We start from the raw sequence: 142205 nt of genomic DNA on the forward strand, positions 1-142205 counted from the left end.
AGATCATAATTGGCCTGACTTTAAGGATTAAGAGCTAGCTCTCAGGTCGTTTTCTGCAGGCCAAGACCCTGAACTATCCCTCAAAATGGCCATCATCACAGCAGAAGAGCATGACAATGCCCTCAGTCTATTCAGGCTTGGACTCAATGCAACTAAACGACTCTAGCCCAGAAGTCACACTGCCCAGGCAATGAAGTGTAAAGCAGCTTTGATCAACGCTGGAATCCCACCCCCTAGGTGCAAACTATCTCTGCACAAGGCGACTGAAGCCTTGGGGGGGGGAGGAGGGTCAAAATTGCACATCTGCCTCCAAGGAAGAAGATGCAGCTCCTGCACTGGCAGGCCCGTCATGGTGGCCTGACAGGGTCAGGACCTCCTCACGGAGGAGCTGGTGTCCCTGGTCTGCTGGTCCCATGGTTCTGCTGAGAGAGGCAACCGCCCCTGGCTCGGTTGCTAAGCAGCTGCCCCGCAGCAGGGCCCGCGGGTGGGAGGCACACAGGTGGGAACCCGGGAGAAGGGCAGGCGGAGGGGCAGCCCTGAAGCAGCCCTGCGGGCTGGAAGCAGCCCGGAAAGACAGCCGTGCCTCTGCAACCTCAGCTCTGCGCGTTACTGAAAGGGCGGGAGTCTTCGACAAAGGCAAGACAGCTGCCTGACCGGTTTCTGTCCAAAAGCAGAGCGGGTTTTCGCAGCTGCCTCCAGGGCGGTTTTTTCCCCCTTCCCAGGCCCCGGCCTGGCGGTCTTGCTGCGGGGGGACCTGGTGCTTCTCCTCAACTGTGGCAGTAAGTGAAGTGAAGGGCAAACGTGTCTGAATCACAACTGAGGCAAAAAGCCGGGAGACGAGCCGGGCTGTTAATGAGGGACTGTCTCTCCCTAGCAGTGTATTTCAGGACCGCAGGGCTCCGCGCCGGACAGCTGCTCCTTGTCACGGGGACCACTGCCACATCCTGCCAAACCAAGGCAGAGGGGGCGCTTCGCTCCATTGCTGCGGCTCCTTCAGGACAGAAGCCCAAGCCCAGCAGCTCCTTCACAGCCTTAGGGCAGCCGAGTCCACTGAAAAGTGACCCGACAGCACCCTCTAGTGGAAATTATAAATACAACAAGGGTCATGCATCCAATTTACCTTCATCTGATAGCAGAGTAGTTTCAAGGGTCCCCATAAAACAGAGTAAAACAACAAAAACAAAACATTCTCTAAGAACGTGATAATTAAAAAAAGGTAAGAGTTCACAAGCCGTCCGTAGGCCCCTCACTCCCAAATCACTTCCCTCCTCAGATGCTCTGCCTTCAGCACACTCTAAGAAAGGGGGACGTGTTGAGGGGGGAGCTACCGGTTCCCCTAGAGTTTGGGCAGACTGCCTGCTGGTGCCAGAATGATGCCAAGACGTAGAAGAGTCCCAGCAGAAGGCTGAGTTTGGCAGTCCTCTGGGGCAGTTTGTTGAAGGTCTGGCTTCGGAACTGTCTCTCGAGGGAGAAGGCCATGGGAACGGTGAGAGGGGGAGCGCCAGGCTGCTGCCGCAGCGCGTGGCCAGGACGCTGAGGATCAGGCAGGGCAGGAAGAGCCGCGTGTTGCAGAGCATGCAGGAGAGAGCGGGGCCGATGAGGATGGCGAGCGGGACGATGCCAGCCTCCCGGTCGGACTCCATGTCCCTGGTGTTGTTGGAACGGAGAATGGCCTCGGTGCTGAGGGTGAGGGGGATGGCGTAGACCATTGGGAAGACCGCCAGGGACCCCACCTGGACGGCGCAGGCGAACGTCACAGCCAGCCGGCCGGAAGTGATGAGGGTGACGAGGTCTCCCAGGGCCCCGTGCTTGAATCCAATTCCTACGGCCAGAAACCCCAGAGAGCTGGTGTGAGATCAAGGGCTGGAAACTGTGGGACTGTCCTTCAGTCAAAAGGCAGGCCCCCTGGGCTGGGAAGGGTGCATTCTGAGGCTGTGAGGCTGGGCAGCGATTGAGTTCCCTCCCCTTCCAGAACAAAATCTGATTCCTTCTCCAATGACCCAGGGGGACAGAAAAAACTGATTGTTCAACACCCAGTCCAGTCTCAGCATCATCCCCGAGTCCTTCCTGCTGACCCCCAACAAAGCCCTGCAACAAAGAGCAGGGGGTTCCCAGTCACACACAGTTCAACGGGGGAGCCGGGAAGAGCAACATGGATGCTCCTGGAGAATGTCATTCTAAGTTAGCCAGAAAGAGAAAGAAAAATACCATATGAGATCACTCATATGTGGAATCTAAAAAAAACCAAAACCAAAACCAAAAACAAACAAAGCATAAACACAAAACAGAAATAGACTCACAGATTAGAATACAAACTTGTGGTTGCCAAGGGGGCAGGGGGGGAAAAGGGACAGACTGGGATTTCAAAATGTAGAATAGATAAACAAGATTATACTGTATAGCACAGGGAAATATACACAAGATCTTACGGTAGCTCACAAAGAAAAAAACGTGACAACGAATATATGTATGTTCATGTATGACTGAAAAATTGTGCTCTACACGGGAATATGACACAACATTGTAAAATGATTATAACTCAATAAAAAATGTTTTTAAAAAGTTGTGTTGTTATTGTTATTATTATTGTTATCATTGACTATATTTAGGGCTGTGTAAGATCAGGTGGATGTGCTGGCTCTTTATAAACTGGTAAGGGCTCTGAATGGTGGCTGATTCTTGTCTAGAAGTGAGCTTGTAGCTTATAGTCTAACCCTCCAAGTGATGCACATTGCCAGCCCCTCCCCCGGAGGACTGACCCCCAGCAGCCTCTCTCAGAGGCTGGCATGCTGGGCCTCTGTCCACTCCCTTGGGACACCCTCTCCTCCTCCCCCACCCCTCCCCCGTAAGGGAGCAGCTCTTTCCCAGAGCTCTGGAGGCCCCGGCTGTGAGTGTGCCTCCCGGGCCCCAGCTCTGCCTAGCGTGGTATCCTTTCCTCGCAGGCATATTCGTCTCCATCCTCATCCTGTCCCTGGTGTTGGCTAGCCAGTTCCACCCTGCCAGCCGGGCCCCACTGCTCTTCCGGCCCGACACCAACATCCAGGTGCTGCTGGACCTCAGATACAACCTGAGCGCCTAGGGCATCTCCTGCATCACCTGTTCAGGTGAGGGTTTCCAGCCAGGGTGGCCCTTGTGGGACCCTTCCCTCTTTGTAATCCAGATCTCAAAGACGAGAGATGGCACATCCAGCCTCCCCATTACTGCGTAACCTCAGGCAAATCACTCCACTTCTAAGCCTCAGTGTGCCCACATTTCATTAAACAAATACTTCATGGGTGCCAGCTGTGCTGGTGCTGGGGAGACCCCACTGGGCAGTACAGGCTCCTGAGCTCAGGGAGTTTGTTCCACTGCTGGGACAGGCCACGTAATAGTAGATCTGAGCTGTGGTGAATGGAAAGCGGGGTGCCTGGGGAGCTCAGCATCATGGAAGGCTTCCTGAAGGAAGGACTGTCTAAGCCAAAACTTGACAAATGGGAAGGACTTAGCCTCACTGAGAGGAGTAAAAAAGGAAGGAGTCAGCCAAGCTGGAAGGGGAGAAGAGGAAAGGTCTGGGCAGAGGGGAACACTGAGGTAGGAATGACTGGGACCAGCTTCGAGAGAGGTATTTGCAGGAGCTAGGACTAGCCAGATGGGCTGGGCCAGGGCCTGGTGGGCTAACGTGAGGAGTCCGGATTTTACCATAATTGTACTGGAAGCTAGTGGAGGGTTTTAAGCCGAGAGGGGTAATGATTGAGCCCCCCAGGTGCTGCGTGGTTGGAGATCCAGCGTGGAACTGACTGGGAGACCAGGTGGGAGGTTGGTGTAGTCATCACCTGGAAGAGAGACGGCGGGGGCTGGGGCGAGCATGGCCGATGGTGGCGGTGAAGTCAGGAGGATTTTAAGAGACAAAAATCTGTAGAACTTAGTGACGGAGTGCGTGTGGAGGATGAATAAGGAGGTGAAATGAAGACATCTCCTTGCCTTAGTCTGATCCAGGCCGTCATCTTACAGAGGGGAGTGTGAGGTCGGGTTGGGGTCAGGGAAGTCAACCCAGGGCCGCGCAGCTTTGCTGGATGGTTGGAAACCAAATGAGAAGACGCTTGGGTGAGTGCTTCCAGCTCCTGGGGAAAGCCCCGCTGACGGCTGTCATTGCCTTCATTTAATTAGGGCGGTGTTCAGATTAACCTGGCCTTCCCCCCGTAATGGCATTAGCCAAATGCAGGATAATCATCTGCAGCTCAGAGAGGTGCCCAAAGAGCTCCTCCTAATTTGGAGGCAGCCCTGGCCACGTCCCCTGCTCCTTTCCCGCCTGCCTGGGCATCAGATCCCACTCCACTCTTGCTGCCGCTACAAATCCTCCCGCCGTCCCTCGGGGCCTTGAGGAAAAAGCCATGTCTGCTCCCACTTCACAGACAAACCCCAGGCCAACCTCAGCCAGAGTCCAGCTCCGAGCCCCTTGCATCTCAGCCTCTGAACTGCCTCTTAAAGGGACCCCTTCATTTTGTAGCAGAAAGACCTTCGGCCTTAGGTGTGGACAGGACCCATCCTGATGGGGCCCTGCCTCTCACTTCCCCTGCAGGTCCTGTTCCCTCCCTGAACGTCTGCTTGCTTCTCTGTCAAATGGAGTTAATAATGACCTCTTAGGATTATCGTGAAGATTAAATTTTTGAAGATGTAAAATTCCTTTCATTAAAAAGCAAAACTGAAAAATCACCCACCATGTTTGGCGCAAAACGGGAGGTCTCCCCTCATCTCTGCTTGTTGTTAACATGCCGTTTCTAATTGTTCCTGTTTATTGAACATTTTCCGCAAGCCAAGCACGTTGCTGAGCTCCTGAGACACGGCACCCCACCTGGGCCCTCGGCCCGCCTCTGGAGGCGCCCCTTTGACGGAAGAGGGAGAAGGGACGTGCTGAGTGTGAGCAGGGAGAGCTTCAGAGGGTCCTTCTCTGGGTGGGGCCGGCAGGTCTCTTTCTTTTCCCTTAAGAGTCTAGTAAATTCAACATTTGGTGTTTTTTCAGTTCCATCTAGTTCCTTGCAGACCCCTGACAGCAATCCTTTCTCAAGCTGAGGGCCCTGGGGCCTGTGTCCCTGGGGTCATCACTGTCCTAGTCTCTGCAGGGCCCTGCCAGGGAGGCCCTTCTGTCCCTCACACAGCGGGGGCGGGGGGGTAGGTCTGTTCCAGGAGAAGCCCCACAGCCTGCAGAACAACGTCCGGACATCCCTGGAGAAGCAGCAGCGGGGCTGAGGGGTGTCCTGGGCCATCCGGCCTGGGGCCACCCTGCAGGGTCAGTGGGGCGAGGGCACTGGCTGGGTGGGGGTGTTGGGAGGTCCTGCCTGGTGCAGGGGTGCAAGGACCTTGTGGGGAGAGAGGGTTAAATCCAATCTTTCTTTTCCAAGAACAAAAGCTTGTGTTCTTGGGTCACTATGGAAGGGTTGGGTGGGGGGAGGGTGTTGAACTGGAGGCCCTTGCCTGTCGTCCCACCAGCTCTCGGCCAGAGCAGTGGGAACCCCTCCTGCCGCTACCCCAGTCTGGCCTGTGGTGCCCCATAAACCTGCCTTGTGTGCCAAACCCGTCCTGAGTGTCGGGGGGAGGGCTGCGGCATCCTGAATGCTGGATGCTGGCTTATCCCTTCTGGGTTCACCATCGGAGGTGGGACGCTGGGATGCATGTGGGCATTAATCCTTGTTGCCCCATGGCCATCGTCACTCCTTCTGTGCCCACTATCGCCATCACCAGCACAGCCCCACCAGTGGCACGGGGCTCCCCATCATTAACACCGCTGCCAGTACCACAGCCCCACACTGGCACAACCTCACCATGACTTCGCCATCCTCGTCACTACCTCCACCTGTGCTGCCGCCCCATCGCAGGGAACACCGCCACCTCCACTTCCATCTATGCCGCCATCCCACCCCAATGTCCACTGCCAACGACCTTTCTTCCATCACTGCCCTGGGCTTGATCCAGGAGAGGGGCAGAGCCAGCATTCGGAGATGAGCCCACGGTCGGGGCTCAGCTCCTCGGTCAGCAGAGCAGAGAGTGGGCTGCTACAGGGAGGGGAAGCCAGTCGCGGTGACTGTCAGCCCTCCTCCACCTCCCGTTTGTCCCTAGACGCCCCAGGCACGGTGTATGTCTCCAAGGGGAAGAGCAAAGGCCACCCGGCTGTCTGCAGGTTCTCCCTCAACGCCAGCCTACCTGCCCCTTGGCAGGTCGTGTTCCCCGGGGACGGGGAGGTGCCCTCCTTCCAGGTGAGCCGGGGCTGCCGTGAAGTTAGTCACCACGACTGGGGGGGCCCTCAATGCTGCGCTGGTGGGCACTGACCATGTCAGGGGCGGGGACAGGGTCTGTGAGGATGCAGCTGCTCCAGGCAGATGAGGACCCTCTCCCACTGTCAGCCAGGTCAGTGGCAGGGACCCAAAGGGTGGTGAGAGCATGAGCTTCTGAGGCAGCCAGACCTGGGTTCAAGTCCTGGCACTGCTATTTATTACCTGTGTGTCTTTGGGAAGGTGACTTACTCTCTCTGAGCCTCAGTTTCCTCATCTGTGAAACAGGGATATGAAAGGTACCAGCCAGGGTTGTTGGAGGTGCACGAGGCAAGGTCTGTGCGTTACGGAACGTCTGGGGTGCAGTAAATGCTCAGTAAGAGGGAGCCACTAGTCAGACTGCTGCTCCCGACAGCTGCTCCCGCACCTTAGAGAAGGACGTCCGAAGGCCAGCCCGGGCCTCCGGCTCTCCCTCTCGGGAACGATGTGTTTCTTTAACACGTTACACCCCAGGGTTACCATCACGCCTGTCCCCTTATTTGTTCAGGGTTTGTATTTCCATCTCAGAGACGGGGTGTGAGGTGTTTCCTGACCCTGACCTTTGCACCACTGTCCTACTGCCTGGAAAGCTTTCCTTCCCACTTACTGTGCGGCTGATGCCCCAGCCAGGTCTCAGCATGAGTGCCACCTCCTCCCAGAGCCATGTCCTGGCCATCCCTCTGTTTGCCCTCCCCAGCTCAAACAGAAGGTCATTTTGGGATAACCAGGAAATTCGGTCTGGCATGTAAGGGGCTTGGAAGTCACCACTCCATCCTAATAAGTGAAAATCCCAAACACACACAATTTAACAGGTTTTATAGATCTGTAACTGAAGAAAGGTCACACGGCAAACTGCTGTCCCCTAACTGGAGAGGCAGACAGGTAGAGACAGAGAATCAGGACTTACCAGCGCAGGAGACCGGTGAGCGGAAAGCTGCACAGGAGCCGGTGCCAGGGCAGGAAGACCTGAACTGTAACTGACAAATTGCTGGAGGCTCCATGTGGGCGAGTCTGCGAGTCAAAACTCCAGGGGGGTCCCAGTCCCAGCGCAGCCTTTCAGTTTTACCTCCAGGAGCTCAAACATGTTCTTACATTGACTATCAGAGAAAAATTCCCTCTTGATTCTAGCAGTGGGAGCAGAAAAGTAACAATTTTGAAATACATCAGAACATTCTGTTCTTCTCAACAAGGTCTGCCCAGAGGAAAAGCTAGCTAACCAGAGCCTAAGCTGCTGGGGTGTTTTCAGAGCATAAATTACGTGGGGGGAAGGGGACATACTCAATTCCTGTCCCACCTGGGGGAGGAGGGAGGCGTACTTAGAAACACTTGTGAAGTTCACAGCCCAAAGATAGGTTCACTAGAAGACCGAGGCCTACTCAAAGGACTGTGTAAGTGCTTCCTCGCCACCCACACCGCGCCACCACATCACTAAACGCCTGTTTGCAGCAGGTCCTTCTACTTGGTCCATCATGTCCAGCTATCAAAGAAAATTTGCAAGGCACACCTAAAGGCAAAAAAACACAGTTGAAAGAGAGCAAGAATCAGAACCAAACTCAGATACGGCGTGGATGTTAGAATTTCAGACCAGGAACTGAAAACAACTAAGATTAATATACTCAGGGCTCTAATGAATGAAGTAGGCAGCATACAAGAACAGCTGGAAAATGCAAGCAGAGAGGAGAGTCTAAGAAACAATCAAAAAGAAATGCTACAGATCAAAAACACTGATAGAAATGAAGCCTGCATTTGCTGGTCTCATTAGAAGACTGGATACAATTGAGGGAAAAAAAGTCTCCAAGGTGGAGGATATGTCAATAGAATCTTCAAAGACTGAAAAAGCAAAGAGAACAAAGATTAAAAATTTAGGACAGAATATCCAGGAACTGTGGGACAACCACAAAAGGTATAATGTACCCACAATGGAAATATCAGAAGGAGAAGAAAGAGAGGAAGGAATAGAAGAGATATTTGAAGCAATAATGGCTAAGAATTTTCCCAAATTAATGTCAGACACCAAACCACAGATCCAGGAAGCTCACAGAATACCAAGTAGGATAAATGACAAAAAGCTACACCTAGGCATATAATTTTCAAACTACAGAAAATCAGAGATAAAGAAAAAAATCCAGAAAGAAGTCAGAGGAAAGAAATGCCTTATCTATAGAAGAGCAAAGATAAGAATTAATATCTGACTTCTCAGAAGCCACGCATGCAAAAAGAGAGTGGAGTGAAATATTTGAAGTGTTAGGAGGAAAAACCACCAACCTAAAGCCAATCTGACAGTTTTTGTATGTGATAATGGTGTTGCAGTTAAATAGGAGAATGTCTGCTTAGGAGACAGATGCTGTAATAGTACGGGATGCAGCATAATAACATCTGCAGCTTTACTTTCAAATGTACAGATGAATGTCCTCAATTAGTGAATTTAAAAAAATAGATATACTGTGTTTATAGTAACTACAATAGAAAATTACCTGTAATAAGAACAAAATAGACTGTTAAATTATAAAAATGGCATTTTCTGATCTGAGGTCTATAAGACACCATTTCCATCTCTCTCAAATCCAAAGCTCTGCCCATCTCAAGAAGGAAATTTTTAATTGATCAAGACAATATAGACTGTAAAGCTAAGTGATTTAGTGATAATAGTTTAGACCCAGCAATCCCAGTCCTATGTATTTACCCCAATGAAATGAAAACATATGTTTTCACACAAAAACATGCATACGAATGTTTATAGACTCTATTTATACTTACCCCAAACCAGCTCCATCCCAAAAGTCCTCCAATGGGCGAATGGATAAACTGTGTTGCATTCGTGCAATGGAACACTACTCAGCGGTAAAAATGAATCAACGGCTATGTGTGCAGCAAGATGGGTGAATTGCAAAAGCATTACACAAAGTAGAAGAAACCAGATTCAAAAGGTTACATGCTTTCTGTTTCCATTTATTTATGACATCCTTGAAAAGACAAAACTATAGGACAGAGAACAGACCAACAGTTGCCCTTAGTCAACTACAAAGAGCAATCTCTTTACTCATGAGAGAGATTTTCAGGGTGATGGGGCTGCTCCATGTCCCGATTATGATAGTGATTGCATAAATCTATACATGTGTTAAAATTTTTAGAATTATACACTAAAAAAAGATCAAGATTACTATGTGTTAATTAGAAAATAAAAAAGGAAACAATAAAATTCTGTAACACTTGAATTTGAAATTTTTGATAGAACACTCAAAGACAAAAGAAGTTAATGGATTATAAGAGTATATTTAAATGACATTAAAATATAACATTATCATCATCTGTAAAAATTCATCATGTTGTACACTTACAATTTGTACACTTTTCTGAATGTGTGTTACACTTCAATGAAAAGTTTAAAAATCTAAACAGTTTGCTCTAGTAGATGGGCTACTTTACAGGTGAAAACAATGCTTTGATTGAATATGATAGAAACATCCCCTGCAGGTCCGGAGTTATGGCATGATTTCAAACAATTGTAATCTTCTTTTTGTTGCTTCAAACTTTCCCTCATTTCATGGAGGAGAAGGGGCATAACCACCACCTTTCTAAATTTATGGCATGAAGACAGGAAAATTCAAATACTCTGCTCTTCTGTTTATCACTTAAAATATCATGTGACATCTGTGTGTCTGCTGATCCTGCTGATAGAGCAATGGCCACTTCCTTTCACTCTGTGAAAACTTACATTATTGCTACGTGCAAATTGGACTGGGAGTGCCGATCTGGCCAAATCTTAGTAAAATGCCTGATGCTCCACTTATTCTAGAGTTTAATCATAATGCAATACGTCTTGTATTTATACCATGCTTTATATTTTTGAGGGGAGGAATGGAGGAATAAAGGAAGAAGCCATTTATTGAGTGTTTATTAAATGCCAGGCATGGTGTTCAGTGTTTTATATTTGTTATTTTATTCAATTATCAATTTAGCTCAGGTTATTATCCCTCCCTTTTTTTCCACAAATGTGGGAAATGGCTAGATTTTTCCAAGGTCTCAGAACAGGACTGACGTAACCAGGACCCAGCTTGGTGAGCTTCAGAACCAGAATTAGCAAGGTAGTTATCGCCCCAGCCCCTCTGTGGTGTCAGGAGGCCGTCCAGACCAAAAGTGCTCTCCACGATGAGGACGGTTACGCATGAGGACTGTCGCCCCTTGGAGGCTGACAATACCTTTTGTCCTCAGAGCTCCTGAGGCTAGTGTACCCAATGTAGGGTGTGTTTGCTCCCAGGGAGTGACTATACCAGTGACTGACTGAGGCCATTAGTGTCAATACCACAGTACCTCAGCCTCAGGAACGCCAAACTTCATAAACATCCTATCGCTTCTGACACTCAGCCTGAATTCTGCGAAGTGATGGAAATTTGCCTTCAGCGACAACCGCCCCATCACAGGACTTGTGGACTCACATCCTTGGATTTCTTCCACGGACCAATTCCAGCTGGCCTACGTTTTGAGGGTTTATTTCAGACACCTTCCAGGACTTCGCCATGAAGAGACAGCAGGAGTCCTAGAGGGCTGTCAGGGCAGCCCCTGGACACCATCTTCAGAGTGCCCCGCGGCTGTTGAGCCAGCTTTAGCACAATTACACTTGCACGTGGAAGGCAAGCTCTTGCACAGCCACCAGACCCCAGCAAACAGATCCAGTTCGGTCGCGCTCAGACTGCTGGCAGCAGGATTTTAGGGAGCTGCCGCTTCCTGGCGGCCGCTTGCCGCCTTTACGCCGGCCTGTACCCCTAGAGCCAGTGGGGAGTAAACAGCTGTCCAACGTTTGTGTCTTGTCACGAAGACTCCAGAGTTAAGTTTTATAAAGGCATTTCACGAGAAATTTGTATCAGCTGCCCTTCTCTCCCTAACGTGAAGGGAGGAGGCTGAGGACGACGGAGGTTCTCATGCTCATTCCTCTGCCCCGCGCACCGCCCTTGAAGCAGCGGCAGCACAAAGCCCAGCTACGCAGCGTCCGCCTCCAAGAAGGGCGGCGCTGGGCCTGCCCGGCCCCTTGTGCGGGGGGCGTTTGTCCAGCGGGGTCGCTGCGATTTTTACTGCGTCTCACGATGTGCACGGATGTGCTTGGGAAGCATCCCAAGAGGAAAAGAGACTCAATATCCTTGTTCCCAAATGGCACTGCCTTATGGAATCACTTTCTGGGCTACCTCCTTTGGGATCCTTTAAGCATTTAAAGTTTCTAGATTTTAGTGTTTTAACAAGGGTTCAATTACTAAGGTAAGTGTATGCACCTGCTAAGGCATTCCTAATTATTTGATAGTGGTGCAGTCTTTCTCAATACAGCCAATTTTGTGGTGTAAGCTACACTAACGAAGCACACTGAGAGCACACATTCCACCAATGTTGGGGAAGCTTATTTAAATTAAATAAATTTGCAAAGGGCTGAATTTTTACCACTGGCCTCAACAATTATGCATCAGTATCTCATGCTGGAAGCCAGTGGGCACGGTGTCGGAATGAGACACACTTCCCATTACTTGTTCTCAAAGTGCCTTTCAGAAAAATTGTCACTCTTAAAATTTTATCCTTTCCAGATTGTTTTACATACTCTCCTTGTTCCATCTTTGTCTTGAAAGGAAGAAAGAAAGAGAGGAAGAAAGAAAGAAAGAAAAGAAAAGAAAAGAGAAAAGAAAGAAAGAAAAAAGAAAAGAAAAGACAAGAAAAGAAAGGAAAGGAAAGGAACCCTAGCTCACATCTTTTGCTGTTCACTTGGCAGCAGTTCGCAGAAGCGCTGCTTGGACAGTGCTTGAGCAACTACTGTAATAATCAGAGCTAACGTTTACTGAGTGCCTAGGCTGCGCCACACACTGTTCTAAGCCCTTATGCACCATCTAGCTTAATTCTTACACCAACCCAGTGAGGCAGCTGATGTTCTGATTATCTTCACTCTATAGTTAAGGATGCCTCGAGGCACAGTACAATTAAGTTAGCTGTCCAAAATATTAAGGCCAAAATATTAAGTGGTGGAATGGGACTAAAATCAAGACTTTCTAACCCAGAGCCCTTCCCCTGTATGCTTTTACACCAGTTGCTGTGCTAAGCGCATGCTCCTTGCCCTGCTTCATTGCCAGGCAAGCCCCTGTTCATCCACTAAGATCCAACCTGGGCAACGTTTCCTTGAGGCTGCGTTCAGTGACCAGCTTACCCATTCCCACAGGCCCTGTCCTCCTCCACAAGGGCGGCAGGAAAGATCACATACAGGCTTTGGATTCATATATCTGGGGTGAGGTCGCAGTCACCCCACCTAACCGTGGGAGTGTCAGCAAGCTGTTTCACCTCTCTGAACTTGTCACTCTGTATTTTAGTTTTTTAATTCCATGTCACTCAATGTGCAACTCTTGAATCAGCAGCAGCGTCACCTGGGGACTTGTTAGAAATGCAGAAAGTTGAGGCTTTTCCCAGACCTACAGGCTTTGCAGGGGACTTGTTTGCAAGCCTGAGGAAGGTCTGATTTAACGGATGTCTCTGTGAAGTGGGAGTTTGCTGAGGACGGGGGTTGCTCCTGCTTCCCTTCTGTAGGCCTGGCCCCTGGCACTGTCCCAAGAATCTCCTACTAGAGATCTGGGGGATGGATAAGTGGATGGATGGGTGGATGGGTGGATGGGTGGGTGGATGGATGGAAGCACCCCAGGGAAAGGTACTTGCCTGGGTTGGGAATCTGGGTTGGCTATGGAAGGATCTTCAAGGTTTTAGATACCAACAATTACCTCTGCTTAATGTGTTCAACTGCTGAGACAAAAATCCCTGTCCTGGGTTTAAAAAAGCCACTCTTCCCTCTTCCATCTCCCCAGAGCATTGTAGGCGTGGTGACAACCAGGGCCCCTGTAGACTTGCTTTGGTGCCTTCTTTTGGATTAATAAAATCTTTTTATCAGTCTATTATTGGTTACCCGAGAGATGGCACCTTGATTTATTACAGAATGATACAAATGATCGCTTTTACTAATTCTCTGATAATACTGGAATCTTAGAACTCATTCATTGCATTTATACCCCTTCAGGCTTTTGCATTTATGTTGCATATATTTTAATTCTATATACATTTTAAACCTCACAAGACATTACATTGTTATTTTATGGAGTCAGAATCCATTCATATTTACTCACATGTCTACATTTTCTGTTGCTCTTCATTACTTTCCACAATTTCATGTTCCCCTCTGGGATCATTTTCCTTGTATCTGAAGAACTCTCTTTAGTATTTATTTTTTAGTGCAGGTTTGCAGGTGATAAATTCTGTTTTGTTTGCCTAGAAAGCATCTTTATTTTACTTTTATTTTTGAAGTGTATTTCTGATGCTATAGAATTATAAATTTGCAGTTATTTTCTTTTAATACTTTAAAGATGTCAATCCGCTGTGTTCTGACTGCCATCATTTTGGGGGAAATGTCAGCTGTAAATCTATTTGTTGCCCCTTTGAATGATTGTCTTTTTTTTTTCCCCCTCTGAATGCTTTTAAGATTTCTCTTTGTCTTTGGTTTCAGCAAACTTACTATGTTGTGTGTGAGTGTGGCTTTCTTTATATTTGTGCACAGAGCTTCCTGAATCCATGGGTTGATAACATTCATCAGTTTTAGGGACTTCCTGGTAATTATCCCTTCAAATATTGCTTCTACGTCATTCTCTGTCCCCTCTCCTTTTAGGATTCTAATTACACAAATGTTAGATATTTTCAGAATACCGTATGTTTTCTTTTTTTATGAATATGATAATAAGAGGTAGGAATTGGAAAGGTAAGCTGAAGAATCTGGGTAATTAGCATGCTGCTTTCTTCATTTTTTAAATTTAATTTTTTAATTCAACTTTTAAAGGTTACACTCTGTTTACAGTTATGGCTGCCCGTGTCGGGGGCTGGCTGCAGGCCTTCGGGGGGCACAGACACCAGGGACACATGTCTCAGCTGCAGCGACACTGCCAGGGCAGAGCAGTGGCCCATTGGAGGCTTGGCCCATACACGAGTCACAGCCCACCCTGGTCTCGGTCCTCTCCAGGGAAGCCCAAATGCTTGATGGGGAGCCCCATGGCCCTCTCATCCAGCCCCCGCCTTTAGCCCAGCCTGTGCTCAAACCAACCCCCCGGTGAGGCAGGCCCTGGGTCTCGCCAGGCTCAGCAGGGCAGGCGGCCCCAGCTCTCAGCTGGCTCCTCCTCCGCATCCGGCCAGGGGAGTCATCCTCCAGGTGGGGCCCAGGCCCTGCCCTCGCTCAGAGCGGCAGGCACGTCCCCGGGGAAGCGCAGGGAGCTCTTGCTGTGGTGTGAGGAGGGGAGAAGGGGGAGTCCTGGGTGTCCAGGGAGGGTGGGGGAGCCCAGGCACCCCGCCGCCGCTGACGTCTCACGCAGGACATGCAGCGCAGATGTCCTGCACCCCACTTCTGTCCAGCGCCATCTCTCCTGGGCCCTCAGGTGCCACTCTTCCTCCGGGGAGACAAATGGCGACAGCAGCCGTTACCCAGGAAGGGGGGTGACAGCACACAGCTGCCCACACATTGAGACCAAAGCAGGGGAATCGCACCTCCGCTGTCGTGCGGCCCTGGGGCCCTAACCCTGGGAGGGGGGGAGCGGGGCTGGGCTGAGGATGCAGCTGAGGCTGCGGCTGGAGGGGACATGGGGGGGACAGGCCTTGCCTAGGGACTGGGAACAAGAATAATGCGCGAACTTGATGAGTGCTGTGTGTCGGGCAGTGAGCTGGCGCCCCGTGAGGATGCTCTCGGTCCTTACAGGGATTATACGTACCCATTTTACGGAACAGGAAACTGAGATGCAGAGCGGTTAAGTAATAGGCCCAAGGTTCCACAGCTGCCAGGCAAAGAGGCTGAGGCCGGAGCCCATGACTGGGCTGACTACAGTGCCCACTACCCCAGACTAGGGGCCAGGGAGGGGTGGGCCTTGGTTGGTGTCTTTGTAGAGATTAGAGAAAAAAAGCTCTTTACCCAAGACACTTTGCTTCTGTGTCACAAAACTGTCATAGAAATAGTCACATCTGAATGTCCCCAGTGCAGAGGGCTGTGCCTCAGCCACAGTGCCCTTGTGCAGTGCCCAACCTGGGCCACCAGCCATGGTACCCTGAAGGGGAGTGTGAGGAGGAGAGCTGAGGAGTCCATCCTAGGCAAAAGGCTGGGCTCCTTGCTGGGCTCTCGTGTCCTTCCTGCTCCTCCTTGGCTCAGGTGGCACTGTCATGGGCCCCTGACATTTCTGCCTCTGTGTGCCCTTCCCCAAGCCCAGATCTTCCATCATTCCTCAGTGCTCCCAACCCAGGCCATCACTGGGGACAGATTTCATATGACCATCTCTCCCTCCCCAGACCACATGGTCCATAGCCCATGAGACCCTAACTCCTCCACCTTCAGCAGCAGCTCTGCACCAATCAGTTCAACTCTGCATGAGGCCTGCTGCATCTAAAAATTGTTCCTCCCCCAAGGGAGGGAACCCCGAGGACATTCAGTGCGGTGCCTAAGAGTGTGGGATTAAGAGTCAGATTATGGGGTCTAAATCTTGGCTCTGCTGCCTGTTAAATGGGTGACCTTGACAAGGTTGCCCAACCTCCCTGAGCCTTTGTTTCCTTGTCTGTAAAATGGGTGAAATAAGAGGACCCAGCTCCTTGGAGGGGAGGCAGTAAGATCTCGTACAAAAGTGCTCTGCCCCCTTCTCAGCACACAGTAGGCGACCACAAATACAACCACCAGACAGGACTCTCTCCTTCCTCTGCTCCCCTGGTGGTGCCTGGCACAGGACTAGGCATACAGAAGGTGCTCAATGCTGAATCACAAGGCTTCTGGGAGAGGGCGGTGTGCTGAGTGGCCCCCAAGGTCTGCTATGGATATTCAGTGAGAGGAGGACATGGCCCACTGCCCCTCCGCTGGCCCAGCTCACACAACATTGTAAAATGATTATAAATCAATAAAAAATGTTAAAAAAATTAAATTTTACAATTTTTTGGTGTCACTCTTATTAGGAAGAATACAGTGACTTCACAGGCCACTCTGAGGAGCCCTACCTCTCTTCTCTATCAGTTTAGCAGTTTGATCTCCTGGTGTGATTTTCACTTCATGTGCTTTCTTCCCTGTGTACACAGTCTTAGCCCATGTCCACAGATGATATTTCCACCTTAGTCTGAGGAAAACGAATCCCCCCATAGACACTTATTCAGTGACTGAATGTGGGTGACGCTACTCTAGAATGGTGACCACCTCCCCTTAGGGAACCCTTCCCTTTTTTTCATCGGAGTTTAATTGACAAAACAAATAAATGGCTTAAAACAGAGAAGTTTCACTAGCAGGTAAACTCTCCTGTCTTTCATAGGCCTTCTGATGATTTAAAGCCCACAGAACTGTTAATGTTTTCTATAACTGTATAAATTCTATGTATGAATTAACCCAATTGCTGATCCTTTCAAACCTAGGGCCAACCTATGATAACATGGGTCAGTATCTGTAATTCCTATGATTACTTTTCTTTACTATTTTTATAAACTTTTGTCTCCCAAGATCTACTGGCTAGATTTTATCAGGTTCAGTGTGTTCTTAGAAGGTGTTAATACGTAAAATCCTGGAAATTAACAGCAATAAGCTTTCAAAGACATTTCTGTTGGAATTTATTTATTTATTTAATTTGTATCTGGTGGCATTTGAGGGCTGAAACCCACACAAGGCAGGAGAGGAATGCAGACAGGAGGACTTGTATCTATGCAGAAACTTCTGGACTGCAGACAACTAATGACAGCATCTTGGGGAGAGTGGCTGCCCACCGAAGAGGACCTGGAGAAAGAAAATATCATGAGAACATTCATGAGAGTAGAAAGGAGTCCGAGATGTGGGGAACTGCTGGGCAGCACTAACTCCCTTGCAGCTGGTGACCAGGAACATTGACTGGCACTGAGGCTGGTGCTGAGACCCTTGTCCCCTTCCCACATGAGTGTCAGCGAGCTTGCCTGCAGCCCAGGGAAGTGTGGGCTGGCCGCTACTCCACTGAGACCCACTCACTCCCCTCCCCATGTTCCCTAACTCCTGTCGTAGGCCTAGAAGCTGGTGAGAGACAGAAGGCTCACCCCTTCCTTCCCCTGGGGCTCACTCCTGTGGACAGAAGCTGGCTCTGGCAGGGCCTGGGTAGCAAGGACTGTGGACAGAAGCTGGCTCTGGCAGGGCCTGGGTAGCAAGGACTGCCACAAGGGAGGTCTTGAGAACTCTGTGCTGAGGAACGCAGCTGGACCCCGGGCAGTCACGATGCATGGCCATTGGGTTGGTCTGAGCGCGGACTGAGGCTTATAATCCGGAAGTCCCCCTGATGTGGGGTCAGGTGGCAAGAAGGACAGAGAAAGACAAAACCAAGGGGGGTTCGGGGGGGCCAGGGCCCAAGAGCTTATGACTGTCCACTTACTTGTAGGTGCCCTCAAGTTGGAAGCCACTCTCTTTATCAGCTCTCTCTTTTACTCAGAATCATTTAAGCATTATTATACACTTACAAGTACATATATATTTTTATATACATGGAATAGGTAACTGAGGACAATTGCTTACTGGACAATTATTTTCTAGAAGAGTGAAGTATGGAAAATAACAGATCAGTTTACAAGATAAAAACTATACATGGACATAAAGGGTGAATATAGGTTTTCATAATCAAAAACAGTAACTTCACCCCTCTCTTCCTGCCCAGGTGTTCACCATAGGGCAAAAAAGATCAATAAAGGACAGAGCTGCAGGGCGCTGTTTCCTAGACTGTCGGGGAGAGAAAGGATGGGAAACCAACAGGCACTTTGGTACATTGGCTACAGTGCCTTCCTGTGTCTGTGACAGCCCCAAAGCCCTGTGTGGTTCTGCCTCTGTCTGTCTGTCTGTCTATGTATCTATCTAATGGAGGAGGACTGTAGTCTGTCTATCTCCTGTAGGAGGAGGAGGAGCCTAGTGCGTCTGTCTATTTTTCTATCAAATGCGGGCGGAAGAGAAGTCTAGTATGTCTGTCTATTTGTCTCTGTCTGTCTATCTAAAGGAGGAGTTGTTTGGTGTGTCTATCTACCTAATTGAGGAGGAGGAGGAGGCTAGTGCATTTGTCTATGTTTCAGGCACAGCAAGTCAGGGCAGAGGACAGACACCCACACTTGGACACAGCGAGTCAGGGAAAGAGGACAAAGACAACCCACACTCAGACACAGCGAGTCGGGAAAGAGGAAGAACACACCCCACACTGAGACACAGCGCGTCAGGGAAAGATGACCAGGACACCCCACACTCAGACACGGCGAGGCAGGGACAGAGGATAGAGACCCCCGACACTCAGACACTCTGTCCTGGGAAGGTCCCACAGAGTCCCACTCATTTCAAAAGGACTTACCCAAAATATATAAAGAATTTATACAAATCACAAAAAAATGACACAAAATTATGTTTTTTTAATGAGCAGATTTGAAGAGGCACCTCATAGCAGAAGATACTCAAATGACCAATTAACTTCTGGAAGCCAAAATGGGAAACCAGTGCAGATGGAAGAATGATTAACATTAAAAAGACTGAAAATTGAAAAAAAAAAAAAGAAGAAATGGGGGAGTAAGACTATATATTTATATTTGCCAAGTGAGAAACCAGTAACAAGGGTTACGTGCGGTGTGCAAGGAATGGATGGGAAGAGGGGTGAAGAGAGGTTTCTCAGTGCACAGTCTTCATGTTCTTTTGATTTTTGAATCACGCCAATGCATTTTCTATCAAGAATAAGAACAAGACATATTTAGAAGATGAAATAGGGACAAAAGGGGCAGTGATGGATACGTTGCCCCGTTCCCCCTTTCTACCATTAACTCCCCACCTCCACCCCACCAACAACTTCATGGATCTCTCAGGTTGTGTTTCAATCTGAAGTTAACTGGGATAAACCTAACCCTCCAATAGCTCTCTCTTTACATGGATTCACTTAATATTCCTAACAACCTAATCATGTAGATTTCATCATTAACATCCTCATTTTTCAAAAGAGCAGAGGCTGTGAGAAGTAAAGTCACCGACTTAAGATCTCATGCAGCCAGGAAATCGAATTCGAACCCATTGTCTATCAAATCCTGGCTCTCCCAATATCTTTGTACAAATATCTTTGAACACTTGTTCTATTCTTTTTTTCACCTCTTTTGTTTACATCATTAGAAGTGGGTGCACTGAGTCAAGGAACTTGCACTTTTAATGTTTTCTTTTCTTTTAATTAAAGAATGCCAAAATGTCATTATGTAAATTTGCATTATTTTACATTTCCACCATAAGGGCGTGAGAATGCCTGTATCCTCATACGATGGGCAATATAGAGCAGCAGCAAAATTTAATCTTCTACTTAAGCTACCTGACGAAATACGGTTTATCACTATTGTTTTCATTAGCTGCTTAGCAATGAAAAGCTCAGCGACCCTCTGGGGGAGCCCCCCGGGGCCTCTGCGCCGTCCGCGCCCGCCTGGGGAGCGCGCCGGCCGCCGCGCGCCGCCCTCCTCTGGGCCTAATCGGGTTCCCAGGCGCAGTGCGCACGCGCGCGCTTCGCCCCAGGCGTCCAGCTTTGTGCCTGATCGCTGTCTCCACGGCCGCGTCCGGGGGCAGCTTTTAACCCGGGCTGGTCTTCGGGGAAGAGCAGCGTGTCCCCCGGACCCAGCGCGCCTCTGGGCCTCAGCGGCGAGAGGGCCCGGGGGGGGGGGAGGGCCTGCGGGTGTCGGGCGGCGCGTCGGGCAGCCCACGCGGGCGGGGCGGGCCCCCCGCTCGGGCCTGGGCGTCGGTCGCCGCTGGGGCCGGAGCCCGGCGCGGAGCCCCGCGCGGAGCCCCTGGCAGGACAGGTAGGGAGGCGGCGACGCTGGCAACCGTCTCCTCCCCACCCCGTGTCGGCGAGGCTCCCGGCGGTGCACTGGGGGCTCGGAGCGCGGCGGGGCGCGGCCGGGAGCCGGGGCCGCGGGGCGGGGGCGGCGGGGGTGGGCGCCCGCCGGGGTCTGGGCCGGTCCCACCCGCCCGAGCTCCCTACCCTGGCGGTGTTCTCCCGGGGTCAGAGTGCTTGTGCCTCCAGTTCTTCCGAAACTGCCAGGGTTCCTCTCCATTCGTGGGAGCGTCCGAGGCATCCCTGAACCCATTTCGAGCTACAGGTTTCCTGGGGCGCATAGTTGAGAAGTTGTGTCAAACGGAAAAAAAAAAAAAACCCAAAACAACATAACAAAAAAACAGCCCAAATAGAGGATTCAAGCTTGGGGGCCTGGATGTGCGTTTAGTGTGTCTGTTTCCTACTCACTCCTGGGCCCCGCCTTACCTGGAAGGATGACCCTTGGGAAGTCGTCTTGCGCATTCTCCCAAAAAATCACTCAGACAAGGAACTCTGCTGTCGTTAAAGAGGCGGTGACGTGGAAACTTGCCTTCATTTTTACAGTGAGCAGAGCAGCATGCCCATATTGACGACTTACGAATGCAGTGTGCTTAAGGTCCTGAGAGTCGAGGAGCTCTGAGGTGGAGATTGACACTCTTTACCTGACGCACTGCCAAAGCCCAAGCCACGGGACGTTGAGGATAGTAGTTAACGGTAACTGTTTTCAAAAGGCGTTTTGTGCTCAAATATGTTTAGAAACTTCATGGTTAGAGTTTTCTCTGCTGTAGAATGTTTCAGTTTTCAATATGCTAATGATATTTACCTTGAACTTCCCACTGGAAGTAAACAGTATAAAGAGTTTCCCAGATTTGAATGGAAAATACTGTTTTTCTTGGGCACTGTTTCCGTTTAACATATGAAACCGTTTGGGAAATGGAGTTCCAGCATCCGAAACTCATGGTTTGGAAGGGTGTAGTGTAGGTCAGTGCTTTTTGAACTTCAGTGGCGCATGCATCTGGCCGAGGGGAGGAGGGGGGGTTTCTTGTTCAATAAAATACAGATTTGGTTCCCAGGTGACGCTGAAGCTGCTGGTCCGTGGACCACACACTTTGAGCAGCAAGGATGTGGATCACTGGATTGAAGGAGACCGTGCTCTGCGCCCTGCTCTCCACAGCAAACTGGGCTGCTTCTGAGTGATCGCTTCCCTGTCCAGGCCTATAAAATAGCAGACTGGACTAGAAGATCTCTAAGATTCCTTTCAGATCTAACATGCTGTGATTCTAGTCTGGTTACCCCTGTGACAGTTGAGTAAACTATCCTTGCCCAGTGGCCAGTCTGGACTTGCACATTTCTAATAGTGGGGAAATTACTGCATGTATATAAGGCATCCATCCCGTTTCATCTTGGAATCTCTCAGTAAGGAACTTTTTCGTTTTGTTGAAATACATCTCTGCAGCTTCCATACTTTTGGTCCTAGGTTATCTGTTAGAATTCAACAGAAAAGGAAAATGCAATCCTCATTTAAATAGGTGACTCTTAAAGTGTGAGATGACGGTGTTTCTCCCTAGTTTCCCCAGACTGCATTGTCCTTTACTCTTCCATGATGTTGTTCCAGATCCCTCTCTTAAATTTAGTCGTTCTGCAGTGTGGTGTAGTGGGGCTGTAGCTGGACTTTGAAGGGTGGGTGGGGCTTGCAAAACTGTGGAAAGCATCCTGAGCAGCAGACGGTGGTGCAGAGATGACACTGCATTTGTCAGATCCAGGATTGTTTGATTAAAGCAAGAAATGGTAAGATTTCTTACAGTGAGATTGTAAGGTTACTTACAATGAAAGACTTTGGGCAAAGCAGTATTTTAGAGTGTGTGGTTGTCTTACTATGGTGGGCAATGTGGTTGGAAATGGAGAAGCAGCAAGGCAGGGGGCCAGGTCTATTTCATCGATCAGCAAAGAGGACTTATGTTGATGGTAACAGTAATGCCTTATATTTATGTGTGAGATTTTACAGATTACAGAAGGCAGTCTTTCTTGGGAGGTGGGCAGAGCAGCTGTGACCCCATTTTGTAGAGGAGGCACCAAAGAGGGTAGATGATTTGCCTTAATTTGCAAAGCTATTGAGTGGCTGACCAAAGTGAAGACAGTGGTGATGGAGGAGGAAGGAAGGATGCGGGAGAAATACCGAGGAAGAAGTAATAAGTTGGGCCTGATTGACCAGGAGGGTACAAAGGAAAAGAAGTGGTCAGGGAGGAGTCAGACTAGTTGGGAAAATCGTAAGGCAGAATTGCCAGCTGCTGTGGGTTGCACTCTGCCGGCTGTCCCATTCGCTGGTGGCCGCCTGGAGTTACAGGTTGGGAGGGACCGCGGTGGAGGACTCCCTGGGTGTTCAGCCTGCCTACAGCCGGGGGTGCTGTGGGGGGCTGGGGCTCTCTGTCCCACACCAAGGGCGTGGAAACTGGACCCTCAGTGTCCCCTGAGGAGGTGAGCGCTGAGCAGTTACCTGATTCAAATCTTAGGGTCCTTGCCATCCTGGAGACACTGAATTTGGTTTTATATAATTTTTCTTTAGAGGTTCTGGCTAGTCCTGGTCGCCCTTGGCTGATGGGCAGATGGGCTGTCCAGTCTGACCTCCCCGCATGCCTGCTTGTCTGAGGGCGTCACTGAAGCAGCGACTGGGCCCTTGTCCCTCCCAGAGCCTCACTGAAGCTCTTTTCCAAGAAGATCTGCACTTCTCCTACGGCCTCGCGGTCTCCCTGTGCTCCTTTGACCCTGGATGCGTGTGAACTTGAGTTTTAGTGTCGCTACCACCTTCCAGTCCCTGGCGCTGTCCCTGCATTTGTGGTTTCTTAGGTGCCTCTGTGGGGACGACGGAGCGACATGTGCGGGACTTCATGTCCCTCACGGCGTCTCTGGGAAGCCTGTCAGAGCCAGCCTGTGCCCCAGAGCCTGGCGCGGTGCACGTCCAGGCTTCTGTTCAGCATCGAGGGCTGTCTGTGCTCAGTGCTTAGGAGACTGCGATGAGTAAAATCTGTCTGCCCTGGAAGAATTGATGATAAGTGAGACAACGTTTTAAATAAACTGTGATACTGTAGTGGAGATATTTCCAAAGCGCTACGGGAGGGCAGAGTGGGGAGTGACTAGCCCCATGTGGAGACATCAAAGGAATCTTTGGGAAAGAGGTGATAACTGAGTCGAGCCTTGACGATGAAGAGAGAATGGACCTGGTGACGCTTGCAACATTTGCAGAAGCCTAAGGGGGGTGGATTCAGGTGGCTGGAATATAAGAGAACTTTGGGATCAAAGGAGAGGCGATTGATGAGACTAGATTCATAAGGAGGCCAGGTTTTTAACGGCCTGTAGTTTATGCTAAGATTCAGTTTTGTGGGAGGGAAGCCACTGGAGGTTTTCAGGCAGGGAGGTGATGTGATTGTATTTTGGGAAGCCAGTTGTGGAACTAGGCTGAAAGGGGAGAGTCTGGATCAGGGACGCCAGGAAACTCTTGTAGTAACCTAGGCTTGGCTGGAGGCTGAGTTAAAGATTAGGTCAGTGGGGGTGGGAAGGAGGGGACGAGTCAGAGAGACTGCAGAGACAGAGTTAACCTGACGCAACGACTAGTTGTTGAGAACAGGAGCCTGAGTTGTTGAGGATGACTTGGATTTCTATTTTGGGTGGATGGTGGTGCCAGTGGTAAAGGGGGAATATAGAAGAGGAATGTTTTTTTCTCTTTTTTCTTTGAGGGGGTAATTGGGTTTATTTATTTTTGTATTTGGAGGAGGGACTGGGGATTGAACCTAGGACCTCCTGCATGTTAAGCATGCACTCTACCGCTGGAGCTATACCCTCGCCTCTAGAAGAGGAGTGTTTCTGAGGGGGGAAGATAGCACGTGTTTTGGATCATGTTGAATTTGGGGGCTCTTTGGCACTTAGCAGACAGGTGGAAATGTGGGTCTGGTTCAGAGGAGAGTCTGTGCTCTGGGGGTGGCAGGTGGAAGTGGTAGTCAGTGCTGTTGGAATGGATGAGCCCAGCCACGCTCATTGAAGGCTGAGGATGCTGGAGGAGAGGAGAGGGACTGGTGGGCAACGTGCGACAGAATGTCGTCCAGGGGGCGACAGAGGAAGAAGTTGCAGGAGAATCAGCAGCCTGTGTTACTGTGGGAGGTCAGGCAGGAGGAGCTTGGAAGATGCACCTTGAGACTGGGCAGTGAGGAGAGTGTGGTCACCGGGGCGCTTTTTATGTCTTTTAGCATGAGCAGCCTCATTGGAGTCATGAGGACGGGAGCCAGGTGGATTGAAGAGTGGACGGGAAGTGAGGATGCGGAAGATGCACTCACTTTGAGGTTTTTGGCGGGGAAGGAAGGAAGGAAGGGAGATGGTGGCAGCTCGTGGAGGAGTAGCAGAGACTAGAGACAGATTTTCCTGGACTAGAAGCCTTGAGCATGGGTTATCTGATGATGTGTAAGAGCCAGTAGGAAGGTGGCATTTGAAGGCACAGAGGAAAAGGTGATGGCTGAATCAGGCCCTTAGAGGAAGGGGGAGGGTTGCCTCTGAAAAGAAGGGGACATCGTTTCTTTGAAGAGCAATGACAGAAGAAAGGAAGGAACGTGGGGAGAAAGAGGCGGTGATGGATACATCTAAAATTGCAAAGGAATTCTCACCTAATAGGCTCAGTTTTCCTTCTCAGCAAGTTTACCTGCTGAGGGGTGGGGACCCTGGTGGGGGCTCGAGCAGGAAAGGGACTTGAAAGTGGGGAGGGAGGCTTGAAACAGCTACCCAGAGAGGAGAGGGGATGAGCGCAGACCCGAGACGGGCTCCGGGAACGCTGATTCCCTCCGAACTTGAACCCTGCACTGTAGCCTTCTCTTTCCTCTTCCTGATCGTAATCGTGGCTGGCAGTTAGTAAGTGCTTGACAGCAGGCACTCTTCTGAGTGCTTCCCAGGCATTTTCCCGTGATTCTGACAACAATCCTGTTAGAAGGGTGTTGCTGTTATCCCTGTTTTTCAGAAGAGGGAATTGAGAGGATGACTTACTTACGCTTAGTGGTGCTTACGTCCGATGAGTCTCTGAGCTCTGCAGAAACGGCATTCCTTCCACTGAGGCCTCAGAGAAAGGCAGAAATCTAATCCCAACTTCCAGTTTCTGGACCTTGAGGGGCTGCAGTTTAGGGCTGCTGAGGAGAGCATGTTACCAGGCCAGTCTGTGGGTGTGATGGTGGCCTGGGTGAGCAGGGTGGCGGGGTCAGGTGGTGGCCTGGGTGAGCAGGGTGGCGGGGTCAGGTGGTGGCCTGGGTGAGCAGGGTGGCGGGGTCAGGTGGTGGCCTGGGTGAGCAGGGTGGCAGGGTCAGCGTTGCTTCTGTATTTTCACAGCTATGTAGGGACCTCTGAAATCCTTGTGTGGTTTCCCAGCAACCTGACTAGAAAGACAAGTGACAGATAATGACTTGTTAGGCTGAGAAAATAATTTTTTCTGCCAGCTATGGGACAGGGCAGACTCATAACCTTATATAATAGCATAGATTATTAATATTCACATTTTATGTTTTCGCCATTGGTGTGATAGGTAGAATTTGTAGGTAAGGCGCACACCTGGCTTGAGCGGAAGGGGAGAATGGTGAGATGGCATGGGTGGAAAATGGACTTACCTCCTCCTGCTGCAGCCGCTGGAGCATCATTTCTGTGTCCTTCCTCTTGAGGTTGCCATGGATACGCCTTTGCATGGTGACTTGAAGAGACTGATTTCCATGATGATCAGATGATGACGTGGATTTAAAAAGAGAAAGGACAGAATGCCCTGCTTCTGCGGAGTGGCCCGTGAGCTGCCCCGACTGCCCCGAGGTGGCCGTGGCTTTGTTGGCTGCTTTGCTTTTGCTGAAGTTGTGAAATGGTGCATCTCTCTCTTTAGGGCGCAGGCTCAGGGTTCCCTGTCTGCAGGGTCCTAGTGCCAGGGACTTGCTGGTTGCTTCACGGGGAGGAAGCCGCAGGAACTGCATAGGCAGTTGAGGAGGACTCCTGCCAGCTCTGGGAGGGTTGCAGTTCCTGCATACAGGGCTGCCTGCGCTCAAGGGCCTGTTGCCTTCCTGCAAAAGCTCCTTCATTGAGGAAAAGGAGTAGCTTTCCTTCCTGGCTCTTGGAGGTCTGGGCCCTGTGGAGGTGGACCTGGCAATTAGTGGGTACTCCTGGGGGGAGGGGGGTACCGTGGGAGGGCGTAGCCCTGTATTCAGATTAGGAGTGGGCTGCAGATATTTCTGGGGATAATGGGGAGCTGGAGAGGTAAGGGAAGTCCATGTAGGGTCTGAGTTCTGTCTGTACGAGACCTGCAAGGCAGGTGTTGGAACAGGACCTGGGAACCAAGGGCTCTGTGTGTGTCTTCTCTGAGTTCGTGGGCACACCTGGCATCCAGCCTTCCAAGCTTCCAGTCCCTGAGTGTCTGCTCCCCTCTCCTTTCCTCACTCCTGGGGGACTCACGTGCACACTTATCCCTTCCCTATTGGTGCCTTTAGAGATGTACACCTTCACCCTAGTTTTAAGAAAATCTGTGTCTTGCTAATTAGCATTGTGTTTCATTTTATCTCTTCGCAACCGAATCAGAATACCCAGCGCCTGTGCAGTTCAGTTCAAGTTCAAGTGTGTGGTCCCTGCTTTCAGACTGCCTGGATTTCAAACCTCTACGAGTGGGATCTGAGAAAGCAAATAGCTGGGTTATCCCAGGATCAAGGTTAAGTGAAAGAGGAAGTCAAGGGCTCCAGGGTTGCCGGGTACCAGTTAGAGCAAGAAACGGTGCAAGAGGGGCTGGTCCTCCTTACCCGTTGCGCCTCGATTCCCGATAATCCGCCGGTTTTCCTGTCATTTCTGAAACGTGCTCCGAGACCGCTGGTAACCTGTTTACCACACAGAGACTTTTCCCTCCTCTCTTCCCATTTTCCTAGACCTTGTAGCAGTATTCAGTACCACTGAGGAGGAAACCAGAAGTCAGGGGCTATCTGTCTTCCGGCTGAGGGAACGTGTGACGAGGGGTGGGGCCCGGCGGTGCTGTTGCAGGGCCGCCTCCCTCCCTGTGCAGCTTAGTCAGATGTGCCCCCGCCGGTGACCGGCCCTGAGGCTTGGGTGAGGCGTCTGGCCTCTGAGACTCAGTTCCGTCGCCTGTGGGACGCAGGTAGTGGGACCGGTGTTGTCCGCATCACAGGTTCACTTTGGAAGGAGGTCGTGAGATGCATGTGTTAGTGGTCACGGTTACAGCTGCCCCGGAGAAGACGCTAAGGACAAGATGATTATCTCTCTGCTAACATGCTCAGTTTCCAATTCTGTTATCAATCATTCTTCCATTCCTCCTGCTAGAAAACGCCCAAGTTTTACTCATTCCTTCACTTCCTCATGCATTCATTCACCCACCCATTTATGCATGAAACATGTGTTTCTACCGTTACCAGCGTCCCCTCTCAGTAATGAGAAGACCATGTCTGTCATTTGTTGAGCACGTACTCTGTGGTAGGCGCTGTGCTAAGTACTCCGGTCTTATTTATTTAATCCTCACAACATCCCTGTGAGGTCGGCTTTGCTTCCCCCTTTTTTGTCAGATGGGGCAACTGGAGCTCTGAAAATCCCTCCCCCGGAGTTGATGTGCAGGTGAGGAGCTAGGAGAAGCAGGGCTGTATCCAGGTCTGTCACCTTCAGAGCCCGGACAGGCTCACCGCTGCTTTCCCCGTGTCTGATCCAACGTGGGGCTTTCTCCGGGCTCTTTTGTACTGTCCCTGAATTGGTCCATTTCCTCTTCTCTGTCTCCGTCTCTCTCTCTCATGAACCGGGTTTAGACCGTCCTCACCCCTTGCTCTGTTGCCGCGGCCTCTGTCCTGCGCGTCCCTGACTTCACCAAGTCGCTCCCGCCTCTGCTCCGTCTCGTTCTCTGCCACCTGCTGATCCTCCTCAAGGAGCTTTCATCATGCCAGTCTCCTGCTCAGGGGGCTCTGGCTCCCCGCTGTTACCGGAGCCAGTTCATCTCTGGCGGGTGTTAAACTCCCTGACTGTCCATACTTACCTTCTGATACAGCTCAGTGTCGATGTGCTAAGTCATTCAAGAAATGTTTGACCCCCTGCACTGAGAGTGATGAGAGCGTGGAGAGGACAGGTTGTGGGCTCTGCTTTGAAAGGCTCCTAGCTTGATAGGAGAACTCATCTAGAATTCTTCACTTCAGCCCAGCCAGTCATCTTTCATTTTCCCCAGGCAAGCAGAGTCCTGTGTCGCTACTCACACCGCGCCCACAGATTGCAGTGTCGCAGGCCTTCCTGCTCCACAGAGCCACGGAAGCAACTCGTAATTCAAGGCCTAGTCGGGTCCCCCTTTTCTTTCCAGCTCACCTTCTTCTTCTCTGTAATTCCTTGTAACGTTTATTGTCTAGGCATTTTATTTAAGACCTATTTGCCATTTATTATCCGGTGAGGCAGCTCTTTGTACTCCAACAGCCTCTGCATGTGTCACAGAGCACTTTTACGTACGTTCTCTGATTTGAGCCTCACAACGTACGGCAGGTGGTGTTCGCATTTTCACAGGGGAAGAAACGGCCTGCGCGGAGTTAGGTGGCTGCATATGCTTGTGTGGCTAGTGAGTTGTGCTGTGGTTCTTCGATCTGAGCCCTTTTGAACCTTGGAAGGTTGTGTGGCCCCGAAGAAGAGCACGGCTTTGGGAACCTAGAAGCATGTAACCCAGTGAGCAGACTGGAAAGCCCAGAGGGGTCTGGTTCAGGCTTTGCTTGCGCTTTTGGCTTCACCTCTTGCCTTCTGTGTAGCTTCAGGGAAGTTGCTCAGGTCTCTAAGCCTCAGCTTCTTTGTCAGCACTGGTCCCGGCCTGCCTCTCTGTGGGGTGATGGAGATGTCCAAATCTGAGGATAATGTTACCAGCTCCCTGGCTTTGAGCACTTACTCTGCACTGTCCGAAATGTTTTCCATGGATTATCTCAGCTAATCCTCGCAACAGCTCTCAGAAATGTTCTCTGCTTGTTCCCAACTAACAGGTGAGGAAATTGAGGCCCAGAGATAGGAAGTGACCGGACCGAGTTTATGTAGCTACCATATGCTGAAGCCAGGAATTGAACAGAAGCAGCCCCCGTCTAGAACCGTAACTGTGGTGCTAAACAAGTCTTCTTGAAGGTCCTCTGTAGACTGGAAAGTGCTGTGCTCCTGCGGAAGCCCAGGCTGCAGGGAGCTGCGTGGCCCTGCCCACCCGTGTAATGGGGATAGAGAAGGGAGGGGACAACATGGAGCTTTTGCAGGGGAGGAGAAGAATGGTTTCTTAGGGAGTCTGGCCAGGATTGGAGATGTGGAGAGGGGTTTGGGAGCCGTGTATCTGGCCGTTGGCTGTCACTCTACTGTTAGGCTCTCTGGCCTGCCTTAGCAAGAGGGTGGAATGGAGGAAGACCCTGCTCGGCCAGTGAAGCCCAGTGCGGACAAGACAGGTACTTCCAGGCCCAGGGCATCTACATCCACGCTGCGCCCAGTGAAGCCAGAGGTCAGCGCCCTGGACAACCCTGTTGGCTACTTCGGGGCAGGGACCCTGAACTGCTGGCTTACAGCCCATGCTAGATGGGTACATGAGTGCAGTGGTCTGGGTCACAGAGCCCTCTGGAGACCTCTCGCTAGGCTGTATCATCCTATTTAATTAAACATTTTAAATGATAAAAGGAACCCATGGTTATTTTTAAATACATTTTGTGCAATATAGAAAATCAGCTTTTTCATGGTTTCTGTTCAGGAGATGCCTGGGCAGCAAGGCCAGGAGCGCAGGGCGCAGGGGCCAGTGCTGAGGGGGCTGCGGTACGTGACTTGCTGTGTGTGTGGGTGTGACGTTGCCGCCATTGCTGCCCTTCCTTTGCTGTGTATCGGGCAGGGGTCCTGGCTCCTCTGGCCCAGGGTACGATTGAAATCCAGACCCTAGTCACGTGGGTCTGACCCGGAGGCCAGAAGTTAGAAGGGGAGGGAGGAAGGAGAGTGAGATACCCTGTTCTGGCTGAGTGCGGGCCCTGCTTTGAAGTGCCACTTGATGCGTGTGGGTCTGCTGAGGTCTCGGATCCTGGGGGCGGGGGTGGGGGTGGCAGGGATGGTGAGGGCGTGCAGACTAGGGGGACCGCCAGGGCTGTGCTCCCGGCTCTAGGACGGTGGGCCCAGTCCTGCATTCCCTGTCCCTCTTGTCCTGGCCCAGGTGGAGCAGGGGGGCATTAGGACCCAGAGGCCAGCGCGGCTCCTGACAAGTCTAGAGCAGCACTAGCGCAGAGTGAGACTCATCAGCTGGCAGCAGGACTCCTGTGTCTGGGTTCAGGAATCCTCCGGCAGCAGAGGCTCTGGCTGCTCAGCCCCCATCTCTGTCCCCATCCCTCCCCCAGAGGGCCACCCAGTGAGGTCCATGGACTGGGGAGGGCCATGCCTGCCGGCTCCTGTGCTTGTCCATGAGGGCCCGGAGCCCTGACCCTCCTGCCTAGCTTTCTGCCTTTTCTCTCTGTCGCTGGCCACCTGGGGGAGGGGGTGGAGGCCAGGGGAGCAACATGGCCCAGAGCAAGAGGCATGTGTACAGCCGGGTAAGTGGCCCTGATCTGGGAGGGCCCTGGAGAAGGCCTGGGTGCCTGTGGACATTGCTGTGGGGGCTGGGAGACAGGCTGGGGCCACTCGCAGCCCCGCTGGTGCTGGACCGCACAGGCTGCCCTTCCCAGCGCTGGGCCCTCGGTGGTTACTGGCAAGGCCTGACTGCTGACTCTGATCGGAGCTCGGGCCAGAGGTTCCTGCGGGTGGCCAGACCGTCCTGGGGATTCCGAGTGGGGTCGGTGGGCTGGAATGGCCTTGCAGTGAAGCCTTTCTTTCGAGCAGCTTTGTTATGTGTCACTTGCTCTTCCGCTCTTCTGGCCGAGGCTGAATCCGGAGTGTCCACCCAGTGTGTCCACCCGGGTCTGGGAGGCTGGTTAGGGTTAGGAGGTTGGGGAGAGTCTCTGAGTTTGAGGCCAGCCCTGATGTTACGGTCAGTTTCTTTTATTGTCGGGTCCATGAGAGCCACTCTGCTGTCTCAGGTATAATTTGGGGTCCCGGAGCCCCTGGGAATGTTAGCCTCAGCTTCCCAGATGAGCTCTTTGGGGGAGAGTGCTGGGGAGTGACTGGCTCTGGCCAGGTTCCCTTATGTAGCCAAGTGGGGCGCCAGAAGGGAACCCTGTGGCGTCTTCAGGGCCATGCTGTCACTTCATGCCTCATTCACCTGTTTGCAAGGCCCCTGGTTCTTGGAGCTGGTATTGCTAAAAATGGCTTAGGTGTGATTTTCTTCTAAACCCTGGGCCTGTTTGGGACCTAATTTCACGTTGTCCTGTCATCACGGATGTGTCAGAGGCTGAGAGGTTCCCAAGGACAGCGTTCAGTCAGTCCTGCGCTTTGTCCATCCGAGGGGTGATAAGGCATCCGTTTGGACCAGTGGGCGGAGTCTGGGGACAGACCTGAGGTACCTGCCTTACCTGGCCTTCATTTTTGTTTTCATAGCAGCAACCCGAGTGAAGACTCTCCAGAGCTGTGGGTAGAGAGTTGATAGCACAGGCTCAGGCCGGGAAGAAGGGAGTCAAATGGCTGAGTGGGCTCCCTGAGGCGTCTGGGAGTGTGACGGCAGGGGGGTGGGGGTGGGGAGTCAGCCCAGGTAGGAGTGGTGGTGACCTAAGGGCTAGAAGGGGGGCGGTTGTGTGCCGCTGAAAGGGAGAGGCCTTAGAGAGCCACCTGAGCCTCAGGGAAGACAGGCAGCAGGGGGGAGGGGAGCAGGGTGCTGTGGGGTCGCTCACGGACTCGCCTGGCCCACGAGTCAGGGCACTGTGCTGTGGGGAGCCTGGGCTAAACCACATCATTTGCTTGAGCAGTTCCCCTCCTGGGGGCGGTGTTCCTGAGGGAGCAGCCATGTGGGGTGACACTTACAGATCAGTGAATTTGATTTATTGTTAAATGTAAGTATAAACTTAAAAAAATTTCTGGCAGATTCCAGAGGAGTCTAGAGAAATTTTAGAACACATCACTGACATTTGTCAAAGGGGAATTTGACAGGGGGGACTTCACCGTGAGAAATGGGGTCCAGGCCAGGGTCCTGACTGGGGCCTTTCTCACCATCAGGATGACACCTCTGACCTGAGGCTTTTAACCCCGCACGTTTGCGTGTCTTTCAGACTCCCAGTGGCAGCAGAATGAGCGCGGAGGCAAGCGCCCGGCCCCTGCGAGTGGGCTCCCGTGTGGAGGTGATTGGAAAAGGCCACCGGGGCACCGTGGCCTATGTTGGAGCCACACTCTTTGCCACTGGCAAATGGGTAGGCGTGATCCTGGATGAAGCAAAGGGCAAGAATGATGGAACTGTCCAAGGCAGAAAGTACTTCACTTGTGATGAAGGACATGGCATCTTTGTGCGCCAGTCCCAGGTACTCACCTCCTTTGTGTGTGTGTGTGTGTGTGTGTGTGTGTGCACGTGTGCATGAACGCACGTGGGCATGGACCCATGCTCTGTTGCATGCGCAGCTGCTGTGCTGGGGCTCTCGAGTCCTGGGTATGAGCTTAAGTCTCTGGGTGGGAGAGTGGGAGGTACTGGGGGAGGGAAGACTGAGAGCCATCCTTAGGGAGGCTGCCCTGTACCCCAGGCTTGCTTAGGACCTGGGCAAGGGCCCCTGTTCCGTCCACCCATCCGTGATCTGGCTATAGTGAGTCTGTTCTGTGGCCTCAGATCCAGGTGTTTGAAGATGGAGCAGACACTACTTCCCCAGAGACACCCGATTCTTCTGCCTCGAAGGTCCTCAGGAGAGGTGAGCACCACCTACTTGCGTTGCTCCTCACACCCGCGAGTCCCCAGGACTTCTCCCCCGAGCAGGGGCCGCGGTGGATCCTGAGATTTTCCATCAGTGCTGTATGGCCTTGTTACACCCTGCCTGCCCGGCCGCGGTGCTCTGTGCCCCTGTGCCTCAGTGCACACACTTTGTTTCTGTTTGCATTCTGCAGAGGGAGCTGACTCAAACGCAAAGACCAGCAAACCAGTAAGTGGTTGGGGGTGGGCGTGGGGAGCAATAGGGAGAAAGCGGGAAAGGAGGAAGAGGGGAGGGAGACCCCATCCTAGGCAGGGAGAAGCAGTAGGTGAGTAGACGGAGTTAGCCTTCCAGCCTCCATTCTCCCTGCGAAGGACGCTTTCTGGGTGTGAGTTGCAGCCTTAGCGCTAGAGGCGGTAGCAGAGCAAAGCTGTTAGGGCCCAGAAGTTCTGGATCCATTGGAACTGAGGCTCAAGGGCATAAGGAGGCCAGGTCTGACTCTAGTAGTGTCAGCTTCCTGCCTTTTGGTCCCCAAGGCTGCCGGCACCCGAGGGGTGTAGGGTAGGGGGAAGGTAGGGACTGGAGGAGTAAGGCGCGCTCGTATTCACAGGTGAATGGAAGGGAGCCGGGCCCTCTGCCACCTGTTGTAGGCTGTGTGCGGAGGGCCCGCTGTAGCTCCCCTCTGCTGCTCTGTCCAGGGTGTGTGAGGTGGGGCTCCAGGCTCTCCAGCTTCCCTGGGCCAGGTAGTGGGCCTCCTGGAAGCTGATCCTTGAGAGACCCCTCTTCTCACTTAACCCTGGACTTGACAGTGACCTGACTCCGCCCACACCTGTGTGTGCCTGAATTGGTCCTAACACCTGTACCCAGGATGTCTGGCCAGCCAGCGCCGTGTGACCTTCACTCTGTTCTCTAACTCTGCCCTTTCCTACTCCTCATGCAGCGGGGACTGAAGGCTAAGAAGGTGGTGTGTTTACTGTTTGTGCCTGGGTGGGTGAGGGCCATGAGCCCCCTCCCCAGCTGTCCTGCATGTCCTTGGGCTGCTGCATGCCTGTGTGTGCGTGTGCGTGCGCCCTTGGGACTGGGGTGGCCAGAGGACATGGCAGCCTGGCTTTCAGAATTCCTTTGAGGGGTGCAGGGTCCTCAGGCTCAGTGTCCAGGCCCAGGTTGCACTGACTGGGGGTGATTCTCACCCGTCCTCACACCCCTGCCCCTGCCTCCGGACTTCTAGTCAGAGATGCCAAGCATTTGACCGGAAACAGCAGCTGCGTGGAGTAGAGCGTTTACTGGGTTGCAGTGGCTTCTCACTTAGCCTGAGCTGAGGGGTAGTGGCAGGGGAGACCGGGGGTTCGGGAGTGGGGGACTTACGAAGTGAGGAGGTTGGGTGAGGAGGCGGGCGGTCAGGGAACAGAGCACAGGGGGAGCAGTCCTGAGTTCAGAAGCCTGCGCTGTGCCTGCCTCTGGGTGGTGCTGCCGTGAAGCCCGCCCTCCCTGCCTCGTCCATCCGCTGGGGCTGAGCTGCCCGCCTCCCCTGGCCCGCAGCCTTCCGCCAGCCAGCATCAGAGTGTGGCTCAGCCGTGCCGCTCCTGGGGCTCTGTCCTAAGTCGCTGCCATGACCACTTCTTCACACCAGCCCCTGCCCTGGGGGCTGTCCCCAGGCTGTCCCCCCCGCATGTGCCTGTCTGACCTGTATGCCCTGTGGTGTGTGTGTGTTTCTGTGGTTTCCTCGTCGCCAGCCTGTTTCTGGCCCTTCTGACCTTGCATGGGGAGCTGCTAGGTTGAGGCAGTGGGGTGGGGAGGAGACGGATTTTGACGTCTGTTTGGTGGCGGGTCCTCACTTGGGAGTCTTGCCTTGGAGGAGACAATATGCTGAGGTCCTGGCTCAGGACGGAACAGGGATGTAAGAAGGAAAATACCGCCCTTAAGGATGCTGGACCCGCTGCGGACACTTGGCTTTTCCCCTTGATTGTTGTCTCCTGGCTGCGGCTCCCATCTTACCGCAGGCCCCCGAAGAGAGCAGAGCAGGGAGCTGCAGTCTGGGGTCTGTGGAGGAGTTCTGGCCGCAGTCCCACCTGGCCCTGGGTGGGGCCTGAGCCGTGCCCAAATCTCGGGGTTTTGGCAGCTGCCTGGGGAGATGTGGCAAAGCCCGGCCTAGGCTCCCTTGCTGCGCCTTGGCTCCCGGTGGGTGCAGAGTGCCAGTCAAGTAGTCCAGGCCCCCACTCGGTCTCCCTCCACAGTGCTTCTCTCACAGGGAGCAGGGAGCTGCACCAGAACAAAAAAAGGGCTTTTAAAGGGGGAGGGCGGGAGAGAAACCAGACGTCTCTGCAAGGTGCGCAGCCCTTTCTAGAAGCCCGTTATAGACAGACGCAGCCCTGCCTACAACCAGGGGAGAGTTGGGAGAGGAGCCAGACACTGTCATTAGCGCTGCCGCTGCCCAGATGGAATGTTCCCCAGGGTTTCATATGTGCCCTGCAGAGCTGGTGTCATCACAGGAGGGGTGCTCTGGGCGCCCGCACCTCCTGAGCCACCGTTAGGGTGTTGTCTGTGTGTATGAGACAGAAATGGAGATGATGGGGTTGTGGGCAGAGGGGAGTGAGGGCATGAGAGAGGCTGATGAAGCAGCGAGGCCCGGTGTCCCTGTCCAGTGATACCCCTGGTCCCAGAGAGGTCATCGCAGAAATGGGATGGCCCCCAGCCCAATTTCTTGGAGCAAATTCTTGGGGATGGGGTCTCGGGAAGGGGAGGGAGGAGCCAGAACCAGTTCTTTGGAGGAGGAAGCAGGGCGGGTTCAGGGGAGGACTTTGTCCAGTCATGAGGAGGAGGAGGAGCCAGCAGAGCCTGGCGGTTGCTAGGTGACCGAGGAGCAGTGACTCCACCCACAGTGGAGAAGAGGAGGGTGGGTGCATGACGTCAGGCGGAGCTGGTGCTGCGGCCACTGAGGCTGCCATCAGCCTAAGCTGGCGAACTAGGCCGGGTGCCTGCTGGAGCCTGGCTGTCCCCACCGCACACCTGTGGGGGCTTCTGCATCTGAGCTGCAGCCCTTGGCCAGCGGGGGAGCTGCCGGGCCGGGAAGCTGAGGCTGCATTGTTGGGATTTGATGCACTAATCTCCTGTCTCCGCCGCCTTTCCCTCTGTTCGGTCTCTTTCCCTCCCTCCCTCCCTCCCTCCCTCCTTCCCTCCGTCTGTCCTTCCTCTGTTTCCTCTCCTGGCTCTCTTTGGTTTTCTGCAATGATGAGACAGGCACCGACAGCCCGAAAGGTACTCTTGCTCACTCTGGTCCTGCTGCCGGGTTGGCAGCATGATGGTGGCAGCAGGCTGCTGGGGTGGGGGTGGGGGCTGGTTGCCTTCCTCTGTCTACCTGGTCGGGGGAGGAGGACAGGGATGCAGGTGGGGGCAGGGAGGGGCGTGTGTCGCTGCCGTGCCCCACGCCCTGGGCGTCTGCTCCGTGACCTGCCTCCTTTTGGCTCTGAATCTCTGTTCCGGGCCTTGTACCCAGTGACCTCGCAGGCTTGGGCTTCACGCATCTTTTGCTGTGAACTGGCTCTGGGAGCGATTCCTGTGAGAGGATCTGGGGAAGCAGGTCCACATGTTCATGCCTCTAGCAGGCATGCCTCACCCGACCGACCGTTGCTAGAATGACCCTTGGTTGCACTGCCAGCATCCCACCCTCGCTGGGGTTTGTACCAAGGGCCTCTGCCTAGAGTAGCTTTTGACACACAGCTATGGAGGGTCACCCAAGGTAGTAGAGGGCGGGGTTAGTCTCCTGGGGAGACCTCGAAGCAGGGCCCAAGGCAAATCTTGTTTTTGCCAGATCTGTGAGACTCTGGGTGGCAAGAACACCATTTGGGTGTTGGAGTTAATCATCTGTTTCCCACTTTGCAGTGACCTGAGGGGTTTCTGGCTTTGGCTCCGGGCAGTGGTTTCCCAGCGCTGCTGCCCGCCCCCACCTCCTTTCTTGCAGGCGGATGGGGTTACTTTGCTGAGCTCTGAGCTTCTGGCTAATGCAATATTCATGGTGCTGACACCTGAGCCCTCTGCCCTGGGCTGGGGACTGCTGCGGGAACTGGTCCTGGGGAGGGGGTTGGGGTGCGGGAGGACAGCCTCGCTCCTCTGCCTTGGGGACTTGATCTCCCTCTGCAGGTTCCTGTCCCTCACTTCTGGGTTCATATCATCCCTCACATCACATGGGATTTCTAGGGAGTCCTCTGTGGAGTCTGGCACTGGAAGAAAGGGGCTGACCTGGGAAGGTCCTTGGGGGTGGCGGGCGGGTGGGGCTCTGGGCTGGAGCGGGAGAAGGTGTTGCAGAAGGCTGGTCTCTGGAGACCTTCTCTGCCAGCTGCTGCCCTTGGTCTCCTGTGGTTCAGCCTAGGAGATGGGGACTTCTGGGGTTTCCAGGGTGTCTGAAGGGGTGAGGTCTGCAAGGGTAGGACAGAAGCGGGGAAAGGAGCCAGTGGGGAATCGGAGTTCTGAGTCCCTGGAGTAGGACCCGGAGATTCACTGGAGGAAGGGGATGGGGTGGGGAGGGAGGGAGCGGGGGGACCGCTAGCCGTGGCCTCATTCCTGTTGCTGCTCCTGCTCTCACTGCTGTCCCTTTTGCTGTCTGTCTGTCTTCCATTGTCCTTTCTTTCCTGACTACTTCTCCTCTGGCTCCTGTTGCCTGTCCAGACCACAACTCGGCGGCCCAAGGTGAGAAAAAGCAGGCCTCTGTACAAGCCACTGCTGAGTGTACACACACATTTTAGGCGTGTGCGTGTGAGTGGGCATGTGTACGGGCAAGTGAAAGTTGGTCACAGTGCATCCTGGCTTGTCTTTTCAGGGGAGTGAGGGGACCGAGGGTAATGACAGGCCCCTCCTGAGAAAATGACTCTTGGCTCTCAGAGGGGGTAGCTTGAATGCAGAAGAGAAATCAGAGTGGTTGTGGTTAATCCAGGCAGGCTTTCTCGAAGAAGGGCATTTTGACCAGCTTTTGGGTGGGTGTTTGGGGGGCAGGGGGATTGGAAGAGAGGTGAAAAAGAACTTGGCTGTGTCAGTGTCAGGGAATAAGGAGGTGGGTGTGTCTGTGAAAGGCTTTGGGTGGCGGGGGGCAGTCTGGCTAGCACGCAGTCTCTGCGTGTCAGCCCAGCTGGAGAGCCTCGAGGCTCAGCCCTGCGAGGAAGAGCGCGGGCAGGCCTGCCTGCTCGGGGCCTCACCCCACGGGGCCAGGGGAGCGTCCTCTGATTAGAGCCCCTGTGTGTTGGGAGAGGGAGGTGACAGGTGGGTTGACTGTACTGACCTTGTTTTGGGGGGAGCCAAGGATTGCAACTTTTACCCTCGCCCTTTTACCTGCAGGCTCCCCTGAGGTAGACCAAGGGAAGGAGAGTCAGCTTCATTTAAAGAGCGGGGAGGGCCTCGCAGGGGTGGGGAGCCTCGCACCCCCACTTGTAGCCCAGCCGTCGTTGGGAACGTGAACGTTAGAGATCAGCCTGTTCTTTCTCTCTGGGAAGGACATTGAGGCACTTTTCCCCCTGGGGGAGGAGGGCACAGGCCCAGAGCAACGATAGGATAGTGTTAAGAAGTCGCTAGAATGATCACAAGTGGGTCACAGAGGGGAGGTCCGGGAGTGAGGGATTCTGCCCCAAGGGGATAGTGCCAGAGCTGGGAGGAACGTGAGGTCACTGCCAAGGGAGGAGCCTTATAATCTTATGTCTCCTTCCATCCCTTCCTCTCCTGCCCCCTCGCCCCGGTCCTGTGTCACTATCTCTGACTGTTTCATTTTCCCTCTGCCCTCCGCTCCCTCTGTTCTCATTGTGCTTTGATACTCTCTGCCTTTATCCTCCTCTGTCTCTTCTCTCACCATATCTCATATTCCGTCTCTCTCTCTTTACCACCCCTGTTCCCTGCTCTTTCTGGTCTGCCCCTACCCTCTCCGATAGCCCACCCGCCCAGCCAGTTCCGGGGCGGCCGGGGCCAGTAGCTCCCTGGGCCCCTCCGGATCAGCATCCGCAGGTGAGCTGAGCAGCAGCGAGCCCAGCACCCCGGCCCAGACCCCGCTCGCGGCCCCCATCATCCCCACGCCGGCCCTCACCTCTCCCGGAGCAGCCCCCCCGCTTCCTTCCCCCTCTAAGGTAAGGACTGGGGTCAGTGTGAAGAGGAACCAAGACACAAAGGGGCCTGTCACCCTGGCAGGAGCTTAGACGTTTCCCAGGGCTGGGGGAGGCCCAGAACTTGGGTCAGAAGGGTGGGGACAGCACAGAGGCCTCCCGTCACTGACCAAGCTCCCCTTTCCTCTCTGCCCTTCTCCCACACTTGCCCTGTACACGTTGGGCTTCCCTCAGATGTTCGTATGCCACTTCCATTGACCCTGCGCCTGGAATGACGGCTACATACGTTTCTTTCTGCTCAGCCTCGGTGGGGAAGGTAGGGTGGCTGTGCATAGACCAAGGTGTCTCTCCTTTGCAGGAGGAGGAGGGGCTGAGGGCCCAGGTGCGGGACCTGGAGGAGAAACTGGAGACCCTGCGACTGAAACGCGCGGAAGACAAGGCAAAACTAAAAGAGTTGGAGAAACACAAGATCCAGCTGGAGCAGGTGCAAGAATGGAAAAGCAAAATGCAGGAGCAGCAGGCAGACCTGCAGCGGCGCCTCAAGGAGGCGCGGAAGGTGGGGCCTGGGATGAAGGGGGCGTCTGGGGAGGCCCGGGGCCCAGGGAAGCGCGCTGGGAACTGGGCTGGAACCGGAGCCTGGAGTGTCCTGTGAGAAAGGGTGCATGCTGTGCGCTCGCGCCCCCGCCCACCTCCACCGCTCTTCAGGAAGCCAAGGAGGCGCTGGAGGCCAAGGAACGCTACATGGAGGAGATGGCCGACACTGCGGACGCCATCGAGATGGCCACTCTGGACAAGGAGATGGCCGAAGAGCGGGCCGAGTCCCTGCAGCAGGAGGTGGAGGCGCTGAAGGAGCGTGTGGACGAGCTCACCACCGACTTGGAGATCCTCAAGGCCGAGATTGAAGAGAAGGGTAAGGGCCAGGAGCAGCCGGGCACCAAGTGGCAGGGTCGGAACCTTGTCTGAAAGTGTCGATGGTCTTCCCCAGGCTCAGACGGGGCTGCATCCAGCTATCAGCTCAAGCAGCTCGAGGAGCAGAATGCGCGCCTGAAGGACGCCCTGGTGAGGTAGGGCCCTCTGCTGCTGGGCTCGCCCGGCGGCCTCCAGACGTGTCAGGGCGGCCATCACGCGGGGGCTCTGACGCACGCCCTCTTCTTGTCTCTCCACTTTCCCCCAGGATGCGGGATCTTTCTTCCTCAGAGAAGCAGGAGCATGTGAAACTCCAGAAGCTCATGGAGAAGAAGAACCAAGAGCTGGAAGCTGTGAGGCAGCAGCGGGAGCGGCTGCAGGAGGAGCTGACCCAGGCGGAGAGCACCATCGACGAGCTCAAGGAGCAGGTCTGGGGGCCCAGCGCCTTTCCCGGGGCGCCCCTGCCGACCCCCCGCTGGCCTGGGGGGCCCCCGCCGACCCCCCTGCTGGCGCCACCTCTGGGTGCTGTCTGGGCCCCTTTCAGCAGCCTCCTCCCCGCCCCCTCCCGGTTACGCAGGTGGACGCCGCTCTGGGTGCTGAGGAGATGGTGGAGATGCTGACGGACCGGAACCTGAATCTGGAGGAGAAAGTGCGGGAACTGAGGGAGACCGTGGGCGACTTGGTGAGAGAACAGCAGCCCCCTGACCTCTGACCCTGGGGGGTTGGGAGGGGCTTGCTGAGGGATGGACTGACCTGTGACCCCTGACCTTGGAGCAGGGCATGTGGTGAGTGAACCCGCCCAGGCCTGTGCCCTCCCCCCGACTTTCCTTCTCCCCGCCTCGCGGCCTCCCAGGAAGCGATGAACGAGATGAACGACGAGCTGCAGGAGAACGCGCGCGAGACGGAGCTGGAGCTGCGGGAGCAGCTGGACATGGCGGGCGCGCGGGTCCGGGAGGCCCAGAAGCGGGTGGAGGCGGCCCAGGAGACGGTGGCAGACTATCAGCAAACCATCAAGAAGTACCGCCAGCTGACCGCCCACCTGCAGGTGCCTGGTGCCCCGCGGCCGTCCCGGGCGCCTGGGGAGCCGGCCGTGCCTCACCGTCTGTCCCGCCCCAGGACGTGAACCGCGAGCTGACGAGCCAGCAGGAGGCGTCTGCGGAGAGGCAGCAGCAGCCGCCGCCGGAGACTTTTGACTTCAAGATCAAGTTTGCTGAGACGAAGGCCCACGCCAAGGTCAGGGGAGGGGGTGGCCGGAGACGGCTGAGTGCCGGGGCGCCAGCCCGGGCGCGGCTGTGCGCTGACTTGGCCGGGGTTTCTGGGCTTCAGGTTCCTGGGTGGGGAGGGGTTGGAAGCCTCCTGGCCTGGGCTTGTCCCAGAAGCAGGGCACGGGGTGGAGCATGGCATGGCGGTTATGAGGTTCTCTCGAGCCTGGCCGAGAGCCCACCTCTTTGTCTGCCTCACAGGCAATTGAGATGGAATTGAGGCAGATGGAGGTGGCCCAGGCCAACCGGCACACGTCCCTGCTGACAGCCTTCATGCCCGACAGCTTCCTTCGGCCAGGCGGGGACCACGACTGCGTCCTGGTGCTGCTGCTCATTCCTCGTCTCGTTTGCAAGGTACAGTCTGTCCATCACATGCTCCTCTGGAGTCTGTCGACCTTGCTCTGAACCGGGCCTTGTGGATGCCAAGGAAAGGCAGCAGGCAGCGCTCCCGCTCACAGAGTTCGCGATGCAGGGAGGAGCACAGTCAGCAGGGGCCCAGGCAGACGTTTCTTACGCGTGGCGGGTGACGGCGGGGAGGCGGCTGCTTTGAGAGAACACAGCTGGGGATCTGACTTACATAGAGGGATGTCACTGAAGGGATAACGCTTGAGGTGAGACCCAGAAGATGGCTACGAGTTAGTGGGGAGATAATTGTTAGGAGAACGTTCTAGGGAGAAGGGCAGCAGGAGCAGCAGCCTGAAGGCTTGGGAAGGAGCTTGATCCCACTGGTCCTGCTACCCGTCCATCCCCACATCCCAGATCCCCAGGACCACCGGTGACCACGTCAGTACCCTCTCCCCGTGTACGGCTCCTTGCCCGTCTGAGAACTGTCTCTGCTTTCTCCCTCACGTCTCCGTGCCCCGCGCGTAGTTGCTCAGCTCCGTGTATTCCTAAGTCTGCGTTCTCCGTTCTCTGCCCTGAGCCCCAGGTCTCTGGTGCTTCCTCCCACAGGCAGAGCTGATCCGGAAGCAGGCTCAGGAGAAGTTTGAACTAAGTGAGAACTGTTCAGAGCGGCCAGGGCTTCGAGGGGCTGCGGGGGAGCAGCTCAGCTTTGCTGCGGGGCTGGTGTACTCGCTGAGTTTGCTGCAGGCCACCCTGCACCGTTACGAGCAGTAAGTGACCCCCGAGCCCTACGCCAGGGCCACGGGCCCGGGACTGGCTGGAACTGACATTGCCTGGGAGACCCTGGCCTCACCGGGCCCTCTGCTGGTCTCCAGTGCCCTCTCTCAGTGCCACGTGGACGTGTATAAGAAGGTGGGCAGCCTCTACCCCGAGATGAGTGCCCATGAGCGCTCCTTGGATTTCCTCATCGAGCTGCTGCACAAGGATCAGCTGGATGAGACTGTCAATGTGGAGCCTCTCACCAAGGCCATCAAGTACTACCAGGTCTGGGGCGAGAACCCCGGCTTGGCCCGGGAGGAAGGGAGGGTTTCTTCTGCTGGGCGCCCTTGCTCTCTCGTACCCTTGGAGTCCCAGGATACCTGGGGCTCAAATTGCAGTTTGGGAAGAATTCTCCATTCTTCCAAGGCCTGAAGGCCGTCTGCCTCTTTGTCATCCGTCTTCAGCATCTGTACAGCGTCCACCTCGCCGATCAGCCTGAGGACAGCACCATGCAGCTGGCCGACCACATCAAGGTGAGGTGTCCGGGCCGGCGGCTGAGCCCCTTAGAGAGACCAGAAACGGAAGACATCCGATCAGGCCCTTAAGGGGTGTCACGTAAGACTGGGTCAGGGTCACTAAGGCCAGATCAGGGAAGCCAGAGGGCCCACTATGTACAGGGGTCAGCCGAGGGCGGAGACTCCTTAGAGGTGGTGATGGGGCAGAGGGCCTCCTGCTGAGGGCTGAGCGCCGTGCCTCCGTCCTCACAGTTCACGCAGAGCGCCCTGGACTGCATGAGCGTGGAGGCGGGCCGGCTGCGCGCCTTCTTGCAGGTGAGAGCACAGCTGGGTCTGCGTGGGCTCCTCTTCCTTCTCGGTCCCCACCTCCTCACCCTCAGCCCCCATGCTGACTTGGTTCCCCGTGCATTTCCTACTCCCTGACCAGGGTGGGCAGGAGGCTTCAGACATTGCCCTCCTGCTCCGGGACCTGGAAACATCGTGCAGCGACATCCGCCAGTTCTGCAAGAAGATCCGAAGGCGAATGCCAGGGACGGATGCTCCCGGGATCCCAGCTGCACTAGCCTTCGGCCCACAGGTTTAGGGCTGGGAGAGGGAACGGGAAGGAAGCTGAGCAGAACCAGCAGGGGCCTGGCATGGCAAGATCGGGCTCTGGTTGGGGGACAAGCATGGTTTTGAGAGAGCTGGGGGCTGTGGAGCTGGGCCCAGGGTGGGCTCCTGACTCTGACCGCTTGCACAGGTGTCTGACACCCTCCTGGACTGCAGGAAGCACTTGACGTGGGTGGTGGCTGTGCTGCAGGAGGTGGCAGCTGCTGCCGCCCAGCTCGTCGCCCCGCTGGCGGAGAATGAGGGACTGCCTGTGGCTGCCCTGGAGGAGCTGGCTTTCAAAGCAAACGAGCAGGTGGGCCGGGATGGCTGGGCCGAAGGTGGTGCTGGGGGAGTCAGCTGGGCCCCCTGTGTGGAGTTCTCCCTGTTGCCGTGGGCTCCTACAGATCTACGGGGCCCCCTCCAGCAGCCCCCATGAGTGTCTGCGCCAGTCGTGCAGCATCCTCATCAGCACCATGAACAAGGTGGCCACAGCCATGCAGGAGGGAGAGTACGACGCAGAGCGGCCCCCTAGCAAGGTGGGTGGGGAGCCCCTTGGAGGCCTCCGGGGCCTGGAGGAGCTGGGCTGCCAGAGCTACTGCTGTTACGGGAGGGCTGGAGGCCGAGGGAAGGGATTTGGAGAGAGCAAGGAGATCTTCCCTGTGACCGGATCGCTAAAAGGAGCACCCTGGTGACCTTCTCTCCCCGCCCCGCCCTCTGCCCTGACCCTGACCCTTAGCCTCCCCCTGTTGAGCTGCGGGCGGCAGCCCTTCGTGCGGAGATCACAGACGCTGAAGGCCTGGGCTTGAAGCTTGAAGATCGAGAGACAGTTATCAAGGAGCTGAAGAAGTCACTCAAGATCAAGGTGAGGGCAGGGAAGGCTCAGGACCTGGGGGGCCAGGAAGTACTGTGGGGCACAGGGCAGCCGTGGTGTTGGCTGAGGGGGGGCGTGGTGCCTGTGGTCAGTGGGAGTTCTTGTGGGGCCTGAGGGGGCCTGCTGGATCATGGTCTAGCTGGGTCCCTGGGGGGCCGTGGGGGTGTAAGGGGACTAGACGCGCTCTGCCCTCGTCCAGGGGGAGGAGCTCAGTGAGGCCAACGTGCGGCTGAGCCTCTTGGAGAAGAAGCTGGACAGCGCGGCCAAGGATGCAGACGAGCGCATCGAGAAGGTCCAGACCCGGCTGGAGGAGACCCAGGCGCTGCTGCGGAAGAAGGAGAAGTCAGGCACCTCCCCCGGGCCCTGCTCACTCCAGCCCTCCCTCCTGCGGCAGCTCTCTGCCCCCCAACCCAGGCCCCCCCGTAGTGAGACTCCCCCGGGGGCACAGCCCCATGGTGTGGTCCCAGTCTGAGCCTCTTCTGCCCCTGGCTCCTCGCCGGCAGGGCCGCTCCCGGGACCCGCTGGGACTGAGGAGTGGGGATGGGGCCCTGGGGAAGGGGCTCTGCCCAAGCCCAGCTTCTCCTTCACAGAGAGTTTGAGGAGACGATGGACGCCCTTCAGGCTGACATCGACCAGTTGGAGGCAGAGAAAGCAGAGTTAAAGCAGCGGCTGAACAGCCAGTCCAAGCGCACGATCGAGGGGCTCCGGGGGCCCCCTCCCTCGGGTATTGCCACCCTGGTCTCTGACATTGCTGGGGGTGAGTGCAGTGGGGCCGGCCCAGAGGAACCTGAAAGGCCTCCCTCCCGCCCTTGGTCGCAGTTTGACTTCTGCCCCCTCTTACCCGCCTGGACGTTCAGCTGGGAACGTGCTTGCCCGGTGTCACTCTGTGGCAGCTTTCACCAGTACTTACTTCTCCTGAGATGTGTGGCATTGTCTGACCAAGTGGGGGCAGTGAGCCATCACCAAGTTGTCCATGAAGCTCAGAGTTACAGCATCAGTTAGACGCTGGTAGATGTCCCTTCTGGTTCTGTGGTCTGGCCTTTCTGTCCCAGCCGTGACTTACGAGGGCCACCGGCCTGCAGCAGGCAGGGCTCGTGGCCGTGGCGCCCAGCAGGGCCCGGTGCTCGCCCCTCGTTCCTCCTGTGCGTGGCCATTACGTTTTCCCCGCTGAGTCCATGTGGCTTCACCCTGTGGTGTGGTTGTCCCTTCCGTTGCTGAATTCGCCCAGTGTCACCTGGGGCTTGTGTTCTGACCTTTGCCTGGTCTCTTTGTGTGGCCAAGGCTCCTTACTTGGAGTTTTTCTGGCTTCCAGGCCTCATCTCCCCAGGTTCCTGACCAAGGTCACGGTCATCGCCATCCTCGTTCCCATCTACTGTGTAGTTTGCTTTTGTTCTGTCTTCCGCTTCTTGCTTGCCCTCCTCACCTCCAGCAGACAAACTCATTGTAGTGGAATTAAGCCCTCAGGATCTCTAGATCCCCCTGCTGGGCCTCTCCTGTCAGCTGGCCTCACCTAGGGTCTGGTCCTCACTCGGAGGCCCCATCACTGGTGCTGCTTGATACCGGAGGCCACCAAGTGTCTTCTTGACTGTACAGTCTTCATGGTGCAGATGTGTCCATGTTCCTTGGGAGAGGAGTCTCCAGAATTACCACATAGTGTTGTTGTAGCATGAGTTCTTTAAACAAATATTGGTTCTTAATCTATGAAACTTCCCACCAAAAAAAAAATGGTGACTTTTGCCTCAGAGCAGTGGGGGACCTGAGGGACAGGGAATGTGTCTGCATCTTCAACGTAAGTTTTGCCGCTAGGGAGCACCGAGGGTCTCGGGAGCTTTCCGTCTGCCTTTCTTGGAGATGGAGTATGAGGCAGGAACGGCCTCATGCCCCACGTGCTTCCTCCAGCGCACACTCCTGTGGCCACACTTCCTCGCACCCCGTCTCGTGGCCTCGCTCCCCTTTCTGTCTTTCACACGCTCTTTCCCCCGAGAGAGGCAGGGTCTTGCTAGAGAAGGTGTGGTGATCAGGAGAAGGGTTTTCCCGCACGCCCGGGATTCCTCTGGTGTGTCCCCCTCACCCCCAGATCATCTAATTCCTCTCTGCTCTTTTCCTGCTCCCCGTGGGCTGTCCTGAGCACAGAAGAGCAGCAGCGAGGTAGAGACCCATCCTGGCTGGGGGTGAACAGGGCTGGTGGGAGTCGGGGCTGGGGGCGCAGGGTGAGACTTGCCCCTTGGGAGCAATCAGGACTGGAGGTAGGAGGGGATGATTGCGGGTGGAGGCCGTCTTCAGCCCTCTCCACCTGAGCTGATGACATTTGCTGTGGTCCCCAAAGGCGGTGCCCCCGGACAGGCTCCAGCATCTGCGCCAGGCCCAGGGCTGGTGAAGGACTCGCCGCTGCTGCTTCAGCAGATCTCTGCCATGAGACTGCACATCTCCCAGCTGCAGCGCGAGAACAGCGTCCTCAAGGTGAGCGGGTCCTGGGGAGGACGGGTCGAGGTGGCGTATAGCTGCCTCACTGATGACAGGGGGCAGGGCCTGCCCCTCTCACCGCCACCCCTCTTGCCTCGTCCCCTCCTTCACAGGGAGCCCAGATGAAGGCGTCCTTAGCAGCCCTGCCCCCTCTGCATGCGGCGAAGCTCTCCCTCCCACCCCACGAGGGCCCTGGCAGTGAGCTAGCCTCTGGAGCGCTGTACCGCAAGACCACCCAGCTGCTGGAGACGTTGAATCAGCTGAGCACGCACACCCGTGTGGTGGACATCACCCGCGCCAGCCCTGGTATGGACCTGCCAGCTCCTGGGATGAACCACAGATCCCCGCCTTGCCCCAGAGATGTAGTCCCTGCCCGGGCAGTTCTCACGCCGGGAGGCTCCTCCAGCACTGCTCCGTGGCCTCTGTGTTCAGTTTGCTCGGCTCACCTGCTCTCTTCCGTGTCTGCCCCGTTGGAGGGTCCAGCATTTGCACTCTTGACCCTTAGCCCAGCTCGGCTGCCTGCCTGGGCCTTGGTGGCCTCACTAGCCTGCTCTCCCCACAGCTGCCAAAAGCCCATCGGCCCAGCTCCTGGAGCAGGTGGCTCAGCTCAAGGCCCTAAGTGACACCGTCGAGAAGCTCAAGGTCAGTTTGGACCCCGCCCTTTCTCACCCTGCGGTGCTCATTTCAGAGCGCTCGCTGGGGGGGCCCTGGGCACACTCACTCCCACAGGAGGTGCCGGGGTTCCTGGAGCCCAGCCCTGTGCTCGACGGCCCGCTGGGGAGGGGTGGCAGGGAAGGCGGGGTTCCTGCCTTGGGAGCTCACTCTCGGTACAGATTCTCATCAGCAAGACAGGTTGAGCGTGTGGTTCAGGTGCCGCTTCTGTCGGAGCTGAGGTCACTGCGGGGTAGGATGGTCGGGGTGGCTTCCCAGAAGCTGCAGAGCCTGAGTTGGGCCTTGAAGGATCCGTAAAGTAAGGATGTTGGGTAGCGGTGGGGTTGGAGTTGAGAGCAAAAGTGTGGTGATGAAGAGGAGTGGGTCCCTGCTTCCTTGGTCTGAGTGTTCCTGTGAAACCACACTGGGCTAGCCGGTCGGGTCCCCTGAATGAAGCCTCTTCCCCTCCTCCACCAGGATGAGGTCCTTAAGGAGACCGTATCTCAGCGCCCCGGAGCCACGGTCCCCACTGACTTTGCCACCTTCCCCTCATCAGCCTTCCTCAGGGTAAGGGGGAGCGCGGGGAGGAGGGTGGGCAGTATGGAGGGCTCAGGTGGGTCCTTCCCCTCTCCCCAGAATTTGAAGAGGCCCCTGGGGTCTCAGGTCCAACAACTGCACATCTGAGTTACCTCGCCCAGCCTTACTTGGAAGCAACTTAAGAGTGCTTGCAAGGCTTCCAAAGATTCCAACATTTTCACAAACATCTTCTATGACTTTCAATATCAGGATGGGCTGAAAACTCCCTTGTCAGGCTGTGTAGCCCAGTTCTGATTTGGAAAAAAACGTGGTTGTCATAACCGAGGAGCCTCAAAGCCTCAGGTCCTGAGAGGCTGCCTCGGTCTCAGTGCTCAGGACCGTGTCAGGGGCACACGGCACAAGTGAGCCCCTGACCTGGGGCCTCTTCCTCCCCCAACCCCCAGGCCAAGGAGGAGCAGCAGGACGACACTGTGTACGTGGGCAAAGTGACCTTCTCGTGCGCGGCTGGCCTTGGGCAGCGGCACCGGCTGGTGCTCACCCAGGAGCAGCTACACCAGCTTCACAGTCGCCTCATCTCCTAAGTGCTCCTTGCCCCGCGGTCCCCTTCTCCCCTCAGCCCTCCTGGGGCCGCTCTGCCTGCCGCACAGCCCCCTCGGCCGGCCCCCGGGTGTGGAGAGCTCTTCCTGCCCCGGTCAGCCTCACCCCACCTGTCAGTGTCCCGCCCCGGCCCCTTGACGTGGGTTCCCCTATTTCCATTCCCCGGCCTCTGCCAAAACCCGCTGTTTAGCTGCTTCCTCCTTCCTGAGGAGCCTCAGGGGCCGTGGGGGGCAGGCTGAGACCCCACCACAAAGGTTGTGTGAGGTCCCCCTAATAAAGGACTTCACGCCTTGATCGAGGCCTCCTCTGCTTCAGTGCTTTCTTTGTGGTGTTGGGAGTGGGTCATGGGCCATTGGACTCGGAGCAGGAGTGGAGGACAGGGGATGCGAGGAGGCTTGGCTGTGCCAGACGGGAAGGCAGTGATCCGTGGAATGCTGTGTCCCTCAAATTCACATGCAGTAAGTTTCTCTGAGCAAGGGGGCAGGGGCTAGACCGGGCGCTCGGCACCTGAGTTCATTTACGGAGGTAGGAGGTTTCAGGAGTGTGTAGCCTCCGCCAGGCCTGCCTCTGCTTCCTGGACCTTCCACTGGCCTTCAAGCCAGCATTTGGAGCTGGGCTATTGGTACGATCACCTCTCCAGCCAGCTTTCTGATGCGCTGGCCACGGTCTCCCCGTAAGACCCGGGACCTCTCAGAGAGAACATTACAGATGAGTAAGAGCAAAGAGAAGTTACAAACGCTGCTCCCAAGTCCCCCTACAAATGAGTGTCACCTGAGGAGCCCCTTTGAAAAAACTCACAGCCTTTTGGGCATTGGCCCAGATCTGCTGGAATCACTTGTACATTTGAGGCCAGTGAGCAGCACCCTGACCCGGTTAGTGCAGTGGGCTGGCTCCTTGACACGCTGTTTTATCCCTCTCTTGGGGAGACCCTGTCCAGGCCGCCGGCGGTCTCTGATCCAGTTGGAGGAAGAGACCCTTCGTGCTTCGGAGCAGCTCCAGCTGGGTCAGGGCCTCGGCTTGTGGGCTTCCTCTCTGGAGGGAAAGGAGCAGACGGGACAGGGAGGCTCCAGGTTGGGGGCCCAGGGCACAGGCAGTGCTGGGCACGGTTCCCAGGCGGAGCCCGCTCCGGGAAGGTCGGTGAATTACGGTGCTTGATACCTGCTCTGTGCCTTGGCCTTCTTCAGGGAGGGTTCCAAGAAAAGAGGATTTGTGTGACCTTCCTTGATACTGTCAGGGGGTTTACGTAGACATGCAGGACATAACTCATTACACGTGAGGGGTATCTTAGGGTGTGAGGACTTAATTCTCCCGGAACTGGCTGGGAAGGGGGGCTGTGTCTTGGTATCAGAGAATCTGTCTCCAAACCGGGCTCTGCTAGCGCCGAGGAAATCACACAGCGCGCTGTTCTCTCCCGGGAGTGCGTGGTGGTCCTGTTCTTTCTGCCCACGCTGCTGACCTGCCTTCCCCTCGGTGGGTGAGAAAACAAGGGCCGAGACTGTGCACCTCCCGGAGGCGTGGGGAGAGGACAGGGCTTTCTTGTCCCTTGAGAGCACTTTCTCACCACTTACTCCCTGAATGCAAAACTCATTTATTCAGTTGCATGTCAGTATGTATCTCAAAGTCAGCAGGTCTAAAAGGGAAGTCATGTCTCACGTCCTGTGTGCGACAAGCCACAAACCTGAGTATCTGACGGCTTCTTCACTCTCCTTAGGCAATTTATTACCCAGTCCTGCTCAGTTTGTCCTTCATTACCGTCTCTCATACCCGTTCACTTTTTCCCACTCCCTCCACTGCTAACTTTGTGTATAATTTCTTGCTCTGGGTACTTCAGCAGTTTTTAAACTGGTCCCCCTGCCTCCGTTGCCTCTCTCAGCCAGTGCTCATTGATGTCAGAGGGACCTTTCCAGAATGCAGACTGGGCCATGTCATTCTCTGCTTTAAATCCTAAAGTGGTTCTTCCAACTAGAATTTAAAATGAAACAAAATCCTGAAAGGATTCCTTTAAGTGTCTAGAATCTAAAATTCAGACTCACTGGACTGGCCCATGAGGCCACCCGTGCCCTGGGTCCTGCCTGCCCCTCAGCCTCTCTCGTGCCTCACGGTCCAGCCTCAGTGGCCCCTGCAGCTTCTCTGCCACCCTGCGATGGCTCAGGCCTCTTCCCATTGCTCAGAATGCCAGTTACCTCCTTCCCTCTACTCTACCTCCCTGCCCCTGCCCCCCCACCCCACCTTAGCTGACATCGTGTTCATTTATTAAGCTCAAGCATTGCTGCCTTAGGAAATCTGTAATCCCTGTGACCTACTAGGTGCTCCTGTTCTGGGGCAGCAAAGAATATGAACCTTTTTAAATTTTTTTTTCTGGTGTGCTTAGATTTAGGTGCACTCTGACCTTGGCAAGGTTTCTGGTCTCCGGTCTGCTTTCTCAGCTGAAAAACGGGAGGAACAGTACCTTACAGGGCCACTGTAAAGGCTAAATGAGATCGCACACGTGAGCCTGGTGCACGGCAGGCTCTCTCCTCCTCAGCACACGCTCATGCTGCATTGCTTTACACTAGTAAGCGTCCCGCTCCATTGTAATTGTTAGTTAACCCATCTGTCTCCCACTTCAGCCAGACTGGCAGCACCTTCGGGGGGTCTTTCATGTCTGCCTCCCCCCAAACCTGGGAGAAGGCCCCATGTTCAGGAAGGGGCCCTGTGAGCTTCAGTTTAGAGATGAGTCTGAGGCACATGGGGGAATGGCCGAGCAGAGCTGTCCGTCAGCAGGTGGACCCTCTGGGCGAGGGCTCGGCGGAGAGTCTGGGGTGGAGATGAAGTTTGGGGCGTGAGCGGGAAGTGTGTCCGTGGTGGCTGAAGGCATAGTTTAGTTCTGCCTTAACTCAGGTTTCTTAGAAAACACAGCTGAAGTGTTGGCGCTTTATTGGTAGATACAACCCCAGAGCAGTGAGGGTGAGGGAAGCGAGGCAGGGAGGGAGAGGAAAACACAAGCTTTGTCTCAGGGAGGTGGTGTACACACAACTAGCCGCTTGCCCCCGTGTGGTGTCTTGGGTAGACGCCACAGAAGCACCACGCTGGGGTTGCTGGAGGGACAGAGAGCGAATTCACCTTCTCTCTGTTTTGTCTCCCGTCCGTCATTGCTCCACGTTCGCCCTGTCGGGTTCTGGCTCCCTTCACCTGCTGGGATTATATCACTTGACACCAGAAAAGCCAGACCCCATGCCCTGCGGCGTGGCACGTCACCCAAGCCCTGAAGCCGTGCGGTGAACAGAACGGCACTGGCCTGCAGGGCGTGGTCGAGGGGGTCGGGTGAGGCTGCAGGTCCCCTGGGGAGAGAGCACAGGGCAGGAGGAGGGCGGGGCTCTGGGCAGTTCTCAGAGCTGAAGAACCCGCAGCCCCAGGGATCGTCCCCTGGAGCAGAGGCCCCCGGAGGAGGTGTCACAGGGTGGAGGAAAAGAGATTCAGGGGAGGTGGTCAGCAGCTCCTGGTGTAGCTCTGAGGTCCAGTGGGCTGAGTTCAGAAAGTGACATGATTCTGAAATGCCTGGTGAGCTGGCCAGAGTTCCCTGTGTTGGAATACAGGGAACAGAGACTGGGTCGTGGTGGAGAGTGGAGAGAGCAACACACGTGTACCACTGGGTCCCGCTGCTCAGTGGTGAGAGCTCCGTGGCCGGGCTGGGCTGGGGGGTGGAGGGGGAGCAGACGTGGCCTGTAGATGATAATGGGAGCTGCTCATGGGGCCCAAGAGATTTCTGGAAGCTGAGACCAGATGTGATGGTGGGGAGAGAGGCCTCGTGAGGTACTCTGTATCAAGGATGGGTTCCTCAGTCCGTCTAAACCCAGCACTGCCAGTTGTGCTATGAGAGCTAGCTGGTAGCTGCAAGGGCAGTTCTGTCTCCTGGTAGCCCCTCCCCTCTCTTGGGAGTTCTTGGGCAGATTCTCAGGGCCAACATCACCTTCCCCAACGTGGAGGCAGCTTTGTGAAGTAAGAATAAGGCTCATATCTCAGCTCTTGCACTGATAAGCTGTGTGAGCTTGGGGAGGCTGTTTAACTTCTCAAACTCAGCTTCTGTGTCTGTCACGTGAGGCCAACAGCACCTTCCGCGGGCGGTATTTTCCGCTCAGGTCATCTTCAGAGAAAGACAGAATGAGACAGCATGTTTGATTCAGGCACTGAATAAAAAGTGATGCTTGGGAGAGGCTGATACTGAGCACAAGGAAAAGGAAATGAAAAACAAGCAGCCGCATTCCCAAGACAAACACTTGGGACACAAATCATCATCACTCAGGCCTCACAGGACAGGCGTCCCTCAGCGCCCCAGTTTGGGGCTTGTTTCCGTGGGTGGCTGCCGTGGTGGTTTCTTCCAGCCAGGTGCTGTTTCCTCCTACTCTTAGCAGCTGAGGCTGGGGAGGAGTCACCCATTCATGGCGCTGGCCCCTTGCCCCAGTTTGAATTTACCGGCTGAGTTCCCGTTTTCTGGGCAGTCCCGTGGTGGGAAGCGGGAGTCGGGGCAATACAGAGACCCGAGTCTCTGCTGGCTGATCCCAGGGAACATGCGAGGCCCCAGAGCCAGTTCTGCCCTGCTCAGCTTGCAGGCTCCCAGCAAGCCAGAAGCACGTGTGCTCCCCTAGGCAAGCTTCATAGCGCTGAACCCCTCGAGCACTGCCAGGTGGGCCCAGAACCCCTGGAGAACGTGGGATCTGAGGGTGTGCGGTCTCCCCTGCCTCCCTGCAGGCGCTATGCCCCATGTAGCTCTCTCCTCCTCTGTGTACTGAGAAGCACATCCATTCGCCCAGCCTCCCTCCATCCCTGCCACGCGCCAGCTGGCACAGTGCTGCTCTCGGGGGCAGGGCCCCTATTGCCGAGGTCCTCAGAAGGGTGGCCTGCAGTGTCTGTCCTCCATTTCTCCCTAGAAGGCTGGGCAGTTTGAGGGTGAGACCTGGACTCATCTCGCTGGAGTAACCGGTGTCAGAGTAGATATGTGTCCCACCCTGTGGTGTGTGACTTTTTATTGTAGGAAATCTTGGCATAGAGAGTAGTGAATCTCCATGTGCCCATTTTCATTGTTTCGTGACCAATCTTGTTTCATCTATTTGTCTCTTCACTCCTCTCCCCCTAGATTATTTTGAAACAATTCCGAGGCATCGTCTGGTCATTTCATCCAAAAGTATTTCAGTATCCCTAAAAGGCAGTGCTCTTAAGAAAACTACAGTACCATTGCTGCACCTAAAAAAATAATGCATCGAATGTCCAGTGTTCAAGTTTCCCTGATTGTCTTATAAATGATTTGTTTTACAATATGTGTACTTGGGTAAGATTCAGGAAAAAGGTAATGTAGTACAGATAGTTGTCTCTTGGCTTCCATATTCTAAATCACTGCACCAATACATGCTTTATATGCATATGCCTTACATTTCATTCTCAGTGAGCCAGCAGTTCAGGTGTACCACGTCATCGTCCTGAGAACACAGAGCACAGTGCGGAGGAGGGTTGAGAACACTGATTTCCCAGCACTTTGTTGCGAGCGATCATGGAGACTCTCCTTTTAGTGTCTGTATGGAAAAGGTTACCTTGAAGATGTCCTGCTGTGACCCTGCAAGAAGAGGGCTGCAGAGGGGGAGTGAAGCAGACGGAGCAAGCCCGTCACCAGAGAAGGCGCACGCTCCCCAGCTTTGTGTGCGGAAGGGCCTGGCCGTGGGTGGCACGTGGCCGGAGGGCAGCTTGCTTCTTTTCTTTCTTTCTTTTTTTTCTAATCCTGACTAATTTGCAGAGTAAAATCCCAAGTCCTTACAGAGACCAAACCGTCTGTCAGATTCCCCGCCACCTGCCTGACCTCACCTGCCTCCTCTCCCCTTCAAGGCCTGTGCTCCCGCAGTGTTGGGCTCAGATACGCCAAACGTGCTTCCACCTCAGGACCTTTGTACCTGCTGTCTCCTTTGCCTGGAAAGCTTTCTCACTCCCTCATTTCCTAAAGGTTTCTGTCCACTCAGTGACATCTTGTGGAAGAGGACCCCCGCCACACACAGGCTGCCGCATACAGGAGCAGCCCCTCCCCGGACGACGTTCCTAACCCTTCCTCCTCTGCGCTCACGACTGCCTGATGCGTTAAACATTTGTGTGCTGTCTCTTCCTGCACTGAAATGATTCAGGCAAGAAAAACCCACACACATAATGCATGAGGGAGTGTTAAAGTGCTGTAAAGCAAAACCAGCAGGGGAGGGGCATAGCGTACGAGGCGGTGTTGTTTCTAACAGGCCGTTAGGAAAGGCTCCCTAGGGACTGACAGGGAGTGAGACCTCGGGGACAGAACCAGGCCTGAGAACAGGGAAGTGGGTCTGTGCACACGACCCCGCCCATATCCCCTCATTATTCGTTCTTCACATAAAAGCCAACGGTGTCCTGTGCGCCCCTGCCCTCACCCGAAGTCTTCCCTGGCCTGCTCCCGGGGAGGTGCTGCCCCTGGGCGCAGGTCTCGGCCAGCACCAACAGGGAGTCGGGGTATCAGCACCCCAGCTCCACCCCCTTCAGTGGGACAAGTCTCAGGCCTGCTCAGAACCGTCTCCCAGAGGCCCAAGCCTGCTGAGGCAGTGGGTGCCAAAGCCGCCTTTGGGGAGCCTGTCACATAGCTGAAGCAGTGACTCCAACTTTACAAGTGATGGTGATGTAACAAATTTATACTGAAGATTTGAAAGGATTGGAAAGGGATGTTTATGCAAAGGAGCCAGAGAGACACCCAGGCAGTAAGGGAAGAACAAGATACTGGGTACTGAACAAGAGTTAAGTGCTTTCAGCCTCTGCTCCACAGATCAGGTTAAAAATGTTAAACCCTCTACTTTAGATTAAATATGGGGCAAATACCAAGTGAAGCTTTGCTTCAAATGCAGCAACTGGATGGAGCTGTAAGAAAATACTCTTCCTTAGACTCTAACCTAGAGCAGCCCTTTGAACTTCCTTCATTCAAGCCACACCGAACTGGCCAAAGAGGCTGCACTTTCCAAGAAACAGAATAGTGGAGGTGCCACCTTCACGACCCCTTTATCACAGGAAGAGATGCGAGCACACAGGAGGGCGATGGAGCTGCGGTCAGGCCTGGGTGCGGTGAGGAAGGGCACAGAACAGTGACCAGGAAAGACGGCTTTCTCCTTCCCTATCCCTGCCAGAAGCCTGGATTTGCAAGCACTGAGGCCAGCCTGTCCTTTTTCACAGAGTGGCTTAGTGGAGAAAGAAGTGGCTTTTTGTCCCCTGAAATGGCTAAATAGGACTTTACAAAGAGACATGAGGGTCATGAGATGACTGAAAGACTGAGGAATTTGAAAGGTGGAGAAGAATTTTTCAGACGTCAGAGGTCCTTGCTCCCTGGCTTATTGGCCCTTCACAGTCAGCCACAAGTATGGTACGTCCCACTGTTCCCATCTTGCTAATGACATGGTAGAGCCTGCCTTGGCTGCACAACAAAGAGAAATGGCATAAACCAGCTCACATGCAGTGGGGAAGCTAAGACAAAGACTGCCCAGTCATTTCAGTATTGGGGAGTTTCCAACGTCTCAAAGATTGATGATCCCCCCCAGGGTGATTTGTTTTCTGTTTAATTTTTCATATTTTATTCCTGGTACTAACAAGTTAAGAAAGTAGAACTTTCCCAAGTGCTGACTTACACTCAATGTTTATAGAGAATTAAGAGCAGGGGAGCCCCGCCCGGCGCACCGTCCCAGCGGGGCCTGGGCCGCTGCGGGATGGCGCTGCTTCTGGCCGCGGCGCTGCTGACCGGCGTGTTCGCGCAGCTGCAGGGGCGCGGCCGCGACTTCGGCGACCTGCTCGTCTACTCGGGCTTCCTCAGCCTCTGGGCTGGGTCCTCTGGTACACCGGCAACATCGCGATCTCGCGCCGGGAGCTCGAGGGCGACTACGGCCTGTGGCCCTCGGCTCACGCCCGCCTCACGGGAAAGCTCTCCCGCCGCTGGTCGGCGCCGGCTTCCTCCTCCGTCGGCCGGCGCGGCGCGCCTGGCTCCCGGGGATCGGGCCGAGCCGCCCTCCGCCGGCTCCCGCCGCGCGCGCGTGCACCCCGCCCCGGCCTGGGGCGGCGGGAGCACATGGCCCCACCTGTCAGGGCCCGACTGGCGGAGGTGTGCAGCTGTCCCCAGCTTCATCTGGCCGGATGCCTACCTGCCCTCCCTCTAGCCCCTGGATAAACAACTCAGCCTCACAGGGAAAAAAAAAAAAAGAAAGAAATTGCTATGAATAACGTGAATAAGCTACAGGGATACAATGTAGCTAATCTGTTCCCTTTGCTTATCTATAAACTCCCACTCCAGCAGTGAAACACCTGGCTCCCTTTATTTGTCACCTATTTATAGACTTGTTCCACCCCATTGTACTTGCACAACAGTATCAGATTTTCACCCTACTTCCGTGGGAAACAAGTTCATGAACTATGGAGCATACATATATGCAGTTTCTTTGCCTTTTTACAGACTATACTTGTTTCCAAAGTTACATAGGTCAGCATTTTCCCCCACATTCATTTCAGTGCAATAGTTTAATACATTTGTAATATAATTAGATTGTTTTGGCCACAGTCTGCATTCTTTCCTGGGATCCCCTGACCTCGTTTTTTGCTTTTTTATATATATATATATATATATATATATATATATATATATATATATATATATATATATATATATATATAATCTGCACATATCAAGGTTCACTCTGTTCTCTTAAGTTCTGTGGGTTTTGAGAAACACAAGTCCTGTTTCCAGTGCTGCAGTAACTATACAGAATGTTTTCACTACCTTAAAAGTCCTCTTTGCATCACCAGTTCATCTCTCCTTCAAACCCCCAAACACCTGGAAACCCAAATCACTTCAGTGTCTTTAAAGCTTTGTCTTTTCCAGAATGTCAAATAATTGGAATTATAGAATTTGTACCCTTTTTCTACTGGCTTCTTTCACTTAGCAGTATACACTTATGTTTCCTTCATGTCTTTTCATGGCTTGGTAACTTACTGCTTTTTAATAACTAAATTACTTTAATTGCTAAATTGCATTACATGGATTTACAGTTTATCTATTCAGTTCTTGAACAGCATATGTTGGTAGCTTTAAGTTTTGGGTGATTATGAATAAAACTGCTATGAACGTTAGCATGCATGTTTTTGTGTGAGCATAATTTTTCAAAGCAATTGAGAAAATATCACACGATGCATTTTCTGGATTATATGGCAAGACTATGTTTAACTTTGTAAGAGACTGCCAACCTGTCTCTGTCTGCCAGTGTGGTTCTACCATTTTGTAATCCCACCAGCAATGAATAAGAGTTCTTATTCTACATCCTTGCCAGGATGTGGCATTGTTAGTTTTTGGAATTTAAATCTTTTAAATAGGTGTGTATTAGTATCTTGTACTTGTTTTAATTTGAAATTCCCTGAAAAGAAATGATGAAATGAATTTTATATGCTTATTTTCCGTCTACATATCTTTATTGGTGAAGGTGTCTGTCAAATAATTTGCCCATTTTTATTGGAGTTATTTGCTTTCTTACTGTTGTGTTTTTACTTATTTCTTGTATATTTTGGATGAAGATTCTTTTTCATATGTCTTTTGTGCATATATTTTCTCCCAATCCATTACTGTCAATTCGTTCTTTTAACAATGTCTTTCATGGAGGTTTTTAGTTTAATAAAGTCTGATTTATCAATCTACCAATTTACTTCCATGAATCATGATTTTGCTATTGTATTTAAAACCTTATTACCACACTCAAGATTACATTGATTTTTTTCCTTTTTTTCTTCTCTAAGTTTACATATTGTATTTTATACATATGCCTCTGATCTTTATTGAGTTAATTATTGTGAAATGGGTAAGTTCTGTGTCTGTTTAACTTTTTTTGCATAGTGATGTTCAATTATTCCTGTGCCATTTGTTGAAAAGATTATCCTTCCTCCACTGATTTTTTTTTCCTCCATCAAGAACTAATGACTGTACTTGCAGTGTCCTATTTTGGGCTCTCTATTCGAGTCCACTGATCTATATGTCTATTCTTTTACCAGTCCCATGGTCTCTGGATTACTATAGCTTTTTATGTTTGTTTGTTTAAGTTTTTATTTATTAATTTTTCCAGGTGGGGGGCAGAAATTAGGTTTACTTATTTATTTATTTTAATGGAGGTACTGGGAATTGAACTCAGGACTTTTGCATGCTAGGCATGCACTTTACCACTGAGCTACATCCTCCCTCTGGATTGCTGTAGCTTTTATAGTAAGGATTCAAATCAGATCGTGCCAGTGCTCCAACTTTGTTCTTCTTTGGTGTCATATTGGATATTCCGGGTCTTTAGATTATACACATACATTTTAGAATATTTGTTGATATCTCCAACACAAATTACTGGGTTTGGGTTAGAATTGCCTTGAATGTATATGTAAAAATGGGGAGAATTTATGTCTTAACAATATTGAGTCTTTCAGTACACAAACATGAATTACCTCTCCATGTATTTAGACTGTTTTTGATTTCTTTCACCAGAGTTCTTAGCTTTCCATATCTAGATTCTGTACATATTTTGTTAATATTATACCAAAGTATTAAAAATTTTGGTACTGTTATAAATAATGATGTTTTGAATTTCAAATTAGAATTACTGGTACATATAGAAAAATGGAATTTTGTATAATAACTTTGTATCAAGTGACCTTTCTATAATCATTTATGAGTTCCAGCACTATTTTTTGCGAATTTTGTAAGATTTTTTATGTAAACAATCATGTCTTTTCTGAACAAATAGAGTATTATTTCTTTCTTCCTAATTTGTATACTTTGTTTATTTCTTGTCTTGGATCATCCTTGCGTTATTCTTGATGTTAGGGGGAAATCATCTACTTTCTAACAATTAAGGATGATATTGGCTATTGGTCTTTTTTAAGATGTTCTTTACCAAATTGAGGAATCTTTCCTCTATTCTTAGTTTGCTGAGAGTTTTTTTAATCATACACACTAACCTACTGAGGTTAATCAGATCATAACTGACTTGGAGGGAACAAAATATTCAGCTCCAGCCCTCTTTAGCCTTACACATGGGGGGAAGGGAAATACTCAATTTTAGTTCCCTCTAGTCATTTGGCCCCTTCCCTAAAGAGGGGAGGGGCTCTGAGATATACTAATAAAGGTCACAGCCCAGGGGAACAGTCTCACAAAAGAATGAAACCTAATCATGGGACTATAAAACACTTTCCCTCCCAACACACCTTAGGAACACATCACTAAAACCCTAGGTACTAGAGTTCAACAAAATGATGTCTAGTTTTCAACAAAAAAATTATGAGGCACGTTGAGAGGAAAACAGGAGAGTTTGAACAGACAAAGCAAGTGTCACAACCGGACCCATATAGCATTAACATGTTGAAATTATCAGACCAGAAATTTTGAAAAATGTGATTAATATGTTAATAACTCTAATTTTAAAAGTAGACAATATGCAAGAACAAATGAGTAATGTAAACAGAGAGATGAACATTCTAAGAATAAAAAAAGAAATAATAGAAATCAAAAACTCTATAGTAGTAATGAAGAATTCCTTCAACAAACTCATTAGTAGACTGGACACAGTACAGGACAAAATCAATGAACTTTATGAAAAACTTTTTAAAAAATATGGTTTCACAAAAAAATGATAATTCTGTAGTAACTGAACTTAAAAGAATGAAATAATGTGATCTAACTGATAAAACATTCAAACTAGATGTTTATGAGGAAATTCAACAAGCTACAAGAAAACTCAAAAAGACAATTAAGGAAACTCAGAATAAAGTTAATGAACATAAGCAGTTTTTTACCAAAAATATTGAAATTATAAAAAGAGTACCAAGGAAAAATTTTAGAGCAGAAGAATTCAGTTAATGAGATAAAGAATGTAATAGTATCAGAAGCAAAGCAGATCAGATCAAAAAAAGAGTAAGTGACTTGGAGGATAGAAATTAGAAATGCATCAGTTAGGAGAGAGAATTAAGATTCTTAAAATGTGAAGGAACCCTACAAGACCTATAGGAAACTATCAGAACAGCAAATATAAGAATAATTGTTGTCCCAAAAGGAGAAGAGACAGGAAGGGCGCAGAGAAATTATTTTTTAAAATAATAGCTGAGAACTTCCCAACCAGAGAGGGTACTGGACGTACAAATCCAAGAAGTTAATCAAGGATCCTATTATCTCAATGCAAATAGGCCTTCTCCAAGACATATTATAATCAAATTGTCAAAAATTAATGATAAAGAAAGAATCTTAAAGGCTGCCAGGGGTAAAAAGGAACCTACAAAGGAACCCCCATTAAGCTATCAGTGAATTTTCAAGCAGAGACTTTATAGGCCAGGATAGAGTAGAAATGATATATTCAAAATATTGAAAGAAAAAAATGGCAACAAAGAATACTTTATTTGGCAAAGTTATCCTTAAGATATGAAGGAAAAATAAAGGCTTTCCCAGAAATAAAAGGTAAGGGAGTTCACCACCACTAGATCTGCTTTGCAAAAAAATGATGAAAGGAGTTATCCAGTCTAAAATAAAAAGATGCTCGTCAGTAACATAAAAACTTACAAAAGTACACAACACTCTGGTAAATGTGAAAAATAAACAGTCAGCATTAGAAACATGTGCAGTAGTCCCCCAGAACCTGTAGAGGATTGGTTCCAGACCACAGTTATCAAAATCCATGGATGCTCAAGTTTCATAGTCCACCCTTGGTACCCGTATTTCTGCATCATGGATTTAACCAACTATGAATCACATTTTACTGTGATATTTATCAAAAAAAATCTATAAGTGGACCCACAGAGTTCAAACCCATGTTGTTCAAGGATCAACTGTACTACATTAGAATAATGTGTTAACCACTTAATTACAGTATGAAGTTTAAAGGGAAAGACCATTAAAAATAATGATTGCTACTATATTATTTAATAAATTTATACCAAAAATAGGTAAATTGTGACATCAAAAATATAAAAGGGGATGAGTATAAGAGCAGAGACTTTTTAGGCAAATAAAGGTAAGTCGCTATCAGCATAAAATGAACTGCTATATCTATGAGCTGTTTTTATATAAGACCCACAGTAATCACAAAGCAAAAATCTAGAGTAGAGTTATGAAACATAAAAAGAGGTGAGACTGAGCATATCGACATGGGAAGCGACACATTATAAAAGTAGGCAGAAGCAGAGGTGAAAAGAAACAATGGAATTACAAAACAACCAGAAGGCAGGTGATAAGATGGCTGTAGTAAGACCTTATATATGAATAATCTAAATGTACTCACAGCAAAAAAGAATGTGACAATGAATATATGTATGTTCATGTATAACTGGAAAATTGTGCTCTACACTGGAATTTGACACAACATTGTAACATGACTGTGACTCAATTTAAAAAAAATGTTGAAAAAAATAAATGTAAATAGATTGAACTCAGCAATCAAAAGGCAGAGTGACTGAATGGATAGAAAAAAAAGAACAAATTATATGTTGCCTATAGGCGATTACTTTCAGCTCTAAAGACACACACAGGCTCAAAGTGAAGAGATGAAAGGAGATATTTCATGCAAGAGGAAACCAAAGGAAAGTGGGAGTAGATATTCTTCTATCAGACATAACAGACTAAACCAAAAATGGCAGTAAGACTACATAAAATAGTAATGAGACAACATGATACTTAAAAGCTTCTGCACAGCAAAAGAAACAATTAATAAAATGAAAAGTCAACCTACAGAATGGGTTAAATATTTTTGCAAACATATATCAATTAAGGGTTAATATCCAAGATATATAAAGAACTCATTCAACTCAGTAACAAGCAAACTGATTTAAAAATGGTCAGAACAACTAAACAGACATTTTTCCAGAGAAGACATTCAAATGGCCAACAGGTATATGAAAACATACATCAAAAACCATCAGGGAAATGAGTCAATACCACAATGAGATATCACCTCATGCTTGTGATAATAATATTCCTAAGAAGAACAAGAGATAACACAGATTGGTGAAATATGGAGAAAAGGGAAAACTTGTGTACTGTTGGTGGGAATGTAAACTTACAACCACTCTGGAAAATAATATGTATTTCCTCAAAAACTAAAAATTGATTTACCATATGACCCAGCAATTCTGCTGCTGGTTGTCTTTAAAATTATCTGAAAACAAGATATCAAAGAGATATATACATTTCTATGTTTATTGCAGCTTTATTCATAATAACAAAGATATGAAAATAACCTGAGTGCCCTTCAATCAATGAATGGATAATGAAGATGTGGTATAAAGAATTGACACTTCAGCAACATGCAACAACATCGCTTTGAATTGCACGAGTCCACTTACATGTGCTTTTTTTTTTCAGTAAATGCACACACAGCATTCCCCAGTCTGAGGTTGGTTGAATTCCTGGATACAGAACTGTGGTTACGAGGGCTGACTGTAAGGTTATACTCTGATTGGTTTTCAAATGGACAGGAGTTCACTCCCGTAAACCCCTCATTGTTCAAGTTTCAACTGTATATACAATGGAATATTACCCTGCCACAAAAAAGGACACCCTGCTCTTTGTGACAACAAGGATGGACCTTGGGCACATAATGTTAAGTGAGAGAAGTCGGACAGAAAAAGACAAGTACAGCTGACCCTTGACTAACACGAATGTGAATTGTGTGGGTCCCCTTCTACGGAAATGTGTTTCAATAGTGCACTACATGATCCATGGTTGATTGAATCTACAAACTCAGAACTGCAGACATGGAGGGCCGACTATAATGTTACATACAGATTTTTGATTGCATAGAGGTCAGAGCCAGCTAACCCCCACCTTGTCCAAGTGTCAATTATTTGTATCTGGAATCTAAAAAAGCCAAACTTACAAATATCTCCTGGTTAAAACCTATGTGGGTTTTCACTCTGGGCCGTAGGCAGTTGCACGGTTTTTACTTGCAGGTTTGGGGAGGGGAAGCTATTCTTAGCGCATCAGACCCGAGCAATGCATTTCAGTATCTGAAGGGAGTCACAGTCAAAGACTCAGGCCCCCTCTGGCTGGCCGTGCTTTTATGCATATTTGCATTCCCAGCTAAGCTCCTTTACTCCTAGGTCTCTTTATCTGGAACCTTCTGCTGAGATCTTCAGAAACCTCAGCTGAGGCTTCATTATTGGGGAGAAGAGGGTAAAAACTTGAAGAGACTTTTCTCAACTCCGACTCTGTACTCATTACTTTTCCACGCGAACCATTTTCCTTCCCACCCCCAGGGTCCACAAAACTGCAAGAGCCATTTGTTTTGTGGCTCCCTCAACAGTGAAGTGACCTCCCCCCTCTGTGCTGATGCCCCTGGCCCTCTACCAGTATGCCATTCCACGGGGGAAACTAAACGGTGAAGTTGGCACATTCTTTGGCTTTAGCTTCTTCCTTGTATATAAAGTAGGTGATGAAAGGCTTAATTGTTACTTTCACTGTGGGTTCGTTGCTTTCATCAGCTCCCCACAGCTGGCAGCTCACTGTGCTTAGTCTCTCCGGCTCAGCTGAGCTCCTGACAGTCTGTTTACCACAGATGTCCCCATGGCACAGTGTCAAGTCTCTGCTCCTCTCCTCAGGGGGTACAGCCCTGCGTCGGCCCGCAGTCACCTCGGAACGACAGTGACTTGGGCAGGAGTCTGAGCGCTGCTTTCCCCGACCGCACCCGGCTGTTCAGCTCCACTGATTGCTCTGCGTTATTCAAGCAAAAATTGCTCCTGAGACTAAACGAATCAAATTCAGACTACCTTGAAAGGTTAGCTGCCAAGGCAGTAATTCTCTGCTAGGTAGGGAAATGACTAATTAATATTAATCCAATCTAATAATGCGTTGATGTGACATTTCCTTAAGCAATATCTGCATTTTACGAAGGAATTTCCGGAGCTGATGTCTTGCCTTGTTGTTCAAGGTTCTGATATATTCTGAGATATCTCTGGAGGTCCAGAGTCACTTCCCCTTAGCTCGTATCACATAACTGGGGTCCAAATTTGTGTTCTCAGTGTTGTTTTTAATTTTATTCTCAGCGGTTTTGTATTATTAAACAAGAACCATCTATACATGGATGGTAATGTTGGGTAAAGACTGTTTTCCTATCATATGGAAATTGGACTGAAATTCTCATGGTGGCCATTGAGATGATGTTATAGAAAATGAATTCGTAACTCTCTAAAAATGTTTTGCTACCCTAATTTCTACTTTACATTTCTCATGTGTGGAACAAAGATTCCATGTTCTGTATCCCATATATTTGGCTTCTTTTGGTTTGCACTTGCTTGTTTTCGCTTTAAGAATTTTCCACTTTTTATCTATTTATTAATCTGTCCTTTTTATGTACACCCATTTTCATGCTCTATAAAGAATTTAGGCCTTTCATGACACAGTAATGTAATGTGTAGTTAAGTTGTAGCTTCCTAAGAAAATACAGCTTAAATCATGACAATTACAAAGCAACGCTACCAACTTTAACATGTGGAGCAGGAATAGTGTTAAATGTCATATTTTTGATTCTGAGGTGCTAACAGAAGATTTTGATCATGGCCTTGCAGAGATATATATTACTGTTTATGAAAGAATATCTTACTTTTGATAAAATATATCACTGCAGTGGAGACTAGATGGATCATTAGAATTCATTTAAAAATACATAATACTGAAATAAAAGTTCCTGTTAAGACATTATCTTTTCAAAAATGGGCATTTGGGGACAGAAGGTGAAACAAAGTTCCTCCTAATTTGCAAGCTTTGTTTCTGCAAGTACTGAAGTTCAATAAAATATTTGAACTCCTCTTCATTATATTCAGTGTATTGTCACATCCATTATTTTATTTGATCATTATAATCCTGAGATGATGATGGTTATCTACACTGTGGAGACTTAAAAAAAAAATAAAGAAAATGAACTTTATAAAAACTCCTGCCAGAAGTAGGATCCAGTTCTCTAGCTCCTTGTCTCATGCTCCATTTGGCACAGATGTTTAACTATTTCCCAAATCATTTTATATATTGAGGACATTCATCTCTTGTTTTCCAGGTATGTCACTTTTTCCACATAAACATTGCACTATAAAATATATATCTTTATGTATGTTTACATATGTGTGGATGCATGCATAGACTATTTTAATATATGAGAATCATGTGATATGTAGCAAAAAAATATAATTTATACATCTGAGAAGTTTATAATTTACCAAGGATGGGATGGTAGGCTAAAAGAGATGAAAACTTCATTGAAAAAGAAATATCTTATTGACCTTTGCTTTGTAGCTTAGCAGCTTCCAGTTTCTTTTTATGCATGTGTTTACATATATCTGAATATGTGAGTGTCTATGAAATGTAGAAAAGGTATGTATAAATAAAATGATGCTATTAATTCTTTCAAAATTCTTACCACTCCATTCCTTTTCTACCACACACGCACACACACACACACAAGCAAACACACATATTTATACTCAATAAACAGAATGGAGAATAATATTTAGGATAAAAAAATATGTTGTTACCGAATAATAATTTACTCCCTATTCAGTCAAAGCATTAATTGTTTTCAAAGTAATAAAAACTATTCTCAGTAAAGCAAGGAATTAGTAAAGCTGCTGACCACAGACATGTTGCTTAAATAATCCAAACTGGTGGGATAGTTAAAATTAATAACAGAAATTGTGTTTTAAGGAAATTGTGGACAAGTGAAAGTAAACAATGACAATGTATGTGTTTTCTACGTCTCTATCGTAAGACAGATACAAAATTTTTATTTGAAATTTGCTAAAGTAGTTTTTATTATAGTAAAATACACAGAAGAGAAATTTATCATTTTAACCATTTTTCAGTTGTACTAAAATTTTCAGTGGAATTAAGCACATTCACATTGTTAGCCAGATATCAACACCATCCATCTCCAGAAATCTTCATCTTCACAAACCGATCAGCTCTGCACAAGCACAATTCTATTCTCTGTCTCAATGAATTTGACTAAACTAGGCACCTCATGTAAGAGGAATCACTCAGTATTTGTCGCATTGTGTATGCTTATTTCATTTAGCATGAGATCTATGATGTTCATCCATGCTGTAGCATGTATAAAAATTTTATTACTTTTTAAGGATGAATAATATTCCATTGCATGTATATTCCACATTTTGTTTATCAGTGGGCACTTGGATTTTTCTACTTTTTGGCTGCTGTGGAAAATGCTACTATGAACATGGATGTACGCATAGCTGTTCAAATTTCTGCTTCCAACATTTTGGATATATACCTAGGAGTGAAGTTGATGGATTATATGGTAATTCTGGTTAACTTTTTGAGGACTGGTCAAACAGTTTTCCACAGTGGCTGCACCATTTTACATTCCCACCAACAATGTACAAGAGTTCTAATTTCTCCATATCCTTGTCAACATTTGTTCTTTTCTGTTTATTTTAATAAAACACATCCTAATTCATGTGAAGTGTTATCTCATTGTGGTATTGATTTGCATTTCCCTAATAATTAATGATAGTGATAATATTTTCACATGCTTGTTGGTCATCTGTCTGCCTTCTTTGTAGAAACATCCATGAAAGACTGTTGCCCATGTTTAACTGGGTTGTTTGTGTTTGATTGCTTTTTTTTTTTTTTTGGTTGAGTAGTAGTAGTACTTAATTTTTTTTTTGGATATTGATCCCTTATAAGACAGTTACTTTGCAGATATTTTCTCCTATTCCTTGAGTTCTTTTTCATCCTCTTAATGATGTCCTTTGATGTACAAAAGGATTTTTAAAAATTTTGTCAAAACAAATCAATCCATTTTAAAAAATTACTCATGCATTTGGTATAATCATTTCCAAATCCAACGTAATGAAGCTTTATCCTATGTTTTCTCCTAAGTGTTTTACAGTTTCAGCTTTCACATTTAGGTCTTTCATTCATTGTGAGTTAATTTTTGTATATGGTGTAAGGTAAGGGTCTAAACTCATGCTTTTGTATATGAATATCCAACTTTACTAGCACCATTTATTGAAAACACTGTCCTTTACCCATTGAAAGGTTTTGGCACCCTTGTTCAGAATCATTTGACTCTATATCTGAAGGTTTGTTTCTTGGTTCTCTCGTCTACTCTATCAGTCTGTATGTCTTTGTTTTAGTACCACACCGTTTTGATTAGTGTAGCTTTTGTAGCAAGATTTGAAGTCAGGAAGTGTGAGACCTCCAACTTTGTTCTTTTTCAAGATATTATGTGGCATCTCAAGATCCCTTGATATTCTGTATGAATTTTAAGATGTATTTTTCTATTTCTGAAAAATTGTCATTTGAACTGTGACAGGGACTGCACTGAAGTGATAGATTGCATTGGGTATTACTGACATCCTAAAAATACCGTCTTTCAACCATGAACTTGGTGGGGTTTCTTTCCATTTTTTGTGTGTCTTAATTTCCTCCAGCAATGTTTTATAATTTCCAGTGTACAAGTTTGTCACCCCATTCATTGTTTGTTCCTAAGTATTTTATCCTTTTTTATAAGTTATTGCAAATTAAATTGTTTCCTCATTTCCTTTTCAGAATTTTCACTTTGTATGGTTGATAGGAATGCCACTGACTCTTGTGTGTTGGTTTTATATCCCACAGCTTTGCTGAATCTGTCTGTTAGTTCTAACCACTCTTGTTGTGAATCTTTAGGATATTCTACTTATCATCTGTAATTGAAGACAATTTTACTTCTTCCTTTCCAACTTGTGTATCTTTATTCCTTTTTCTGCCTAATTGTTCTGGCTGGAATTTCTGATACTGTATTGAATAAATGGGGCAAATGCAGGTATCCCCATCTTGTTCCTAAACCTAGAAGAAAAACTTCCTTTCTCACCCTGTTGTGTACATGACAGTGTGTGTGTGCTTTCGCTCTGTGGCCTTTGTGATGGTCAGGTGCTATGCTTATGTGGACAATTTCTTGTTTTTTTTTTTTAATCATGAAAGTTTGTTGAATTTTATCAAACACTTTTTCTACATCAATGGAGATGATCATGCTTTCTATTTTTTCTTTAGTTTGTTGATGTGATATATATGTTGATTGCTGACTGATTTTTTTTAAAACTCTATTTTTTCAGTTTTTTTTCTTTTAGAATAGTTTTGGGTTCACAGCAAAATTGAGGGGAAAACACAGAGATTTCCCTCACACATACTCTCCCGTTATCAACATCCCTCACCAGAGTGGTACACTTGGTAGGTTAAGGCCGATGAACCTACACTGACATGTCATAATCACCCAAAACTCATAGTTTACATTTTGGTTCACTTTTGGTGCTGTTCATTCTATTGGTTTAAGCAAATATATAGCAGTATGTACCCCTCATTATGGTGTCATATAGAGTATTTTCACTGCCCTAAAGATCCTTCATGCTCTGCCTGTTTGTCTCCTCCCCCCAGCCCTACTAACCCCTGGCAACCACTGAACTTGTTGCTGTCTTCAAGTTTTGCTCTTTCCAGAATGTCATATAGTTGAAATCATACAGTATGTAGCCTTTTCAGGTGGGCTCCTTTCAGTTAGTAATATGCAGTTAAGATTATTCCATGTCTTCGTGCACCCCAATGTTCATAGCAGCACTATTTACAATAGCCAAGACGTGGAAACAGCCTAAATGTCCACCAACAGATGACTGGATAAAGAAGATGTGGTATGTTTATACAGTGGAAAACTACTCAGCCATAAAAACCACCAACATAACGCCACTTGCAGCAACATGGATGCTCCTGGAGAATGTCATTCTAAGAGAAGTACGCCAGAAAGTGAAAGAAAAATACCATATGAGATTGCTCAAATGTGGAATCTAAAAAACAAACAAACAACAACAAAAAAACAAAGCATAAATACAAAACAAAAATAAACTCACATAGAATACAAACTTGTGGTTGCCAAGGAGGTGGGGGATGGGAAGAGATAGACTGGGATTTCAAAATTGTAGAATAGATAAACAAGATTATACTGTAGAGCACAGGGAAATATACACAAGATCTTATGGTAGCTCACAGAGAAAAAAATGTGACAATGAATATATATATGTTCATGTATAACTGAAAAATTGTGCTCTACACTGGAATTTGACACAACATTGTAAAATGATTATAAATCAATAAAAATGTTAAAAATAAATTATTACTTCTAAAAGGAAAAAAAAGATTATTCCATGTCTTTTCACAGCTTGATAGCTCATTGTTTTTAGTGCTGAATAATATTTCATTATATGGATGTAACACAATTTATTTATCCACTCACCTACTGCAGGACATCTTGATTGCTTTGCAGTTTTGACAATTATACATAAAACTACATAAACATCCATGTGCAAACTTTTGTGTGCACATAATTTTCAAATCTTTTGGATAAATGCCAAGGAGCATAAATACTGGATCATATGTTGAGAGTATATTTAGCTTTGTAAGAAGGCATCAAACTATCATCCAAAGTGGCTGTACCATTTTGCATTCCCACCAGCCACGAAAGAACGTTCCTGTTGTCACATATCCTTGCCAGCATTCAATGTTTTCCATGTTCTAAATTTTAGTCATTTTAATAGTTATGAAGTAGTATCTCATTGTTGCTTTAATTTCCATTTCCCTGATGACATAAGATGTGGAGCACATTTTCATATGCATATTTCATATGCTTATGCCATCACTGTATCTTTGGTAAGATTTCTATTAAGGTCTTTGGCCCATTTTAAATTGGGTTGTTTGTATTCTATTGTTGAGTTTTAAGAGTTCACTGTATGTTTTGTATAAGAGTACTTTATCAGATGTGTCTTCTGCAAATATTTCCATCAAATCTATAGCCTGTCTTCTTGTTCTCCTGACGTTGTCTTTTGTAGAACAGAAGTTTTTAATTTTAATGAATCCACCTTACCGATGATTTCTTTCATGAATCATTACTTTGGTATTGGATCTGAAAGGTCTTGATCATACCTGAGGCCATCTACGTTTTTCTTTCTCATGTTATCTTCTAGGAGTTTTGTAATTTTGCATTTTACATTTCAGTCTGTGATCTATGCTGAGTTAATTTTTGAAAAGGGTATAAGGTGTGTGCCTAGATTAATTTTACTGCGTGTGGATGTACAATTGTTCCAGCACCATTTGTTGAAGACATTGATTCATTTTTATCCCACTTGAGCATAGTATAATTCTTCTAATATGCTGTTAAATTATGTTTGCTAGTACTTTGTTGAGGATTTTCTTGTATCAGTATTCACAAGGCATACTGATGTTCAGCTTCCTTTTCTTCTAGTGTCTTGTTCACGTTTGGTATAGGGTGGTGCTAGCTCATAAAATACATTTGGAAACGTTTTCCACATTCAAGCTTCTGGGACAGAGCTTAAAGAGACAGAATGACTGCAAGTACCGTGATGATATGCTAGATGGGATCCTAGAACAGGAAAAAAAAAACACTCAAAATAAGCACTAAGGAAATCGAATAAAGTATGAACTTTAGTTAGTAGTCATGCATCGATACTGATCAATTACTTGTAACAAACATATTATACTAATGCAATGTGCTAACAGTGGGGAAGAGTGGGTGGGGAGCTATCTGTACTACTCTCTCAACTTTTATGTGTATCTAAACTATTTTAAAATTAAAAATGTATTATAAAATATGTACCTGAAACAATAAGGCAGAAGATGAAATGTGTTGGATCGACTAACTGGCCCTCTTTTCACAAGACTGTTTCAATTTTAACACTGAGAATTCTTCCTCCTGGTAAACTCTTTAAGCCTCAAGTAACCCATTTTAATTGTTCGCCTTAAATGTGACTAAGTGATATCTGAGGTAGCTAGGCCCCTGCGGGCTTTTCATCCCTAAACTTGAATGTATTCATGATTTTCATGTATGATCTTTTGGCACTTGTATGTCTTTACACATTAAGGGTTGCTAGACTTTTTTTTAATCATAAAATATTTTTATATTATTATCCCATGGCCCATGACAACAACTCTGCCACCATGTCTACCTTATTTACGCTCACCTAATCCAGGCAAAAGTTTTAAGTACATTTGCAGAGAAAAGAGTTAGAGACTTATCACTGATAACATATTTTTAAGAATCTATTGTCAGCCACTGCTGTCTTCTGAATCTGCCCAGGGTGGTGGTTTCGTTAAGGACTGCAAAACATGTCACCTGTTGGCAGTATGTTTATGTCTATGGACAATAGGAGAAAAACAAAAACACTCCTTTAGTTTGTATTTTATACCTTTAAATTATTCTTGCTTATAACCCAGCACTTCTTAATGTGAATATTTATTGAATCATTTATTTTATAGATAAAATGAATGAAGTCTCATTTAGCTCTGAAAGCAGCAAATGATTATTGAGTTATTTACTTGTGTCACTGCACTACGAATTCTACTATATTCATGTGTTTAAGCAAATTAAGGAGTTTGTTTCTCTGTTGTCAAAATACTTTTCAGACTTTGTGTATGTGTGTGCGTGTGTATTTCATTAGCATTCAAAAAACTAGCAGCTAGGCGCGCTCGGCGAGCTTAATCAGCAATTACTTAGCTACTGCTTAGTTTTCTAATTTTGAACCTAACAATGAACCTGGGTTTCAGTAATTACTTTTAGTTTACATCAGTCTTTTTTCCCCAATCTTGTCTGCACAATTGAATCACATGGCTATCTTTCAAAAATTTCAGACCAGGACAAATCTTAGATGAAATATATCTCATTCTCTTGGAGTGTAGCAGAGAGATCAATATTTTTTGAAGGTCCACAGACGACTCCAGTGTGCAAGTAAGTTTGAAAACCACTGAGTTACATTCTAAAAAATATATATATTTTTTTACTTTTTAGGACAATTTATATAGTTCCAAATATGTATAGAAAAACTCTGTGGAAAACAGGCTAATACTCTTTTAAATATTGTATTAACAGCCAGAAATATCTTAACATGATTGGCCTCCAATATATTTATCATCTTATTTATTATCAAATGTTATACTATCTATTCCATACTACAGAAGGCTTTCTGTTCCAAAGTGGAAAATTCATTATATTCTTAATGAAAAATTGTGTCCTCTCTATATTCTTATTTTTCTCTTTTGTAATCAGAATTGTGTGGGTACCAATAAGGCAGTTGTTTCTTTTTTTTCCTCCCACTTCTTCCTTTTTTTAAACATTTTTTATTGATTTACAATCATTTTACAATGTTTTGTCAAATTCCAGTGTTCATCACAATTTTTCAGTCATACATGGACATATAAACACTCATTGTCACATTTTTTTCTCTGTGAGCTACCATAAGGGCAATTGTTTCTTAAAACAAGCTCTTACAAGTTAAGGAATGATCTATTTAACTACTCTTGATCTTTGCATTATCTCAGAGTTTAGAAACCATACCAGAGAAACAGCTATGAAATAAAAGTATACAATTTTGTGTTCTCCATTGAGGGACCCTGTTAGTTACAGGAAAAGGAATTAACCATTGTGTCATTTAGAAGTTTTTACAATCAAAAGTTTTATTCCTGGAGGAACTACAAGGCAATCAAATGAAATGCTAACAACAAATTAAATGCTTTATAGGTCAGTCATCCCATTAGGTCTCTTTAGGGAAGCTGTTCTCATATAAAGCAGGCCATAACCTACCTGCATAATGATTCTATCTTAACTGTGCCTTCTGCTCTTTTATGGCATGTTATTTATCCTGATGCATGGCTGATATAGAAGAGATGTAAAGGATGTAAAAGCTTCCATTTTATGGCAGATAAAATTTATGGAATCTAAGCACAGTAAACATATTAAATTAAACATATTAAATCTGACAGTGAGTCTTTAAAAACCATAGCTATGATTTGATATAAAATATATTAAAACTATGCCTTCACAGGCAAAGAAAAGGAGAGGGCTGAAGTAATAATATAGGTAATTTAAGTAATAATATAGGTAATTTGGACCAAAAAGATAAATAAAAACCTTTCTTATGGAAGAAATTAACATTTGGTTGTCTGATTTTTCAACACTGTTCGTCTACACAGCCCGAATGAAATTTGAATTGTTCAACCTATCAGTCCACTTTGCTTACATGCACAAAAACAAATGCAACATTTATAGATTTATCAAATATTTTGGTCGTGCAACTATAGCATATTCTCTGGTGAAAAGAAAATATGCATATTACTTTTACTTACATAATTGGTCTCTCCTGTTAAATTTATTCTGAAATGAGGTAAGAAATAACTGTTATAATAACTAGGTATATACCCTGTGCCCATCTGAACAGATTTCATTTATCTTTGTACCTCTTTTCTCATTTCCTAAATGATATGAGAAGTGTTGATCAGAAGACAGAATAATCAAAATGTACATCTGTTTTATTGGTTCCCACAAACTTTACGTATACCTCATAAAGAAAATTCTATTAATGCAGATACATTTTGCTTTGTATTTCAGGTTTTGCTCATTTTTTTAACTGAAGTGTAGTCAGTTACAATGTGTCAATTTCTGGTGTACAGCATAATGTCCCAGTCATGCATATATATACACATATATTCATTTTCATATTCTTTTTCATTAAAGGCTATTACAAAATATTGAATATAGTTCCCTGTGCTATACAGAAGGAATTTGGTTTTAGCTTTTACTAATTTAATAGAACTTTATAAAATTATGTTGTCCAATGTCATTTTTGCTATAACTTCCATTATTAGTTTTGCTAATGAGTCAGTGATTCTTTAAACCAGATAGACTTCAGCATAAATATTTCAAGATTTTTTTACCTGTGTAGATCTAACATGTACAACTTGAGGATTTTATATACAAATATTGTGAAACGATCAAGCTAATTAACATGTTTCTCACCTCACATAGTTATCTTTCTGTGTCTGTGGTGAGAATATTTAGAATCTAGCCTTTTGGCAAATTTCAATTATATAGCAGAGTATTATTATCTGTAGTCACCATGCTGTACATTAACTCTCCAGACTTATTCCTCTTCTATAACTGAAAACCCCTTAACCAAAATCTCCTCATCTATTTCTCCCCCCAGTCCCTGGTAATAATCATTCTGCTCTCTATGTCTACGAGTTTCACAGTTTTAGATTCCACTTATAAGTGCATATACACAGTATTTGTTTTTCTGTGACTTATTTCACTGTCTCTCAGGTCCATATACGTTGTTGTAAAAGCAGAATTTTCTTCCTTTTAAAGGCTGTATAGTAGTCCACTCCTATATGTATATACTACATATAGTAGTGTGCATGTATATACCACATTTTCTTTATTCATTCATCTGTCAGTGGACATTGAGCTTGTTCCCATACCTAATGTGAAAAGTGATACAATAAACATAAGAATACAGGTATCTCTTTGAGATATTGATTTCAATTCCTTTGGAAAAATAGCCAGGAATGGGAACACTGGGTCATAAAGTAGGGTTGGGTTTTTTTTAATTTTTGAGAAAACTCCATACTGTTTTACAAAATGGATGCACCAATTTATAGTTTCACCAAAAGTATGTGTTTTCTTTTCTCTAAATCCTTACCAGCATTTGTTATATTTTGTGGAGCTTTTTGTAAACAATAGCCATTCTAATAGATGTGAAATGATGCCTAATTGTAGTTTTGATTTGCATTTCCTTGATGATTAGTGCTGTTGAGCAATTTTTAATAAACCTTTTGGCCCTATGCCTATCTTCTTTTGTGAAATATCTATTCAGGTCGCCCATTTTAAAATCAGTATTTGGTGGTGGTTATTGTTGAGTTTTACAAATTTCTCATATATTTTAGATATTAACACCTTCAGGTATTTAATATACAAATATTTTCTTGCATTCCATAGATTATCTTTTCATTTTTAAAATATTTCCTTGACTGTTCAGAAGATTTTAGTTTGATGTAGCCCCACTTGTTTATTTTTACTTTATTGCCTATTCTTTTGATGTCACATCCAAAAAATTCATTGCAAAGACCAAAGTCAAGGAAGTTTTTTGTTATATTTTTCCTAGGAGTTTTATGGTTTCAGTCATTAAACACTGAAGTCTTTAATCATTCTGAGTTGATTTTTGTGTATGGTGTAAGATAAGGCAAGAGTTCAAAGACTTTGAAAAAATTTTTGCATGTGGATACCAGTTTTCCCAAGGACCATTTATTGAAGAGATGATCTTCTCTCTATTATGCACTCTTGGTGCACTTGTTAAAGATTCGTTGACCAAACTTTTTCACAATGGGTTTGCCACCAGGACACAGGTGTCAGGAAAACCACCACTAAATCTAAGCCAAACTGGGAAAGGAGAGGACTCACATCAACATTGTGGTCATCGGACATGTAGATTTGGGCAAGTCTATCACCACCAGCCATCTGATCTACAAATGTGGTGGCATCGACAAGAAAACCATCAAAAAGTTCGAGAAGGAGGCTGCCGAGGTGGGAAAGGGCTCCTTCAAGTATGCCTGGGTCTTGGACAAACTGAAGGCAGAACGTGAGTGCAGTATCACCATTGATACCTCCCTGTGGAAATTCGAGACCAGCAAGTACTACATGACCATCAGTGCTGCCCCAGGACACAGAGACTTTATCAAAAACATGATTGCAGGCATATCTCAGGCTGACTGTGCTGCCTGATTGTGGCTGCTGTTGTCGGTGACTTTGAAGCAGGGATCTCCAAGAATGGGCAGCCCCGTGAGCATGCCCTTCTGGCTCACACTCTGGGTGTGAAACAGCTAATCATTGGTGTTAACAAAATGGATTCCACTGAGCCACCCTACAGCCAGAAGAGAGATGAGGAAATTGTTAAGGAAGTCAGCACATACATTAAGAAAATTGGCTACAACCCTGACACCATAGCATTTGTGCCAATTTCTGGCTGGAATGGTGACAACATGCTGGAGCCAAGTGCTAACATGCCTTGGTTCAAGGGATGGAAAGTCACCTGTAAAGATGGCAATGCCAGTGGAACCATGCTGCTTGAGGCTCTGGATTGCATCCTGCCACCAACTCAGCCAACTGACAAGCCCTCACATCTGCCCCTCCAGGACATCTACAAGAGTGGTGGTATTGGTACTGTCCCTGTGGGTCGAGTGGAGACTGGTGGTCTCAAACCTGGCATGGTGGTCACCTTTGCTCCAGTCAATGTTACAACTGAAGTCAAGTCCGTTGAGATGCACCATGAAGCTTTGAGTGAAGCTCTCCCTGGGGACAATGTGGGCTTCAACATCAAGAACGTTTTTGTCAAGGATGTCCATCGTGGCAACGTGGCTAGTGACAGCAAAAATGATCCACCGATGGAAGCAGCTAGCTTCACAGCTCAGGTGATTATCTTGAACCACCCGGGCCAGATCAGTGCTGGATACGCACCTGTGCTGGATTGTCACACACCTCACATTGCTTGCAAGTTTGCTGAACTGAAGGAGAAGATTGACTGTCATTCTGGGAAAAAGCTGGAAGGTGGCCCCAAGTTCTTGAGATCTGGTGAGGCTGCCATTGTTGACATGGTTCCTGGCAAGCCCATGTGTGTTGAGAGCTTCTCTGACTATCCTCCTCTGGGCCATTTTGCTGTCCATGACATGAGACAGACGGTTGCTGTGGGTGTCACCAAGGCAGTGGACAAGAAGGCAGCTGGAGCTGGCAAGGTCACCAAGTCCGCCCAGAAAGCTCAGAACGCTAAATGAGTATTATCCCCAGTACCTGCCGCCCCAGTCTTAATCAGTGGTGGGAGAACGGTCTCAGAACTGTTTGTCTCAATTGGCCATTTAAGTTTAATCGTAAAACCTTCAGAAGGAAAGGAGAATGTTTTGGGGACCATTTGTTTCTTCTGTGTGTGCGGCAGTTTTAAGTTATTAGTTTTTTAAATCAGTACTTTTTAATGGAAACAACTTGACCAAAAATCTATCACAGAATTTTGAGATCCATTAAAATAAAGTTTAATGAGAAAAAAAAAAGATTAGTTGACCATATGTGTGTGAGATTTTTTTCTTGACTACTTTTTTCCTTTGGTCTATGTGTGTGTGTTTATACCAGTACTAAGCTGTTTTGATTACTATAATTATTACCATGTAATATTATTTGAAGTAAGGAAGTTTGCTATCTCCAGCTTTTGTCTTCTTTCTTAAGATTGCATTGGCTATTTAGAATCACTTGTGGTTTCATTTAAAATTTAGAATTTTTTTTACTATTTCTATGAAAAATGCCACTAGAATTTTGATAAGGCTGCATTAAATCTGTAGATGCCTTTGGGTAGTATAGACATTTTCACAATAATAATTTGTCCAATTCATCATCATGAATATATTTCTATTTTCTTGTAAATTCTTCAGTTTCTCTCATCAATGTCTTATAGTTTTCAGTGTACAGACTGTTCACCTTCTTGATTGAATTTATTTCTGTTTTATTGTTTCTGATGTTACTGTAAATGAGATTTCTTTTTATAATGGTTTATTGTTAGTGCACAGAAAAACAACTGAATTTTATATATTGATATAGTTAGTATTCTTCAACATTACTGAATTTGTTGATCAGTTCTAATAGCTTAATAGTAGTTTTTTTTTTTAGGGAATTCAACATTTATAATCAGTCATCTGCAAACAGAGACAACTTTACTTCTTACATTATAATTTGTATGCCTTTTAAAAAATTGCCTAAATTTCTCTGGCTGGGAATTCAGGTACTATTTTGAATAGAAATGTCAGGAGTAAGGATCTTTGTCCTGTTCCTAATCTTAGATGATGAGCTTTGTTGGGTAAAGTAGTGCTTGTTAGTAAGTTTTTTTTTTCTCTTTGAACACTTTGAGTATATCATCCCATTATTTTCTGATAAGCAAGGTTTGGGCTGAGAAATTCATTTATTAGTCTTTTGGATATACCCTTTTATGTGACAAGTTGCTTTTCTCTTGTTGCACAAAATTCTCTGTCTTTAATTTTCTTTGTCTTTAACTTTTGACATGTGATGTATCTGAAAAATTTTTGATGTACAGTCTATTTGGGGTTCTTTGGGCACAATGGATTTGGATGGTCATTTCCTTCCCCAGATGTGGGTAGTTTTCTGTTATTATTTCTTTAAATAATTTCTCTGACCCTGTCTATTTCTCTTAGACAAAGGTGCAGCATTTTGATTTTTAATGAATTTTCTAATCTTGCTTTTTGTTAGTAATTGAAAAGTAACTGGAGTATCTATTGACTTTCCTTTTTAGCTTTATTTAGGCTTTTTTTCCCCCCTTAGGGAATTCTATTAAATGCATGTAAGTTAAAATCTCTAACTGTTCTGGTGGACCCTGACAAAGAGTTTTGGAGAGAACAATGAAAGTCTTAGGTATGTACAGAATGCAATATTACATCTTCTCATGTGTCCATTGTTTTGTTCATTTTGCTTAACTGAAATTAGTGGGGTTTTGATACTTCAACTGACATTAACTGTCTTGAAATATCATGTATGTGAAACTTTTGAAAATTGTAAAGCACTATATACAATTTAAAGAATCTTTCATTCAATAAAAAAGTTTTAAAAAATAAAGTATTGAAATTCTAATTAGTTTTGAATGGTCTGAAAGGTTCTTCAGTGTGGGTGGAGCTTATCTGGGTATTTGCAGGTAAGCCCAAATACAAGCAAATAAATTGTCACATATTTATTACTACTTAATTTATTAAATTAAAAATTGGTTGAGCCTACAATATAATTGTTTTCTTTTCTCTGCTGTTTACAGTAATATAATGCCCTGAGCTTATTTATTTGGTCAAGGGCTAATTGATTTAACAGGCTTGGGATATCAATCTTAGATTATGTAACCCTAAACAATAAATAATCTTGGAGAAATATTCTTGGGATATCAAACCTATGGAGAATAATTTTGTCCTGTTTTAAGAATGTTAAACATAATGCAGTGTTTTATGTAACAGTGAAATCTAATCCCGTATCTCCCGAACCCTAATTAAGAAGTTTTGAACAAGTAACTTTTTCTATGTGCCTTGGTTCCTCCATTAGTAAAAAGAGGTAACATAATAACATCTAGATTATTGGCCCGACATGAAGGTTATAGAATATAATATATGCAAATTTTGTATCACAGAACTTAGCAAAGAGTCAAATTTCAATTATATTAAATATTATTAGTCTAAACCATTATAACAATTTGCTAAGAGATTAATAAATGAATGCTGAACCACTGTGACAGCAGCAACTTTTCTCCTTTTTCTGTAGGAGGTACCCTTAATATTCTAGGATAGTGTTTTTCTACCATAACTGTACATAAGAATCACCTGGGGAGAGTAAACATACTCCTTAGACCATTCCTTGAGATAGTCTGATACAATTCATCTGGGGATGAGGCAAGATCTTCAGAATTGTTTAAAATTCCCCAGATAATTGCAATGTGCAGTCAAGATTCAGAACCACTCCTGTAAAGAATCAGAAACCCCATATGTTAAGGACAGTCTGCTTATAAAAATTATTGATCATGAGAGTTTAAATGCAGTTTTTTAGATGAAATGGACAATCTCAACTGCACATTCATGTAACGAAGTGGACATTTCACAGTAACAGATTTAGCACTGTGATTTCATCTGCTTACGTTCAACTCTAAAAGCTCTAAAAGGCATATTAATAAGTCCTAATACTGGGGCATTAATTTAATGAACTGAAAGAGGAGACTTGCATTCAGAACTGAGATGGTAATTGAACCTAGCGAACAGCACAGTATCTCCATGACAGTAAGCATTATTTTTCTCAACTTGTGATCCTATAACACTCAGGAAGATAGATAATTACACACACACACACACACACACACACACACACACACACATTTTATATTTTATATAGTGGGGACAGCTATTTCTCTGCCCTGGTTTCAGCAGAAATGTGTAACTCATTCTTTCAATTCTAGAATATGATACTTTGTTTTATTTTTAAATAAGCAAGAGATCACTTAAACCCTTTCCTCAAAGTAAAGAACAGTCTCTCTCTAAAGATAAATTTTTAAACATTGTTGCCAACTTTCAAATAGAAATTTGTTCCAACTTCTGGCCATTAATTTCTTAAACCCTTAGGGGTCCAGTCTCATAGAACTCCATTACAACATTTCCCTTGAAAGAATATTTTTGGTTTTTTGAAAGTGTGAGTTCCCTGAACAGTCATTTCACAGAGGATGTCCCTGTGGGCCCAAGCATGGGAAGGCAGCTTTTTCAGTGAGTTTTTCTATTACACACACATTATACTGGTGAGCGTGCTATTCCATTTTGTCTTGAATTTTAAAGGAAAACATTATCCTCAACTTTTATATTATTAGATGACTAGTTGTTTTCAATCAGTTAGCTATTTTTTTAACTTAACAGACTGTTCCAAATTTCACATGAAGACTCATTAATGCAAACAATACAATATCTCCATGAGATATTGCAGCTCATGAAATCACATTAACTATAAAATTAAAACTTATACCTATTACGGTAAAGGCAAGTTTTAGTGGTGGCAAAACCAGTAACCAGTTCTTTCCCTTTAGAGTAGTTTAGTTTGGCTACATATTGAGAAGAAATATGAAACTATTTAGTTCCTTTACTTATTTCAAAGAAGGTATCAGTGTTCTCACTCAAAAAAAAAAAAGATAATTATTCATAGTTGAGTATTAGACATGTGCAAGTAATTCTACATGCTGATTATATTGACTATTTGGAGACACAGAAAGCTAATGAAATGGTCAGTGTGACCAGCGTGTAGCAGGGGAAACTCTCAACTCCCTGGGGGTGAGAAAACGAACAGTTCTATCCCACATAACCTGAATATTTCACACAGCTGACAAGTCTCAGAGCACTTACCTAGATGTGAATCACTTATACTGAGAAATTCACACACTGAGAAGTATTTCTTCCACTACACCTATGCAACACTGTAACTTTTCTGTTTTCAGTGGAATAATCTTGTTCACAGAAGATCAAGTGATCAAGGGATCATTCACTATCAGTGTTTTAAATATCAGCTTTCAAAGGCAAGGATTTTGTGTATACTAAATATAGAGACTAGCTGTTTCAAATGGTTTCCAGGTAGGTTGTCCATATTAGCAATGTTTTTTGTTAATTGCAGCTGCAATACACTTTATGTTTTAATTCAGTTCTGCTGCTATCTTAGGTTACAGTTTAGGTCCAGTATATATCTTAGAATTATCCCCCTCACAATGTGGCCAAAATTATAATGCAAGGGTCTCAGAATCAGAGGATAGCACTCAGGGGAAAAAATGTTTATTCTTTTTCCTCACAAGTAGTCTTTAAGTGTTTATTAAACGATGTTTTAGTTTGGCTTATCACTAATCAAACTTCTGTGTCTCCTACAAGAGGCACTGGTTATTTTCTCATCTTCTTCTTGTGTTTTCTTTCAGTCTTTTACTCAAGCTTGATTCTAATAATTTAACCAGGATTATACACTTAATTGTGACTATCTCTGGAGAAAATATCATTAATTTCTTGTAATTCCTATAGAAAATGTTCATAGTTTGTTCCTTTCCAAACAGACTTACTGATAATAGCTTATTGAAGGAAACTGAATCAGAGAGCATTAAGATCCTTAATATTGTTTACAAACTTACAGGAAACTTTTTTTTTCTGCTACAACCTCACCCACCATGATTGGTAACATTTAGCTTGAAGTTACATCAATTGTTCTTAGTCCACACCTGACAGAACAACTTATAATTCAATCTATCTGTACTTGTTCATTTTCCAACTAAGAACTGTAAAAAGGGTCAGTAACGTCAGTTGCATATTTTCACTGAAGTCATCTGCAGCTGTGAGCTGTTTTATGATCCTGCTATAGAATAGCCTCTAAAATCTATTAAAGTTTCAAAGGCAAAGAAAGAGTTGGGATTGATTTTCCTCAGGTCATTCAAATGTCTCCTCTATATTAAAATCATAGTTCTGATCTATTATCCCAAGTTATGTCAGTTAAGGATTTTTAAATCCTATGTATTTATTCACAAATTATTTGTAGTACATATTCAACCTTAAAAAATGTCTCGTAAATGCATGGTGGATTTCTTTCTCTCTCCATCTCTTCTCCCCCTCTTTTTCTTCTTTCCTCCCTTCCTTCTTTCTTCCCTCCTTCTATTTCTCCCTCCTTTCCAAATTATTTTTTAATTAGTGGAATGGAATATATTTAAAGGTGAACTATTTTGGTCCTTTCTTTCTAATACACAATTAAAAATAAAGTTGCCTATTTTTACAAAAATACTGAATGGAATTTTGAATATGATCTTATTGAATATAAAGATCAGTTTAAGAAGAGTTTATGTCTTAACTAAATTGAGTTTTCCAATGCACTAACAAGTAATATATCATTACCTCAATCCTCTTTAATTGTTCTCATCAGTATTTTCCCATATTTTTGAAAACTTTATATTTTCATAGCAGGGTTAGGGTTACTAAAAAAATTGAGAATACACAGTGATTTCACATATACCCCCTGCACCCGCACATTCATAGCTTCCATTATCAACAGCACTCATCAAGGTGATATTTCAAGATGTTGACACAGGGGAAATCAACCTCCACTCTGCCACAAAGGTCAATAGCTGGACAGCGATCCACAAACTACAACAGCTCTGTGGAAGGTCCAGTGTTCATTTAACAAACTTTTAACAACTCAGTGGTACAATAACAAGGACAACAAAAAATAACAGTACAAGAAGAGAAGGAAGACAATTTTATTTTACCTGCACTATCCCACTCCCCAACTGAGACACTGCAAGAAAGTCACACTTTTGTGTCACCCAACCGAGACTGGCAAAGCTGAGACATAGAGATAACTAGGAACAAAGAGGAAAATGAGGGACTATCAATAACAGCTATGCAGTGGGGGTGACCACAGTTAACAGTGACTTACCTTGCACACAAATACAGCAGACTTCACCTCTGAAGAAGCTAACAGCCAGCTCAGCCACCATGATTTCACCAGCTTTTGCCCCACAGAAGTATTTGCATTTGCAGGCACTAGCCACCTGCGTCCCTCTCTGCTCCCTCCGCCCAAGCCCTGCTGGAAGCAGGAGCCACAACAGCAGCCAGCCAAGGCCTTGCAGTTGTGCAGCCCGAACCCCGACACTTGACGGCCTGCTCCACTAGACCCATGATAACAGCATGATTCATTGTATTCCTACCTGCAGATCAAAGTCAATCTATAAAGCTTGAAACACTTGACTGCTGCTTCAAACGCATAGTCACCTACACAAGTTTATAGGATCATGAAGAAAAGGGAAACATCACAAAAGAATACAGTAAATATCCAGTAACTGGCCTCAGAAAAATGGAATTGCTTGACAAAGAATTCAAAATAAGTGTTCTAAAGATGCTCAGAGAGCTACAAGAGAACACAGAAAAACAACATACAATACTAAAGAAAGTCATCAAATCACAGGAGAAGAGAACAAACAAATAAAGGAACAGACAAGAACTGAAAAAACAACCAGGAATCAATTAACAAAATGACAATTAAGTGCATGCTATCAATAACTTCTGTAGTGTAAATGGACTGAGTGTGCCAATCAAAAGACATAGAGCGGCTGACTAGATAAGGAAATAAGACCAACATGTATGCACCCTATAAAAGATGCACTTTAGATCTAAGAAAACATACAGACCAGAAGTGACAGGGTTGAAAAAATATATTCTATACAAATGGAAATGAAAAGAAAGCATAGCAATACTTGTATCAGACTTGAAAACAAAGACAGCAATGAGAGACAGCGAAGGGCACTACATCATAATAAAGGGGTCAGTCAACAAGAGGATGTAACACTTGTGAACACTTAATGCACCAAACACAGAATCACTTAAATATATAAGCGAACAGTAACAGAAATAAAGGGACAAACAGCAATACAATAATAACACCCTACCTACATCAATGAATGGATCATTCAGAAATAAGTCAATAAGGAAACACTGACCTTAAATGATAAGTGAGATCAGATGCACTTGATATATACAGAAGATTTAATCAAAACAGCAGAATATACCATTTTTCAAGTGCACATGGACCATTCTATCGGGTACATCACATGTTCAGTCATAAAACAAGTCTCAATAAATTTAAGAAGACTGACATCACACCAGGCACCTTTTCCGACAATAACAGTGTGAAATTAGAAATCATTAATGAGTGGAAAACTGGAAGAAACATAAACAAGTGGAGAACACATGCTTCTAAAGTACCAATGGGCCAATGAACGAAGCAAAGAGGAAATAACACAATACGTTGAGAAAAATGAAAATGCAATGACAATATTTGAAAAGCTATGGGACACAACGAAGCAGATTGAAAAGGGAAGTTCACAGTGATACAGGTTTACCCCAGGAAGCAAGAAAAATCTTGAATAAGCAATCTAAACTTAAAGACATAGAAAAAAAGGAAAAACAAAGCCAAAGTTAGTAGAAGAAAAATAGTAATAAAAATCAGAGTGGAATTAAATGAAATATATACTAAAAAACCATAGGGAAGATCAATGAAACTAAGAGCTTGTTCCTTGAAAATGTAGATAAAATTTATAAACTTTTAGCCAGATGCATCAAAGAAAAAAGAGAGAGAGAGAGAGAAACAGAGGCCAAACAAATAATATCAGAATTAAAAATTTAAAAGTTACAATCGGCCCGAGCGGCGCGAGGTCAGGGGTGGGGATGTCGCCATGGCTGGCGGCGGGCGGCAGGGCAGCAGGGCGGTGGCCGGGCCACTCGCCGTGCTGTGGCGATGCGGCGGTGGCCCACGAGGCGGCAGGACGGCCAGGCTTGAGGGCTCTCAGAACCTCCCGGCAGGAGCCAGTGAACTGAAGGATGCTGGGCCTGGAGCAAATGGAGGCAGGAGAGGAGGGAAATGGGGTGACTTTGCCTGGTGGAAATGGATGCAGAGGGTGTGTGTGTCTTGAGAACCAGTCCCAGCAGCCTGTCATCCTCCCAAGGAAGCAGTCACCCCAAGTTCAGACTTTGTGCAGCTTTTCTGCTGTTTTGGAGCAACTGATTCAGAGACTCCAAGCAATGGTTTTAATTTGTAAAAACATGGAGATTTCTGTCTCAATTTTTAAAGCCCCAGGAGAGGTGCCCTGGGATGACAATGCTGTCCGCAGTCTGGCCGTTTTAGGGGCAGGTGTTGCCATGGAATTTTTCTACTCCTATTTTTGAGATGCTGGGAAAGAAGTCAGCTGGAAGCACTTGGTGCGGTATCACCTGGCGAGAGGTCGGGTGGACTGGCTGGAAGTCATGACCAGTTTACCCCTGGGACATCATCCGAGCTCTTTCTTGCGAAGCCTGGTGCCCACCATTCTCCTGGTGGGCATCCTCCTCTGTACCCTGAGGAGGGGCCGATGGGGGCTGGGCGTGGAGGGAGCCTCTTCAGTGTTGGTGAGACCACAGCCAGGGTTGTCAGGAACAACATCTGTGTGTGGTTTGCAGACATGGCCAGTTGCTAAGAGGCCAAGTTGGAGATCATGGAGTTTGTGAAGTTCCTGAAGAATCCCAAGCAGTATCAGGACCTTGGAGCCAAAATTCCAAAGGGAGCCATGCTCACAGGTCCTCCTGGTGCTGGCAAAACTCTTCTTGCCAAGGTGACTGGGGGAGGCCAGCGTGCCTGTCATCACTGTGAACGGGTCACAGTTCCTGGAAATGTTCCTGTGCGTTGGGCCAGCTCGGGTTTGTGACATGTATGCAATGGCCTGAAAAAACTGTACCTTATTCATTGTATCTTATTCATTGATGAAATTGATACAAGTGGCAGGAAACGAGGCCACAGGCCCTTTGAGGCCAGAGCGAGCAGGAGAAAACCCTAAACCAGATTCTGGTGGAGATGGATGGGTTCAACTCAACCACCAATGTCGTGGTGCTGGCCGGCACCAACCGGCCCAATGTTCTCGACACGGCCCTGACGTGACCTGGCCAGTTTGACCACCAGATTTATGTTGGCCCCCGTGACATCAAAGGCAGGTCCTCTGTTTTCAAGGTCCACTTGCGTCCACTCAAGTTGGATGAGAGCCTCAGCAGGGACGCCCTGGCAAGGAAGCTGGCGGTCCTCACTCCAGGCTTCACAGGACAAGTGCATAAAACCATAATTACAAGTCTGTGTTAGGCACATGATGTAAAAAGATGTAACCTGAGACAGCGTCAACATAAAGCTGGAAGGAGATGTGTAGGAGCAGAACGTTTGTATTATTATTATTATTATTATTATTAATTAGCAGGCTTCGTTCACTTTATTTTTTGCATATAAAACTACGTGGTGGCCACAGCTGGAGCCTGGGTCCTCTGCACAGAAACTCTGATGTGGGTCTTTATGAGATGGTCAGTGAATTCCTGACAGGGAGACTTGGTGAACACAGTCTCTTTCCAAAGATCGGGGTGAGATAGCTGTAGGTCTTGGAGATGGCATGGAAGGTGGCCATGGCGAAGTTGCCCAGCGTGGCAGTGCAGCCCCTGGCAGAATTGTAGCAGTCACCAATACCAGCCATCATCAGTAGCTTCTTGGGCACCGGGGCTGAAACAATGCCAGTGCCCCTGGGTGCAGGGATGAGGCGCACCAGCACAGAACCACAGCGGCCAGTCACCTTGCAAGGAACGTGTGGGGCTTGCCAATCTTGTTCCCCGAGTAGCCTCTGCACAGGGACGATGGAGAGCTTGGCCAGGATGATGGCTCCCCCAGATGGCTGTGGCTACCTCCTTGGAGTACTTAACACCCAAACCGACATGTCCATTGTAATCCCCAGTGGCGACAGGTGCCTTGAACCGGGTCCGCTGGCCAGCACGGGTCTGCTTTTGCACAGGCATAATCTTCAAAACCTCATCCTTCAGGGATGCCCCCAAGAAAAAGTCAACGATCTCAGATTCCTTGATGGGCAGGAGAAGAGACAGATCTCCTCCAGGGACTTGATATTCATGTCCTTCGCCAAGCGGCCCAGCTTGGTGACAGGGAGCCACTCCTTGCCCTCTGCCTTGCCTCCGCGAGCTCTGCGGCCCTGACCGCGACCGTGGCCCCAGCCCCGGACGCTGCTGCCGAAACCTCTGAGAAAGCCACCATGGCCTCCCATCCCAGGGCCCCCGTTCCCAGGGCCCCCGGGGCCTCCGGGCCCTCCCGCAGCACAGGCTCATCCGCCATTTGGTGTTCTCTCAGAAAGAAAGCCGCTTGTGTATTACTAAAGCTAGAGATGGGAAAGCTGATCTTAAAACTCACGTGGAACTGCCAGGGGACCAAAGAGCCAATACCATCTCGTTAAAGAGCAGAGTTGAAAGACTCACACTTCCTTTGTTCAGAACTTCCTGTGAAACTCCAGTAACCAGAACAGGCACGGGGTGGACATAGACCACCAGGATGAAACTGAGAGGCCAGATAAGAGTCTGTATGTCTTTGGTCAGTTGTTTCTGTCAAGAGTGTAAGGACCACTTGATGGGAAAGAACAGTCTATTCGACCAAAGGTGCTTGGACAGTGATCTCCACAAGCAAAGACGGAAACTGGACCTTAGGCTGTATACAGAGGTCAAGTCAAAGTGGTTAAGAGGCCTAAGTTTTGGAGCTAAAACTATAAAGGTCTTAGAAGAAAACAAGGGAGAAGGTCTCCGTGGCCTTGGATTTGTCAGTGGCTTCTTAAACCACAAGCAGCAAGTGAAAGAGCAAATTGCACTTCCTGAAAATTAAAGTCTTTTGTGTATCAAGGGACACTATTGAGGGAATGAAAAGACAGCCTACAGAATGGAAGAAAATATTTGGAAATTAGGCATCTGGTAAGGGCCTAAAATCCAGAATTTGCAAAGTACCCAATTTAAAAGTGGGCAAAGGATTTGAATAGACATTTTTCCAAAGAAGAAATACAAATAGCCACAAAGGACATGAGAAGATGCTAGTGTTGTTAGTCATTAGGAAAACACATGTCAAAACCACAAGATACCACTTCACACCCTCCAGGATGGCCATGAAAGACAGACAGATGGAAGAGCTGGCAGGGTGTAGGCAGGTGGGAACCCTCCTTGTTGGTGGAACGTAAAATCGTGTGTCTGTGCAGGTCAGCATGGCAGTCCTTCAAGAAGCAAAATACAGCAGCTGCGTGACCCCTGTTCCACTTGGGCATCTACCTAAGAGAACTGAAATCATTTTTCCACACAAAGACTGGTACATGGGCATTCACAGCAGCGTTATTCATAAGGTGGATACCACCAGTGTCCATCAGGGCATGACCTGCAGATGCAGAGGACCAACAGTACCGCACCGTTTTGTACAAGGGACTTGCGTGTCCATGGATTTTGGTGTCTCTCTGTGGATACCTTGGGACAGCTGTACTTGGAACGTTGCTCAGCCGTAGAAAGGACTGAAGTACTGACTGGCGCTGCGATGTTGGAGGAACCTCAGTATTTTGCAGGTGAAAGAAACAGACACAAAAAACTACACACTGTATGATTCCTTTTCTGTGAAACGTCCACAGATGGAAAGTAGATCAGTGGTTGGGGGGGGTGGGTATGAGAATTAACCATATAAGTGCCGGAAATGTCTGGAATGAGATTAGGACAGTAGTTGCACATCTTGATAAATTTACTAAAAGTCTTTGAAATGGACCCTTAAAATGAATAGATTTTACATTAAATAAGTTATTCCTCAATACATTTTTGAACAACATAAGTTACAATTGACACCACAAAAATCAAGAATCATAAAAGATCACTACAAAAAATTATATGCCAACAAATTAAACATCCTAGAAGTGGATAAATTCCTACAAACATATAACCTCCCATGACAGAATCAGAAAATAATAGAAAATCTGAAGAGATGAATCACTAGTAATGAAATTGAATCTAATCAAAAAACTCCCAACAAATAAGATCCAAGTTCAAACATCTTCACACGTGAATTCTATCAAACATTTTAAAAAGAATAACTATCTTTCTGAAAATACTCCAAAAATTGAAGTGCAAGAAAAGCTTCCAACTCATTCTATGAAATCACTATCAACCTGATACCAAAACCAGACAAGGACATCATAACAAGAGAAAATTACAGGTCAACACCCCTTATGGACATAGATTCAAAAATCCTCTGCAAAATTTTAGCAAACTGAATTCAACAATATATTAAAAGGGGGCTCGGCTTCCAGCCCCGCGCCCGAGGAGCCATGGGCGAGCCGCCGCGGGACGGGCGGGCCTTCCCGCGCGAGCACCGGAGCCTGCGCCTGGAGCCCCGCGCAGGTGCGCTCCGACGGGCCCCGAGCTGCCCTGCCGCCTGCCCGAGTTCCAGGTCTACACCCGCGGCAAGAAGTACCGGCGGCTGATCCGAGCCTCCGCCGCCTTCGACTACGCGGAGTTCGAGCCGCACATAGTGCCCAGCACGAAGAACCCGCACCAGCTGTTGTGCAAACTCACCCTGCGGCACATCAGCAAGTCCCGGAGCACGTGCTGGGGCACACCCAGGGCCGGCGGTACCCGGGGGCTCTGCAGAAATATGAGTGTCAGAAGCAGGGTGTGGAGTACGTGCCCACCTGCCTCCTGCACAAAAGGAGGAGGAGGGAGGACCAGCTGGATGGGGGCGGGCCACCTCGCCCTAGAGAAGCCTTCTTGGAACCCGCGTCCAGTGATGATGGCGCAGCCCCAAATGACACTAACGACAGCATGACAGACCTGTACCCACCCGAGCTGTTTACCAAAAAGGACCTGGCAGGGACTGAGCATGGGGACAGCACCAATGACTTTCTGACGCATAATGAGGATGAGACGCCAAGGTGCCTGAGAGAGAAGGGCCTTGGAGACAGAGCAGAGGGGGAACTGGACCGGAAACTGGTCCTCAACCGCGGGAAGAAGCAGTCCAGCTCATTGAAAAAGAAGTTCAAGAGTCCTCACCGCAAACCTAAGCGCTTCAGCTCTTTCAAACAGTCGGGTTAATAAAAGGTTGCTGGAGAAAACACATCCGCGAGCCTTCTGAGAATCCTCCGGGTGTCTCCCGTGTTCTTCAAGCCGCCTGCCACGCGTCCTCAGAAGTGCGGGGGGGGTCCCCAGAGCTGCTACTTCCACTCCTGGTTTGCCGCCCCCCAAAGCAGGGCTGGGGGTCTGTCCCACGGACGTCAGTGTCTTACCGCCACACCGAGGAAGCGGCAGCGACCCCAAGGGAAGAGTTCTGTCTGCATGTGGTCTTCGGTGAAGCCTAGAGGGAACACCTGGCTCACTGCGGCCCTGAGGAGAGCCCTGGCCAGGTTCCAACTGGCTGGACAACACCAGAGGTCACACTGCATACACCAAATGCCATTATTTATTTTGGTGTGTCTCCAAAAATCTAAATGTCTTCAAACACAACTAAGATATAAAATACAGCATAAAATGAGATTTATACCTAGTCCCCACATAAAGAAAAAAAAAACCAATGTATTAAGAGGGTTATAAACCATGATCAATTAAAATTCATTCCAGGGATGCAAGAATGACTCAACATCATAAATCAATCAACACGATCCACCATGTTAACAAAACAAAGAATAAAATTTATATGATTATCTTAATAGATATAAAAAAGGTTTTGACTAAATTTAATATCCGTTTGTGATTAAAAAAAAACTTTCCACAAAGTGTGTATAGAGGGAACATACTTCAAAATAATAAAAGTTATATCTGACAAACCCACAGTTAACATCATACTCAATGGTAAAATGCTGAAATCTTTCCAAGATCAGAAACAAGACAAGATGCCCATTCTTGCTACTTTTATTCAACATGGAATTTTAAGTCCTAGACACAGTAATCAGATGATAAAAAGAGATAAACAAACATATTGGAAAGGAAGAAGAAAAATTGTCACTATTTGCAGATGACATGATACTATAAATAGAAAACCCTAGAGACTGCACCAAAAACCTATTAGAACTAAAACATGGATTCAGTAAAACTGCAGTATACAAAGTAAATATACAGTAATCTGTTGCATTTCTAGTCACTAATAAGTAACTCTCAGAAAGAGAAAATAAGAAAGCAATCCCATTTACAATTCAATCAAAAAGAACAAAATAATTTAGGATAAATTTAATCAAAAGGAGAAATACCTGTACTCTGCATATTATAATACATTGATGAAATAAATTGAAGATGACACAAATAAGTGGAAAGAGATTTAATACTGATGGACTGAAAGAATTAATATTGTTAACGGCATTCATACTAGCAGTCTACAGATTCAAAGCAGTATCTATCAAAGTCCCAATTGCATTTTTTACTGAACTAAAACAAATATTACTAACATTTGTATGTAAGCACAAAAGACCCTGAAGAGCCATCATAAGAAAGAGGAAAGCTAGAGGAATCATGATTCCTGATTTTAATCTACTCTATAAAGCTATAGTAATCAAAACTGTGTGTTACTGGCATAAAAACATACACATAAATCAACGAAACAGGATAGAAAACCCAGAAAGAAACCTATGCTTATGTGGCCAATTAATTTATGACAAAGGAGCTAAGAATGCACACTACGGAAAAGACAGTCTCAACAATAAAGGGTATTGGAAAAACTGGAAAGCTACATTCAAAAGAATGAAACGGGACTGCTTTCCCACATGGTATATGAAATTAAACTCAAAATGAATTAAAGGCCTACATACAAGACCAGAAACCATAAAACAGTTAAAAGGAAACCTAGGTAGAATGCTCTAAGTCATTGGTCTTATCAGTTTTTTGGATCTATCTCCTCAGGAAGTGGTAACAAAAACAAAAATGGACAAACAGGACTACATCAAACCAAAAAGCCTTTGACAGTGAAGGCGATTATGAACAAAAGGAAAAGGTGGCCTAATGAGTAGGAGAAGATAGCTGCAAACAGTATATCTGATAAGGAGTTAATGTACAAAATATATAAATAATTCACGCACTTGATATAAAAATATAAATAAATAAATAAATAATTAGGCACAGGCCCTGAACAGACATTTTTTCCCCCAAGGAAGAAACAGATGGGCAACAGACACATAAAAAGATGATAAACATCACTAATTATCAGGAATATGCAAATCAAAAAGCACAGGGAAATATCACCTCATGCCTGTTAGGACAGCTATTATCAAAAAGACGAAAGGGAACAAATGTTAGGAATATGTGGAGAAAAGGGAACTCTCATGCACTGTTGGTAGGAGTGTAAATTGGTGCAGCCACTATGGAAACAGTACAGGGGTTCCTCAGAAAAAAAAAAAGTAAAACTACCACATGATCCTACATTTCCACTTCTAGATATTTAGCCAAAGAAATAAAGACACTAATACAAAAAGATATAGACACCCTTATGTTCACTGCATCATTATTTACTGTAGCCAAGATATGGAATCACCTTAAGTGTCCCTTGATACATGAATGAATATGAAGAAGCGGTATATATCTGTACAATGAAATATTACTCAGCCATAAAAAAGAATGAAGTAATGCCATTTACGATAACCATGAATGAACCTAGAGGGTATTATGCTAAGTGAAATAAGTTAAACAGGGAAAGACAAATGCCATATGATTTTACTCATATGTGGATTCTAAAATACAAGACAAATAAAACAAAACAGCAACAGCCTCATAGATACAGAAAACAAAATGGTGATCTCCAGAAGGGAGTGGTTTGTAGGTTTGGGCAAAATAGATGAAAGGGATTAAGAGGTACAAACTTTCAGTTATAAAATAAATAAGTCACAGCAATGTAATGTATAACATAGAGAATATAGGCAATAATATTATAGAAACTTTGTATAGTGACAGATGCTTACTAGACCTCATAATAACCAATTCAAAATGTATAAAAAAGTCAAATCATTATGTTATACAATTGGAACTAGCATAATGTTGTAGGTCAATTGTTCTTCAATAAAAAATAAAAAAGGAAAAAAGAAGATATAGAGTGCTGGATGGATTAAATAATGAGACACAACTATATGTTGCCTACCAGAGACTCACTTTAGTATTATGGACACACATAAGCTCAAATTGAAAGAAAGGAGAAAGATATTCCATGAAAGTGGAAGCCAAAAGAGAGTAAGGATAGCTATACTTAAATCAAAAAAAAAAAAATATATATATATATATAGACTTTAAGCTGAAAACATAAAAGAGAGATAAATAAGGTCATAATATAATCTTAAAGAGGCCTACTTATCAGGAAGATATAACAATTATAAATATATATGCACTCAAGTTTGGAGCACCTAAATATAGTAAGTAAATACCAGCAGATCTGAAGGTTAACGTAGACAACAATGCAATATCAGTAGGTGACTTCATATCCCACTTTCTACAATAGATAGATCATCCAGATAGAAAATCAACAGGTAAAAGTTAGACTTGAATGATTCTTTAGACCAAATATGCCTAACAGAAATATACAAACATTTTCTCAAACAACAGCAGAACATACATTCATCTCAAGTCCACAAGGAAAATCCTCCAGGATAGATCATCTATAGGTCACCAGACAAATATTCACAAATTTAAGAAGATTGAAAGCACGCTAAGTATTTTTTTCTAATCACAATTGTATGAAACTAAAAATCAGTAACAGTAAGAGAGCTGGAAAAATAACCAATGAGTCAAAGAAAATATCAAAATGGAAAGGAAGAAATATTTTGGAACAAAATTGACAAATTTCAGCTAAATTAAGAAAAGAGAGAATACTCAAATAAAATAAAAAATGAAAGAAGAGACATTACAACTGATACTGAGTAAATTACAAGGGTCATAAGAGACTACTATCAGCAATTGTATGCCAATAAATTTGATAACCTAGAAGAAATGAATAAATTCTAGAAATGTAAATCCGACTAAGACTGAATCAAGAAGAAAGAAAATCTGAACAAACCAATAAGAAGTAAGAAGATTGAATTGATAGTCAAAATTCTCTCAACAAAGAAAAGCCAAGGACCAAATGGCTTCACTGGTGAATTTTACAAAACATTCAAGAACTAGTGCCAAACCTTCTTAAACTCTACCAAAAAATATGGGGGTGGGAACATTCAAAATTCATTTTACGAAGCTAGCATTACTCTGATAACAAAGTCAGGTGAGGCTACCAAAAGAAAACTACAGATGAGTATTCTTGATACCCAAATCCTCAACAAAATATTAGCAAACTGAATTCAACAGCACAATGAAAGCCTCATATTCCATGATCAAGTGGGAGTTATTCATGCAATGCGTGGATGGTTCACCATATGCAAATCAATTAATGTGATTCATCATATTAACATGAAGAATAAAATCATATGATAATCTCAATAGTTACAGAAACAAAATTGACATTATTCAACATCATTTCATTATTATAACTCATCAGAAGTTGGGTATAGAAGGCATATATCTCAACATAATAAAGGTCATATATATAAAGGCCAGAGGTAAAAACATATTCTATAGTGAATGGTTGAAATGTCATTCTCTAAAATAAGGAACAAGACAGGGTGCCCACTCTTACCATTTTTATTGCCATATTACTGGTATTAGTAGCCTGAGCAATCACAAAAAAATCTAAGTAGGAAATGAAGAGGTAAAATTGTCTTTGTTTGCAAATGGTATAATCTTAAATATAGAAAATCTAAAAAGTCTGTCAATAAATTAGAACTAATCAATAAATTCAATAAAGTTGCGTGATACAAAATCAGTTGCGTATAGAAATCAGTTGCATTTCTGTACACTAACAACAAAACATATGAAAAAAAATAAAGAAAACAACCGCTTTCAAGGCAACATCAAAAGCAATAAAATACTTAGGAATAAAATTAACCGCAAAAGAGAGAAAATTGAACACTGAAAATTAAAAGATACTGATTTTAAAAAAGACACAAATGGAAAAATATTCCATGTTCATGGATTAGACAATTTAAGATTTTTAAATGCCCATACTATCCAAAGACAACTATAGAGCCAGTACGACTATGATCCCTATCAAAATTCCAATTTCATTTTTTGCAGAAATAAAAAAATTAATCTTAAAATTTGTATGAAACCACCAAAGACCGTGAGCATTCAAAGAAATCTTGAGAAAGAACAAATCTGGAGCCATGAAAGTTCTTGATTTCAAACTATATTACAACCTATAATAATAAGAGAGAATGGTACTAATGTAAATATAGACATGTAGACCAATGGAAAGGAATCAGGAGTCCAGAAATAAACCCCCACATATATGTTCAACCAATATATTTTTTATTCAATGAGGAAAGGATAGTCTCTTTAATAAATCGTGTTTGGAAAACTGAATAACCATAGACAGAAGAATAAAATTGGACCACAGTCCTATGCCACTCACAAAATTAACTCAAAATGAACTTAAGACTAAACATAAGAATAGAAACCATAGAGCTACTAGAAGAAAATAAAAGGAAAAAACTCTTTAAAATTAATCATGGCGTCAAATTTTTGGATGACATAAAAAAGCACAAGCAACAAAGACAAAAATAAGAGTAATAAATGGGACTATGTAAAATCCAAATGCTTCTGTACAGCGAAAGAAACAATCAACAAAATGAAAAGGCAACCTACAGAATGGGAGAAAATAGTTGCAAATCATGTATCTGATAAGGAGTTAATATGCAAAATGTACAAAGAACACATGCAACTCAATAGCAATAACCCAAAAGATCTGAAGACATTTTCCCAAAAAAGACATAAAAATGACCAAAAGGTGTAGGTGAAAGCTGCTCAACATCACACACCATCAGGGCCACAGTGGGCTCTCACCTCACACCTGTTAGAGTGGCTGGCATCAAAAAGAGAAGAGAAAACAAATGTTGGTGAGGAGGTGGTGAAAAAGGAACCCTTGTGCACTGTTGGTAGGAATGTAAAGTGGTTCAGCCACTACGAAAAACACAGTGGATTTTCTTCAAATAATTAAAAATAGAATTATCATATGATCCAGCAATCCCATTCCTGGGTAATAGCCAGAAAAAATAAAAACAAGATCTAAAAGAGATATGCGCACTCCCATGTTTATTGCAGCATTGTTCACAATATCCAAGATATGAAAACAACTTAAGTATGCATCAGAGGATGAATGGATAAAGAAGATATGAGATATACATATATATGTGTGTGTGTGTGTGTGTGTGTGTGTATAAAATGGGGTATTATTCAGCTGCGAGAAAGTATGAAATCCTACCATTGTACACCATGGATGGACTTAGAGGCATTATGCTAAATGAAATGTCAGACAGAAGAAAGCAAGTATTGCATAATGTCACTTGTATGTGGAATCTAAAAAAAGGCAAATGTAAATTACATTTACAGAAAAGAGTGGTGATTGCTGGGGGCTGGGTAGTAAGGGAAATGAGGAGATGTTGGTCAAAGGGTACAAAATTCCAGTAATAAGATGAATAAGTTCTTGGGAATCTAAGGTACAGCTGGATGATTACAGTTAATTATATTGTATTATATACTTGAAAGTCTTTTGTGACTCAGGGGAGGCCTGGAGACTAAAGCTTTTCTACAAACAAGAGGCAGGCAGAGGATATGAGGCAGGTGTCTATAAAGTCTCGCTCGATTACAATTATACTTGAGTTACATTTCCAGTAGAACTGACACTAATGTGCAAGATAAATATCAGAAGCCCATGTTGTATCTGTTGACAAAGCATAATTCAAGTCTGCAAATAGTAAAAAACTGTATAAGAAACAATTCTAAATTACAATAAAAGATTTTTGAAATGTAATAAATATATATTTTAGTAGCAGGGATGTTGACCAAATAGTCCATAGTAGATGTATTCTTCTAAAAGTAGCACTCTGGTTCCAATGAAAAATTAACATCATAAATAGAGTATTGGTTAAAGGAAGAATGATGTTTTTCTAATCAGATTACATGTATTTTATGGAGTGCTAACTTCCTTAAATATGATGGTATATTATATATAAATTAGTTCAGTTTGGTGTATTTTCTGGAGGTGAAATAAATTTATATATTTTCCTTATCAACCCATTTCTTTAATGTATATGTCCTTTTTATGACTAATTAATTTTACTGAAAAGTTTGAATTTTTTTATATAAAAATATCTTCATATTTTATTCTTAGCATCTGTATTTTGAAGAGAAGGGGGGAAAAGGCTTTGGGAAGATTTATTTTAATCCATAAGAGCAGTGTGTATTTCTTTTAGTAAACCCATTATGATCATAGTATCATCCAAAAGAAAATGTTTAGAAGGCTTTTTTCTCCTTCTATATCCCCGTATTTTTGAAATCATGACCCAGGTTCTCTTTGACCACTCATCATAGATTCTGTTAATCTCATACTGTTACCAAGTCTGTGCTTGTACCGCTTGCTGCGTGACAGGCCAATAAGTCACCACACAATAGGACAGTAAGTTCTTGGGGCAAGAAATAGTGACTTTGTTCAGAAAGCCAGAAAACTGAGAAGATGGCAGACTAATGTCCTACAGAACCACCTTGTTCGGGTTTGAATACAGGCTTCTTTTATGCTACAAAGAGGGAGAGAGGTCAAGAGGCGCTGGGTTGTTGCAGACCCCCTGGTGCTGACCAGACCTTGGAGGCAACCTGGTAATCCTTTGTTCTTGCAGTTGTTCAATGATGACCTGGCCAGGATGCTCCTGTGAATCTTCAACAAGACAGATGTTGTTTATTATCAGCTTCATAACTTATTTCTGTGGATGAGTGGTCGCCAAGGAAGGGAAAAGGATCTTTCTGGTAATTAGTGCATCGACAAGCTAAGCAAAAGTGTTTTAGTTTTAAAAGTTAAGCATGGGAGACAGAGTTTCTGGAAAGGGGATATTATGTGTACTTCAAGCTACAGACCACATTCCTTCCATGTTGAGTGCGCCTACATGCGGAGTTAGCAAGGCTGGGCAGAGAGCAATTAGCTACAGAGCACAAAGGATAGAGTTTAAAGAAATAGATCCAGTGTGGAGTAAGGTTGGTTCTTCTCTGTTACAATGCTGCTGGCATCCCAAGGTACAGTCACAACAGCAGGAACCAGAACACTATCTCTACAATGAGAAGAGAGGCATAGGGCCAAAATATCAATGGCTGCAGCATCCTACATATCCCAAAATTCATGGCTCCCTTGGGAGACCACACTTGTTCCGTGTATTATTTGTGTAAGATTTGTATATGTTTCTTGTTTTAGACAAGATGACTACATCTTAAAATGGTCCATTTTTTAGAGAAATCCTATCAATTAAGGGCAAAAAATAGAGAATGGGACGTCAGCTAGAATTAAAACGATACTAATGAGAAACAGAATGATTACAATAATAATACCAATAAAACAAAAGACATAGAAAACTTCTATCCGCAGAGGAATTGAGAGTTTATCAATACCTTTCATTAATATTAATGCAACATTGAGTGAGATGATTGTGAATTATATCAAAAGACAAAGTAGAAATGAATAAATACAGGAAGTACACAAAAAGAGATTTAAAGTTCCAAGGCTTGATATAAGCACAAATCATCACCAGGATGCGGTTAGAGCTATACATAGCCTGGGTTCAGGGTGTAACCTCAAGCAAATACAGGTTAACTTCTGTCAAGTTTCAGTTTCTTTGTCAGTAAAACGGGCTTAGTGAGCTGTTAGGAAAATTGAATTAGCGAGGTCACTCACCCGAAAAGCGTCTGCCTCGTAGTAGGCTCTTAGTAAATTGTCCCTTTCAGAAGGTTTTTCCTTCCTATTAGACAACTTGAGGAAGCTTCCTCCTTCTCCACTCCTGGGTTTCTCGCCCTGATTTGTCTGTTCCTTTCCCACAGAGAAGCAGGCCAGAGACCCCAGAGTGACCCGAACCAAGGCGGAAAAGGCCATGTCGCCTAAGGTTCCGGTGCCGCAAGGGGACATCATGCCTGGAGAGCTGACTGAGGTGGAGGCGGCGAAGCTGAGGGCTGGTGAGGAGGGTGAGGAGGTGGTGGGCGACATCGCGGAAGTACTGGTGTACCGAGTGATGGATGCCGCCTGCAAATCCTACCTGGAACGGCAGGTAGGCCTGGATCCGCGTCCTCCAGACCCATCTCCTCTCTCCCTGACCCCTGCCTGCTGGATTGAGACCGTTTCTCGCCTCCGCAGTGCATTCCGTACGCAGTCGACTGGGCATGGGAGACCATGTTGAGCATGGGCCAGATGCGATTCATGCCCCGGGATGAGGGAGAACCCCACCTAGCAGAGGACCCCACGTGGGTGGAGGACGAGGAACCCTCACCTTGCCCGATTGACACCTGGGCTCGGGAGCCGTGCCCGTGCGGTGCGCGCCCTGCTCGGTGGAAAGGAAGACGAGGCAAGGCAAAGTAAGCCCCGCCCCCAGCTCCTTCCCACCTCCCGCCCCCGCCCCCGCCATGTCCTTTTCTCTTCAGGGCCTCTCTGGGCTGCTCCAACCTTAGTTCCTGTCTCCTTCCTGATGTAACACTTCTCACCTCCCACCTCCACCCCAGTGTACTTCCCCAGGACCAAGGGAGCACGGGCCAGCTCCCTTTAGGAAGATCTTGGATGGATACAGACTCTGAGGAGCGGATGGAATCTTGGGAGCATTCTCAGGAGCTGAGAGTCACCCTGGGAACCCCACCCACCCCGAAGCAGTTGCAGGAGACAGGGCCTCGGGGTCCTTCAGAGGAACTAGACGGCCATGCGAGGGGCCACCTATCCTCCATCGCATCCTTGAGCTCGAGTAGCCCACAGGCAGAGGAGGTGGCGCCTGCCACCAGTACTCACCCTTCTCTGGAGTTGTCTCTGGGAGCCAGCCCCCAGGCCTCAGTCGAGAGGGCACAGCCCCTCAGCTCCCAGTTCTCCCTCAGATCTCTACTATTACACACCCAAGCCTCATGTGGCTGGAGACTGGCCGGAGCCCAGGAACGAGGAGGTGCTCCGAATCGCCCCGGGTGTGTTGGTGTCGGGCCCTCTGCAGATGGCGCCGCAGCGCTCAGCCCCTAGCCGGGTTCCTGCCGCAGCAGCCCTGGCGCGCTGGCCCGCGGCTCGGTGCACCGCCACGCAGAATGGGCCGCAAGCCAGCGATGGCGCCCCTGGACCCCGCGCGCCTGCCGCACCGCTGGGTGCGCTAGCTTGCGGAGGTTCCGGTTCCAGAGGCCGCGGCGCGCCCCCCAGAAGCCTACCGCAGGCGCCCCCGGGGCGAGAAGACCGAGGCCCCGACCGGACTGCCAGCCTCCAGCCGAGGGCTCCCCACTGTGGCCCGCAGCCCCAGATCCAAACTATTGCTAAGTGCCAAGTGTCCCATGGGCTTTGAGGCCAAGGCCAAGTTCCTGCGTGAGCTGGAGGTGGGCCGCAGGATACTCTCGCAGGTCCTGGTCCTCGGGGATCAGAAGATCCAGGATCCTCACCAGCGGCCTCACCCTGAGCCTCGAATTCGTGAGCCCACGTTCCATGTGAAGAGGAAGCCTTTGTTGCGGCTGGAAGAGATGAAGCTGCCTCCTCGTGTGAGTGTCTGGAGCCCACACTGCTGAACGTCAACAGGAGGACAAAGAGGACAGCACCTCTTCCCCTCCCATCCAAACGAGTGCCCCAGAACCCAAGGTGACGGCATAGCTAACGAAGAACTTAGAGCCCGAAATACTGATTCTCCCCTCCAAGAAACTTTATGCGGAAATTACATGTGAGAGAAAACAGGGAAGAAGCTGGAAGAAGCAGGAAGACGGGAGATCCACCGGACTATCATACAAGTCTGACCCTGAGTGAAGGAGAGAAGGCTGGTTAGGAGCATCTTAGGGTTCAGTGGAGTAATTTTTCCATTTTAAACCTCCCTTTCTTGTTTTCAAAGTATACACTCTATTTCTGTTCTTTATTGTATGTATGTTTAATTTAACATGATCTTTAATCAATATCTTTATTTTTCTTTTAAACAATACACAGATCTTAGAATTCTTCAACATTAATCATTCCCTTTGAAGCTGTATACTTTTGTAACCCGATATTTTAATTTTATTACTTCATTAATTTCACAAATCAGGTATTTTGTTATTCTCAATAGCTGATATTTGCATCAGCTTACCCATGTGTTTCATATTTCCTCTGCTCGCTCTTTTTTTTTATGTCTCAGATTTTCTGTCTGGGATTATTTTCCTTCTGTCTTGAAGCACATGCTTTAGAAGTTCCTTTGATGAGGATTCGTGGTAGACAGACTTCTGAGGTGGCTCCCAAGGTCCCCACCCCCTTGTGTGCACATTCTCCATAATCTCCTCCTGAGTGTGCGGAGACTCCTGAACACGATGGCAGTTCACTCCTGCGATTATGTTATATATCTGGTAAAGAAGTTTGCTGATGTAATGAAAGCCAGAACCATTTGGCTCTGTGTGTGTGTGTGTATGTGTGAATAAACAATATTTTTCGTCTACCATAGTTTTCTTCAACTCTTTCTGTTACATCTTTCTGTGTTTGAGTTCCTCAAAGCTTTCCAAGGTTTGTGTCATTCACTAATTTATTCATTAAATAAATAAGTCATTTGCAGCAACATGGATGGACCTGGAGATCATCATTCTAAGTGAAGTAAGCCAGAAAGAGAAAGAAAAATACCATACGATATCACTCATATGTGGAGTCATAAAAAAAAAAAAGAGGACACTAATTAACTCACATACATAACAGAAAAAGACTGGCAGATATAGTAAACAATCTTAGGGTTACAGAGGTGGGGGGACGGGGGTGGGAAGGGATAAATTTGTGAGTTTTGAGATTTGCAAATGATAACCACTATATATAAAAGTGGGTAAGAAACAAATTTCTTCTGTATAGCACAGGGAACTATATTGGAATATCTTGTAATAACCATTCGTGAAAAAGAATATGAAAACAAATATATGTATATATATGCATGACTGGGACATTATGCTGTACACCAGAGACTGACACACTGTAATTGACTATACTTTAATAATTAAAAAAAAAGCAGTAGTTGTAACAAAATGAAGATGAATCTGTGCCTTTGACCCACAATAAAATACCCATCAATTCTTATAAATAAATAAATAAATAAATGTATGTGTTTGTGGCATGTCAGCTGATCAAGACATTGTTCTATATGTTACTGTCCTACAATGATGGATAAAATAGACAAGTATCCATGAAGTCAACGGTGTACATTCTAGCGGAGTGAGAGACATACTAAACACAAATATGTCATAAAATTCCATAGGTGTGAGTGCTATGGACACAAAAGAAGCTAGAAAGGAAACAGGGAGTGCCATGATGAGGGGCTGGGGTTGAAATTTTAAATAGGTTGACCAGGTAAAGACACAAGAAACCAGTTGGCTTTGAGTTAATCAAAGGGAAGGGTATTTCGGGTGGACCGGACCTAATCAGGTGAGCCCTTTAAAAGCGTTCAGGCTTTCTCAGAAGTCAGTCTCCTGTTTACCTTGAAGAAGCACACTGCCCTGTTGTGGAGCAGGCCACGTGGCGTCTAGTAGTTGAGGCTTCAGTTCTGCGGTTGCAAGAAGAATTTTGTCAATAACCAGTGAGCCTGGAAGAGGACTAAGAGCCCAGATGAGATTGCAGCCCTGAACGACACCTGGATTTCAGCCTGGTAAGATCCTGAGCAGAGGACCCAGCTAACCTGTACCCAGACTCCTGACCCATAGAAACCGTGAGACAGTGCATGTTTTCTTTTAAGCCACTGAGTTTGTAGCCATTCTTTATCTAGAAACAGGTCACAAATACAGGATCTAGTAATAGCAAACTTCTTCAGTTTTGTTTGAAAATGTCTTTATTTCACCCTTATGTTTTAAGAATCATTTCACTGGCTAAAGTTGACAGTTATTGTCTCTTATTCTGTTGAAAATAGTATTTTTTGTCTCTGGCTTTCATTGTTTCTGTTGAGAAATCAGATACTAATCTAACAGTTACTTTGTGGGTAATCTGCTCTCTTGTTCCTTCTCTATACTGTAAATCCCTTTTTCTGTTTTTAAAAATAAGTGAAACATATTCATTTTATGTACTGTAACAACATTCCACTATCAGTCATCTTTGCAGGTTTGAATAGTTTATGGCGGCTTATTTCTTTGTGTGTTTAGTGACTTTGTGCCCTCATGGTGCTTGGAGGTGTAGCTCTAGGAATGATTAGATTCCTAGGATTAAGCTACTTTCCCCAGAGGAGTTTACATTTACTTTGGCCAGGTTTCCAGGAGTGCTGTACTGACTTGGACCACCTTAACTTACATTTTTGTCTTGGAATTTTGGGGCCACTCACATGGTATACATTATGCCCCCAAATTTGTGTGAGTACAAACTTATTATTTTGAATTGTAAGTGAGGATTCCCCCCTCCCCCCTCCACACCCAGAATTAAGGATGAGGAGGGCTTCTATCCTTACTGTTCCCCTCTGCAGGGCCCTTTTTCTGTCTGAAGTTCACTTTATGTACATTGCATGTACACTGCAGCATTCATGTACATTGCAGCATTGTTTGCAATAGCAAAAGACTAGAAATAAAGTATCCCACTTGAAAAGGCTGGTAAATTGTGTGTATCCATGCAGCAGAGTACCCCGCAGCTGAAAAACTGAATGAGGAAGATCTCTGTTTACTGATTTAGAAAGAGCTCCAGGATATATTGTTAAGTGAACGAATGTAAGATACAGCTGTACACAGTATGCTTCCTTTGGCATAAGAAATGGGAGGAGTAATAGGCAGAACACTCTTGGACACAAATCACAGCAATATATTTTCTGAACTAGCTCCTAGAGTAATGGAAATAAAAGCCAAAATACGCAAATGGGATTTAATTTAAATTAAAAGCTTTTGCACAGCTAAGGATACCATCAGCAAAACGAAAAGACAACCTACAGTATGGGAGAACATATTCGCAAATATTGTGCAAATGATGTGACTGACAAGGGACTAATTTCCAAAACATACAAACAGCTTATACACCTTAATATATTTTAAAAAAACAACAACAAGCAACCCAATCAAAAAATGGACAGATGACCTAAATAGACATTTCTCCAAAGAAAACATAGAGATGGCCAACAAGCACATGAAAAGTTGCTCAACATCACTAATTGTTCGAGAAATGCAAATCAAAACTACAATATCATCTCACACCAGGCAGAATGTCCATAATTAAAAAGTCCATGAACGATAAATGCTGGAGAGGGTGTGGAAGAAAAAGGAACCCTCCTACATTGTTGGTGGGAGTAGAAATTGGTGCAGCCTTATGGAGAACCATATGGAGGTTCCTTCAAAAACTAAAATAGACTTACCATATGACCCAGCAATCCCACTCCTGGGCATATATCCAGAGAAAAATATAATTCAGAAAGACATATGCACCCCAATGTCCACAGCAGCACTATTTACAATAGCCAAGACATGGAAACAACCCAAATGACCATCGGCAGATGATTGGATAAAGATGTGATATACATATACAATGGAATACTACTCAGCCATAAAAAAGAGTAAAATAATGCTGTTTGCAGCAACATGGATGGGCCTTGAGATTGTCATTCTAAATCAAGTAAGTCAGAAAGAGAAAGAAAAATGACATATGATATTGCTTATATGTGGAATCTAAAAAAAACCCCACAAATATATTCAAAGTACTGAAAGAAAAAAATATCATACAAGAATACTCTACCCAGCAAAGTTATACCTCAGTAATGAAGGAGAGATAAAAACTTTCCCAGACAAACAATACCTGAGGAAAGTCATCACCAAAGCATAGAGAATTTTCTTGGTTTTGTATAAATATTAAAATCCAAGCAGGAGTATTTAAGAATTTCTGGGGTACAGACAGTGATGACATGGAGTCAGCATGCACCAGCTCACGAGAACATTGTTAAATTTTCAGAAATTTTGCAAGCTAGTTTTTAAAAATACACATTTCAAAAAATAAATTATATAAACTTAAAAAAAATTTCTTCTTTAGCTAAAGTTTTTCTACAGACAAAAGGCAGGTCAAGGACATGGGGATGGAGGGGGAGTTCTGTCCTGGGAAGGTCCCACAGGGTCTTGCTCCATTTCAAAAGGACTTATCCAAAATACATAAAGAACTTGTACAAATCACAAAGAAAATAACAGAAAATCAAGTTTTTTAATGAGCAGAAGATTTGAAGAGGCACCTCACAGTAGAAGATACTCTGAAACGACAAATTAACTTCTGGAAGCCAAAATGGGAAACCACTGCAGACATAAGAATGACTAAAATTAAAAAGACTTAAAATTTAAAAAAAAAGAAGAAATGGGGGAGTAAGACTATATATTAATATTTGCCAAACAAGAAACCAATATCAAAGGTTACGTGCAGTGTGCAAGGAAGAAGGAATGGATGGGAAGAGGGGTGAAGAGAGGTTTCTCAGTGCACAGTCTTCACGCTGTTTTGATTTTTGAATCACGCCAATGCATTTTCTATTGAGAGTAAGAACAAGACATATTTAGAAGATGAAATGGGGACAAAAGGGGCAGTGGTGGAGAGGTTGCCCAGTTCCCCCTTTCTACCATTAACTCCCCACCTCCATCCCACCAACAACTTCATGGATCTCTCAGGTTGTGTTTCAATCTGAGGTTAACTGGGATAAACCTAACCTTCCAATAGCTCTCTCTCTTTACATTGATTCACTTAATATTCCTAAAAACCTAATCATGTAGACTGTATCACTAACATCCTCCTTTTACAAAAAGGCAGAGGCTGTGAGAGGTAAAGTCACCGACTTAAGATCTCATCCAGCCAGTAAATGGAATTCCAACCCATTGTTTTATCAAATCCTGGCTCTCCCAATATCCTTGTACAAATATATTTGAACACTTGTTCTATTCTTTTTTCCATCTCTTTTGGCTACATTATTAGAAGTGGGTGCACTGGGTCAAGGAACTTGCACTTTTAATGTTTTCTTTTCTTTTTTTAATTAAAGAATGCCAAAATGTCATTATGTAAATTTGCATTATTTTACATTTCCACCATAAGGGCGTGAGAATGCCTGTATCCTCATACGATGGGCAATATAGAGCAGCAGCAAAATTTAATCTTCTCCTTAAGCTACCTGACGAAATATGGTTTATCACTATTGTTTTCATTAGCTGCTTAGCACTGAAAAGCTCAGCGACCCTCTGAGGGACCCACCTGCCCAACTCAAGGGAGCCCCCCCCCCCCGCGCCTCTGCGCCGTCCGCGCCCGCCTGGGGAGCACGCCGGCCGCCGCGCGCCCCCCTCCTCTGGGCCTAATCGGGTTCCCAGGCGCAGTGCGCACGCGCGCGTTTCGCCGCAGGGGTCCAGCTTTGTGCCTGATCGCTGTCTCCACGGCCGCGTCCGGGGGCAGCTTTTAACCCGGGCTGGTCTTCGGGGAAGAGCAGCGTGTCCCCCGGACCCAGCGCGCCTCTGGGCCTCAGCGGCGAGAGGGCCCGGGGGGAGGGCCTGCGGGTGTCGGGCGGCGCGTCGGGCAGCCCACGCGGGCGGGGCGGGCCCGCCGCTCGGGCCTGGGCGTCGGTCGCCGGTGGGGCCGGAGCCCGGCGCGGAGCCCCTGGCAGGACAGGTAGGGAGGCGGCGACGCTGGCAACCGTCTCCTCCCCACCCCGTGTCGGCGAGGCTCCCGGCGGTGCACTGGGGGCTCGGCGCGCGGCGGGGCGCGGCCGGGAGCCGGGGCCGCGGGGCGGGGGCGGCGGGGATGGGGCCCGCGGCGGGGTGGGCGCCCGCCGGGGTCTGGGCCGGTCCCACCCGCCCGAGCTCCCTAGCCTGGCGGTGTTCTCCCGGGGTCAGAGTGCTTGTGCCTCCAGTTCTTCCGAAACTGCCAGGGTTCCTCTCCATTCGTGGGAGCGTCCGAGGCACCCCTGAACCCATTTCGAGCTACAGGTTTCCTGTGGGGCACATGGTTGAGAGGTTGTGTCAAAGGGAAAACAAAGAAAACAGCGCAAATGGAGGATTCAAGCTTGGGGGCCTGGATGTGCGTTTAGTGTGTCTGTTTCCCACTCACTCCTGGGACCCGCCTTAACCTGGAAGGATGACCCTTGGGAAGTCGTCTTGCGCGTCCCCCAACGAAATCACTCAGACGAGGAACTCTGCTGTTGTTATAGAGGCGGTGATGTGGAAACTTGTCTTCATTTTTACAGTAAGCAGAGCAGCACGCCCATATTGACAAGTTACGAATGCAATGTGCTTAAGGTCCTGAGAGTCGAGGAGCTCTGAGGTGGAGATTGACACTCTTTACCTGACGCACTGCCAAAGCCCAAGCCACGGGACGTTAAGGATAGTAGTTAACGGTAACTGTTTTCAAAAGGCGTTTTGTGCTCAAATATGTTTAGAAACTTCATGGTTATGGTTTTCTCTACCATAGAATGTTTCAGTTTTCAATATGCTAATGATATTTACCTTGAACTTCCCACTGGAAGTAAATAGTATGGAGAGTTTCCCAGATTTGAATGGAAAATACTGTTTTTCTTGGGCATTGCTTCTGTTTAACATATGAAACCGTTTGGGAAATGGAGTTCCACCATCGGAAACTCAGGGTTTGGAAGGGTGTAGTGTAGGTCAGTGCTTTTTGAACTTTAGTGGCGCATGCATATGCCTGAGCTAGCCTGCTGGAAAATGAGAACGCCTGGACACCCTGCCACTTAGCCAACCGGACAACATGTGAAAAGGCTGAGACCAAAGGGGCTGCCCAGCCCAGCTCAGCCTAAGCTGCTGACCCACAGACTCATGTGCTAAAAAGAGTTTATTATTAATTTTTGGTTGTATTTTAGGCAACATTCTCGTGGCACTAGATAAATGAAACAGTAGCAACCCCGAAAAAGACTGAATAGAGCAGAGCCATTATATCCACCAACGCCGTCGGGTTTCCAAAGCGATTAGGTTTTTCTGTGCTGTCACCGTGAGACTTCCGGGTTTGCACGTTACTGCAGCGGAGCCAGTCCTTCCTGACTGATCCACAGGGAACAGATCACAGGCCCCCTGCCTGCCCCAGTGCCTCAGAGACCTGAGCAGAGGGGAGGCGGTAGGTAAACTGGATGGAAGGGAGAGCGACTAGCCTGTACATCATGGAGAAGAAGAACTGGCCCGTCTTCTGGAAGCCCATGCGCTGGTAGAGGGCCAGGGCGGAGTACTGCAGCGCACTGGTGCTGAGGACCACTTCACGGTAGCCCTGGTCCCGTGCGAACTGCAGGACCGCCCTGACCAGTGCTTTCGCGATCCCCTGGCCGCGGTGCTCCGAGGCCACACTCAGGTGAAGCAGCTCCAACTGCTCCTTTCGCACGGCGTGCTTCTTGACAGGCAGTGCTCCCACCATGCCCACCACCTGCCCCTCGGACTCCGCCACCCAGAAGCAGGAGCCACTCTGACTGAAGTAGGATTCGCTGATGTCAGACATGTCGGTGTGCAAAGACATGACTTTAAACTGGATCCAAGGGTATTTGGCAAGGAACCTCAGGGCAGCTAGGAGGCCGAGGCTGGCCACGAGGGCCAGGACCCAGGAGCCAGAGACCACGAACAGGGCAAAGGGCCCTCCAAGCAAGAGCACAAGGGTACGGGGCAGCTTCAGGATGTGGCGGAAGGCGGTGGGGATGTGCTCAGTCATCCCTTCGGAGAACAAGGCCACGACCCATTTGCGGTCACTTTCCCTGTATTTGCGGATGTGGTAAGGAGCCATGGGAGGCTTCTGTGTCTGAATCTCGAAGTTCAGGAGGAGAGCCAGGCTTCCCTGTACACCTTCCCAGCAGCCCTGGGGGAGAGAGAGGAAGCCAGGTGAGTGGCCCCATCCTCCCGCCTCCCAGGAGTGGGCAGCTCTGCTCAAGGATGTGTCTTTCTGCTTCCACCCAAGAGAATGTGGCCACAGCCACTGGCAGAAGGCGTCGGGTCAGAGAGACCTGTGTTTGATGCCGGCTCCGCGCGCAACCTTGGGTGTGTTACGTAATCCCTCTGAGACCCACCTTCTGAAGTGAGGATTTAATAAAATAACATGTATAAGCTCTGGCTATAAGGCCTCCTCCCCTCCCCTCTCTCTCTTTTTGCTCGCTCTCCTCTCAGCTTCTCCACACATGGGGGTGGCAGCATGCTGCAGCCAAGCCTGTCCCCCACCCTTTGGTCCCTCTCCCAGGGACTGCACACTGCAAGACTCCTGTGTTTCCAAACACAAGTTTCAGCAAAGGCTCCTTCCCCCTCGATGGCAAATTTTTAGGCTGTTGAGGTGGCATAAGAGCCAAACACCAAAAATGGCCCAGCCTTGAGAGCCAGAGGAGGGTCTGGAGCTCCAGGCCACACTCAGAGCACTGTCCTTCCACCCGCGTCCTCTCACCTGCACAAGAGCCTTGAGTGTCCGGGGCAGCCTCAGCCTGGCCTCTGTCCTCAGCCTCCGACTGGCATCCAAGAGAGAGTGTGCAGAGCCCGCTCCACTTCTGGGGATCAGGGCCTGGAGGGCCACCCCATTGGCTGGCTCTGGACGTTTGTTAATCATAAACCCCAGGATGAAGGAGCCAGGCTATGATAGCCCAGGCAGCCAGTTCTCCATTCTCTGATCACTGGGGGATTAGCCTGGAGTGAGGGCCACAGGGTCTGGGACCGCTCATGGGTCCTCACGCTTGTGGACGGCCGACACTCCCCTGCCGTGGCAGCTCACCTGGCGCCTTGGTGCGCTCTGCTGTCCACCTCGGCCCCTCCGCACCGCTGCTGTGGACCTAGGGAATGCTCCTCACCCCCTGTGCTCTATCATCACAGGCTGGAGTCCAAGTCCTCAGCCTCAGCACACAAGGTCCTTCACAGCAGGGCGGGGACGCCAGGGGCCTGGCCATGCAGGGCCTATCATCAGGTTAAGGAGTTTGGAGTCTCTTCCAGGAGCAGCAGGAGGCCACTGCTGTGCTTTTAGCTGAGGAGAACAGTAACCAGAGACGGGGGTGCGTGTGTGTGGTTCATGTGTGTTACTCTACCTGCACGTGCAGAATGGTTTGGAGGAGGTGGAAATGGAAGCATATAGCCCCCGCCCCCCAGAGGCTAGTGCAGCAATCCAGGCAAAAGAAGGGCCTCTAGGTACAGATGTGCAGGTTGCTCACTGCGCAAGAACACTTTGCCAAGGAGGGCAAGTGGGGACTAGAATCAAGCCTGCTCTGCTCACCAGACCACGAGCTCTGGCACAGAGCTGAGTCTGGCCAAAGAAAAAGTCACCTTTTTCTTACTTGCTCAAAGGCATTGCTGCCCCCTGAACTGTGCGTCCGATTAGGTTGTGTCTGTGTGAAGGAGGGTTGCCTTGTTCTGTGTTCACAAAGAGCCATGTAGGCCAGCAGGAGTTAGGAGAGAAGTCAGTGGCTTGGGTGTGACCTGGCCTGCTTGGAGGTACATTTTAGGGGCAGAAATGGCAGGAGTTAGTGACGATCCAAGGATGAAGGACGGGTCAGCAATGGCAGCCAGGTTTCTGGCAGGAGCGTCTAGGAGGACACTGGGGAGAGACCAGGCTAGGAGAGAAAGATCATGACGGCCTCAAAGGTGTCATCCTGGCAGCTGGAATCCAGGGCTGGTGGCCGAAGGCTGCCGGAGCTCCAGATCTTTGGCACCCAGCAAGGCCACAAAAGTTTACCAACCCGGGTGCTAAACCGTGGGTGTGTTACATCCTTTTCAGTACACTTTTAACATTTTTCTTTAAATATTTCAATGGTAAGCAAAATGTGAACTAGGACTCCAAAGTGCAGTCGAGTATCCTTAATGAGTCTCTCTAATATTAACTAGTCAGAAACCAAATGGTCAAGCTGAGGGGCCAGAGGTCTGTGATCTGTCCCTGCCCTCTCTTTCCTGTATTCTCACCCGGCTTCTGTGGGTCCCTCAACACCCATGGCCTGGGTGTACCTTCAGGCCTTTCAGCTTTGCTCATAGCCTTGAACAATGATGACCAGGATTTACTGACATGGAAAAACAGTTGTCAAAAGAGAGCACCAAGCTGTGAAATGTTATAAAATAGTATGTTTTCATTCATTTTTTGGAAAAACATAACAAAAGTAACTTATACCCAGCAGTATGCCGAGAGAAGGTCTGAATGGTTAGACCAGACGTCAGCAGCGGTCTCTCCGGATGGAGGATCTGTGGGTGATTCTGTGTAAGAGGTGAAGTCTGGAAGTCTCAGCCCAGGCTCGTGGCCCTGCTTTCAGATGATGAACCTGAGGCTTGGGGATCTGCCTGTCTCTGCCTCAGCCAGCTCTTGAGAGTCTAAAGAGACCCCACTAAGATTGGGCTCTCCTACAGTTAAGGCAGGTGTGTTATTTTATTCTATTATTTTATTTTTAATTAACTATTTAAATGTGTACAATTCAGTGGCATTTAGTACATTCACAATGTTGTGTAACCACCACTTCTATCTATATAAAGCATTTTCATCACCCCTTAGGCAGCAGGCAGGCAGTCCCTATTTCCCCCTCCCCTGAGCCCCGGGCAGCCTGCCTTCTGTCTCTGTGCACTGCCTGTTCTGGTTGTTTCGTTTAAATGGAGCCATGCAGCATGGGAGCTTTTACTTTCAGCTTCGTTCACTTCCATTTTCAAGGTTCACCCATGTTCTGCCATGTGTCAGTACTGCTTTGCTGTTTCTTTGTAACACCTTTATTGTGGTATGATTCCTGCACAGTAAACCACACATATTTCAGAGGTACAGTTTGATGAAGTTTGATAGATGTGTACACCCATGAAGCCACCACCACAATCAAGACAGCTAACATTTCCATCACTCCCCAAGAGGTGCAGTTTTCAAACTCCTGATTTATCCCTTTCCACCCCCTTTATCTCCTGGTAACCATGACTTTGTTCTCTATGCTTCTAAGTCTGTTTCTGTTTTGCAGATAATTTCAGTAGTGTCCTTTTTTTTAGATCCCATATATAGGTGATACCATACGGTATTTTCCCTTCTGTTTCTGGCTTACTTCACTTAGAATGACAGTCTCCAGGTCCGCCCACGTTGCTGCAAATGGCATTATTTTATTCTTTTTTTATGACTGAGTAGTATTCCAGTCTCCCTCTCCCTCTCTCCCTCTCTCTCTCTCTATATAGATATAGATATATATATATAGATATAGATACACATACACCACATCTTCTTTATCCAGTTATCTGTCGATGGACATTTGGGTTGTTTCCCTGTCTTAGCTATTTTAAATAGTGCTGCTGTGAACACTGGGGTACATATGTCTTTTCACATTATATTTTTCTCCTGATATATGCCCAGGAGTGAGAATGATGGATCATATGATAAGTTTATTTTTAGTTTTTTAGGGAACCTCCATACTGTCCTCCATTGTGGCTGCACCAATTTTCATTCCCACCAGCAGTGTAGGAGGGTTCCCTTTTCTCCACACCGTCTCCAGCATTTATCTGTCAACTTTTGAATGATTGCCATTCTGACTGTTGTGAGGTGATACCTCACTCTAGTTTTGATTTGCATTTCTATGATAATTAGTGATGTTGAGCATCTTTTCACGTGGTTGTTGGCCAAGTATTTCATTGCTTTTTATGGCTGCATAATATTCTATTGTATGGATAGACCGCATTTGTTTATCCGTTCATTCACTGGACGTTTGAGTTGTTTCCACCTTTTGGCTGTTGTGAATAGTGCTGCTATGAACATTCTGTACAAGTGTTTCAACACCTGTTTTCAGTTCTTTCAGCATAGACCTAGGAGTGGAATTGCTGGGTCACATGGTCACTCTAACAGTCTGAGGAACTGCCAAACTGTACTTTCACAGCAGCAGTTAGTCTTGTTTTATTATCTGCCTCAGCAGGTACGGGTGTGACCTGAGCACTGTGCCTGGTGCACACAGAACAAGAGACAGCTGTTAGTCACTGAGAAGTTAGATGCCTAACGCTGTGAGAAAGGGCTTTTCCTATGCTGTGCTATTTGATGTTCATGACAACCTAAGCACTAAGGTTGATACTGATGTTTCTGTTTTACTGAGGCCCACAGACCTGAGCTAGCTCACCCAAGGCCCTATAGCACATGGCAGGGTGACCCAAGCCTTGGCAGCTCTGAGGCCAAGGCTCCAACATTCTGCTTTTTCCGTGCCACATGCTGACCCCAACAAGCAGGTGTCTGACAAGTGTGTGAGTGTGGATCCGTGTAAAGCACTGGATGCCAGGAGAACCAGCTTTCCCTGGTGGGAGGCAAGATTCACCTCCAAGCCTCATCACGCCCCTGTCATTGGTGGTCAGTGATCAGAAGTTGACCAAATTCCAATAAATGCCTAAGGCTCTGTTCTTTAAGATCCAACTGAATGCTACCTTCTCCATCAAGATCTCTGACCCCTCCCAACCAGATGGATCTTGTATCTGCTCCCTCTTTTGAAGCCTTTGCACTTCTCATTAAGCACTTATATTGCTATTAGTTACTTGCTTGCCAACATATCATAGTTAATTACTAGCTAACTTATTAAAGTTAATTAGATTAGACATCAACAGTTACAAGCATGCTGGTAGATTTATTTTTCTGTTGCCCATAGGAACCTGTTGTAATAGGTAATTACACTGTTGGCATCACTGCTATTCCCAGAGTTGTGGACTTGAGAGCAGCATGTCAGTGAAACCCCAGGCTTCGATTTATGAAGAACACTTGTCTGGTGGACCAGCCCAGCCCAGAGAGGGGCCAGTGAGATGGAACGCACCCAGGCGGCACCGTGGTTTGGAAATCTCAGAAAGAGGAGGAAAATGTCCTGGACAGAACATCTCCCCTGACCTCTCATCAGGGCTCCCTATAGCCAGCCTCAGGTCAGTGCCCTGGGCTTCCACGGAGAACTCGTAACTTAAAGGAGATGAGTGAGGGGAAATAAGAAAATTATTTCAAGGGGAAGGAAAGTGGACTGACAGGTCATTCTTGACAAGATGTTCAGAAATCCTAGGACAATGATTCCAGCTCTACAGAAATCTTTCTAGTCTAACTGAACCTTTTAACACATTCTCTGAGAAAGGGAGACGGTATTGGGTCCCAACTCTCAAATTAGGGTAACTCGAGCTGATTTTATAGATACAGCTCATTAAAGGGACTAATTATGAAGGTGTGGGTGGGTAGAGGGGAACCAGGCACATTATTGCTCAGAGGGCTGAAGCGGGATGGGAGAGGTGACAGGAACCTGACCCAGGTGTTTAGCAGCGCAGAGTGTCCTGGGAGGTCCAGGGCCAAAGCCAGCCTAGGGGACCTATCTTTTCAAGTTGGAGTTCCCTCAGGATACATGCCCAGGTGTGGGATTGCGGGATCATATGGTAAGTCTATTTTTAGTCTTTTGAGGAATCTCATACTTTTTATTTTTAATTGAAGTACCATCAGTTACAGTGTATCAGTTTCTGGTGTACAGCACAATGTCCCAGTCATGCATATGCACACATATATTTGTTTTCATTTTTTTCATTAAAGTTTATTACAATATATTGAACATAGTTCCCTGTGCTATACAGCAGAAAACATTTTTTAAAACCTATTTTTATATAAAGCGGCTAACATTTGTAAACCTGAAACTCCCAGATTTATCCCTTCCCACCCTCCTTCCCTGGGAACCATAAGATTGCTTACTGTTTTCCGTAACGGCTGCACCACCTACCTTCCCAGCAGTGCAGGAGGGCTCCCTGTTCTCCACAGCCTCTCCAGCATTTATCATTTGTGGACTTTTTTACTGATGGCCATTCTGACTGGTGTGAGGTGATAGATACCTCATCGTAGTTTTGATCTGCATTTCTCTGTTAATTAGTGATACTGAACGTGTTTTCATGTGCCCATTGGCCATTTATAAGTCTTCATGGGAGAATTGCTTGTTTAGGTCTCCTGCCCATTTTTTGATTGGGTTGTTTGTTTTTTTAAGTTGTAGGAACTGTTTGTATATTCTGGAAATTAAGCCCTTGTCAGTTGCATCATTTGTAAATGTTTTTTCCATTCCATAGGTTGTCTATCTGTTTTTATGGTTTCCTTTGCTGTGCAAATCTTAAGTTTAATTAGGTCTCATTTATTTTTACTTTTTCTTTTGCTCTGGGTTTGGGAGACTGATCTATGAAAGTATGAGTACAATTTATGTCTGAGAATGTTTTGCTTCTGTTCTCAAGATTCATGGTGTCCTGTACGATGTTTAAGTCTTTAAACCATTTGAGTTTATTTTTGTGTGTGGAGTGAGGGACTGTTGTACACTTCATTGATGTACATGTGGCTGTCCAATTCTCCCAACACCACTTGCTGAAGAGACTGTCTTTCCTCCATTGCATGTTCTTGCTTCCTTTGTTGAAGACTAACCGTAAGCCTGTGGTTTATTTCTGGGCTGTCTGTTCTGTTCCACTGATCCATGCCTGTTTTGATTACTGTAGTTCTGTAGTTTGTCTGAAGTCTGGGAGGGTTCTACCTCCAGCTTTGTTCTTTTCCTCAGTATTGCTTTGGCAATTCTGGGTCTTCATGATCCCATATAAATTTTGGGATTATTTGTCCTAGTTCTGTGAAAAAATTCCTGGGTAATTCAACAGGAATCACATTAAATCTGTGAACTGTTTTGGGTAGTATGGCCATTTTAACAGTATTAATTCTTCTAATCGAAGAGCATGGGATCTTTCCATTTCTTTAAATAAATCATCTTTAATTCCCTTAATCAGTGTTTTGTAGGTGTCTGTATAATTCACCTCCTTGGTCAGGTTTATTCCTAAGCTTTTTTTTTTAATATGATTTTAACAGGGATTTGTTTTTACTTTTCTGATATTCCACTGTTAGTGTAAAGAAATGCAACTGATTTCTGTATGTTACTCTCGTATCCTGCTACCTTGCTGAATTCTTTTATCAGCTCTAGTAGTTTTTGTGTGGAGCCTCTGTGGTTTTCTGTATATAGTATCACGTCATCCCCATGTAGTGGCAATTTTACCTCTTCGTCTTAGTGATAGTTTGGATCCCTTTTATTTCTTTTTCTTGTCTGATAGCTATGGCTAGCATTTCCAATACTATGTTGAATAGAAGTGGTGAGAGTGGGCATCCTTGTCTTGTTCCAGATTTTAGTGGGAAGGCTTTCAACTTTTCACCATTGAGTATTATGTTGGCTGTTGAGTTTGCCATAAATAGTTTTTATTATGTTGAGATATGTTTGAGTTTTTATCCTAAATGGGTTGGGTGCTGAATTCTATCAAATGCCTTTTCTACACCTATTGAGATGATCATGTGATTTCTGTCCTATCTTTTGTCAGTGCGGTGTATCGCAACTTTGGGTTTAATCTAGTTAATAACAGTATCTGTTTCATATGATGCTGTGAGAATTAAATGAATTCTTGCACGTAAAAACTTGGAACCAGGAGACTTGGAAGGGCAATACTGGGGTAGCCAGAAGTACAGGAATATGAACAGGTGGATATAAAGTTATTAAGACAGGAACCTAGAATATTGTAGATATCCAATAGATTTTTATCTTTTTAAGTTGAATTTTATCTTTTTAGTTGACTGTAGTTTAGTTTCTGGTGTGCAGCAAAGTGATTCAGCTATACATTTACATACATACTCTTTTCCACTGTGGTTCATTACAGGATATTGAATATAGTTCCCTGTGTGATACAGTAGGACCTTGTTGTTTGTTTTGTATATAGTAGTTTGTATTTGCTAATCCCAAACTTCTAATTTATCCCCCTACCCCCTTAGTAATCGTAAATTTGTTTTCTATGTCTATGACTCTACTTCTGTTTTGTAAATAGTTCATTTGTGTCATATTTTAGATTCCACATATAAGAGATGTCATATGGTATCTATCTTTCTCTTTCTGACTTACTTCACTTAGTATGAGAATCTCTTGGTCCACCCATGTTGCTGCAAATGGCATTATCTCATTCTTTTTTATGGCTGAGTAGTACTCCGTTGTGTACACACATACCACAACTTCTTTATCCAGTCATCTGGCGATGAATATTTAGGTTGCTTTCATGTCTTGGCTATTGTAAATAGTGCTGCTGTGAACACTAGGGTACATGGTGTCTTTTTGAATGAGAGTTTTCTCCAGATACGCACCCAGGAGTGGGATTGCTGGATCATATGGTAACTCTATTTTTAGTTTTTTAAGAAACCTCCGTACTATTCTCAATACTGGCTGCACCAATTTATATTTACACTAACACTGTCGAAGGGTTCCCTTTTTTTCCCCCACCCTCTCCAGCATTTGTTTTTTGTAGACTTTTAAATGATGGCCCTTCTGACTGATATGAGGTGGTACTTCAGTGTAGTTTTGATTTCCATTTTGCTAGTAATTAGAGATGCTGAGCCTATTTTGTGTCTGTTGCCCTTATGTGACATCCAGTAAATGTTTGCAGCCATTCCAATTAGATAAAAATAAAATATATTTGAACAGAAATTGAAGACTAGAAGACGGTGACAAATAATAGTAACAGTGGTTATCTTTAGAATATTAAGAGGCAGGAGTGGGAGTGGTTTTTCTCCTTTGTTACCATTCTGTGATTTAAAATTATCTACAACGTGGACTGCAGCATGTAAATCAATGAAATTAGAACACTCCCTCACACCATACACAAAAATAAACTCAAAATAGCTTAAAGACGTAAACATAAGACACTATAAACCTCTTAGAAAGAAACATAGGCAAAACATTATCTGATATCAATCTTAGCAGTGTTCTCCTAGGGCAGCCTACCCAGGCAACAGAAAACAAAAGCAAAAATAAACAAATGGGACCTAAGTAAACTTAAAAGCTTTTGGACAGCAAAGGAAACCATAAGGAAAACAGACAGACAGTCTACAGAATGGGAGAAACCATTTGCAGACAATGAGACTGACAAGGGCTTAATTTCCAGAATATACAAAGTTGTATTTCCAGCTCATACAGCTCAGTAACAACAACAAAAAAACAAGCAGCCCAGTCCAAAAATGGGCAGAAGACCTAAACAACCACTTCTCCAGTGAATACATACAAATGGCCAATAGGCACATGAAAAAATGCTCAGTATCGCTAATTATCAGAGAAACGCAAATCAAAACTACAGTGAGGTATCACCTCACACCAGTCAGAGTGGCCATCATTCAAAAGTCCACTAATGATAAATGCTGGAGGGGCTGTGGAGAACAGGGAACCTTCCTACACTGTTGAGAATATAGTTTGGTGCAGCTGTTCTAGAAAACAGTATGGAGATTCCTTAAAAGACTAAAAATAGACTTACCGTATGATCCAGCAATCCCACTCCTGGGCATATATGTAGAAGGAACTTTAATTTGAAAAGATACATGCACCCCAATGTTTCTAGCAGCATTATTGAAAATGGCCATACATGGAAACAACGTAAATGTCCATTGACAGATGAGTGGATAAAGAATTCGTGGTATATTTATACAGTGGAATACTACTCAGCCATAAAAAAGAATGCCATTTGCAACAACATGGATGGGCCTGGAGATTGTCATTCTAAGTGAAGTAAGCCAGAGAGAGAAGGAAAAATACCACATGATATAACTTACATGTGGAATCTTAAAAAAAGACAAATGAACTTATTTACAAAACAGAAACAGACTCACAAACATAGGAAGTAAACTTATGATTATGGGGGGGAAGGGATAAATTGGGAGTTTGAGATTTGCAGATACTAACTACTATATATAAAATAGATCAACAGCAAGGTCCTACTGTATAGCACAGGGAACTATATTCAACATCTTGTAATAACCTGTAATGAAAATGAATATATATTTATATGTAACTGAATCACTATGCTGTACACCAGATATTAATACAATGTTGTAAACTGAATATACTTAAGTTTAAAAAAGATATATATAATTAATAAATAAAAATGTCTGCAACAAACATAATAAATGTTATAATCTGGAAAAAATAACCAATGTTTTTAATAAATGCTGAAAACCATTAATATTTTTCATTTCATAAAACATCTTTTGTTGACATTCTACAAATGATACCATCCAGTAATGTCCCAATACTTTCTTCTTGTGAAGATAGTTTATATATCTGTAAAAATAAAAGACAGATGACATGCTGAAATATTCATGCACTACTAATTTTCATTATACAAACATGTATATGTGGAATATTTATTACCCAATTATTGGGATAATCATGTGAAATCACAATGTGATTAAAGTATACGAAGTAGATGGCAACTGGTCACTTATGTCAAATGTTCCCTTTTAACTGCAGTTACGGTGATACCTATAAACACAGAGGCAAATCTGTACCAATTTTAAAAGCATACGTTTAGTCATAAATTTCATACTGTAGTTATTTTACATGTCAAACATAGTACGTAAGCTTGATATTTAAAGTTATCTATTCTTTTTAAAAGAATGTGTTTATCAGCTAAATTTCTAATTTATCTTATAAAACCTGCATCTTCCAATTCTTTGCATCTGTATTTTTCAAGTAATTTCAATTAATGTTTCTTAAAAGCTAAGAAAAAAATAGAAGCACTGATGATCAATAAGCAAACAGTATTATTCCACATTTATCACGCTCTTTCTAAAAATGTGGATTCACAAACCTTTTTCACTTCTGTAATATTTGTTATTTCAGGGAGATTTTCCAGAGAAACTTGATGACCTTCCACCTGAGATATTAGGTCTTCTTGATTTATTTGTTTTTCTCCCTCTTCAATATAAGTGATTAGAATTGAAGTGTCATTTGCTGAGATACCAAATTTCTTCAGAGCCTCTGAAATCTAACAGAAAAAAAGAGAAAAGAAGAAAATTAAACACCAGTAGTTTCAACATCTGAAACATCTCTCCATTTGCACTCTTCCTGGTCAGATTCTTGTTTTTCATATCCTAACAGCCCTTTCCACCTGTAGTTTTTCCTCAACTGTTCCTTCCCAACATCCGCCAGCTCTGCCTCCAGAGCCCCCACTCACGGCAGCACCGCACTCCTGCGGGCCCGGCCGGGCTTCTCGCTGTGGAGCGCTAACACCGCCTCCCTTGGACCCAGGTGACCCCTGAGCTGCGTACTCCTGCCCTGCAGCCAGCCTGGGCTGTCTGGGGATCCTGTCATTTCATGCTTTTTGGCCTGTGCTCACACTTTGTCCTCTGCCTGGAGTGCCCTCATCTTTCAAGGTCCAGTTCAAATGTCACTCCCTTCCGCCTTCCTCCTTACAGAATGGACTGCTGCTTTGTCGCCACCATAGCTCTGCATTATCATTCCCATTATGTCAGTTATCTCAGGGCATTTAAACTTCTGCCTTGTTCACCTGCCTTCCTCAGGAACGTATGTTTCTTCTGACCCTCAAACTGGGACAGGGACGAGCTCAACAGATGCTTATGAATCACACGGTCTCTTGGATTATTTCTATGATCTCAAAGAAACAGTGTTTTATCTAGTAATTTTCCCCCAGGTACTAGGGGATAGTAGGACCATGCCTTTTACAAACATTTCAAACATCTGTATTTTACACCATGCTGTGGGTTTCCTAGTTTTTCTCTTGACGATTTAGCAGTTGGTTATATTAATAGTAGTAGTAATATTAACACTTCATCAGCAAAATTACAGCTTTTGGTGTTTTATTTACATGCCCCAGGTGGAATGTTTTTAGCTTAGTAACTGATTACTAACAGTATCTCAAACCACAAACTCTTCCTACACACTGGCTGTGTGAGTGAGCCTGTGTTCAGGGGTGTTCCAGGCATCAGGCCTCTGGTATTCGGAAAAGACATGGATTCTACCTTTAAAGACTTTATCGGGAGAATGAACCATGTACATGGTAACAGGCAAATACCCATGCCTGACTTTTATCGTTCAGATTTACATGCCACTTAGAGTGAGCTTCCTGACTATACGGTAAGAAGGACAAACAAAACTACCTACACGTAATTTAGCTCAACTTTTGTTTACTCATATGTGAAGTGACTCCAAAGCTTATTTGTCTAGTAAGAGGCAGTGCTAAGCCTCAACTCTCCGTCCAGAGCTCTCTTCACTATTATTTTGGTTTGTTACTAAGAACAGGCTCCAACCCAATGCTGAGCAACACACAGGCGATCATGCCAAGGTCAACAGATAGAAAGTAAATTCCATATTAATTACATTGTTAGTTGGGGAAAGATTGAAAATAATTTCAGTAGATAGAGTTCTTGTCTTCATTTTTCCCAGTTTGTAGAGGTGAACTGCTTTGTTTGCTGCCACAAGTATCTGAAATGGATCCACAATCTACCAAAGAGAACAAAAAGAATTACACACACACAGTCTGGAGTCCTCAAAGACGTATGCCCTGTCAAGGTAACTCCAGTGCCAGTCTGTTTCACTTCATTACAATTCCTGTGGTATTTTCAAAATCTCAAGGGCCTGGGTGTTCAGAAAATCATAGAATTTTAAAGCTGCAAGCAACTTAGATAAACAGTAAAAACATTTTCAAAGTACACTTATTGAGAGCTATTATTATGGGAAAGGTCACATTCTAAACATTTGCCTCCATTTTCTGTAGTTCTCAAAACCACCTATGATATCGTGTCATTACTCACGTGCCACAGGTGAGGAAACCAAGGCAAAGAAAGGGCTGGATCCCAGCTCTGTCACTTACCACCCAGGGAACTTGGGCAAATTCCTTAGTGCTCTATCTGTTGGATGCAGATAATCACAGCACTTCCTTCACAGGGTTGTTGTGAAGATTAAGTGAGTTAGCAGTGTCCGTACGGAACTTAGAACAATACTAGGAACCAAAGCAGCACTGGATAAAGGTTGGCTACCACTCGCTCAAAGTCCTAGTAAGTGGCATGTCTGGGACAAGTCCTGGTAAGTGGTTGTACAGCATGTGCTCGTAACCATTATGCGATGCCTACTTTACATCCTAGCTCAGATGAGAAGACAGAGACCCAGCGTCTGCCATCACACCAGAGCCAGACCGCCTCTCACATCTCCTAGGGCAGGGCCTGGCCCTTGACTCTCAGGCTATCAAGACAACCACCTTAGGCTAACCTGTAACATCATCACCCATAACAAAAAGTTATCATAGTCCTAATCTCTCCGTAGAGCTCACGCATCCCCACGCGTACTTACCACTGTAGGGTTTATTAATGAGCCATCAATGGCACCTTCCATGGCCTTTTTTCTCAAGTCTCCAGCATTTTTTACATCTTTAAATAACAGAAGGGTCACTCTGTATTCAGGAAATAGGTCCAGCTGGTGCGTTAGCTGCATTTCCTAGGTAAGCAGGATGCAACTGCACGAGACCAAAAGACAACATTGTAAATCATAATAAACAAATATCCTTACTAACGAGTAAGTTAAAATAACTTTAATAATAAGACGGAGAGCTCTTAAACTAGAAAAATCCATCCAACAGCACATTTGGCATCCTCGAGATACTGTCTTCCTAACCCTGCTGAGCAGTTCCTAGCTTCCTTCCCATTCCTGGGAAAGGCTCAAGGTTGCCGCCTGGTCCCCTGGTTGTGCAGACAAGGCAGGCTCTGGTGCAAGGATGAGGGGCTCCAAGAGACAGCGAGGAGCAGAACACTGACAGGTTTTTAGACCACGGGTTACTTACAGCAGTGATGAAACCTCACTCCAACTTAGCCTTTTCAGCTTCCTGATCTCACCATGCTGTTTACACACTAGCAGCACCTAGACGCAAATATAAAGGGAAAAAACAATCTTATGGACTAAAGTACAACTTGACTCAAAGCTATTCATTTCACACATGGGAATTTAAGCAGAGAGGGTACAATTCTTAAACAAAAATACTGGCCGTTTACAAACATAAATTTAACAAGAAAAGGACAGGGTGTACACGAAGACACAAAAGAAGCATAAAAGACAACTTAAATAACCAGAAAGACATAATCACATCCTCGAATGGAAAAACGAAGCACTGCAAAAATTTGATCTTTAAAACAATTTCAATCAAAGCCTTAATGAGAGACTTGGGTCAGGCAATTTGATAGGTTCATTTTAATCTTTTTACCTAGCAGGTTCCATTTCTAGCATTTTTTTCAAGAAATAAATCGGCAACCTGGAGATTTATGTAATAAGATGTCCTCGTCATCCTAACAGTAAAAAGCTGAAAACAACTCACCTAACTAGTAGGTTTGGTTATTACTGAACAACCACTAAAAACTGGAGTCTTGAGGAGCAAAGAATGTGTAAAAATAGCAATTAATACATTATGAAGTAAAAACATTTGATTGGAAAACAAAACACAAAATGTGGCATAAATTGTGGATTTTTAAAAAGGTACACAGAAAAAATATTGAAAGGAAATACAACAAAAAATTATCTTTGACTTGCTGGAATTACATAGGACCTTTTCTGTTACAATCAGGGGGAAAAAAAAGAATATTTGTGAATAATGTCCTGGCTCACAGCAATTCAGTCTTTATTGTCACAATAATGCCCAATGGAAAAAAGATAACATAACCAATTACACAAAAAAGTATACATAATTTATTAAAAATTATACAGATATGTAAATAGATATTACATAAAATACATAAAAATCACAAAGATAGAATGTATACCCAATTACACAAACAGATGCACACATACACACAAAAAAACATGAAGGAAGCACACCAAAATGTGGCCGTTTTGGGCAGTAAAATTGTAGATAACTTTTATTGTCCTCTATAAAAAATATTGTTGTGTGTATGTTCTAAATTTTCTACAGTGAGCATGTGGTGCCAACTGATGTCCGCCAAGGCCCTGAGACCCCCACTCTTGGGCTCTCAGATGTCCACCTGCAATCCCTCAGGAAAAAAAAACCAAAGTGCACCCTTTTCTGACATGTGTTTCCCGTGGCAGAATCAATAGTCCTGGGAAATGGCTAGCCTCATAATAGCGCAGGCTGACTTGTCTCTGCCCATGGTTCCTCCTTATTGGCTCTTCATGGACCCTCACCCATAACCAATCAAAAACCTGTGCATGAGCTGATCACGCAGCCCAGCCCTCTCTGTTCACCAACACCTTCCCATAAAAGACCTCAGCAGCCCACCCTGGGTGTTCACACAGGCACCTCTAGTCTGTGTGGCCCGCTGCTGCCTGTAGCAGTGTATCTATTAAACTTTTCATTTATGTATGTATGTATGTATGTAAACAATGTTTATTCCAGGAACAGCAACTCACTGAGATAAAACCATTTTAAAATCTACATATATGTACTGTTCATTCACATATAGGTACTAAGAACAGTTTAGAGCTTCAGCTTTTAAAACTTACATACTTTTAAACTTTTCCTTTGTTTCTTAAATTTTCCTTTGTCTTTGGTAAATTCTTTTACCACTCACAACATCGGCCTGCTGCTCTACCCAGCAGAGCACACACAAAGAAATGCATACATATAATCAGGGAGGAAAAAAATGTTTGTGGTTTTTACACTAAGGGATAAAGGACCCCTAGCAAACGTCAAAATAGTTTGGTTTTGGTCTCTATTATTCACTCACTTAGGCCTGGAACTTAGTATCATCATTTGATACCTTTGACTCAAATCCCTTATCTACTCCAAAAGTCTTGTCAATTTTTAAATATCTTTTTGACCAGTGCACTTCTCTCCCATACCCACTGCCACTACTGTAGGCCACCACCTCTCATCTACAGCTGTGACCTCTTAGAAGTGGTTGCCTCAAAAGGAAACAGAGGACTCTGGGGTTCCTCCCTGGTACAAATATTTTCTGTGCCCCCCTTTCCTTGTTTGTAGGAAATACGCTTCATTCAGCCTCCCTGACCTTCCCTGTGTTCCAAACGGCAGATTCAAACAGTTGCTAATCAGGGAAAGGAGAGAATGTACGGGCAGGAACTGTCAAGAAACAATAGTGCAGCCTTGGGGCAGGGTCCTGGTTTTTCCTCAAGGGATATACCCAACAATGCCCATGAGTTCTGCAGGATCTAAGGCCCTGACCCAGGTGGAGGAAGGCAACTCAAGGCTGAACACCCGATTCCCGGAACTCTGCCACATTACCTCATCACCTGCCAATCAGAAGAAAGTCACACACCCTGCAGCCCTCATCCCAGATTTTGCCTTTAAAAACTTCTAAACTTCTTTACAAAAGCCACCAGGGAGTTCAGGTTTTTCAGGCATGAGCCACCCCTTCTTGCTTGGCCCTGCAATAAATCATTCTCTGCTCCAAACTCCTTTCCATTTATTTGGCCTCACTGTGCCTGGGCCACAGGAACTTTTGTTCCGTAGCAATTCCTGCCCTTCTATCATCCAGCCTCCGACTGGGGGTCAAAGTAATCCCTTCAAAATGTAAACCAAAATTTCCCTTCTGCTGCTCTTACGATAAAGCCCCTTTAAGTCAAGGCGTTCCAAGGTAGGACCCGGGCCCTGCCTCCCTCTCCTGCTGCCTAGCGCACCCGCCCCCAGACCGCGCTCCTCCCGCCACCGCCGCAAAGGCCTGTTCAGCCTCCAGTCTCCCACGTTCCCCCTCGTCTCCGACTCCGGGGGACAGCCAGTTCTCCCGACTCAATCTCCCCTCCCTCAGCTCGCCCCTAAGAGTCCATTTAGCAGCGCGCCCAGAGCCGCAGGACTAGCTCCCTGTTCTCGGAGCTCCTTCTCAGCCCTTGTCACCACTTTGGTGAGCGCGGGCGGATCGCGATGAGGAACCGCCGCTGGACTGCACACCCCCCCCAAGAAGGGAGAGTCGGCCCCGGTCCGGCTGCGCTCCCGGGGCCGGGCCGAGGGCGCGCGGGAGAAACAAGGGCGCGGGGAGCCACAGGCAGGACTGGGAAATCGGGGCCACGGACGCCAGCGCGCCGGGAGGACTCACCGCCGCGTCCCCGGTCCGCCCCACGAAGCCGTCCCCTCGGAAGCAAGGGCTTCGACTTCCGGGGGTTCGGCCGGAGCCGCCGCGTCTTTCCGCGTCCCCTGCGGAGGAAGGGTCTCCGCCGCCGCCCTGCCCACCCTTCCCCCCCCGCGTGAGTCCCGTCAGCGGCTGGAAGGAGAGCCCGGCTCCGCCCGCCACTTCCGCCGGGGAGGCGGCCCGGCCCGAGGCTGCGAGTGCCCGCCTCGTCCTCCAGCCAGGCAGCCGTGGACGAGACGCCCCGTTTCTCCCGGGCAAGGTATTGGCCCGCGGGAGCTCTACGTACGTCTCCGCTGCCCGAGATTCAGCGTCATCCCCGGGCGTATCAGCCTCCAGAGGAGGCGGCAAGCCTCTGAACAGGATGAGAGGGTTATGTAGAGAATTATTTCCCACGTTCTTTATGGTCGGGGCTCGTCTTGGTCAATACTTTTTCTCTTTATACAAAAACGGTAAATAACAAACAGCTGTAGGATAGATACGTGCTACGGAGAAAAAAACAGAGGAAAGAGGGAATGCCAGGCCATGGGTATTACTGTTTCAAATAGGATGGTTAAGAAAGAGCTCACCAAAAAGGGCCATTTGAACAGTGACTGGAGGTCTGGAAGCAAGTTCTGTGTATTTGGGAGAGCAGCAAAGAGTTCAAAGGCTCTGAGACAGATACGGCCCTAGCCTATTTAAGGAAGAGCAAAGAGAACCGTGTGGCTTGAGCACAGTGGGAATACATATATACAAAATAAATCAGCTGTTGGATTTTCAACTTTGACTGCCTTAATCTTAAGGACAAAAAGACAGGCAAAGGTCACCAGATATTTCAAGATCACATCTAACATGAGAGAGGCATCAACAAACAGGAAAAGATAAAAATTCAAAAACAGCTGATGGAGCAGAAGAAACTTAAAAACCGGTAACCTTAGAGAAGGAAAAGATAATACATTAGTTAAAAAATAAGTTAAAAAATGCTGGGGAAAAAATGCCATTCAGGAAATAAGAGCTAACTCTTAGAAATTAAAAAATATATAGCAGAAAAACATGTATATAATATACAGCAGAAAACCTAAATAATTAACAGAGTAGAAAATAAAGCTGAGGCAATTCTGATTTTAAAAAAAAAAGGGAAAGATTAAAAGTGGAAAATAAAAAACACAATTAACTTGGAGGTACACTTCAGAAAATTCAATAGTCAACTTATTAGTTCCCCAAAAAGAAAACAGGATAAGATGAAAAGAGTTCCAAAACCAATGCACATTCAGGCCAGACTGAAAGGCCTCACTTAGTATCTAGCACTATGAATTTTAAAAATACCCACACTAAGGTATAGCATGAAATTTCAGGACACCTGAGATAAAGATCCTAAAGCTTTCAGAAAGAAAAAATTACAGGTCACAAGTCAAAGTTCTGGAATCAGAATAGCACAAGGTTTCAAACAGCAGCTATGAGCAATGGAAAACAATGTATAAATGCATTTAAAAGTATACAGCCTGTCAAACTATCAATGCAGAAAAAGAATAAAATAAACCCCTTTCAGACATGCCAAAGCCTCAAAAGATTTACATCCCATTAATCCTTCTTGGAAAACTATGGGAGGATGTTCTCCACCAAACAGGGCAGTAAATCAGGAAAGCAGCAGCTATGGATCCAGGAAACAGCAGAGGGACGTAGTAATGCCCAGGGCGAGGACAAGAAGTCCCAGGGGAGAGCTATGCCCCAGGTGTGGAGAACCACCAGGGTGCCTGCCATAGGTTGAGTTGTGCCCAGGCGAAAGTCGTATGTTGAAGTCCTCCTAAGCACCAGGACTTCAGAATGTGGCTGTGTTTGCAGATAGGGTCTTGAAAGAGGTAAGTTTAAATGGGGTCATTAGGGTGGGTACTAGTGCAATATGACTGGTGAGCTTCTAAGAGGAAACCTGGACACAGACACAGAGGGGAGACCATGTGAAGACCAAGGGAGAAGGCAACCATCTAAATAGGTCAAGGAGAGAGGCCTCCGAAGAAACCAGCCCCGCCAGCACCTTGATCTCGGACTTCCGGCTTCCAGAACCGTGAGAAAATACTACCCGTCGTTTAGGCCGCCCAGCCTGCGGTCCTTTTTTAAGCAGCCCTGGCAAACTAATACAGTGCCCAGCCTGGAGTAGGTCAAGAGGCCTCTGGGAAAGATTTCAAGCAAAAAAGAATCTGATGTGTTTATCCTATCCATGTTAGGAGAAATGTTACAGTGGTGTTGGAGATTTGGAGGATGAATTAGTGATGGGTCCATAGGAAAAGATGCAAAAAAAAAAAAAAAAAGGCAAAAACGAAGGGGACAAAAGTGGTTGAGAAAGGAAACATCATCATGGTACACCATGGCTCAGAGGTGAATGGCATTTACCTAGCAGATAACGTGAACTTAGAATACTGATTTAACTGAAAGTTGGGAAACAGCTATACTGAAAAGATGATGGGGGAAAGAGGATGTGAATGAGCTAAGTCCTCATCTTCCACAGCAGGAAGTCAACAGATAACATTAAAAAGAGAAACATCAAGCAGTGGCAATATAAGCACAGTACTTAAATATGGAGGCAAATATTAGAAGATAATGCAAAAAATACTTCGAGTGCTTGCGTCTGGGGAATGACAGTCAGGGGAGGGCAGGGTGCTGATACGAAGACTACTCTCACAGCCATCTCAGTAGAACTATTTGAATGTTAAGCTACCTGTATATGTTTTTTTTAATAAAAATAAACATTTTAAAAGATTAAGTAAACCACTGAAGACCTTTACAAAAGAGTGTTCCTGGTCCCTTTAGCCAGAGGACTTTCTATGGTATTATGTGAGAAGCCAGAACCATAGTGTGCTGAAGAATAAATGAGACACGAAGTAGCGAAAGGAGACTGGTTTTCAACAAGCCATGCTGATAACTGACTTGAGAAGGGACAGAGAGGACAAAAGGATCAAAGAAGGTTCTTGAAGGTGGCAGTGCTTTTGTGATGGTGCTTCTACTGGCAGTGGCCTCCTCAGGGACTGCTTGCCAAGAAACTCCTTAAAACTATCAGATTAGCTAGATTCCTGTACTTGCCCCTGATTGTTCTTTTTTTGGCCTCACCCATTGTCTGCTCCAACTTCTTTCCAAGTGAGCATTCATGATGTATCCTAGGGAACAATTCCACAAGAGCAGCCCTTTTAGCAAGAATAACTCTTGTATCTCTGTTAAATGTGGTGGGCAGAAAAGAACTTTCTGAGCCATCACTTAGATGAAGGGTAATAAGTTGAGCTCATCAGATACAGGGCAGGGAGCAGCTGAGTTAGGGCACCTCCTTAGGGTCAGGTTCCACATGATGTTCACATACAAAAGAAAGCAGAGAAAATAACACATGTAGCATCTGACTTTCTACAATAGAAATCTTCAAAATCAAGAGGCTTAAAAGAAAATGAAGCCAATTTGCCCAAGTACTCATCAAATACCTACCAAGGCTTATGATGTTATGATGGTCAGACACTTCCTTGAGCAAACAAAGTTTTCTGGCTTCCTCTGCAACTAAAACTAATGAACACCTCCCAAGTGATCCATCTGTGTGTTCCAGAGGTAAACCAGAAGAGACAACTTAGCGAAAGTCAAGGTCAAGGCGCCACTCCACCGTGAGAGGCAAGTGGAGAAAGATCTCAGCAGGTTGTGTTCGACACAGAAGCAGAACACAAGGAGCCATGCAAGTCTTCCCAGATATTCCAGGCTTTAAATGTTGCATCCTATTCTGTTCATCAAGCAACCTTTATAGCCTATAAAAGTTTTCAGGTTGTCTGAATACTTCTACCAGCTGGTAACAATTACCTTGTCCAGTAAATTACCCAGCATTTAGCATTTAGGTTTATCAATCAGCCTCTCTTGCTCAGTTGACAATCAATCCCTAAAAGTTGATCCATTCCTGTCTTAGATGGCATCTCTGATAATGCAGTGAAAAGAAGTTGGTCAAATCCCACAATAGAAAGAAAGAAATATCTAATCACAAAAACACTACAAATTAATTACAAATAATGATTAGGTTCTAAAGAGATTGTCTCCTAGGTAGATTTTAATAGAAATCTTGAACAGTTACAGGGAGAAAAAGGACACCCTTAATCACTGGATCAATAGAACATGACAAAAACCCCAAACATTTCTGCACACACACACCAGTAGCACAACTCTAGTCAGAAGGAAATACATGGGGAAAAAAAGAAGGAAATACAAAGTAAAGGAAAACAGAATTTTAAAAAATAATTTACGAGGGAAGTTCTTTATTACTTTTATTAATTCTAAAATGTCATCTTCCTTTAAAAAAAATTTAAAATTGGAACGACAGATTATTTTCTTCACTGTTGTAAATACTGCAAAGTTACCAGCAAAGAGGTGCGTATCACAATTTTCCCTTAAGCTTGAATGCCTAAGGGAGCAATAAAATAGATTATAAACCTCGTTTGACCTGATCTTATAAAAAGTCCCTCCAGCCGTCTTCAGTCCTGTGTCTCCAGACAGATCTCCAGGGTAGGTCTGTGTCACTCCGTCCATCCACAATAGGCCGGGTAGGGTAGTCTGTAGTAACTGCCAGGATACCACCTTCTGTTCTGGGCTGCTGGACTGGCATTTGGCTTTACGTTCCAAGAGTACCTCCTCTGTAAATAGTTCTCTCCAGGGGGACCAGGAGGAGGAATATGGCCTCTCTGGTAAACGTTCTGATTCTGTGAAAATGTTCTTAAACAAAACAAAAGTAATAAACTATTCTTAGCTTTAATAAAATATATAAGCTTTATAAAATAATACATAGACACTCTGGTTCTACTGTTTTCTACCTGTGTGATTTTAGCAGGCAAAATTGCTTAATCTTTGGATTTCTTAGTTCTTTATAAAATGGAGCTGATAATACTTCCCATCTTCCTGGGTTGTTCTGAAGGTAAATTTAAGTTGATGTATTTAAATTACCCACCACAACACCCTGACACACTGTAGTTTCCAGAAGTCTTTCCACCTTTCCCTATAGAGATAAATGCCTACACTATTCTCATCAGATACTTTCCAAGTCTGGAAGGGATGATATGAAACAGAAGCTATTTATTTCTGAAAACAGAAACTTGCTTTCACTTTACAAATAAATACACAGATAGATCAATTATAAAATGTAGAGATTCTAGCCATGGCATGTACAACAAATTTGAAAAATTGAAATTTAATTGTTTCAAAAGCAAGATCAGGAAAATCTAATATGATCATACAAAAGCAAATCTGGAAATCTGACAAGTAAACACGCCCCCCCCCACCCCTCTCAATCCTACTTAATCTAATTAAACTGGTTCACACCTCCTTTTGGTCTATTTCTCCCTAGTATCTTTTCTGACTTGAATCATAACCTGTTATTTTCCCTTATCGTAAGTGAGCTATCACTTTCAATGGCTTCATAAAATTATCATAGTATAGATATAATAATTTACTTGGCTGTTTTTCACTGTTAGAAATACAAGCTGCTACCAATTTTTCCACTACTGTAAATCATGCTGGGATTAATGTCTCAGAACATATACCACTGTATCCTGAGCGCCTAGTCCAGTGTCTGATACACAGTAGGGAGTTTGAGAAATGTGCCGAATGATTTAGATGTAGCTTTTCCCATATTTTGAAGGATTTGCTTAGTCTCAACGTAGAATTACCGTGTATGAGCATGTTTATGGCTGTGACAGTTATGTTTCAAAGGAGCTATATCAATTTCCAGTGCCACTGGCAACACAAGCACCATCTTTTTAAAATGTTTACATCTTCTAAAAATGCCAGGGGGAGGGTAGAGCTCAGTGGTAGAGTGCGTGATTAGCACTCACAAGGTCCTGGGTTCAATCCCAGTACCTACCCTCCCCCCAAAACAATAAAAATGCCAACATCTTTTTGAAAGTTAGAAGTTTACAATGCAATTTACAACAACAATCCCAAGCTATATATTGTTAAAATTTTTACATATAATGTTATTAAAGTTTCCATCTGACTGATGAGAAAATAGAAATTTAGAGATCTTACCCAAGATCACACAGAAGGTGAAGAGCAGAGCCAGGATGCAAATGCAGGTCCAACCTGACAACCACTACCCTGGGCTGTCTTATCAGAAACAGTTGCTAAATTAACAGGCAAAGAATAGTACCTTGCTAGTTTAACTGTACTGAGCTTTATGTGATCTATGTGTTCAACTCCTTTACACATTTCTCTACTGAAATTTTACTGCTTTCCCTACAATTTGTGTTTACCCTTAAATAACAACCTTCCTTATTCTGAAAACTATACCAGTACCACTGTAGCCTAAGAATAAGAGCTCACTTCCGGTGCACGCGTCAGATTGCTGGCTTAGACCAAGCTCAATAATCCATAAAAATCTCCAAGTCCTTTTCCCAGTTGCTTCTGAAAAGTCACGTATTCTCTGTCCTATACTTGATTTTCCAGCCCTAAATGCAAAATATGGAGCAAATGGTACCTCTTGGTTGACACTGATCAGCAAGGAAACACTAATTCTTCACTATTATCATAATGTATTTGTGTTAGTTTATAATATTAATTTCTATTTCAATTCTAGACACAAGGAAAGCAGAGATACCTTACTGACTGCTGAAAATCCTGGGTCTTGGTGTAGAAATGCCGGGAAGGTGGTGGGTAACCTTGGGTCCAATGGAGGTTATGCCTAGGTCCTTGGTTAACAGACCTGTAAGGGGTGTGGACTGGTCCCATCATATATGCTGAGTCTTCAAAACCACTTGATCTGGATATACTGGAATCTTGATTCCTCAAAGAGAGTGTTTCCACACAATATTACTGGTTTCCAAATTTAGCAGCCAATTAAGTGACTACATTTTGGCCCATGAAAGTAACAATCCCGTCCTCCCCCATTCCTATTTGTTCAGGTTTCCCAGAGCAAGTGAACAAACTACAAGAAGAATGGTTACATGCAACTTAAATGATACAAAACTACATCTCCCTGACCACAGCTACTATGCATAAAATGCGACTTACTTTCTCATGGGACCATTTCGAAGGTCTTCAATGTAGTTTTGTCTTTCTAAGCAATGTCCTCGGCACCTATTGAATACTGAGGAGTGGATGAACTGTTAGAAATAACTGTACAAAAAGCAAACCTCTCCCAGAGAAAGCAGATCAAAGCTGAAATCCACCAACTGATTAGTCAGGCTGTTATTATCTCGCTATTTCCAGATACAGAAACTTTCGGTAAAATGTCAGAACAAATGAATTACAAACTTTTTTTCCAAAATTTGAGAAATACATCTACATTTCTACCTTCAAGTTTTATAAAAAGGGAATAATAGTGACACCCTCATACTTACATTCAATTGCATCATCTGGCCTCATGCCTTCTACATCAATCAAGTATCTAACAAAACAACATAATTTGAGTCATTTGTAAATAAAAAGAAAAAAATTAAATTTTTGCAAAAAAGGTCCAATTTTACTTTATAGAGGTAAAAAAATCTTAAGAAAATATCAGCACATCTAATCAATGATTTATTAAAGACTGATATACCATGACTACAAAAAGGCTTTATGCCAAGGATGCAAGAATGACTCAACTGTAGAAAGTCTATTAATATAATTGTTTATATTCATACAACAATTTAATTAATAAATGAAAGAGAATAAAATACAGAACCAATCTGACAGATGTTTAAAAGGTATCTGATAACTGACAGCAGTCAGCTTTGATCAAAATGCTTTGTAAACTAAACAAACAGACTCGCAGACTCAGTAAACTATCTTGTGGTTACGGGGGGGAGGGGGTGGGAAGGGATAAATTTGGGAGTTTGAGATTTACAAATGTTAGCCACTATATATAAAAATAGATTTTTAAACGTTTCTTCTGTATAGCATAGGGAACTATGTTCAATATCTTGTAGTAACCTTTAAAAAAAAACGAATTTATGTGTGTATATGCATGACTGGGACACTGTGCTGTACAGCAGAAACTGACACATTATAACTGACTGTACTTCAATTTTAAAAAAATGCTTTGTAAACTAAAAAAAAGGAGACAATATGACAGAGTATTCACTGGGAACCAACAAATAAAATACAAATTGGGAAAAATATTAACATCATATCTAAAAAACACTATCTAACCAACCACAGGAGAAGCTAGCGATCGCCATGACCGAGAGCTGCTTCCTCCTCACCCTCATCCTCACCCATCGCCAAGCCCTGACAGTGACGTTGCCCAACTCTCTCTAGAATACATCCACATCCTTCCACCCAAGGGACTGCCACACCCTGGTCCAAGCCACCTTACACCCAATTTCTACAAGTCTCCTAATTCGCTTCCTTACTCCCCGTTTTTTTCCCTCCCTGCAGTGTATTCTCCACTCAGTAGCAAAATGATAGGTTGAAAATGCAAATTTGATCATGTTCCACAAGCTCATCTTCCACAAAAAAAGTTCAATGGTTTTCTTTAACTCTTTATTTTTTAGAGGGGAAGTAATTAGGTTTACTTCATTATTTATTTTTAGAGGAGGTACTGGGGATCGAACCCAGGACCTTGTGTATGCTAAGCATGCGCTCTACCACTTGAGCTATACCCTCCCCATCTTGGTTTTCTTTAACTCTTAAGATACAGTCTACAACCTGAAACATAAGCCTGCATGATCCAGCTCCTATCCTCACTTCCGGCTGCATTTTTAATGACATCCTCACTCCCCCAGAGCCCCGCCTTCCTGGCCAGTTCCATTCGCAGCGTGTGCTTCCTCTTACAGGGCCCCGTACTGTTCCTTATGCCCAGAGATCTCTCTCCAATGTCCCTATCTGGTAAATAGCTACTCCTCCTCCAGATGTCAGATGTCAAACATCCCCCCAAATACCTCTGACCTCTAGGATGAGGTCAAATCCTCCTGATAATATGCACTTCTGACAGGTACCGCGTCCCTCTCCTTCTGGGTACTTGTCAGAGTCGTAATTCTGTGTGCATTTGTGTGATTCTTGAATATCTATTCCCGCTCTAGACTGTCAGAACTCACAAAGGGCAGGCCAAGTCTTTGCTCACAAAATTTCACAAGTCTTCTTGCCAGCACCCGGCACTGTGCTTAAACGTAACAGATGCTCAATACATATTTTCTGAATGAACAAACATAAATTGGTACAGTGTAGCAACAGCCACAAAAAGCATAAGGGTATAAATTCTTTGATTCAGAAGTTCTATTCTGAGTGAAGTTATCTGAGACAATAGCATATATATTCCAAGATGCTCACATAGGAACGTTCATTACTTCAATGTTTTAAAATATTAAAAAATTCCAAACTTTATATCCACTGTAAGCAAAGAAAAAATGCAGCCTTTAAAAAAGAACAAGGCCTCCAAATATTTTTATAGAAAGATGTCCACCATATATTAAATTATAAACCAGAATGTCTAAGTATTACACCATCAAATCACCGACTAGACTATACCATTTTACAGAAGGGATCTGAGTATCTTTAAGTCTTTGAGAGGACTTTAGCATTCATGATGGGGAAGCAGGCATCCTGGAACCAATCCCCTGCAGATTATATTTGTATTTTTTAAGTCTGAAAAAAGTATGTGCTAAATTGTTACTGGTGGTAGTATATGAGTGGGGGCAGGATGACTTTTTTCTTCATATATTTCTATGTTGATTGCATTTTCTGTATTCAGCTTACAATAGCTTACATTACTACTGTAAACAAAACAATTTAAACATGATCTGCCTCTTGGGGTTGGCAACTCACCTGCAGATGAGGTAGCCAGTCCTGTTTAAACCATGGGTACAGTGGACACCAATAAGTCTGTCTACAAAACAGGCAATATGGAATTAAATGAGTGAAGTGCATATACTAAAAACAAATTATATAATTTCCTGAAGAATAGCATTTATTAGTTACCACAACAATACCACTATCTTGAAAAGGACAAACCCTGAAGAAAAATGTTTCTGCAGGAACATACTGTAAAGAATTAACGTAAAGCCAAAATTCATTGTCTCTGGGAAATTTTGTACAGCCTCCAATTAGATGCAATGGCATAAACTGGAGAAGGTCTGGTCAGGCACTAACTGAAACAAACCCATTTGTCTTAATATAGAATGCCCCACAGGAACTGATTTGGTCATAGAGATAAGGAAGTGGGGGAGAAAACAAGAATGCAATTTGTTTTTGAGTGAAACAAATGGATTGCCTTCACTTAAAAATTTTTTTTTCTTTCTTTTTATTTTATTCTTTTATTGCTAACTTTTTTTTTTGGAGGGGAGGAGAATTAATTAGGTTTATTTATTTATTTCTTAATGGAGGTGCTGGGGATTGAATCCAGGACTTCATGCATGCTACGCACATACTCTACCACTGAGCTCTACTCTCCCCTGCCTTCACTTTTAATACTTGATATTAAAAAAGAACAAATGGTTTCTGAAATATTCTTAAGTCCCCAAAGCGCTTCCACCCCTTCTCTCGTTTGCAGCCCCTCACACACCACAGGTCTACGTGCCTGTCCAGTTCTCGGGCGAACAGCCCTGTTCGTACTTGGCAATGGAAAGTAAGACGTGGAGACTAAGCCCAAACTGCACCGCAGGCAAACAGAACAAAGACCAGAACCGCGTCTCAACTTTTCCCATCTACGTCCTAGTATTCCTCAGTCCCTCATTAAAAAAAAAAATGAGGAAGTAAATAAAAAAGAACATGTAGTTGATTTCCGCAAAATTTATGTCTAGGACTAGATGGTGCCTGGCAGGAAGGCATTACTCGTTACTACCTCCCTACCTCTAATCTCTTCTATTTCGACTGCTCCTCCATATGGAAGATGTCATCTTTCTAAAATATAAACTTGACTGGGCTGCTCCCTTCCTTAAGAATCTTCATTTAGCACAGAATGAAGCCCAAAGTTCTAGCACAGCATTTAGACCTCTTTATCAACACATTATCAATCTGTCTCTCCAACTGAACTGTAAGTCCAAACCATGACTTAACAAGGACCTACTTGAGCCACCTGCCTCCTGTCCCCTGCCATCCTCCAGGATCCCATTTTCTACTGCTCTGACCTCGCTCACTCTCCTGTCCAGCCATACTGGTCTCCTCACTATTCCTCAAACGTGCCAAGCACAGTCGTGTCTCAGGGACTTTGCACCTACTATTCTCGCTGCTTTAGAACACTCCCTCCCACCCCCAGCCCCTCGTAATCCCTTTCCCCCCACATGCCCAATAGCTTGGTTTCTAACTTTCTTTAAGGCTCTGCTCAAATGACATCTTAATAGAGAAGCCTTCCCTGATCACCGACCACATTCCCTCACCTTTTTAAATTTCATTTATTATCCAAAGCACTTATCACCACTTGACACTCCATATATTTACTTATTAATTTATCTCTCTCCCCAGCTAGAATGTAAAGTACACAAGGGCAGAACTTTGTCCTGTTCCTACTTCCTAGCACAGTGCCTTCAACTCAGAAGGTGTCATATAAAAACGTGCTGAAAATGAACAAACGAATTCTTCGCCCTTTCCCACTCCCCTCTAGGCAGACCGGAGCTGCCCCTCCGCAGCACAAACTCAAGCCCTGTGCCTTCTTCTCAAGATCTGGGCTGTCCTTTCCCCATTCTGGCAAAATCCTCTTCCCCCAAGCCCAGCTCAACTGCTACCTCCTCGGTCAGGCCTTCCTCGGTCTCGCCTCCAATTTCCTGCTGCACTTAATCCTTTTATTATAATTAACCCACAAATAAACATGTAGTAACACACAGTGACACACAGTCACTACATGTTTATCTTCCTAGATAACTGAGCTTCTAAATGAACAGACTACCATTCACCTCTGTCTCCCCGTGTCCTAATAGCAAACCTCAAAGGCTCACAAAGTTTACTAACTCAGTTTATTTCCTGAGTCATTACCAATGCTGGGGAGTGGACAGCGTAGCGTCCTCCTCTTCCTTCATCAGTGAGCCTGGCACCTGTGGGAGAGGCTCCAGCAGCGGTAGCCAAAAGGGATCATAAGCCAGGTCCCGAGACTGCTATGGCAGGGAGCACAGTGAAGTCAGCCCAGCGCAGGCACAAGACCAACAGAGGGTCAGCCTCGGTACAACGTGGGAACAATCAAGACTTACAGGCGTGTTCTCATGCACTCCTAAGGATCTCCTGGCCCTCCCGAAGCAGAGAACACTGAGGAACGGTTCCACACAAAGGAGCCTGGAAGAAGCGAGCAGCCTGCAGCTGCACCCTAACAGCTAAGAGGTAATGTTTCTGTGGCTACAGTTAATACAAATCAGATCATCTACCTCCTCTGTAGACACCCTGCTATCCCAGGCCAGGCCAAGCCTCCCAAGTTTTAAAAGTACAGGGAAGACCTGTGAATGGGGCTTAAGATATTTAAGAGCTAGTGCCTGCATTAGGCCACCAGGTTACAGTTTGAAAATTTATCTTAAAATTCTAGTCTCTCTCTCACCTCCCATCCCGTATCTTCCCGCCTCCACCTCTGTCTGCCTCCCCTACTCGCTGTTCTGTGTGTATGTGTATCATTTTATGGACACACAGAATATGCACTATCAGGTTTATTGAATAAAGTGCACACTCCTCAGGCTAAATTTAAAAAGAGGGCAAAATGAGTACTTTGTCCTGTGGGTCAGTGGCTTTCCAAAGACAAGATTCCTCCATCTTAAAGTATGGCAAATATCACCTTCTTTCTGATAGTTAGATGCCAGAAAAAGGCAAGGGGAGCTTTAAAATTCAGAAGCTATTCAGGTCTAATTTCAACAGAGTAAGGTAGATCTTAAAGCAGAACAAGAAAACACCAGCCTTTTTAAGTTCTTCCTGCCTGAAGAATAAGAGTTTGTAGTGTCCTTCCTCACGGGCACCCAAAGTGGGGGGAAAAAAAACCCCAGCAGAACTATGTTAAACACACACGATGAAGATTGCACTCCCCTGGTCCACTCTGTTTTGTTTTGCTTCTAGGGGTCTGTCTCACTCCACAATTTTGCTTTCTGTTTTCTCTTTTATATATGCTAAAAACTGGAGATTCTTAATTTCCTCTTCTACCTCTCAACTCTTAGCCAATAAATAGGACAGAAGAACATTTTTATTTTATTATAAATTTCTCATTCAAATGTTTTAAAAAGAGGTAAGTAAACCAGTTCAGTACATATTTCTCTTTCCAAACCAAATGGTTTGTAACCATAAAAAGGAGAAACACCTAATTCGATTAGCATCGTATGACATTTCCACCTTAACGTTACCAAACATAACAGGCCTGATGTCAGAAATATCAAAAATATTAAAAATCCCCAACCCCATTCAAAATGTACACCCAAGTTCAAGTAAGAGGAAAAAAGAAAAACTCACCATTATCTTCGTTCTCTTTCAAAAACCCATTAACAGCACATTTGAATTTAAAAATAGTGCCATCATCAGGTATCTGATGCCCAACTGTATAAATTTTTAAATAAGGAACAGTTTCTGGTAAGTCCTAGAAGGCAAAGCATAAAAATGTATATTATTTCATTTGTAGGGAAAGAATAAAAAATTAATTAGAGGAGGCAGACTAACAAACCAAGAGATTATATTAAACTTAATATGTCAGTCATTCTGATAAAAGAGCCATTTTTTTCCAAAGCAGCTTTGCCCAGGAAGTATCACTTGATTTCCATTAAAACTACAGAATGGGAGGTGACTAGGCACACAGAAGGAAAAGCCGAGTCCATGTAAGTGAATGCATGTAAACAGTCCTGCCTAATGTCTTACATGCCAAGGGCCATGAAGCAGCTGTGATCTAAGCAGAACACAGTCAGAAGAACTTAGATTTGAACTGGGAAACAGAGCTGGTTGAGAACTGGTATTCCTGGGGTGGGAGACCGTAGATACCAGTAAAACACAGATGAGATGAAGTGGAAACTCTGCAGTATCATTATCAACCTATGATGTACTTTATATTAAAAACAAACATATAAACACATTTCCTAGCTCTGACCACTGAAAAAGCCTAGAAGCAGCTGTCATGTCACATCATGTCATGTCAAAAGGACTCAGGAGCCAAACTGAGAAGCTGCAACTGGCGGAAGACAGGGGACTCAGTTAGAAAACTGGCTGTAGTGGAGTTCACAGTGAAATGCAGAAAATTACTTAAGTAAATAGACAGACAAACACGTAAATAAACAAACAGGTCACCCCTGGAGGACATTTAAGAATCAACACATTATTCTGAAAGCCAACTCATCATTTTTATTCTAAGAAAAGGGGAGAATCACGCCTCCATATAACCGGGCAGCCAAACGGCTGATGAGGGGAACCTTCTCTTGATAGAAACACACGCTGCTAATAAGGGGAAAAGGAATAACAGGATTCACCAGTTTTTGAAGCCCCAGATGAGTTAGTGGATGCAGGTGTCAATCATCAGTGACTGCTGATACCACAGAAAGAGACAATCAAGTCTCCACAGAACACATCCTCACCTATGAAACTGTGTCCCTCCCCCTCAAAAAATTAAAAATAAAAATTCAAGCTTCATTCTGATCAAGTCTCCAGGTCCAACTACCCATCTACAGGAAATAAAAGCATTGAAGAATATGTTAACAATACATGCAATGCGATCATCGAAATCTAGACGAGGCAAACTACCTAGTTTCTTTAAAAAACATAATTCAAAGAGGGAAAAAAAGTTAGACAGGCATGAAGGGAAGACATATCGATTAAGTAAGAGTTCAGAGACCTAACGATCAGAAGCAAAGTGCGGACCTTATTTGGATCTAATTCAAAATTCTTAAAAACAATTTTTATGACATTCAGGTGACAACTGCAAATCTGAGTGCTGACTGGATATTTAATATTAAAAATGATATTAAGGAATAAAAATCCTATATTTTACATATACATACCAAAATATATAGGTGTCATTACACAATATCTGGGATCTGCTTCAAAATAATATAGAATAGGGTGAGACAGGCAGGAGTACAGATGAAACACGACAGCCATCAGCTGATAAATATGAAAGCTGGATGAGTTCCTGGATAGACAAGGAACACTCACAGTATTCTGTCTACTTCTGGATACATTTAAAACCTGTGACAATTGTTTAAAAACAAGACGACCCTGTAGAAACCAGTTTGGCAGTTTCTCAGAGGTTAAACATAAAACCACCGTATGATCCAACAACTCTACTCTCACCTATACCGCACGACTGAAAGAACCGAGAGCAGGGATTTGAACAAATATTTGCACACCAGTGTGCACAGCAGCATGATTCCCAATAGCCAAAAGGCGGAAACAACCTAAGTGTCAATCATCAGATGAGTAACAAAATATGGTATATACACAGAATGGAATTTACTGAGCCATAAGAAGGAATGGCATTTTGTTAAATGCTGTAACATGGATGGACCTTGAAAAAACTAAGTTGAATGAAATAAGCCAGACATAGAAGGACAAATATTGCATGATTCCACTTACTGGAGGTACCTATTCCAGGTACGTCACAGAGACAGAAAGCAGAACAGAGGTCACTAAGGGCTGGCGCGAGGGAAATGGGCTTGTTAGCGTTTAATAGTTTTTGTTGAGGATGATAAACACTTATAAATGGTTAAAACGATAAATATTACTCACATGTATTTTACCACAATTTAAAAAAAGAGGAATAACTGGGTTCAAATTTCAATTCTTCCTTTTCTGAGTCTCAGTTTCATCATCCATAAACTTAGCAATTATAACTGTCTATGCGCTGTTAGCTTGATGCAGAGTAAGCACTCAGAGACATTGGTGCCACCGATACTTCATCAGCAAAGGACTGCTGTGAGGATTAACTAAGCTAATGGCAAACTGCTACACAAACATTAACAAACATTAGGTGTCACTGTTTTCCAAGGCCATGGAACAGGTCAGAAAAAGAGTAATTCTTTCCCACCAGTTATGTCCCACGTGGGCCAACAGAATCTATGGGTTTCTGTATCATATCAAAAGATATTGGGAAAAGAAAGCACAAAACTCAGAGAACAACTACCTTGCACTGTGACACTTACACATGCTCAGGCAACTGCTTAAAATAAATGCTAACGACATAACGGATGTTCCTTTCTTTCCTTTTAGGCTACTACTATTCTTAACTAAAAGTTTGCTTCCTTTTCAAAATATAGAATAGGGAAGCTTACAGAATTTCCTAAGCATACCCAGAGCCCACTGCCAAATATTATAATTCAGTTCACGTCTTTAATCTCATTTTGAGA

At 45.7% G+C, this 142205-nt stretch overlaps 4 protein-coding genes, 2 long non-coding RNA genes and 6 pseudogenes across 15 annotated transcripts in view; 7 read left to right on the forward strand and 5 right to left on the reverse strand.

The window, feature by feature from the left end:
* Positions 1–16897: 16897 nt before the first annotated feature.
* On the reverse strand, positions 16898–20658 carry LOC140685618 (uncharacterized). 2 transcript variants are annotated; one of them, XR_012058869.1, is made up of 3 exons: positions 20570–20658; positions 20291–20413; positions 16898–17067 (listed from the first exon to the last, which is right to left on the reverse strand). It is a non-coding gene; the product is annotated as an uncharacterized lncRNA (long non-coding RNA). The 2 variants fall into 2 exon arrangements; XR_012058870.1 differs by lacking the exon at positions 16898–17067 and adding an exon at positions 18679–19004.
* LOC140685617 (dynactin subunit 1-like) lies at positions 20006–48763 on the forward strand. 5 transcript variants are annotated; one of them, XM_072937459.1, is made up of 30 exons: positions 20006–20108; positions 20687–20836; positions 21196–21425; positions 32281–32526; positions 32826–32904; positions 33098–33132; positions 38811–39002; positions 39337–39534; positions 39684–39888; positions 39964–40042; positions 40153–40312; positions 40462–40566; positions 40738–40929; positions 41001–41117; positions 41348–41500; positions 42098–42258; positions 42364–42532; positions 42712–42780; positions 43015–43077; positions 43190–43339; positions 43502–43663; positions 43755–43886; positions 44087–44212; positions 44421–44563; positions 44812–44978; positions 46548–46681; positions 46798–46990; positions 47247–47326; positions 47813–47902; positions 48316–48763. In XM_072937459.1, the coding sequence occupies exons 4-30, from the start codon at positions 32299–32301 to the stop codon at positions 48451–48453; spliced, it is 3720 nt and encodes a 1239-aa protein (XP_072793560.1). In that variant the 5' UTR covers positions 20006–20108; positions 20687–20836; positions 21196–21425; positions 32281–32298; the 3' UTR covers positions 48454–48763. The 5 variants fall into 5 exon arrangements, with proteins under 5 accessions (XP_072793560.1, XP_072793559.1, XP_072793562.1 ...); XM_072937458.1 differs by lacking the exon at positions 21196–21425; XM_072937461.1 differs by lacking the exon at positions 21196–21425 and having other exon boundaries at positions 44812–44945.
* A 6771-nt stretch (positions 48764–55534) lies between these two features.
* Positions 55535–56651, forward strand: LOC140685979 (transmembrane protein 238-like; annotated as a pseudogene).
* Positions 56652–74949: 18298 nt separating this feature from the next.
* LOC140685980 (elongation factor 1-alpha 1 pseudogene) lies at positions 74950–77228 on the forward strand (annotated as a pseudogene). The gene is made up of 2 exons (XR_012059431.1): positions 74950–74980; positions 75743–77228. The product of XR_012059431.1 is annotated as an elongation factor 1-alpha 1 pseudogene (transcript).
* A 7892-nt stretch (positions 77229–85120) lies between these two features.
* On the forward strand, positions 85121–86550 carry LOC140685981 (mitochondrial inner membrane m-AAA protease component AFG3L1-like; annotated as a pseudogene).
* A 143-nt stretch (positions 86551–86693) lies between these two features.
* Positions 86694–87355, reverse strand: LOC140685840 (small ribosomal subunit protein uS5 pseudogene; annotated as a pseudogene).
* A 2223-nt stretch (positions 87356–89578) lies between these two features.
* LOC140685841 (surfeit locus protein 2-like) lies at positions 89579–90341 on the forward strand (annotated as a pseudogene).
* An 8009-nt stretch (positions 90342–98350) lies between these two features.
* LOC116283574 (uncharacterized protein C2orf81 homolog) lies at positions 98351–100859 on the forward strand (annotated as a pseudogene).
* Positions 100860–106655: 5796 nt separating this feature from the next.
* LOC140685620 (uncharacterized) lies at positions 106656–119296 on the forward strand. 2 transcript variants are annotated; one of them, XR_012058871.1, is made up of 3 exons: positions 106656–107596; positions 111329–111563; positions 113792–119296. It is a non-coding gene; the product is annotated as an uncharacterized lncRNA (long non-coding RNA). The 2 variants fall into 2 exon arrangements; XR_012058872.1 differs by having other exon boundaries at positions 113842–119296.
* LOC140685958 (putative N-acetyltransferase 8B) lies at positions 108274–108978 on the reverse strand. Its single transcript, XM_072938353.1, has one exon. The coding sequence runs from the start codon at positions 108976–108978 to the stop codon at positions 108274–108276; it is 705 nt and encodes a 234-aa protein (XP_072794454.1).
* Positions 119107–126193, reverse strand: LOC140685619 (EKC/KEOPS complex subunit TPRKB). Its single transcript, XM_072937463.1, has 6 exons — positions 125992–126193; positions 122778–122854; positions 122291–122453; positions 121322–121444; positions 119793–119969; positions 119107–119263 (listed from the first exon to the last, which is right to left on the reverse strand). Exons 3-6 carry the CDS (start codon positions 122429–122431, stop codon positions 119177–119179), a joined length of 528 nt encoding a protein of 175 aa, XP_072793564.1. The 5' UTR covers positions 122432–122453; positions 122778–122854; positions 125992–126193; the 3' UTR covers positions 119107–119176.
* A 4074-nt stretch (positions 126194–130267) lies between these two features.
* Positions 130268–142205, reverse strand: part of LOC140685623 (RNA/RNP complex-1-interacting phosphatase-like) — a 32455-nt gene continuing 20517 nt past the window's right edge. For all 3 annotated transcript variants that reach the window (XM_072937466.1, XM_072937467.1, XM_072937465.1), the window contains 6 exons: positions 139333–139456; positions 135748–135808; positions 133344–133390; positions 133015–133090; positions 132602–132787; positions 130268–130725 (listed from right to left, as the gene is read on the reverse strand). In XM_072937466.1, the coding sequence (XP_072793567.1) occupies positions 130530–130725; positions 132602–132787; positions 133015–133090; positions 133344–133390; positions 135748–135808; positions 139333–139456 (690 nt within the window). In that variant the 3' untranslated portion in view covers positions 130268–130529. The remainder of the gene's footprint in view (positions 130726–132601; positions 132788–133014; positions 133091–133343; positions 133391–135747; positions 135809–139332; positions 139457–142205) is intronic.

This window comes from Vicugna pacos, chromosome 15 (genome assembly GCF_048564905.1).
Source record: "Vicugna pacos chromosome 15, VicPac4, whole genome shotgun sequence".
In the NCBI taxonomy this organism is placed as follows: domain Eukaryota; kingdom Metazoa; phylum Chordata; class Mammalia; order Artiodactyla; family Camelidae; genus Vicugna; species Vicugna pacos.

Bases quoted from the DNA above. Each gene is read 5' to 3' on its own strand.
- LOC140685617 (XM_072937459.1), top strand. From the start codon at position 32,299: ATGAGCGCGGAGGCAAGCGCCCGGCCCCTGCGAGTGGGCTCCCGTGTG. The intron at 42,781-43,014 runs GTGAGGTGTCCG...CCGTCCTCACAG, and splicing joins AGCTGGCCGACCACATCAAG to TTCACGCAGAGCGCCCTGGA. The intron at 44,564-44,811 runs GTCAGGCACCTC...TCTCCTTCACAG, and splicing joins CTGCTGCGGAAGAAGGAGAA to AGAGTTTGAGGAGACGATGG.
- LOC140685958 (XM_072938353.1), bottom strand. From the start codon at position 108,978: ATGGCTCCTTACCACATCCGCAAATACAGGGAAAGTGACCGCAAATGG.
- LOC140685619 (XM_072937463.1), bottom strand. From the start codon at position 122,431: ATGCAGCTAACGCACCAGCTGGACCTATTTCCTGAATACAGAGTGACC. The intron at 121,445-122,290 runs GTAAGTACGCGT...TCTCTTTGGTAG, and splicing joins CATTAATAAACCCTACAGTG to ATTGTGGATCCATTTCAGAT. The intron at 119,264-119,792 runs GTTTGTGAATCC...TTATTTTTACAG, and splicing joins ATATTACAGAAGTGAAAAAG to ATATATAAACTATCTTCACA.